This window comes from Eublepharis macularius, chromosome 14 (assembly GCF_028583425.1).
Source record: "Eublepharis macularius isolate TG4126 chromosome 14, MPM_Emac_v1.0, whole genome shotgun sequence".
Lineage (NCBI taxonomy): Eukaryota > Metazoa > Chordata > Lepidosauria > Squamata > Eublepharidae > Eublepharis > Eublepharis macularius.
In genome coordinates, this window is record NC_072803.1 from 30,007,071 (window position 1) to 30,151,249 (window position 144,179).

Here is a 144,179-nt window from a genome sequence, read left to right on the forward strand (position 1 = left end):
AGGGGTTTTCTTTAACAAATGAAGCGTGAATCACACATCGGGTTTCACATGATTGAATTGTAAAGGAAAGTACAACTGCCTCTCCAAAGGGAAATGAAGAAATAAAGTAAATGAGTCTGGGTAATAAAAAGAAACGGAAGGGTGCAATAATGGCCAGTGGTGTAAAGCTTTGGGGGGGGGGGAACCTTACAGCTTACATAAGCAATATGCACACCCATACCATATGTGCAATAGTTCAGTTCATGTACATAGAATTTGGATTGCCTTCTCAACAGTTGTACTATCCATTTTGAATGTGAATGGTGTATGCAGCATTACTAATGTGCAGGACAGGGAAGTGTTTAATTATATTTTGTTTTAAATGAAAATACTGCTAATCGTATGCATTTTTAATTGCTTGTTCCAGGCAGGTAGTCATGTTAGTGTATAGCAGCAAAATAAAACTGAATTTCAGTGGTATCTAACAAACTTTATTCCAGAATGAGTTTCCTTCATATTTTTTCCCATGCCCTTTTGACATCACCCCAATTATTTGTGATGTTCTCTGAGCTTGATTCAGCTATAGCTGAGGCAAAATATCATTGAGATCAGCACAACTGGAATTAATTGCAATTAAAAGCCCAACTACACATTGTCTAGGGAAATGGTGATCAGTTCCCCCAATGCATAGTTGAGAGCCCAACTAAACATGACAATATCTATTTTCAAAGGGTGTGAGGGCCCTCCGCATGGTAGGCATTCTTCTTCCTCACCCCATGTGCCTTTTCAAGTGCTGAAACTGCCCTAGGAGGGGTGGGTGTGGACATCTGGGCATATGAAAAGGCATAGGGGAAATCAGAGGGGGGGGGGAAACAAGATCAGGTTCGGCCACCCACAGCATTTTTAAATTGTCACATGGATATTTGAATCAGGGCTGCAGCACAGGGGGACTCAATTCCCCCCCACCCCATGCCAAGTCCACAGTTGAAATTACCATCTGTCCAGTTCACTATAATCCCCAGTAGAGAAAAAAGACAAGCCCACTCCCTTTGCCTGCCCCTTTACCCTAGCAGACAGGGAAGGATGGATTTCAATTGAGCAAAAAGCTGTCCTCAGTACCACAGCCATGGTCCAAATTGGCTTCTCCCCTGGCTGCTTTCTAAGGGTGAGGGATCTGATGAAAGATCCCCAACACAACATGAACTTTGATTTATTTTATTTTTTTGCAAAGACCTGGAACAAAAGCTAAATCCATCAATCTGCCTTCAATATGTACAACATAGGATTTTAGTGTGGTGAAGAGGTTAGAGTGTCAGACTAGGATCTGGGAGACTCAAGTTCAAATCCCTACTCTGTCACAGAAGCTTGCTAGGTGACCTTGGGCCAGTCACACACTCTCAACCTAACCTATCTGATAGAGTTGTGGTTATGAAAAGGATGAGAGCAGAATGATGTAGGCTGCTTTGGGTCACCACTGGGGAGAAAGGCAGAGTGTAAATGAAGTTCATCATCATCATCATCATCATCATCATCATCATCATCATCATCATCATCATCATCGAACTGGAAAATGTGCAATGCTATCAATAAAACAAGGAAAGATTTTTGATTTGGATTAAATACAACTTGTGGATGGAAACCGAATCAAAAGCTTGGTCTATGAAGAAAACTACAAATATTTGAATAAATTGCAAGCTATATTCAGCTTACAATAGTGAAAAAGAAGACTTGTGCTGAATACATAAAAAAGGTCTGAACATTCAAAATTAAGTGGTGGAAATATAATTTATGCTATAAACACCTGGGCCATCCCATTGATTCAATACGGTGCTGGAATTGGACACAAGATGAACTGGATGCACTAGACTGGAAGACGAGGAAAATGACAGCCAATCATGCCTAACATCCTTGAAACAACATAGATCAACAGTTGAGCATCTCATCAGCAGGTGCAGTAAGATCACATGAACTGACAATAAAACCACCATAATAAAGTAGCTGCAATGCCGCATTAGACTTTATGCCAAAAGTACGAGCTACTGTTCAAGAAATACTGGTGGGAACATAAGCCCAAGAAAGCTGTTGAAAATTAGAAAGATAAAATCTTGTGGGATTTCAAAAACCAAAGAGATAGGAACATAATACTCCAGATATTACCCTAGTTGAAAGTAAGAAGGTCAAACTGATCAATGTGGTAATCCCAAATGACATCCGAATTAAAGAAAAAGAGATAGAAAAGATAACAAAATATCAAGATCTAAGATTTGAACTTCCTAGGAGAAACATACAATGGTTATTCTACTTGCAACAGGAATGCTAGGTGTGATTCCAAAAGGACTAACTAAACATCTGGGCAATAGTGATATAGACAGGATAACAATTGGACAGTCGCATACTAAGGCAATACCTCACTGACTCTTGGATTCTTGCATAAAATCCAAGTCGGTGAAGGACCAAAAAATTCCAGCCCAAACATCTGATAGACTGTGGTAACACTACTACTACTACTACTACTACTACTACTACTACTACTACTACTACTACTACTAATAATAATAATAATAATAATGTGTGTCCTCTGCTGATCAGCAGAATGAATAGGATTTGCAAGGCCACACCAGGCAACATTGAAAGCTAACCATCAGGGCACAGATCTTCTCTCCTGCACTCTGATGTAGATTGCTTTTTTTCTCCATATCGGTGTGCCCGCTGACCTTCCACAGCTGCCATGTGCAGAATTGCTTGCACACAGCAAATTTTTGGCATGAGAGCATCTGTGCAATGGTGGGACAATCTGTTTTTTTTTTTTCTATGCAAGCTGCTATTTCTGAAACTAAAGGTCATCCTACGTGGGATGGAGATTTGGCTTGTTTGCTTCAATAATTGTACTCTGCCTTTCCCAGAGATGAAGGCAACTCAAGATCATAGATCCTTCGGTCTTTTTAGCTGAATGGCAGCATCACAAGGGCCTAACTTGGATCAGAACTGTTCAGGTATAGGAGAGAGGAGGTTTAATCCTTTGACCTTCACATGGTTTTGTAAACCAAAGTTAGCCACCCATATTATTGTTAGTCAGTTAAAACAAAAAAAGACTGGCATCCATCCCTTGTCCAAAATTCACTAAGCTGGAACTTGACATGTATGTGCAATAAGGAGGACAGGAAGCAAGCAATCCTATGCAATGCCATTTTCAGATCTAAGGAACACCCTTATTTTCAATCCCTTTCCTAGTAACTCCTAATAATAACTAATACTGAACTTGCCTTTCTCACAATGGCGCCATTGCAACCCAGTTGATATCTTCAGTCAAGCCACTACCATGACCCCAAGATCTTAGAGCCAGTTCAGCCCCCTTAATCAAGGGCCATGTTAAGTTTGGACTTGATGCCCAATGGACATAATTTTCAGTGCAATCCTAAGAAGTGTCCCACCCTTCTAAACCCATTTACATCAATAGACTTGGAAGGGTGCGAACTCTGCTTAGGACAGCATTTTTAGAATGAGAGTTTGCAGCATCACTTTCTGATTTGCATGGTTTGGCATCTGAGAAGCCCTGAGATCCTTCAGTTAAGCAAGCAAAGAAAACTTCATTCTGGACCCTTAGAGTCCACTTGTTCATTACTGAATGCTTCTCTGAAATCTGTCTGCCTCGTCTGCAGGCAGCTTGGCTTGGCTTCTGTGCTGTGTTCTCTATTGTTCCTGTAGCTGCATGTCAGGTTCTCTCTGCAGCATTATTTTTGGCTCCTGTCCTCGGATGCAGTAGTCTGACTCCTCCCTGCATGCGTAAATGGGAGCTCACACAAGCCACTGGTAGGCTGGGGATTGGCTGGCGGTATAACTGTAAGGTTTTATCCAAGTATACAACGGCTCTTGATCTCTAAGGGGGAAACTGCTTCCCTGACTTGTTATTTTACCTCAAGCCCTCCTGTGTTCCAGTATTCAATAAATCCAGATGAAATGCTCTGCCTGCCTTCTTTTCAACTGCATCACACAGGCAGAAAATGAATGTAGAACTAGAATCCGTTCATGTTTAACAGTTTGCTATTACATCAGAATGTAATAAAAATATTTAAAAGATAGATGGTAAGGAGGTTTAAATTCCATCAGCTGTAGAAAGAGCTTCAAATCTCCAATCCTAAACCCCTATTTGGGAGTAGCTCAGATAGATTTTGAAGGAACAATAATTGTCACCGTCCACTTAAATTGATTCGGGGTTTAGGTATGCCTGACAGTTTGCTTTAGATTTTACCCAATGGGGTGCTCAACTGTCATCAAAGGCAGAGCTGCAATGAACTGGAACATGGGAAGGGGGGACTTTTTAGCTTACCTTTTAAAAAACAGTCTCTGTACTTAATGCTATTGAGTTTAAGAAAGTTACGGTAAAAGAAAGTGTTGGAGTATTAATTTAACAATGGATAATTGTTAACATAATCATCTTAAAACATATTCACCCATATGATTTAGACAATTTAATACTGAACTGTAAAAGCTAGACTGGGGACATGTTTGCATTTCTGCATTGTTAACTAACTTCATATTTGCCTAAAAGCTACGGCCTGCCTACTTATCAGCAGCTGGTTTGTAGGGCGGAGGGGAAGGGGGCGAGTAGCAGAGGCTCTTGGGCGTGGCTCAGCCCAGGTGGCTCTTGCTGGCTCCCATGTGACCATGCGGGAGGCGATCCCAGGACAGGGCTCAGCCAGCCAATCAGGAGTGGCCAGCCAGGCAAAGGCGGTGTGCCCTGTGCACAATTAGCGCACAACCACTGGGCCCCCTCATCATTTGCCTCATACAGCACTAATGCTCTGATAAGCTGTAACCGCTAAAGATGTGGCCTTTTTACCTCCAACCTGGTCTCTGTGTCTCCTTCCTTCACCCTAGCCCTCTCCCCTCAAGCTGGCAATACAATTTCATTTTGAGCCTAGCCTTAAAATGCACCAGTATGTAAACCTGGATGGCACAGTGATTAGAGAACTAGGTCCAAATTCCTACTTGCCCATAAAGCTGTTGCGAGGGTAAAGAAAGGCAGAAAGAATGTTGTAAGCCACGTTGAGTTCTGGGAGCAGATTTTTAAAATAGATAAGCAAATTCTGTATGGGTATTAATTCCTAGCTGGTTGTCTTGGTCCAGCTATGTGGCTCATGTATATCTCCCTAGGTGCATGATGAAAAATTATACAGATGCATGTACACATGGCTGTCAACAGGGATCAGTGCTCAGAAAACTAGAGCAAGTGCCATGCAGCTCTTCTGAGAAGGGGTAAGAGAAAAAGATTTAGCCTCAACCCATCAAAGAGTCTATCAGGGCAATTGCCAATTGTTTGCTCCTTCCTGTACACACAGGCTTCTTCTGTGCCATTCAGCTAAATGCCACTCTTACCAGTTGCTTGCCTATAGCACCAGCTCCTGCAAATGTGAATAACCAGACTGGGTCCATGTTGGATTTAGGGTGGATTTAGGTAGACTGGCCATGCTTAACAGGACAAACTACAGTGACCTTGAGCATGTTTAACTGGAGGTAAGTTCTACTGACCTGAAGACCTGCGTAGGGCTGTAGGCTTATATTGGGCAGCCCCTTAAATGCAAAACACTTTAGTGGAGGTTTAATGATACCCTCTAGAGGCAATGTGGTGAAAAGATGAGACATTTTAAGTGGTTCATATGGGAGAGCTTTTTGCTGTATGTGATCATGGGAATAAGGGCAAATGCGACTGCGTTTTTCAGCTCCAAAAGTAGGAAGGAGCATGCAAACATGGCAAATACAGTGGGCATGGAACTGGGACATCTGTGCAGCTGGGCATTTTATCATTTTATTTCTTTTGTAACCTGCACCATTACAAGTGGAAGGAAAGACCTGCAGCCAACAGCGTGCTTGCTTGTTTCACATTAATGTACAGTCCCTTACTACTGCAGTTCCCGGCCACGTGCAATTCTCTTCTGCCTAGTCTTTTGCCCAGTTTTCCTTCTCCTCTCTCCCCACCCCTCTCCAGCCCTTCTCCTTTTCCTGATCCTCTGAACTACCTCTTTTCTCAAAACACAGTCCAAAGCCCCCTCACACCATTTGCCTTTGGCCAGTTGACGGGTGCGCCTAAATTTCATAACCCCACCATTTCGATTCAAAATACCCTGTTGTGTTTTTGCCCTTTTGTGTGTGTGAACTGCCCCCGGGACTCTTTATTTTTGCGCAGTTTTCTACTTCCTCGTGCTGAATTTTCAGTCATTTTTAGCAATGTTTAATGTGGATTTTTTTTCGTGAACTACATTCAAATGACGTCACAGTACCATAAAGAAAACAAATGAACTGGAAACACCGGCAGAAAAGGTAGGTAAAAGGAATTACATGAGGCCCGCAATGTGCACAGAGAGAGGGCTAAGATTCCCCCCCCTGCACCTGAAATAGCCCAAGGGAACCACTGTTGGGGTTCCACGTGAACTGCTGGGCTACACGTTATCTTTCACAAATGGAGCAAACATTAGCTCCCCAGGGCCTTTGCACATCATGGAAAACAGCATGAGGGGCAGGGTCTAAGCCTCTCTCTGAATGACGTCTGCATGCGCCTGAGAAACTCCAGAACTCCAGAGCATGTCACTTGACCTCACCCAGGGACACCCCGGGAGGAAAGTAATGTCTAGAGGTACATTTCCTTGGGGGAAGAGAGCAAATGGTTTCTTGGGACAATAGCCAAAGATTAAAATATAAAGCTCTATATCATTTGAAAGTCTAATGATGGAAGAAGGTAAATAATTAAAATGTATCATTGTACCTAATTTATCCCATTATTTCCCACTGCTCTGAAATTTTTGTTTTGAAAAAAACAAATCCATTCCAGCAATTAGCTTGATCTAGAGTTGCCAGGACCCCTCAACCTCTGGGCACGGGATAGGGGCCTGGCACTTACCTTGGGGGAGAGGGGGGGTGCGTACACAAAGCACGCACATGCACCCCCCCCCCCACAGGCACGATGATGTCATTACAGAAGTGACGTCATCGCGCAGCCCCTGGGAGCACATCCAGACTCTGCAGGGGTTCAAAATGGGCCCGATCCACAGCAGAACGGGCTCATTTTCGGGCACTGTGGAGCGCAGGAGCACTTCAGTGCTCCACAGCACCTGAAAATGGGCCTGTTCTGCCGTGGATCGGGCCCATTTTGAGCCCCTGCAGAGCACAGGAGCAGCACCTCAAAACTCTGCAGCACCTCAAAACAGGACAGTTTTAGCATGGATCGGGCCTGTTTTTGAGGTGCTGCGGAGCGCAGGAGCTCTCCTGCGCTCCACAGCCCCCGAAAACAAGCCCATTCTGCCGCAGATCGGGCCCATTTAGAGGTGCTGTGGAGCGCAGAAGCATGCTATTGGCAATGCCTCTTGAGTTTTCCAGTTCCATGTTACCTTGATTTGTTCCTGAAGAAGGACTGACTCATTAGGAATCCACCATAGCTCTAGGTTGCATTTACCAATGTTTGCTGCCACTTTCATTTGCTTCCATTCCTTCCTATTGATCCTTGTATATTATAGATGTGTGTGCATGCTGATAAAACACTGCAAAAAAGCAATGTGTACACACTTGTATTCCAATTATTTTGAGATAGTGTTTTTACCCATGTGCAGGAGATCATCAGTAAATCAGTGCACAGTAGAGATCTTTAGGAAATCATATATATGACCATATCTTTTTTTTAATGTTTCCCAGTAGCAAATACTTAACTTTGGCTGGATGGTACCCTAAAAAATAATCATTGAAATCTAGGGCTATCGCTAACATTACTTTCCAGTCCTTCATAATCACTACCACATCCTTTTGATATTAACTCTAGTGTCCCCTTATTTCAAATTCTTTTTTTTAAATTATTTTTGAATTTTTGACAATATGCAATAGTAAAAAAAACAAATATATAACCATATAACTATATAAACAGTATGAATATAAACATGTGCTCGAGACAGCGTATCAATTGCCTTGGCAGTATTTACAATATATGTGGTAAAGACAACGAAAGAACATAAAATTTAATAAATTGCTATAACTTTGAGATTGTCAGGTATTGACTGCAAGTATTTGTTTTGCTTTTCCATATAGTCCAGAAAAGGCCACCATTTCTCATAGAATTTGGGTTGGAAGTTCTGGTTCTCAGAGGCTGAGATGCGGTCTGTGATTTTCTCCATTGTGAGAAATTCCCATAATTTATTAATCCAAAGCTGTTTGGATTTCCGTGATTTTGTCAAATTCTTTTTATTATATCTTAGAATGTAACCAACCATTACAGACCTCATATTTATTGATCTGTACATTCAATTGCATTTTAGCAATATAAAACTTCCTTGCATTATCTCTTTTTTAGCAAGAGAGCAACTTTTCTTCACCTTATTAAACCCAACTTATCCAGGAAACAAAATAATTAGGAAAGGCCAATATATTTTTGAGATCTTGATACCTGTCCTTCTGACAAAAATATTGTGATTACAATACACATCTCCTTATACATCCACATATCAAAGATCTCTTCTAATTTCTCCCATCTCTCTCCCCGCCCCATAAGCCCTCTTGTTTCTGGTATATTATTATGCAAAAAAAAAGTCACTGCAATCTGTGAGCAATTAAACTAATGTTGCAATACTGAATGGGAAAAGATAAGATTTATTTTATGAGTTTTTATTTTTTCCCCTTCTCTCTGCTTATATGGTTCTCCGCTTACTCTGTTTTATTCACACAAGTACCAGCATAGTATAGAGGGGTAATCTAATATCAGGGAGATCCAGTTTTGAATTCCCAGTCTACCATGAAGTTCTTGGTGTGACCTTGGGCCAGTCACTCTTTCTCAGCCTAACCCACCTACCTCACAGGGTTGCTGTGAGGATAAAATAGAGGAAAGGGGAGTGGCATACATTGCCCTGATCTTCTTGGAGAAGGGTAAGGATAAAAACCCACCAAATAAATAAATATCCTCCATACATCCCTGTGAGATACATTCGGTTGAGACAGAATGGTGACTCGAAGCTTAGCTAAGAGAAGATTTGAACCTAGGTCTTCTTGGTCCAACATGCTAACCATTCCGGTTCTTTAAGACACAATCACTTTCAAGCAGCTAATGTCTGAAGAAGGGAGCTCTGACTCTTGAAAGTTTACACTCTGGAAATCTTGTTGTTTTCTAAAGTGCCAATGGACTAAAATCCTACTTTTCAAGCAACAAGCTTCAATGCCCTGTTAGTAGGCTGAAATCATTACTTCTGTTTAGGAGAGAAGCATGTTTAGACTGCTCAGAGCACTTTTGATACAAAGAGGGGGTGTCAAATGACAGGGCACTAGACCTTCCCGCTAAACTGAAGGAGTTCATTCCAGCACGGGAGAGGGCAGTTCTCCTTGCTAGGTTGGAGTGAATCATAGAAGCCATTCCAGATTCTGCAATCCACTCACAAAGCAGAAGGAAATCTGCAGTCTGTCTAAACTGTCTGGAGAGAAACCCAGAGTTTCCTCATTCCTATGCAAATGTCAGGGTTCCAGCGTCATAAGTAGGGGCTGCCCTTTTCAATGCTGTGTAAAAAAAGGCATGCACAGCAGGGATACGCAAACAGCACTTTCTTGCCCGGAGCTGCATCCGAAAGATAAGCTGGAAACAGTCCTCCTGTTCCAGCCAACGGGGTCCTGTGCATGCAAGCAGGCTTCTGATACACATCTAATGTAGTTGCACATCTTGCTGTCCATATGCATATCCAGGGCTTTTTGTCTGGGAAAAGAGGTGGTGGAACTCAGTAGTGGAACTCAGGACCGCACAATGACATCACTTTGGGTCAGCTGGAACAAGGGGGCAGTTTTTTAAAGTTCACCCTCTTCGAAAATGGTCACATGGCCAGTGCCCCTGCCCCCTGATCTCCAGATAGAGGGGAGTTTAGATTGCCCTCCGTGCCACTAGCAATCTAAACTCCCCTGTCTGGAGATCAGGGGGCGGGGCCACCGGCCGTGTGATCATTTTCTAGAGGTGCCAGAATTCTGTTCCGCCGTGTTCCAGCTGAAAAAAAGCCCTGTGCATATCCACATCATAGTGCTCCTCCGGCTGCTGTCATATTGTCTGGATGCCGCTTTTGAAGCTGAACAAGATGTGCAAGCCCAGTTGGAGCTTTCCTGCACCTATACTGTTTTCTTAGCTGATTTTATTTGCTACTCTGCACTTTTTTCCCCCTGCAGCATCAGATCTGTGGTTTATTGCTGCTTTCAGTTGCGTGCATCTATTGTTTTACTAATGCTTGGTGTTGTCATTTTATGACTGAACTCATAAACCACCTTGAATATTTCTTATGGGAAGTGCAGCCAATAAATATCGTAATTTAATAAATAAACAAGTGAGAACTGTGCAAACAACTACAGCTGGATTGGGGCCAGTTTGTTTTTAAAAGTGAAGATGCCACACTGGGTGTGTGTGTGGGGGGGGGGAATCACCACCTTCCTTCCCTTCCCTTCCCTTCCCTTCCCTTCCCTTCCCTTCCCTTCCCTGAGATCACATCCCAAAGTACCATTTCCCTAGCTCATCACCAGAAGGTGGAAGGTACAGTTCTTCCATTCTTTTCTCATTCCTGACCCTGCTTTTCTTCCTAAATATTTCCATTAAAGTAGCTGTTCACAGTTCTAAGAACAGATGAGATTTTCTTGCATGTCTAATATGGAAGGATCATTAGCAGGTGGTGTAGAATGGGAATTGGATGGTCTATCCTTTTTCTATCCTCCTGGGTGGATTCCACAGCCAAAGGGCTGAAATATATCTCAGAAAAATCTATTCCGGTTTCCATCTTCTAAATAAGTAATGAGGAGGTTCTATTCCCTTGCTTGTATTCCTTCTGTATAGGGCAGCAATTACAAGCATCATATCCGAAGTTGTGTTTGAATTGGATGGAATGGAGGAAGAAATAGAACAAAGGGCAATGTGGGGGTTTCAAGATGGCTAAATGGAGCCTCCATGTTCAGAGACAGTTTACCTCGGAACACCAGTTGTTGGGGCTTATGGATCTTTTGGACATCTAGTTGGCCATTATGTTAAAATGGACTGTTGGTCTGATCCAGTAATGCTCTTCTTATGAGAAAGGGCAACAAATTTATAATGGGACTTGCTGGATTGTGCATTGATCATGCATGTACATGCATCATTTTCTGATCCTGTTGTGGGGGGTCATTATTTCCCCAGCTGGCATTGCATTTGCTCCGTTATTATTCCCCGGGTCATTGCTTCCTAGAATAATAAAAGTGATTTGTGTAAAATTAGAGATCACTTGGCAAATGGAATGATGCCATGATGCTGTTTGGCCAATCAGATTAGATTGCATGATGACCTCACTGCGAGCAATTGAAAATGAGGGCAATTAAATAACAAGTAAATATTTTTGCAAGGAAAACTGCTGAAACAGCAACACATTTTTGTCAGTGATGAAAACATTAATTTTGAGTTAACTTTCATTTTGCAGTATTGGTAAATATGGAACTAGATATGGCAAATTGCATTTATTAACACCTGGCCATTTATACCAGTTGCAGACACTCTCGCCGGAAAGATCAGCACTATGTACACAGAAAAAAGGCTGTCCTGCTCTCCTGATTCACAGATTATTCTGCATAGCAATGCAGCAATAAATAGGCCCAGTTCTTTTACAGTGTATGAAAATGGACGACTTTCCCCCTATCCTGCTTGTACCTCTCTCAGCTGTGGACCTGATATGTATTCTGCTCAGGCTGTGCTCTGATTCATTAATCTTTCAGCTCTCCCTTCCCACTCTGCTGAATTCTGCCAGGCACAGTCACTGCTGCCGTGAGAATTCACACTGAGTTTCAGAAGACCCCAAGATCGGGTGATTCAGACTGGCCAGTAGTTCTCTTATAAGGACAGGGTTCTGCTGCTGCAGAGGGTGCTCTAGAAAGAATCATGGGTTTCCAGCGCCCTCAAGCCTTTGCAATTGGAAGAGTGATGATCCAATGTTAGGCAGCCACTGGAGAGTGACGGCAACCATCAGAAGAGCTGAATGCATTTAACAGACTTCGGCATAATGATAGATAAATGAAGGATGCCCCTGAAATCCCTCTCTTCCAAACAGGCTCTCTGGATTTCAAAGATCAAAATAATGCAGTTTCATTTTCAAAGCAGAACCTACACATTAGGACCCCCTCATTTTTACTAGACATTGTTTAATTTCCACCTTCTAACATGGCACTGTGCGAGAACAGTTAACCACAGCAATCAGTTCATTTGCCTCATCCCAAACAGACAATATCAGAAATGAAATTAGCAATGTACAAAGCTGCCTTTTTATTTCTTACTAGCAACAAAGCCTGTTGTGGGGGAAAATACAATGGGCTCTAGAAAGGGGAGGGCAGGAAGGTGAGCATTCCCTCTTCCTCCATCACTGATCCTGGATGGATGAAGGTGTGGGGAGAGGGCATGGCCACCTGCTCTGCTCTTGATCCCAGCTGGGTAAAGTGGGGGGGTGGGCATTACCGCCTGCTCTGCACCTGATTCCAGCAGGTTTAAAGGGGGTTGGGCATTGCCTCCTGCTCCACACTTGATCCAGGCTGGGTGAAGAGGGGAAGGCATTGCCTCATGCTTTGTTTCTGATCCCGGCTGGGTCATTCCCTCCTCCTCCATCACTGATCCCGGACGGATGAAGCTGTGGGGGTACGGGCATTGCCATCTGCTCTGCTCCTGAATGCCAGCTGGGTGAAGGGGGGGCAGGCATTGCCGCCTGCTCCACGCCTGATTCCTGCCTGGGCTTCCTGCCTTGGCATGCTCTCTGGAGGTCTGGCTGCCTCATCTGGGCTTCCCTCCACAGCAGTGCTCTCTGGTGGCGCACCAGAGTAGGAAGTGAGTTGTCTTCTTGAATACGCTTGGCCTTTTATATAGTAGGATTGTTTGGGTACACTGTCACTGTGGGGTGTTTTGTTTTGCTTGGTTTTTACCACTCGTGTTCCTGCTTCATTTATTTATTTTGCAACATTTGTTCACCATTTATAAGCCTTTGATATGCTATTGAGGCAGACAATTCATTAGTACAGTACAAAGAAAAAAGGTGACTGCAGTTGCATCCTGAGCTGGGAGAATTTATCTGCCATGAACTCTGGAGGTGGCCTTGGGCAAGCCACTCCTCTCAGCCTCAGTTCTCCAGCTGTATTGTGGGGATAATGATAACACTGACTTCGTTCACCTCCCTGAGTGCATCCCCCAGGGCTGAATTGGGACATAGGATTTTTCTCACATTATGGATGCAAATTTTCTGCACTTCACACCCAAGCTCTAGCAAGTTAACTACAATGTATATTATAGCTAGCTTCCTGACACTCTAATTTACAATACCCCTCCCACCCTCTACCCCTCCCACTCTCTGCCTGGATTATAAGGACTCCTTTCTTTTTCCACTCCTCATATCTGACGAAGGGAACTCTGACTCTCAAAAGCTCATCCTCTGGAAATCTATTTGGTCTTTAAGGTACTACTGGACCCGAATCTTGCTCAAAACAAAATTCAGTAGCACCACTAATGCAGGTGTGTGCATTGATAAAACACTGCCCGCTCCCCCCCCCCAAAAAACAATATTGTTGTGATTAGGCATACAGTTGTATCAAGATTATTTTTACCAATCCCACAGGGCTACACGTTTAAATCAATAGAGCATTGCAGAAAAAGAACCTTCATGCAACCAAATGTCAAATTGCATCAAGATTCCTTCTAGGCATTTTACCAACATACACAATATGCATGTTATCAGAAACATACTGAGTGTGGGGGAGTGCACATGAACTTTTATCACTCAAAGCTTCAGAAAACTGTACCTGCTCCAATTCCAAAACAAATCCTATACATTCTCCTAGGCCAACTGGAACCAGAACTCTGGCAGAGGAGGAGAACGCAATGCAGAATAAACCAGGGACACCAAATCAGCATCCCTGATTCGCCTGATGTATTCAAATTGTAATTGGGTCACAAATTGCAGAACTGCCTATGAAAAACAATTGCCTTCCAAAGGATAAAAACTGGAACTCAGATGTTTTGCACATCATATTCTTGCTCTGCTTTGTTATGACTGCCCCACTCTCTGACCCAGTTGCCCCCTACGCCTGACACATACTAAAAAATTAACTTACAAAAGAGGCACTTTCCTTAGTTGTCTCGATCCTGCAGGATGGGGAAAACTGCTTAACTTGCTCTCTAGCATGTTCTTGTTCTGCCTTTTCTCCAAGAAACTTAAAGCACCATCCATGGAACTTCTCACAAGAACCCTGCCAATAGATTAGGCTGAGAGAGAATAGCTTGCCCAGCGTCACTCACAGAGCTTCTTGGCAGAGTAGGAATTAGAACCCAGATCTCTCCAATGTTAGTCCAGCATTGTTACTGTTATATTACCCTGGTCCTCATATGTCTCTCTTGTGTTCCAGCCTTGCACATTTTGCTTCCTGGCTTGATTCCCACACCCGAGCATATTCCTACTTATTTATTTGTAGTACTTGAATTTAGATATTTTTGCAATGCTATCTGGGACCTATACTTTGATCCAGTTCTGAATATGCACTAGCACAGTGAATGCTCCTAACTGATGAATGGCACCACCCACAGAGGTGCAAAACCAGCACATGAGCTTTCGGTGTAGGTGATAGAAAATACTTAATGTTTTCTCACATGGATGCTTGTGAACTGAAGTTTGATCCAGTTCTGAACGCATGCCATCATGATTAATGCCTCCAACTGTGCAGGCACAACATTATCACATCCACTCTAAGGCAGTTAACTTTAAATGTTGCAGGACTTGCCCATGATGACCCCAGGACATACATCATCCAAGCAAGCCTGTTATTGTGAATGCGCTCCATCAGTCGCGAAGTGGCCAGCCACAATGCGTAAAGCTGCCACATGTGCTCATCTGAATTTTTCATTGGTCACAGAGACATTCCAAAAGAATACAGAAAGGAAATGGGGTTAATGGGTTTGCTTTAGCTTGTCCTCTGGCCTTGTTTCATCTCTCCTGCCAGCAATTGTTTTTGACCCTTAATTATCTTTAGGGGTTTTCTCCAGAAAACCCCAGATAAATCACAACAAACCTGCTCCAAGCTGGTCTGATGTGGCTTTTCATCTTTACTGTTGGGTGAAGGAAATGATCAAAGTTTTCCACCGGTCTGTTCGAAGAGAGAAAGACAAGTCCCATGGAAACGCTTCTTCTCCCCCGCCTCATAGTTGCTATAGATGTTATCGATCAATATCTCAGTCTTTGTATTCCTCCCTGTAGACCCTTAGAAAGCTGAGATCATGCATTACATAGAATTATTTATGGATCTCATGTCAATTACAATGTGTCGATATCCTGGTCATTCTTCTGAGAATGGCTCTAAAAGCTATTGGTGTGTGTGTGGGAGGGGGGTCCCAGCCTTTTGCTGTCTACCCCAGTACAGCCCCTCATCCTTCTGCCTTTGAATGCATCAGCACCCAGGGGGAGATCAGAGGCAGCAATTATGCAACACATGGGATGCTGTCAATAAGCCAGCAATTAACTATAAATGCCCTTTACCCAGAAATGATAAGCATCTGATCACTGAGGTTGCTAAATATGGCTGAAGGAGAACAATAGAATATTGGAGGGGTTCTGCCCTTCATAGTTTTTACAGAAAGTTTTAGAGTGAGTTAGATTTTAAAAAAAAAATCTGAAAGACCTCAAAGTCTCCCTGCCTTGGTTTCCCACGCAGTGTTGTAAGATGGACAATTCTGGATTGGGTCCTTGTTCTGCCAATATCCTTATTCTGCCAAATCCTTGTTTTGTCCAAAAAAGACACTGGTGGGTCTGGATCAATTGTTCTCTTGGGGACTAAGGCAGCTCACAGGGTTTTGTAAGAATAAAAGGTGTGTATGTAGGGGTAGGCAGACGAAGAAAGAGAGACATGATAGAAAATTTGTAAAAACACTGTTTAGATTTGATAGTTTCTGACATGGGTTCTTCCCAGCCAGAGTGAAAAAGCAGTCACCTTTTCCCTGATGATACTACAATATTTGATAGAAGTACGACTGATAAACAGACACTCGCTCTTGCATCTTTACAAAGAAACGGCAAAATAATTTAGCAAAAAAAAAAAAACCAGAAACAAAACATATTGAGCACATCAGCAAAAAAAGGGAGCACAACAACAAAGCTCACAACTGATGAAAATCAAAGGGAACAAACAGCAGCATATCAGTGCATCCCTAAATCCATGCCCAGACTTCCCCTGAAAGCGTTATTAGCAGTAGAGGAGAAAGCGGGATAGACAAAGAGGCAAACAGAACCATGACATGGCAAGAGGAAACACGGACTGAGGGCAGAACGTATCTTTCCAGATGAATTGGAGGGGAGAACCACACTGCAGGCCACTGAGGAGAAAAGTGGGCTATGGATAAGTATAAAAAATAAAATAAAATTGCAGCAGCTGCATTTTTACATTTTAAGAAGAGGATTGTGGGATGCGGAACTGAGAAACGCTGGGCAAACTGAAATTTCCTCTTCAGCTAAAACAAGATATATAAGATTTCCCTTACTCTCAGCTCCAGGAGAAGCTGCCAAAGATAAGATATTTAACGGACTGCCCATTATTTGGCTGTTAGATTTATCCAGGGTTTTTTTTCTGGGAAAAGAGGTGGCGGAACTCTCAAGAGGGAAATGAGGAAAACATAAACAGGATTCTTTGAAATAATATTATTTTCAAGCACTATTGACAAGTATTTTCAAGAGGTTCCGGAACTCCGTTCCACCACGTTCCCCCTGAAAAAAAGCCCTGGATTTATCCAGCCTGGAGAGCTCCCTCTTGATTAGCTTTCCCACCTTGAATATCAAACTGTCTTGCGCCACCCCAGCCTTTTATTTATCTGGCCATCTTGGCCCTAATGTTACAGCCAATGGGAAGTTTAGAGCCCAATTTAGTTTATGAGTAACCTAAAATTAACCTAAAAACGAATCTCTTTTTTTGCACACCATAGTCCTGAACCTCTAATTTCTGCAGCAATGCTTTACTGGAAGCACTGGCTTGCCCCTATCGATTGGTTTCGGTGCCAGACTGTCTGAGGCTTTCAGGGGCTTCTAGGTTAAAGCTATCATGGTTAATGTATGTGTCTGAATCAGGAAATGGACTGAGATTCATAATTAGTTCTGGATAAGTGAAGTTTGTCAGGGAGAAGTCAACCTGTAACCGTAATGTAATATTAGGTCCTGTTTTTCCTTGTAGACTGAATTGAAGTTTCCCTCTTGCTCCCCCTTCTGGCTATAGCATAGAATGCAGGAAAAGTTGAAATGGGTGTGGGGGCTTTGACCCTTCTTTCAGGGGCTCTGGATGGCATCCTATTTTATCCTCACAATCACTTTGTGAGGTAGGTTAGGTACAGAGAGGTTACTGTGACTGGTTTCAGCTTCATGGCTCTGTACAATGTCATGTTTGTGTAAATAGGATGTATAATGCTGATTTATTAACAAATATATTTTATGGGATTTTTAAAAATATCATCCTTAGTAGTAAGATGTCCTACTGACCTGAGACCAGTGGAAGGAGAAAAGTCATACCCTTATTAATGGCTGTAGTGTGGAGGTAGTATTGTTGTTAATTAATGTCAGCAACAACCTGCAGGAGTACAGGCTGATGACATCATGGTGATGTCATCTGCTTCTGTTGCTGCTTAGCTGGCAGCAGTCTCCTTCAAGAACCTCCTACAATAACCTCCACATCATAAACCACCACTGGCTATAATGAAATAGAATCTTTAGCCTTTGTCAGGAAATTTTTAGGAAAGATGTCATGATCAATTTTGCTCTTAGTCTTTATAATGTGGCATCTTAAGTGTTTTTCTTTTTATTAATTCCTATAACAACAACAAACCATGCAGAACTACCATCACTCTATATAAGAATGGATGTGTGTCATATTGCCAATTGTACCTGTACTGTACTGTGAAAAGGAACCCGACAAACAGGTTTGAACTGTTTGGAAACAGCCAAACCAATCTATGAAATATCAACAATCTGCTCATGACCAGCAAACAGAATGTGAGATGAGCTGGTAGGTGGCTGAGCATCCCTAGAAACTACACATTTTTCAGGATGGTCTGTGGCAGAATAAATGAATACAGCATATAACAGGCATACTAGAGCTTTCAAAATCAAAAAGAGTCCAGTAGCACCTTTAAGACTAACCAATTTTATTTTAGCATAAGCTTTCGAGAATCAAGTTCTCTTCGTCAAATGCCTGATACAGAGACTGGTCAAACACAGAAGAGCAAGAGAGGGAAGAGGCAATTAGGGGGGGAGGGGGAGGGAGCAATCAAAACATTCCTTTGCTAGTATATGTAAACATCTCCTTTTGGTGTGTAGTAACATATACTTGAAAGGCAAATGACCCTGAATGTAAGACAACCCTTCAAATATGCAGTTTTTAAAATTGGACAGAACTCTAACTTGTATGCCATCGTAAGACGACCCCCCTCTTTTTTATGGAAAAAAAATTGTGGGGGAAAGAAACAGTTTTGCATTTGAGCAAATACTGTAATAAGGGAGAGGGGCAGGGCTCATTTGGAGGGGGAACGCACTGGAACGGCGTTCCTGTAGATCTGAAAAGAGGTCACGTGGGTTCTGGCCCCGCCCATGTGATTCCTTTTCCTCCTCGCTGCCTCCCCTCCAAAGGAGGGTAAGCTGTTTTAAATTCATTCTGCTTTATTTTCATTTGTGACTCCTGAGTGAGTGAGTGAGAGTGAGTGAGTGCAAGCCAGGCTACTGCAGCTGGCTCTCCAAAGGAGGGTAAGCCACTTTAAAATCATTCTGCTGCTTTATTTTCATTCGTGACTCGAGAGTGAGAGAGTGCAAGCTGGGCTACTGCGGCTGGCTCTCCAAAGGAGGGTAAGCTGCTTTGAATTCATTCTGCTTTATTTTCATTCATGAGTAGTGCGTGCGTGTGTGCATGCAAGCAGGGCAGCTGGGGCTGGCTCTCCAGAAGAGGGTAAGCTGCTTTGAGTTCATTCTGCTTTGTTTTCAGGAAATACCTGGAGATTTTTGAGGAAAGGGGCCTGAGGGGTGGGTGTTGCCTTCTGACACACTTCCGGTGATGGCAGGGGGTGTGGCATATGCTAATGAGATATGCTAATGAGATCCTTTAGTTCTTTTTCTATGAAATGACCCCTGGAGAGGGGAAATAGGAGTGTTACAAGGTTGTCCCTGTTTTCAGCTGTCAAATGTTGGCAGTTATCTTAGCCAAGTATAGTGGCCTGCCACACCCTTGAAATCCATCTGTGCCTTTCTACAGTCCCTAACAGGCAGGAAAACCAGGATGTTTCATCAAGTCTCTAACATCTCCAATATTTCAAACATGGAAGTAGTGCCATGCCTGGCAGCTCCTTCCCCATTTACTTCATTTTACTGGCAGTCCTGCTCTACCTGATTTATGCTGAAGTTGTTAACTCTGCAATCACCCTTCTTTCATGATTCAAAAGTTGGGGAGGTGGGAGAAGATATATTTAAAAAAACAAATTGTCCTACAATCTATGATCAGCCATTCAAAAGTTTTAGCAACAGCAGAGTATAAATTTTATACTGCACAATGTCTTCCTGCTTATGCACATGTACCTTATTGCAGCTTCCCACTCTGATATTTAATTGCTTAACACTCTGGAGAAGGAGTGGGGCACAAATGACAATTCAAGCAATTCACACTCATTTTAACAAGGCACCCTCATAATAAAAAAATTAGGGACAACATAGAGACAGTGGTTTAGCAGAAAGTGGGTAAATATGGACAGCTGCTGAGCATGCAATGCATTTCACACGAGAGACAGGCTCTGTTTGGTTTGTCTGTTTACATAGACCGAAGATATTGGATCTAAAGACCTGAAAAGGGAAAGTTTACTATGCACTTCAGGCTCAGAAGAAAATGTAATATCGTGAAGAGCGATGAAGCTGAAGCTGTTTAACAGTAGGTGTCAGGTTTGTACCACAGATATGTGGAGTTCAACAAGGAGAAACTTCTCTGGAAATGAAGACTTATTTTACCTGCTGCAAGCAAAAAAAGACAAGCCTATGAAATCCAAAACTCTAAATCAGGTTTGCACAACTTACAAACTGTCCTTCAGGTACACACAGCCCTATAGCCACATGTGTGCCACTTGGTGGGGGGGGGAGTCCTTTTATGTGTTGTTTGGGAGCAATTGCTAATTTGTTAGAGTTTGGTTTTAGCCTGGATTTGTGGGTCAGTTCACCATTCCTGGAGCACGATAGTTTGAATATACTGAGTTGTGGTAAATTGCCCCTGTACTAGCCTGTGGAGTGAAGTGGGCAGGCAGGTACAGCAAACAGGTGGCGCTTTTAAATAGCAATACAGGTACAGAATGCCAGACATACAACTCCATTTAGAAGGAGATACTCTCAGAGTTGTTGGTGGCAGCAGGTATCCAGTTTGGTTTGAACCATGGGGGTTTTCTGACTTCTCAGGGGGCCAAGCAGAAGAAACAGGATAGGTTTGTGTTTTCTTTCACACCTGAACATAAGTAGTCCACCACACTGTTTCCATGACTGATAGAATGCCTCCCAAAGTCCTGGAAGTCCAAAGGCAAAGTATTGTTGTTGTTGTTGTTGTTGTTATTTATGTCATTTATATTCTGCCTTTCTCACTGAGACTCAAGGCTGATTACTATAGTGTGAAATTAGTACAATCAGTGGCAAGGACAAGGGCAGGCATTTCTACACAGTGTCAAGAGCATTTCCATAAACAATGGGTAAAATAATATAAGTTTACAAAGATATAGTATTAGCAAGGATCCGGTATGGGTTGAGGAATTGCTGAAACAGAACATAATCAATTCTAGGACTTACATGGAACAACATGAAGCACAGGTGGTATATAGGAGTACATATTTAAAGCAACAGATAATATGTCAGGCAACATAACGGTGAAATCTATGGTTTCTAACTCTTTAGTGAAACATCTGGGATCCCTTGTGTCATTGGTAATCTCTAACAAATGTTAACATTCTGCCTCTGAACAAGAAGCTACCATTTAGCTATCAAGGCTAATATCTGTGGCATACTTCTATGAATTTCTCCAATCCCGGTTTAACAAGACCTACTCTATTGGCCATCACTCCCATCTTGTAACAGTGAATTCCATATGTTAATTATTTATTGTGCAAAAAATTCACCTGAATCTATTGCCTGAGTGTTTCAGCAGGTGATTCGGAGTTCTAATATTATGGGACAGGGAAATTAAATCTCTCTCTCTCTCTCTCTCTCTCTCTCTCTGCCATAGGAAGAACTGTTGAAGCACAGCACTGGATATCAGCAATTAGGCAAGTGGAGAGTAGGGAAGAAAGAGATGAAGTACAGAGGCAAGGAGGGGCTTCCCCTTGTAGTAATAGTTCACCATACACAACGACAGACCGAGAAACTCCAAAGGCATCATAAAGCCCCCACTCCCTTGGTACCGAGAGAGGAGCTCTGGAACCAAGAAAAGGGAAGTGGCTGGCAAGCTCCCAGTTGGCCAGTGGAGGGCCACCACTCCCATCAACCAAAGTGCTGGCAGGAAGGGAAAGAATCCTGCTTCCTGGATCTACCATTTCCATGGCAACTGCTTGGGATGGGCAAATTGAGAAGGAGACATCCCTGTGCAAAGGGAGAGTTCAGGGACAGGCAGTAACATTAATGGTCCCTCCACCCAGACCGCACATCATACTGTGACTGCTTAATTCCCAGATTGGGCTGGCTTATGTTTGCTCTGGGTCCCCTGAATCCTCCAGGATATATAAAGCGACAAATTAATTCTGTTTTCAGGAAAAGTCTGGACTTTATATAAGAATATTTTAAATACAGGTATCATTGCAAATATACATTTTTCCATAGATAACAAAAAATAACATTTTAAATCTCCATTCACCAAATGCACACTCATATTAAAAATAACATCTTTGCAGGAAGAAAAAAAAGAGTGCAGAAGAAACACTCAACCAGAAGATAATTATTCCAGTGAAAGGTCAAAGTTCAGCCTTCTGGCTGTCCTGTATTGGCCTCAATGAAATGAACAGGAGGCATTGCACACAAGTAACAGTGGATAATGCATCCTCTCTCACACGCAAGCAGGTGCAAGTCAAGAACTTCTGTTATTTCATAACATCACTTCCTCTTTTACAGGTAATGCAGAGATTAACAAAGATGATCATTAAAGGCACATGGAAGCCTTCCACATGCATTTGTGTTTCAAAGAGCAATTACCTAACAGTATTTAAGCTCATCTATATTTCAATGTTGTAACTCTCTTAACATGAGAGTTTCAATCTGCTGTATGGAAGCAATCCCATATTTACCTGTGACCTGCATTTTTAGAGATAAAGAGCAGGACAGGAGGGGAGAGTGTAATTATTTATGGAAAGCCCTTCTGATCTGCCAAACATTTTTGCTATGTAGCCTCAGGCCAGTCTTTCTTCCATCTGATCCAGAAACCCAGGTCTGATGAAATGTGATGCAAGAAGAGGCAAAATGCAGTCTCCTTTGGAACTTTGCACTTGTACCATGTCTTATTTAGGCAGGAATCTGAAGAAGGGAGCTTTGACTCTCAAAAGCTTAGACCCAGAATATCAGCACCTGCTTCCCTGCCAGAGGCTCTTGTGCTTTTAACAACTGTAGTAACACCAGGAACTCTATGCAGTGGTTTCATGGCATAAAAATGGTTGGCAGGGGGAACAGCAACTCTAGCGCATGCACACTAGGGTCTGAACAATAAGCCTAGTTTTCTCATGACAATGTTTCCAAACATATGTTCATCTCATTCACGCACTCAGGTTTATGCCGAAAACATCTTAAGTGTACACCTCGCTTACTTGAGTTGAGACTACATCCCAGCAAACTCAAAGGAATCTACTTTTGAGTAAATATTGATAGGCTCAGGCAACTCCTCTCAATAGTACGATGCAATTGCAATTAAGTTCCATTTCATGGTTTGCAGTGAGACCTTGGAGGACAATCCTAAACAGAGTTATGCCCTTCTAAGTCCATTGATTACAATGAACTTGGAAGAATGTAAATCTGTTCAGGATTGCACTATTAGTATAGGAAGAAAGACTATTTATTTACTTATTTTATACCCCACCTTTCTCCCCAATAGGAACCCAAAACAGTTTACATTGGTCTCCCCCATCCATTTAAGCCTTACAACAACCTTGTGAGGTAGCTGAGGCTGAGAGAGCGCAACTAGCCCAGGGTCTCCCAGCAAGTTTCCATGGCAAGAGAGGGGATTCAAACCTGGGTCTCCCAGATCCTAGTCCAATAACTGCAACCAAATACGTTTTAGATTGCTATGTTTAAAATTCTTTCCATTATTTCACCCCCTTGCATCCTTACTCAAAGACAATCCAATTTCATTCAATGGGGTTTTCAAAGAAACCATGCCTAGTTTTGCAGCTTTTGTACATGTGAGAAAATAAAAATTAAAGAACTAATGTCTTTTCTCTACGTAGCAAGGCTTTTTGGTGACTGTATTTGTGTACCTATTTTTCCCCCAAATCACATTAAAAAGTACATCTGAATCCACATTAATTAATCCACATTAATTAATTCCACATTGATCTGATTCTATATTAATTAACCATCTCACTACTGACCTTTTCATAAAGTAACACACACCAAAGAAAATACAGATTTTTCTATGTAATTATGCCACCCCCGTGTACAAATCAGATGATTCATCATGTACCAGTTGAAAGATGTATTTTGGTAGTAGTGTTTTCGGTGTAAACACTCTAAATACATAGGCCACTAAAACTTAGCCTCAAAGAAATGCTGGACTATTCAAGTGCTAACAATGACGCCCTTTACCAGTTAAAGGCTGCTTGCTTACAAGTGCCTGACCTGCTCCCAGCCATCAACAGCTGAAGTTGCAGGCATCAACAAGAGAATATTTTTCACAGCATGGAGAATAAATGTAATCCCCTGCAAATGGCTGCAGGCTGAACCTGTGTAAAATGCACAGGAACAGGGACAGGAAAGAAAGGATGGCAAGCGTTGCACATTGTGGCAGTTCCTCAGCAACAATCGAGGCACGAGAGCTTCAGAATCTGAGCTTTGCTTCTGTGCTTCCGGAGACAGAGTGGTGACTTGGAGAAGGTTGAATGTGTAGAGGAGGCTCAAGAGTCATGGTGAAGGACTAAGTCATACTCGTACTTCACGGAAATGCAATGGAAGTCAGGAAGGAGTCTGTCCCCAGTAGCATTCAGCTTTAGTACATCCATGGAAAACCTCTGGTCTGGTCCATGGGTGGCAGTGATGGGATATTGACTAGGCACAGACCACTGGTAAAGAACCATCAAAACGTTTAGACCTTAAAAACTACTTGGCTCCGTTCCATAATTCACAAAGTGCTCCCAGTGCATGAGGATCTCTCAAAGTATGATTCTACCACTATGGAAAGAATCAGGCTGAAGAAGTTCCCTTCCATTCATTCCTCCCTCCCACCCTTGAGAGTCAGTATTCAAGATGACGGCTACCAAACATGAACAATGCCATTTCTTTTGCAGGGAAAATCCATAAGAACCTTAGAAAGATATTAGCAATTCTGTTTCCTTTGCAAATGGAGGAACCAAGGACATCTCAGAACAGTATTTGGTCCAGTCCTTTATACTTTCGGGTTAGTTGGGGGTTTTAATGCCTAAAGGAAAAACAAAGAAGTGCCAAGATTAAACCAGAAAGCAAACTCAAGAGTCCAAGCACTGTGGTGAAGTGAGGTTTATTTGAAAGCTAGTGGGGCTCACACCAGGCAGTAAGTCCATTACCCTGATCTGACTTCTCCATGACATTTCAGAAGCATAGTTTTTTTTTCCCCTTTCATAAATCATAAATCATGGTTTTGTGTCCAGTGGTACCTTAGAGACCAACAAGACTTTTAATGTATAAGCTTTAGAGAGTCAAAGCTCCCTTCTTCGGATAGTATCAGTGATATCTGAAGAAGGGAGCTTTGACTCTCAAAAGCTTATACACTAAAAATCTTGCTGGTCTCTAAGGTGCCACTGGACTCAAATCCTGCTGTTCTACTGCAGACCAACAAGGCTACCTACGTGAAACCATGAACGTATGGAATCACTTGGCAGAGTAGAAGTTTGTATGCATCTTGAAGAACTTACATGGGGACACTGATCTTAAATACATGAAGTCCCATTAAACTCAGCAGGACTTATTTTTGAATTACCCTGGTTAGAAAAATGTTGCATAGGATTAAAGTAGCAACTCCGCCTTGGAGACCGTATTTTGGGTGGAAAGGCAGCATATAATTATTTTAAATAAATCACCTCAGATTCAGATTTAAAGGCCATAGGTCTCTATGGCCTAACCCGGGCCCCCTCCCCCATCCCATCCACTGGTCCCATCTAACGAAGTTTGCCACTGAGGACAAAGCAGTAGCCAGTGGAGGGGTTGATTAGCTTTCTTACTTCAAGTCACTTCCTCACTCAAAGTTCACCTCTTCAAACTTCCTTCTCCTCCTCATATCTTTCACCATTGTTTCACCTTCCATGGCCACCTCTGTTACATGAGGGCAATGAATAGATGGGGGAGGCAGTTAGGCCATGAAGTCCTTTAACGGAGGTTGGAGAAAGCAAATTTGAACAGTAAAGCATGGGGGGGTGAGGGGTCTCTTCCCCATTCTGCTGTCTTTCCTCTGACTATGTTTCCCATGACTACTTGCAGGCTTTTTTTCAGCTGGAATGCGGTGGAACGGAGTACTGGAACCTCTTGAAAATGCTCACATGGCTGGTGGCCCCACCCCCTGATCTCCAGACAGAGGGGAGTTGAGATTGCCCTCCGCACCACTCAGCAGCACAGAGGGCGATCTAAACTCCCCTCTGTCTGGAGATCAGGGGGCGGGGCGACCAGCCATGTGACCATTTTCTCCGAAGGCAGACCACTGAGTTCCACCACCTCTTTTCCCAGAAAAAAAGTCCTGACTACTTGTTAATTAAAAGAAAAGTCGGGGTTCATGTTTCTGTTGAATGTAATGCAGACTGCAATCGTCTTGGGGCAGAGACTTGCTTATATAAAGTAACATAACTGTAAAGTGTATATCAACAGTGGAACAATAATCTTCGCTTCTGGACAGGAATGAAAGGGGAACTCGCTGCTCCATAAGCATGCCTTTTTGCACTGTTAAACATTTCCTCTGTAGCAACTATCATTTTGAAATGGCACAAACTGAGCACTCAGAGGGAAGCTGTTTTTCATCACCAGGAAGATTATTTTATGAACTTTTGTTTTGGTCTGAAGAATTTCAACTATGACAATAAATCCTTGCTAGTAAGAAGAGGGCAGCAAAGGTACAAAGGAGAACTGAGGTCCCCCTGTGGCTTTCACAGTTGTGCAGGGGAGGGAACTAGGCCAGACTTGCCTGACAAGTTTCTCCTCTTCTACCCAACTCCTAAAAGTACAGGAGTCCTGACTCCTGTGTCTGTGTTGGTGCAGCCCACATATTCTTGGGATTGGAAGGGGAGGAAGAATTCCCTTTCTGCACGTGGCTTCCTTGATTCCATGGAGATCTCTGGAGCAATGCTTAAAGTCCCTGAACGCTCCCTCCAACTGGCTGTTCCTATAGGCAGGGAAGGCTAGAAGGGGGTTGAGGCGCTGGCTCATTCTTCACCATTGCTTTCTGTTCTGAAAAGGTGAGAGTCCCAGCTCCATCAAACGTCCTCAGCAAGGACAGTTCCTTGTCAGTGGGAGCAATCCCCTTGCCAAAGGGATCAGACAACCTAGCCTCTCGGCCTTTCCATCTCTATGGTGCTAAACAGCCTACATCTCTCTCTCTCTTTGCATTGCTGTTGTTGATCAAGGTGTTTTGTTTTTTATTACTATTGGGCAGGTGCCTTACCGGGGGTGGGGGTGGAGGAGCTTGTTTACGCTTGAAGGCCAAAGAAGGAACTGGCTGACTTGCTGCAACCTGCAAGAGAAGTGACATATTTCCTTTTACGCCAAATGCTTCCAATTGCGTTGACCTAAACAGAAGTAATAGCCTTCACGTGAGGACTGTACAGCCCTCAGTGCTCATGAGGGAAGTTACTTCTTTCAAGCCACCTTGCATAAAGACCACATCCCACATGAAAAGCATCCATAGCAAAGGGAAGCCTTCAAAATGAGCAGTCTCTTAATATGCCAAGTTTTTTTACAGGAGGTGCAAATGTTGCACTTGTTTTGTTTCAAAAAACAAAAACTGGAGGTGATGTGCTCTCCCTGAACATAGCCAGGGCTTTTTTTCAGCAGGAACGTGGGGGAACAGAGTTCCGGAACCTCTTGAAAATGCTCACATGGCTGGTGACCCCGCCCCCTGATCTCCAGACAGAGGGGAGTTGAGATTGCCCTCCGCGCTGCTCAGCGGCGCGGAGGGCAATCTAAACTCCCCTCTGTCTGGAGATCGGGGGGGGGGCACCAGCCATGTGACCATTTTCTCCAAGGGCAACCCACTGAGTTCCACCACGTCTTTTCCCAGAAAAAAAGCCCTGAACATAGCATTATTACAGATAAATTGTAAGTGCAGGGTATGCAACAAGAAGAACAGAGCTCAGGTGAAACTCTTCTTTCAACAAGGCATCCCTTTGAAAATAAGTAGTTCCCGAACCAAAATACAAGACACAGTTAAGGCCTGGGTGCCAATTCCTAATAGGGTTCAGTGGATTTCCTTTGTTCCGCTCTTGTATTGTTCTAAAATCTGTGATAGTCCACTCCTTAATTCCAGGTTGTCTGGGAAAATTTCTAGAATTAATTCCAGAATTGAAATATGTGCCATTTGCTTTCCCATTCCTGCTGTTCATGTCTTATCCCAAATTCTGCATTATAGATGCACATATGCATTAATCAAACACTGAAAGAAAGTTGATGTGATTGTTCATACAGTTGTATCAAGATTCTTTTTGTGAGGTGTTTTACCGATGCAATCATTGCTCTTTTATGTAGATAGTAAAAGAATTTAGACACATCTACATATATATGTTACAAGGTTGCTTTGGCACAGCTGTATCAACATGTGTGCATTGATATTATGGGAGAGAGAGAAGATGCCAAATGAATGGAGGGAACAGAAGAAACTGCAACAAATGACACCTGCTCAGCATTCTGCATTTTTTTTAAAGCAGAACGCTGGAGGATCTCCAATGCATGGGTCCCAATCCAGATATAAGATGAGAAACCAGAACTCTAAAAAAATTGGGGTGAAATGTGCAGAAGAGAATTTTGGAAGTACCCCCTCTCCTGGCCCATCATAATAAAGGACTAAATTATTACCAAGTCTAGCCTAATCCAAAAGGCAGTAATAGCAGCAACCTAAGAATGTTATGGTACCAGGCCAATTGGAAAATCCTGCAAAGCAGAACACAATATTGACTCCCAACTTGAGATCACATCTGAGTTGTGGGATTACTGAATCACCCCATCTGCTCTTTTGCAGGCCTTTCCCCTCAGCCTACACATCTTTCTTGTGGCGGGGGGACCCAAAAAGGAGAACTCATCGGAGCATGTAGCACCTTGATGATGTCAGCTAGAAAGGAGAAAGATCTCTCAGGATTATTCAGAAGCTAACTTACTGAACTGCCTGTAACAGGAAACAAAGCTGGCTTGGCAGTTGGAACAGGAGGAGGTGGAATATTTGGTTTTACGATGGGCTGGAAGAAAAGGGGGGGAAAGAATTAGTCTTATTCAACTACATTTGCACCTGATTTAGATGTCAAGACAGCGGGCATTATTTGGGTTTAGCTACAATCTTAAAAGAGTTATCAAGTTTGAGTGAAAGCTGTCAACTCTTTTAGAAGGATGGGGCCAGTTTCTTCTTCCCTATTCCCTAAATACTATGTCTGCAGCAATTTTCCACTAGCAGTCCTTGCTTTTCAGTCATATCTACATCCCAGACTTCACCTGGTTTAGCTGTCTGGTGTGTACTCATGAGTTTCTCCAGTGGAGCTAATAGCACCACTATCTGGGACCATGTCAGGTCAGGGAAATGGCATGGGGGCAGGGATTGAAGCCCCCTCACCATGAGTACTACAATCACAATCTGAATTGGGCGCTGCACATATGGGAAATGAGTAGAACCCACGCCTCATGTGAGACTGCTAAAGAGGATGCAGGATTTGAACTCTGAGCTCAACTGGGTCCCAAGGAACCCTGGACACTGTCGTTTTGTGAGCAAGGCTCAGGATTTCTAACTGTGAATGCTGTACTAGATGGACCCTTTGTCCAATCCAGTAGGGCTCATTTTGCGTTCTTTAGTCAGACTCACATTCTTCATGTTCTTACCATTTTGGCATTTTGGTAGGCACCTTCACCTGGAATTTTCTAAGGAATGATAAAAAGACAAATTCAATGAGCTTTACTGGAAAGGGAGAAATTTGCATATATATTCATACCACAAATCCAAACATTGATTGATATAGTAAAGCAGAAATATAGACCGTAAGGCCTTCCCAGACTGTACTTCTTCATTCACTCTCACACACACAAAATATACATACACAAAATAGCTTGAGTCCAGTAGCATCTATAAGACTAACAAAATTTGTGGTAGGGTATGAGGTTTCATGAGTCACAGCTCACTTCTTCAGATACCAGGTGTCTGATATTTTGTTATAGTCTTATAGGTGCTACTGGTCCCTTGCTCTTTTCTACTGCTACAGACTACCCATCTTGATCTATCACAAAATAGCTTGCCAGGGAGAGGGATTTCTTTTTGCCTTTTCCGTGACATGCATTCATTTTTTTCATTTGCAGGGACTTATTATGTGGCCATATTCTTCAGCTTTTGAATTTTACAATCTATTTTCAATTGCACGACTATACTTGGTTGTTGTGAGTTTTCCGGGCTGTATTGCCGTGGTCTTGGCATTGTAGTTCCTGACGTGTAGATCTGTCCGGCAACCTATACTTGGTTGCCGGACAGATGAGATATAATTCTATAGACCGCATCACTGTTATTTTTCTTTTTGCTTGTTACGTTTTATTTTTGTTACCAATATTGTTATGGCACATGCTGTAACTGACAAATATTCAATACACTTTCTACTTACGACACTCACCGGTGGCTTGTTAGCTTGTGGTGGAGGTGGGGGGATAAGAACACTTGTAGGGTTGGCCTGAAAACAAGACACAATGAGACATTTTTATTTATTTACTTAATGTTTTGTTCATTGACTCTTTAAATACTCCATGTTGTTTCTCACCTCTGGAGGAATGGCCGCAGGGCTTGTATGCTGTCTTCTCTTCTGTTCTGGTCCTGAGAAGCCAGAGTTTATGGATCCGTTCACTTTCTTGTGGATGCTGTCAGAAAAGCACTAAATATCAGCAGGGGCTTAAGGAAGAGGCTGTAGTTCAGTGGTAGAACATAGGCTTCACCTGCAGAGGGTCCCAGGTTCAATTCCTGGCATCTCACATAGAAGAATCGCAAGGAGCAGGTGCTGGAAAAGACTTTTATCTGCAATTTGGATCAGCGGTCAAAGCAGCTTCATACATTCAATGAGTGATAGCCAGTTTGGTGTAGTGGTTAAGAGTGACGAGACTCTAATCTGGAGAACCAGGTTTGATTCCCCACTCCTCCACTTGAAGCCAGCTGGGTGACCTTGAGTCAGTCACAGCTTCTAGGAGCTCTCTCAGCCCCACCCACCCCACAGGATGTTTTGTTGTGGGGATAATAATGGCATACTTCGTAAACCACTCTGAGTGGGTGTTACATTGTCCTGAAGGGTAGTATATAAACTGAATGTTGTTATTATTATCCAAGTTCTAAAAATTTGAAAGTCTGGGCCTGTCCAAGTATGATGAAAAAGATACTTGGACTATGAATCCACTTCACTGGAGCGGCAAAGATTCCAAATATGGTTGATTTGTACTGAAATGGAAGGGTTCTTTTTTTCTAATGAAAATTGCCCCCCCCAGCTGCTTTTCTCCCTACAGGGGTGGGAGGACAAAGATAAAAGGATGCAGTATTTTGCACCCTGCAGGGTAAAAACAAGCTGGGCCTGATTTTGAGAGGGGGGGAGGTTAAGCCCCCCCTCCCCCCTGTGCTGCTGCTATGCCCACGTTAAGAACTCCTTAGAGCTACAGTAAAGTGAAAAACAAATGTTGTGGGGCAATTCACGTCTATGTTTCCTGTGTTACACCTGCTTCAGCTTACAATGACAGGAATCCAAATGCCCTTTTTCATCAAGTGACTTAGGAAAATAAAGTTATTATCGTTGCACCTTTTTGTTGTTGTTTTGAGGGCACTACAGAGGTGAAAAGGAAGGGGAATAGAATAGTCAGATATTGATGGGGGAGGGGTGAATATACACAGAAAGAAACACTGAGGCAAACAAAATGGTGAAAAGGCCTCTTTTCTCCCACGCAGATTCCTTCTGGTTGCTGTACTTCTCATTGAAAGCTGTTCTTTGAAACATTTGGGACTAGGTACTTACTTTTGTTTTAAAAGAAATGCTGACCATCTCATTTTTTCTGCAGAATTTTTCTGTACCACCTAACTATGGCTTGGCTGCCCCACAGCACTTATATGTATATGTAGGGGGACAACTTTCACAAATGTTCCCCCTCCTGTGACAGACCTCTGACTCCCCCCTCATGCTTTCCCCCTTTGCCTAGGAGCAGCATTTAAGGGGCATTTTGACCTGCAGGAGGATGGGGGAAGTCACACTTCACAAAGAGAAATCTCTTCCACCCATGGAAATCTTCTGATGGATCCAAACCTACATTTCCTGTTTGGTAGTCATTGAATGAATAATCAGACAAGATGCTGGGAGGTCTGTGACTGGATCTTCTCAGCACTTTTATATCCAAGCAGCAGTTGTGTGGGTTCAGATCAAGCAGGGGTTCAAGGGGAGACCCTAACCTTTCTCCGTCCACATGGTTTCCCTAATCAAAACCAGAGGAGTTAGCCGTGTTAGTCTGTAGTAGCAAAAACCATCACCCTTGGGGCAGTAACTAGCCCTGATATGGAAAAAAGACTGGTAAAGAGGGGTCTAAGGACCCCTAGGCCGCCTAAGTGTTGCAACTAAGAGCCAAGCTACAAGTGACGAATGACACTTGAATGGCAAGTGAAGAGACTCACGTGTATTCCTCCCTGTTCACTTGTGCTCTACTTGCGCTCCACTTGATCAGTGGCATGCAAGTGGAGTGCAAGTGAACAGGAAGGAATACACATGAGTCTGTTCACTTGCCATTCAAGTGTCATTCGTCACTTGTAGCTTGGCCCCTAAGTCATAGCTCATTTGAGATGCCTCAGCTCAATGAAGCTCTGTCTTGTAGGTGCAAATGGAAAGTTTTTAGGACTAGTTCTTAACACAGCTGTTGCATCACCGCCCTGAGATCTGGCTTCCCTGGCCATTCTTGCCCAAAGAGTACTTTGGAGATCTGATGATTCGAGAATTATTCACTTAAAAGTCTTCACCTCTGGCTTTGTTTCTTCTTCACAACCTGGTAATGGAACAAGACAATTCCGACGACTCCTGTGAAAACAAGGGCCACCAATACAGCGACAATGATGATGATATCTGCAAAAGAGGGGGAAAGACATATACATTCTTAATTTGTTTGGGAGGAGTTGTATAAAAAGTAAAGAGAATCTCCAGAGATCAGGCTGCCCCAAGCCTCTGTAGCTTTGATATGCGACACAGGAAATTCCTTTGAGTGCCACTGTGGGTATTATTATTGCATACAGTATTGGATTTCATCAGAATGGCCCTGATCCAATAATAAACAAAGGTCTGCTGCTAAAAATAGCAACCCTAAGAGTGGTTCTCTTCTCACAATGTGGAACAATTTGGCCCCTGTCCAGCTATCTGCACGCTGAGTGTTTACCTGTCCTTACTCTTGAGAGTAGCCATCTATATGGATCAAGGAAACACATTGTGTAGTGATGTTAGGACCAGGGTTGTCGGGTCCTCCAAGGACCAAACCAGGCAATGGGGGGAGTGGGGGGGACAAGTGGGGGGAAGGCTCCAGAGCCTTTGTTGTCATACCGGAAATGACCTCATTCCTGGTATGGGAAGGCCCCTGTGTGGGTGTATTTTGTTTAAGATTGGCCCAAATTACGTTATTCCCAGCAAGACAATGAAGGCTCTGGAGCATGTGGAAATGCACTCCAAAACTCCCAGGTCTGTTCCATGCACCTTTTCCCTCTCACTGGCCCAGTAAGAAGCAGCAGGAGGCAGATGCTGGGAGCAGGGGGTCCCCCACCCCCACCAGGGGACTGGGAACCCCAGTCAGGAGGACAGACTGTTACAAATATAGCTAGGACCAGAGGAGAACAGTTGCTAGATTTGGCCAAGAAAATCATAGATGTCTTTGCACTCAGAAACAGGGCTAGTCCAGCCCCATAGCTAGACATGCCACAAAGGGAATCTACAGGCCTAGAATAGAACAACTTGGAGAGGGGCATGAAACAGAGGAGTAACACAGTTGTACGGTCTTGTGTAGATTAGAAGAGCTATCTAACCCATATCAATAGTTACAATGTATTGAGGCCCAAATGCAGAGAGTGCCTGAAAATGCCAGGAATGTCTAACTTCGCAGAAGATAGGAATCAAGGGTAGATTTATTTGTGGAGGGCCAAAAGATATTCATCTATAAGAATCACTTGTAATCATTAATTTTCCATAAACTTTGTTCTGTTTCAGCATTTCTTCAACTACAGACTGTATTCTTGCTAATGTTATGTGTTTGTAAACTTGTGTTCATTGTTTATGAAATTCTCCTTGGTACTGACTATACTCATCTCACACTGTCTAATCCGCCTTGAGTCTCAGTGAGAAAGGTGGACTATAAATGACATAAATAAAATAAAATAATACGTAAATAAAATAAAATGTAGGAAGAATGAACTAACAGTGTTTCTATACTTTAAGAAGATGTTTCAGATATGGTACTTGGAAGTTATAAGATAATTAGTTAGCCAAGAATATGAACCCTACAGATAGTTTTTCTTAGGAGATGGTTGTGAAACCGTATAAATCTGAGAAGTTGAATTGATCGGGAACTTTTTCTTGGAAGGGGCTCCTTGCCTGCAATCTGCTTATCTTTAGGTAAAATACTTTTTCTGGAATCATGTAATTGCTCTTCTTTAATGATCTATGTAATTATAATGGATGGTATGATTTTCTGATGATTGAGCTGATATTAAGAATGCTGAATAATAATGTTTTATTAATAAAGGCTTATAACAGAAGCAGAAATTCTGGATTGTATTACTTCTATGCTATATCCAGTAACAAACTAAAATGTTTTTTGTGGTGTATCTCTTGCCAGGAGTTAAAAGATTTGATATAAGAAAGCCAACTAGATGCTTAAGGCTTCTAAAGTGCATGCTTATATCTGAAGCAGGCCTAAACAGAGTCATCCAGAGCAACATGGTAAGTTGCCCCAGATTCTATGGAGGGGATATTTCCCATTTCCACTCACATCTGTTTGCTGTAGGGTCATCACAGTTTGGTGGTGTCCATCCTTCCTCACACTGGCATTGTAATTCATGGTCACAAACCTAAGAAAGCATAAATTTCGCATTAGTCATCTTGATGGACACATGAAAGAAAAGCCGACGATAGATTCTCCCATCTATTCTGCACACTTTACCCCCTTCTTGAGCAAAGGGAAACTAAATATGGATATATTCTTCCATTGGGGCAGAACCCTGGGCCACTTCTTGTAGAAACACAAGAACGGCTATGGAATGGCCCTGTATACGAGTTCTTTATTTTTCTGAAATATTTATTCATGATCTGCTTTCTTCCCCAAGCAAAGTAGATCGCAAAATTTTAAACAATGCAATAGGGCCAGTATGAGACATACAAGAAACAGTGTAACAAGATTAGACTACAAAGCTAGAAAACAATGATATTGGCATTGTGCCTTTCAGACACTGGGCTTCAAAGTAGCTAGCAACTTTCTTTAAAATGCATTAGCAAATAAACAATAGATTAACAAATGTAGCACCAGCAGCTAAAAACTAAATGCAAGACAAGTTAAAGATGCCACTGAAACTCATATTCCTTGGCCTCAGAATATGAGCTTCAGTACAAAAGTAAATGTTATACCCCTGACTTCTTCACAGGCTCAGAAACAGATATTGAAGACTACATTTCCAAAGGGGTCTCAGGTGTACCTTCAGCACTGCCAAAGCAAGACATGAAGTGCTAGGGGAGAGGGGAAGGAGGGATGGGAGAAAGGGACTTTCTTCCCATTCCATCAGCATGCAGCCCACTGCCACAAAGAAAGCAGGAAGATAGAAAAAGAGGCAGAAGAGAGAAGGGAAGGAAGATGGGGAGAGGAGAAGACTGGGAAAAATGACACTATTCCAAATTATGAGCAATCCATCTCTAACATTAGCACACAGAGATAGTTTCAGGCAGGTAGCCATCTTGGTCTGCAGTAGAACAGCAAGATTTGAGTCCAAGGGCACCTTAGAGACCAACAAGATTTTTAGAGTGTAACTTTTTGAGAGTCAGAGCTCCCTTTTTCAGATACAGGGAGGAGTGGAAATCCCTGAGCCTTTATATCTCAGTCAGATGGTGGGAGGAGTCCGAATGTAAAGGTACAATGCAGCTAATTAGAGCAGGAAATAGCATGAATCCTATGTCTCTATTCAGCCCTGGAGGGACGGAGATTCCATTGTTCTGAACTTTTGTACGAACTCAAGTTCAGCAATTAGCATATTAAAAACCTTTGGGTGTTGCCCTTCTTTTTTTAAAAAAACAAATTGTGTTATTTAATTCCACAGTCAATAAACTGGCATGCCAAGTGCCTCTTTCTCTTATTGCTCTTGACGTCAGTAGTCCTAAATACTGTACTACGATGTTTCTTTATGGCACTAAGCCTGGCAGCATTCAGGACTAGGGCACTGGAATGAGGGAAGATGCAAGTGACAATAGCAGAAGAGAAAGAAGCTGAGTGTTAGGGTACTGATGAGGGTGTTAATAAAGCTAATCAAAGATCAATGGACATTAGCATTCCCTTTATCTTGAGGAATAATAAATATGTAAGTCTTACCGCATGACCTTGGCACTGAGCAGAGCAGTTGGTGGATCTGTAGGCTCTCTCAATCTCAACACATTCTCCCTGGCTGCAGACCTGAAAGTCAAAGGCCAGGTAATCCACAAAAGTAGACTAACTTTTTACAAGACTGCATGCTATTTCCAGGGCCTAAGACCTGAATGCTATACAAAACGCTTACAGCTGCAAAAGCCAGCATGGTCTAGGATTCCTCTTAGGACATTCCTTTATTGTTCCTAACTTTGTTCTGCCCTGCAGTCTTTCTGATATCTAGCTTACCTAGGAGAATTTCTAATTCCCCCAAATAAGTCATACACAGGTTGCCACAATTTCCAGTTATTTTAGTTTATATGTCCACCCCAACCTTTGTAGATTACAATGTGCAATTTGTGTGTTGATCAAGTATCGCAGAAAAACAAGGTAGTTATGATTCTACATGTGATTACACCAAGATTTTTTTTTTTAATAAAATTTTATTGGAATTAGAATAATATAATTTCACATTACAATCAATTCCCGTTTCCCAATTTCTAACCCCCTCCCTTTCCCCCCTTTTCTTTTGACTTCCAACAGTTTTCCAACCCTTTGTCCCTTTTCTCTTACTCATTTTAAATTCATCTATCTAACAAACATACTTTCCCTTTGATCTAAGCAATAATTCTTTAACTATTTTTAATACTCTATACCTTATCTTTGAGTCCCTTCTTCCATATTAGACAAACAATTTGTCCCTTTTTAACATAATTTCATAGTTTCCTGGTTTCAAATATTTCTATAAACCATATACCATATAAACCATATAACCCATGCATTTGTATAAGTCAACCAATTTAACTTATATTCCGTATATTGCTTTGTATAACTATCCTCAAAAGTTATCAATCAATTTGATCCATATATTTCTTCAGGTAGGCTCATTCAGTTTAACATGTTACACGTTTATACCAGAAGCAATGTTAATTAGTCGGTCCTTATAGTTAATTATTTTCTATCCATTTTCTATATATAACACTCTAACAAAATAGCTGCTTAGACATTTTCATTTCTCTCTCTACCCTCCGGTAAAGTCACCCCCCTCTACATTTTGTCATATTTCAGTAGTTCTCAAACTGCCACAGTTCTCTTCCCACCTACATCAAGATTTTTGTGTGTGGTGTTTTATGGATGCACGCATACCCATGGTATAGCTTAAAACAAAACAAATCTTGATAAACTGTACGAATGAATACATCAAGATCACTTGTTTGGCAATGCATATAGACACATTTGTAAAACAGATAGGACAAAACTCTTGAAGGGACTGAAAGCTATGGTTACAGTGCCCTGCCCAAATATGAAAATAAAAAACAGAACAATGGAGTTCTAAAAGTCAGAATTGTTGGGAAGATGGATGTTGGAAACATGATTGCTACATGATACTAACCCTAAAAGAGATGCTCCACATGGCAGTTATTGGTGTGATGTGGCTTGCCTAGTGGTTATTGCAGTTTCAACTACACCATGACAAACATGCTTTTACCAGCAGTAGTGGCTTCACTAGCTGCACATCTGAGCTGTAACTTTCAGTGGGAATCATGGATACTAACCATGCCTTCTCCACATTTTGTCCCAGTGGCAACCATTCCATAATCTTCTTCGTCTTTGCCTGGGAAACTGCTTCTACAGGCATAAAACGTTACTAGGCTTCCAACCGAAGGCATTCGGGATCCACCAGAGCAGTATAACTTGCCACACTTTAGATCTCTGGAGAGGAAAGAACCAGCCGTCACTAATTTTAAATAAAAGCAGACCAGTAAAGGAAGATCAACGTTTTCATGACCTTTGGATCACTTTCCAGATTAACCTTCATCAAGAACCCCAAAGATCTTAGCAGGAAAAAAAATCCACACTCCTATTGCTTACTTTTCCCCACATGGTATATATGTGCCGTTCGCTTTCTTGCAATATCCATAATACACCCCATTCTTGTTCATATCGTAACAGGAATCCCCAGCTACTGTGGCCTCTAGAAAGAAAAATACGTGGTTATCAGGAAATAGACTCATAATGGTATGAACAGTATTTATATATGTATTTATTGAAATATGTTTGTGGTAGGAAGGCCAGCTCTAGGTTGGAAAATTCCTAGAAGATTTTGGGAGGATGGGGGGAGCCTGTGGATGATTTGAGGAGGGGTGCAACCTCAGCAGGGTATAATACCACAGAGTCCACCCTCCAACGCTGCAACTTTCTCCAGGGGAAATGATCTCTGTCATCTGGAGATCAGCTGTTATTCCTGGAGATCTCATGTTCCCAACAAGCATCCAAAGCATTTTGTATAAAATAAAAAAATAGCCAATAAAACCAATTCTGATTACACAGAGAGATTCCTGGCATCTGAAAGACAGTATTGCAGGTGCCAGGCAAGCCTCAAGGGAGAGGGCATTCCAAAGGCAAGAGGCTACCACAAAAAATGCCCTGTTTCTGGTACCAGCTGCCTCACCTTTGAGGGTGGGGGCGCAAAGAGCAATGCATAGGAGGCAGATCTCCACGAGACTTCTAAGCTGTTTTCAAAAACTGCAAAAGGTAGAGACCTGCAACTTTAGAAACCCCTTACCTGGTCCAAAAAGAGCATTGCATTGGTTCTGCAAGATAGGACACTGCCCCATGTAGCAGTAACCTCGATTGGTTTTGCATGGATATCCATTCACACGGAAGCGATCAACTGGACACTGATGTGATTGTCCCGTGCACAGTTCTGGCAAATCACAGTCATGCTTAGCTGCCCGGCAAACTACTCCCGCTCTTCTGATCTGTGGACAAAGAAAAAAAAATCCTCCAATCCCTCATTGCTTGTTACATTTATCTCTGGGTGTAAAACAGAGAGTCACATTCAAGGTTCTGCTGTTAGGCCAGGTAGATTAATAGAAAGATAGGCATCCCAGTCCTCTGGCTTGGGAAATTCCTGGAGATTTAGGGGAGCCAGTTTGGTGTAGTGGTTAAGAGTGCGGGACTCTAATCTGGAGAACCGGGTTTGATTCCCCACTCCTCCACTTGAAGCCAGCCGGGTGACCCTTGGTCAGTCACAGTTCTCTGGAGCTCTCTCAGCCTCACCTACCTCACAGGGTGTTTTGTTGTGGGGATAATAGTAACATACTTTGTAAACTGCTCTGAGTGGGTGTTAAGTCATCCTGAAGGGTGGTATATAAATTAAATGTTATTATTATTATTATTAGTGCTTGGGGAGTAGGGTTTCCAGTCCCCCGGTGGGAGCAGGGAATCCCCCTCTCCCAGCCTGTGCCCCTCACCACCTCCTACCTGATTGGCAGGGGAGAGGAAAGGTTCAGAAATGGGCCAGGGAGTTCTGGAGCATGTTCCCATGCACTCCAGTGTCTTCATTGTCATGCTGGCAATGACATCATTGTCAGGGCTTGCCGTGGCCACGGCTGGGCAGGGCACTGGGCAGTCTGCTCCTGATGTCAAAGGGGGGGGGGCAAGGATTCTGCAGGACCCTGCTCTGTGGACAGAGGGGCAGTATACATCACCCAGACTCCCTCTCACTTCACTCGCTGGCCCACTCAACCTGTGCCACTCACTCCCCTGGGCCTCTGCCATCTCCTCCTCCTTCATCCACTCTCCTCCTTGCCTTTGCTCTTGCGCTGCTCCACTCCAACTCCACTCCTTCTCAAACCCACCACCCCAGAGCTCTTCTCAGCCATCCTTTGTAGGGCTTCCTTTCACTGCCCCCCCTTTCAGCCTGGTCTTAGGTTGCACCAAGTAGATGCAGCTGGGGTAGCTGATCTGGCTCCACTGACCAGCACCAGCTGTGCCTTGTTCTCTGGCTGCCAAGCCTTCCTGCTTCTGCTGATTGTCAAAGGCAGGTCCAGCTGCAGCCCCCTGGCTGGCTGCCAGGCCTCCCTGGCTGCCCTGATTGCTGAAGGCAGGCCCAGCTGTGGCCCCTTGGCTGGCTGCCCAGCTCTTCCAGCAGAGTTCCTCCAGCAGCTCCACCTGGAGGGGCTTGGCTCTTGGCATCTCCTGGGCCAGGCTACTATCCTCTAGTTGAGGTGTGGCTCTGGGCTGTTAGGGCTGCTGCTTATTCTCCTCAGGTAAGGGCTCTGTGTGGGTGACTGCTGGGTCCCCAATCCCTCTGTCCTTGCCTCCTTCTTCTGCTCTGCTCTGCTTAGCCCCCTTTCCTCCCCCAGGGGAGTGGGACTAGCTGGTCTCCCTTTGTCTCCTCCCACCTCCTGAAGCCTTGGGCCCTTGCCCCTTCCCTCTGGCACAGGTGGGTTTTGGCTCTGTTTGCCAGTCAGAGTGGTTGACCTGCTGCCTCCCAGCAAGTCCGGGGGCTGGGCTGCTGACCCCGGACAATCATACCCAGTGCAACAGCAAAGGGAAGGCCCCAGTGCAGTGGTATTTTCCTTAAAATTGCCCAAATACCCCCATGGAGGGCCCTTTGTTGTGCCAGGCATGTTATCATTCTCAGCTTGACAACAAAGGCTCTGGAGCGCACATGCAAGGTAAGTCCCCCCCTAAGCACACACCTTCAAAACACCCCCTGTCCCCTGATGTGGACCCCAAGGGACCTGGCAACCCTACTGGAGAGGATGCACTTTACACAGGAGTGAGCTCAGTGTGGCTGTAATGCTAAATAGGCCATCCTCTGAAGCTGCAATTTCCTCCAAAGGAATTGATTTCTGTAGTGTGGAGATCAGTGGTCATTCTGGGAGAACTCCAGGCCCACCTTGGTAATCCTACCCAGACATCAAACCACTATTGCCACCCCTTCACCTGCTCCAGAAATAGCCTGAACTCCAATTAGGATGCAAGACCTTTGCACAAAATGACATTATCAATGCGCTTGATGGTCTGCAGGCCTCAGTCCCCGTTTGTATCATACATATAGCTCGCCATTTGCCCACCCATGCCAACAAACTTCTGCCCTTAAGAAACTAAAGAGTGGGAGGAGAAATGGCCTCCACAGTGCTCCTCTAAGAATTTTCCCATGTTTCTGTGGTTTATCTAGACCAATACTCAGAAGTGATGTTGTGTCCTGTCTATATTCTATCTTCCCCAGACACCGCCCTCAAGATCTCCCTGCATTTGCAAAGGTTGTGCTGGCACTCTAGAGATCTATATATCAGGTGGTTGGGGGCTGAAATGTCAGATCTGTTCCCGACAGAAGAAGAACCCTTTGTTTTGTCATGAACGCCAGGCCCTGCTGTGCTGCAGTAATGTCAAAGATGTATGCCAGCCAGGGATCCCAGCAGGTGCCCTCTGGTGAAGGGCAATCTCCCAGTGGTTTACCTGCTTGCCCAATGGTTGCTGGCAATCAGTGGGAGGTTTTGGGCTGACTGGCAATTGCCCATCACTGGCAGGCATCCCGGAAACACATGTGGTGCACATGCTCCCAGGGGGCACTACAACGGGCCAGAATTAGCCTTGTGCAAAGTGCAAGAGCACTCCTGTGGTCAGCATGATGATGTCATTTCCCAGAAGTGACATCATTCTGGTCCGGGAGCATGCATGCAAAGTGCACGAATGAGGACATCTCCAAAGGTAAGTCCTGAGTATCCTGCCGGAAGAGGATAACGACCTGGGAACCAAAATTGATTTTGAATCATAAACAGACTAGGTCCTGTTCAAAATAGACAGGTGTAGATTCTGTATTTTACTTGGCTGGTCTTGTGACCGTAATAAACCCTTTTGAAATGAGCAGGTGTAGATTCCCCAAATCCGAGTTTGGTGGAGTTCGCTGTAGTCTCTGGTCTTTTCTGCACTGTTAAATTGTGTCGGTTTAGTCTTCAAACTGGTTCCCATTCTCAAAAGAGTTCTGCAGGGTGAAAGGCTGCATCTGCTGCAGAATCAATCCCCCCCCCCCCGGGTTTTATGCAGCTTTTCTCCCTGAGCACATACCTGATTTTTTTTTTTTTACAGAAAAGTTGATGGCTCTTTTGAAGTGCAGAATGTTAGTTGAATCACAAAGAAAATATTAACAAATGCATTTCACAGTACTTAGAGGGGGTTACAATAGGCCTTAGAGATATGAAGAGATTCTCATTTCTCCTCTGTCTTCATTTCCTAAATAACAGCACAGAGATGGATTCTAGCTAGTATTGGTGGCAAGTTTTAGCATGGGAGGGGAGTTATTCTGGAATTCCTAGATTCATTATGAGTTGAGCCAAACCCTTTCTGAAACACAGGGCATGCTTGTAAGAGGCTCAGTGCCAACCAGCCCTCTTGCCAGACCACCCTCCTTCCCCCAGTGAATTTACCTTTTCAAGGATTGGCAGGAACTAGAGATGAGGAGGGCTAGAAGGCTATAGAAGAACCCTTGGGGGCTTCTCACCATTAAGGTGCTCAGGAAGATGTATGAACTTGATAGCTTCCAATGCCTTTCATGTCAACGAGAAGGTCCAAGCAGACAAGGATATGAAGCAAGCCTTACCTGGCACTTTTCGCAACAGTCCCCATATCCACATTTAGCACCTGGCTTCAGCTTACAAGTAGCAGCATCACAGCAGCTGTTCGAGCATTCCTTAAAAGCCAAAAACAGTAACATCATCAGCCGAGCACAGGGCTTTTTGCCTGGCCGGGACCAGTAAGAGTCGCTCTGAGAGATTAGCGTATATGGAAATCTGAATCGCTATAGAACACTTCATCTTATATGGTTTATACTAACATGAATCACTTGAGAGTTTATTTATTTATACATTTACTGTATTTATACTCTGCCTTTCTCACTGAGACTCAAAGAGTGAATTTGTCAGCCTGTATAAATTATGCAAATAAAATATAATTACTAGCTACATATAATTTATACTTATTTTGCTCCCTCATGTGGTCAAGAAAGGAGCTATGTAGGATACTATATCACCACCTCTACCTATAGAACTGGCATCTTTCAGATTTCAGCAGGTATTGCCCATATACATTCAAGCATATCCATACTGCCATAAGAACGAGATTTTTTTTCTTTTAAAATGAAGTCTGAGATGCTCAAGATGTTGAATTCTCTGCACCCTGTACTATCTATTCTGCCATATACTCTATATTCATATACAAAGTCCTACTGACAAGACTTTCAGTGCTACTGGCTAGAGGTCCTTACTAGTATGCAAAAGTTTGCTAACAAGCCTAGAGAAAAATGTCCTGCCTATCTCATAGAGACTTAATGTGTGGGAACTGAGAAGCTGAAGCTTTTCATGACAGGTAGATAAAAAAAAATTGCCTGGTAAATAACATCCCATTGAGCTTCTATTAGGGCAGGACATTTTTCCCCTCAGGCAATTGGCAACCCAAAGTATTCATCATGTGTGACCATTGCAAAGTAAATACAATATTCATCCACATCACTGTGTTTAATTGGCGAGTTCATCATGACCTGAGCTATGAGAATTTTGCCCATCTATGCTAAAAATCAATAAAAAGCCACACCTCAGAATTCAGATTTCCAAATCAGACTTTTAGACTTCTTTGAGAATTTGAATTATGAATTTGGGTTGCAAATCCATCCCTACTTTAGTTCAAAATCATACATATATGCTATGCAACAGTCAACACTCAAAGGGACTTCTCACTTAAAGAGCTAGAAGATTCTGGAAGAATTTCACCTCTTGGTAAGTTCCCTTCCCAGCAAATGTTTATGACTTACCTCAGGGGTGCCACAGTCGCATTCTTCTCCTTCCTCCACAAAGTCATTTCCACACACTGGTGTTGCAATGATATCTTTTGGCGACGGCACATTGGTAACACAAGCTGGTGTCCGGTCCATCATGAATTTCTGAAAATCCTGGAAGCTGCAGGAGCTGAAATCCCGGGGAGGTCGGTAGCTGTTAAGATGAACAAATGTGTAGTATGTTATACTAACTAATCGAGGCAGCAAAACAGCATTGGCAAAGCTGAAATTTAAAAGACAGTGATAGTTGAATCATCCCAATTCATTCATCACCCTCACTGCATTTCATAAATCTTGCAGACAATTTTTTAGGATGAAGTTCTGCAAAGTTTCTTTCTTAGATATGCACAGTTCAGCTAAATCCTTCCTGTGATGGGATACAACCTTCACATCCATATGCCATACACTGCAAGCTCCAAAAGACCCCATCTTGGGTGCTACCATTTTGAATTTTGTTACAAAAACCATATATTGCATGAGAGGTAAAACTCAGGATTCAGGGTCCAACCCAAATTACTAAGAATAGTGCTGAAGTTTTGATTCACTTTTCCTGAATTTTAGAAAACCCAATCACAGTGCAATCCTAAAAATACTTTCCTGGGAATAAGGCCCATTGAACAGAACTGAGTAACCTGTTTAGGATTGCTGCAAAGGATTGCTTAGGATTGCAGTTAGCCAGTGGCATTCAGCAGATTCTTTTGAATGGCTCCTCAGGTTTCAGAGTGTGACCTGGTGAACAATGTTCATTCCCTAGAAAGCTGCATATAACATGGGAGGCCAAATCCAGAAGCTTCCAACTCTAGCCAGATTCGCAAGAATCCAAGGACAGTTTAAGAGCTGTAAAAAGTTAACAGCTGATTTGCACAATGCACATCTATGTCATGCCACACCACAAATATGGGAATTCGTTTTTTAAAAACTAAAAACAAGAACTTGAGCATTTCTTCTGCACTCTGCACATATTAGAGAATGATTCTCTTCGAACTGTGTTGGAGTAAATAAAATGATGGATCAAGCTCCAGTCCTTAGAACCACATCACCTTGAACAACTTCTAAATTTCCAAATTTGTATAGAACTCTCTGTACACATGATCTTCAGCAGCATCCAGTTTTTTTCATGTTTTCACTCCTCTGCATAAGGTTACCAGGTCCCCTTACCCTCCTTTTTGCATCTTCTTGTGCTTGCATAGTGGACACTTGCTCCCAGCATGGCACGATGACATCGCTTTTGGGAGTGATGTCATCATGCAGGCCCCAGGAATGGTTCTGGACTTCACACTGGACCAATTTGAGCCCCAAAATGAGCCAAATTGGCCCAATGCAAAGCCTGGAAGCACTTCTGGGACCTGCACAATGGCATCACTCCTTAAAGTGGCATTGTCATGCTGTGCTAGGAGTGCATCCCAGAAGGCTCTTTCCCGTGCCTTTTCCCCCGCCAATCAGGTGAGTGATGTGCGGAGGAGGCTGGGAGCGGGGGATCTCCCATCCTCACTGGGGGACCAGCAAACCTCCCTCGGCAGGACTAGTGTGCACGTGCACATTGATAAAACGCTGCACACATGATGTCCATAAACATATGATTGCAGGAGTATTCTTTTGGTGTAGTGTTTTCATAATGGATAGAAGACCATGTGAACACCACACAAAAATAAAGCTTGATGTAATCATAAAAGCAATGTATTACGATAGCTTTTGCAAACTTTGACATGAACAAAATCACCAGATAAAGTTAACTTGCTCAGATTCCTCAATAGTAAGTGAAGTGAGCTCTTGGCTGTTGTGGGTTTTTCGGGCTGTATTGCCGTGGTCTTGGCATTGTAGTTCCTGACGTTTCGCCAGCAGCTGTGGCTGGCATCTTCAGAGGTGTAGCACCAAAAGACAGAGATCTCTTAGTCTCAGTGACAATACATCGAAGTGAGCTCTTGATTGGATCAATAGCTGTTGTCAAAGTAAGTCCCAAGTGACTTTGCACATGCATAATGGTCAGGTTGCTGCAGCTTGTATTTGATTTGCCAGGTGCAAGAATTAAATTGTCTTGTTTGGTGATTGAAACTTGTATCCCCTAGGGTCATGGCCAAGAAATTAACATGGCTCGCTCAGGGCTTTTTTTCTGGGAAAAGAGGTGGTGGAGCTCAGTGGGTTGCCCTCAGAGAAAATGGTCACATGGCCGGTGGCCCCGCCCCCTGATCTTCAGACAGAGGGGAGTTTAGATTGCCCTCAGCACCGCTGAGCAGCACGGAGAGCAATCTAAACTCCCCTCTGTCTGGAGATCAGGGGGCGGGGCCACTGGCCATGTGACCATTTTCAAGAGGTTCTGGAACTCTGTTCCACCATGTTCCAGCTGAAAATAAGCCCTGGGCTCACTTGAATAATAAAGCACTGACTTGCTTCCAGTTCATCCCCTCTTTTTCCCCGATTGGTCCCTTCGCAGAGTAAGTCTTAAACAGATTTTTTTTTCCTTTTACCTATGTGCCCTTTAAAAACCAGAGGTGGCAGATGAATGACAGAGTGGTGTCTGCTGTGAGAAAATGCTATGATCATAAAAGAAAGCAGCGTAATCATGCAAAGGGACATTTGGATGCATCTGAATAGCTCAAACTATCAGCTTTCTGATTGTGACCAGCACGCAAGATGTAAACCAAATTCAAGAATAACTAATTGCTTTATTGCAGTATTTTGCACATATGCCCTCTAAAAACTGACAGAATGGAGGAAATCTGCTACTATGTTCCAGGCAATCACGCTAGTGTGAACTAAAGTGCTTACATTATTATTATATTACATTACAGTGGGAAATATTAGTTACAAAAATTCATCCAAACACAACCCTATTGTTTATAAAATTTGCAACAAAAGGAGTGGAAACAAACCTTGATTGCTCAGTCCCATAGTGAAATTTAAGCAAAAACCAAAAGGAATCTGCAGAATGCCTCAGAATGCTAGCAGAAGTGAGTTTCTCAACAAACTTGCACCAGAAACCATAGTTACCTGTTTGCTCAGAAAGTAAACATTTTGTTGGCAAGATTTTCTGCATGAAATACCAATGAAACCATTTAAAGGTATATACCACACAAGTTCAGTTTAATCATGTCCTGAGTCTTCTTGAGATTGTTATGTAGCCTTTCCTGAGACATTCTCAAGAAACAGGCTGTCTGGTTTTGACATTTCCTAAAATATGAAGCAATGGATATTGCAAACTTTTACAGCAGAGCGTGCAAGACTACGAAGAGATTATATATTCCACCAAGATTGTGCTAGGAGTCACAGAGGTTTCCAATGCCTGAGGGGTCTTTTGTGATTAGGCAATCATGAGCTACTCAATGAACATTTTGCTGTTTATTGGTTTCACTGAGAACAAGCTTAGGTGATATATAGGAATGGGTGAATAGTGTAGTTTTGTGTTCCCAATGTACAGCAATGGAAAAACAAATGCAAAACTAAACCAATTAAGATTTTCCCATTGTTTCTCATTCATTCTGGTTTTCCCAGTTGCTTCTATTGTAGGAACAACAGAATAAATAGAATGAACCAAGTGGGGCTAGTTTTCCCAACATTTTCCAAATGAATGCATTCAGACCTCCAACAGGGAACATGATTGTGCTCTAGCTGTACCTGCACCATCACTCAGACTCTGTAATCTCACCTGTGGACAACTCAGGGCCAAGCTACAAGTTATGTCAGACACGTGTTTTTTAATGTGTCGGGTACACAATTTTACTTGGGAACTGTAGTTGAAAACAGCATTATGTCCCTAGCATGGGGAGGCAGGGGAGGGAAAGAGCTTTTCAAAGACAGTTTTCAAAGAGATAGGTGCGTGAGATCACTTGGGGAGAAAAACTTTGCCATTGTTTTCTTGCAATCTCAATGGAAAGAGAAACTATCAGCTCTTCCCCTCCCATTTCTCCATGCTAGGGACAGGGTCCTGTATTCTCTTCCCCCCACCCCCCGCCTCCCTGCACTAGGGACATAACACTGTTTTCAACTACAGTTCCCAGGTAAAATTGCATCCCCGACACATTAAAAAAGACATGTCTGGCATCACTTGCAGCTTAGCCCTCAGCTGAAGGCCAGCAGGAAGACCACTACCTTATTTTAACCACAAACATTTTCCCTTCTTCTTTCAATTCTCACAGGGATGTTGAGCCAGACATAGAAACAGACAAAACCAGGTTTTTGCCCCTTCTTCCATCCCTTTAACAAGTCTCAGTACAGATTACAGAAAGCAACCTTTTACTATGAATACAGAAACTGAAAAAAATAAGCAACTTGGCCTCTTTTGCTTTTGGAGACAATCGGATTAAAAGAAAATACAGGAATGATCAGGAATAATTCTTCTGAGGAATCTGTAATATAAGGATCCAGCCAAGATGGACTCCCCAATTATCAGGAGCTATGCAGTGAATAAGAGCCCATAGCCCACTCCCTACATGACTCACATGCCTTTATTTTACTACTAAGGGCATATAAGTTAGGACATTGGGAGATCTACAAATGAACCTCCATGGTGCCAAGGAAGAGAAGGAGATTCCAGTGGCAGCAATAGTGCATGAGAGGGGAAGATTTAATCTTTTCCCCCTTAACCTCAAATGCCTCCAAGAGGCTGCCACTTGCCCCACTGGCAGAAACATATAAGTTACTTCTGTGTTGCTGCGGGGGTGGAGGATGTTAGAAGTCAGGATCTGCAGTATGTGGAAGAGGGATTAACCCTGACTCCCAAGATGTGGTTCTGATCCAAATAATCCTGTAGCTACTACCTAGCAACAGAACATGCGTCTCCAAGTATCTCATTTAGTTTGGCCCTGGTGATAAAGTTCCAGGCTCTTTTCCTGTAGGGAGTGGATTAATCACTTTTACCCACTGCACAGATAACTGCCCCATAACAGGGCCCCATCTGGACTGTAGCCTTCCACTACATTTCACTGCAATGCCTCATTAATTCAGCCCCACATTAAAAAAGAAACAGGTTTTGGCAGACTCCTTTTGCATGAACTGTACCAGTCTCCTCACCTGAGCTGTGCTGCCATGATACAAGAGCCTGAACTGCACGTACAGAAATCGCTGTCGTGATTCATGCCAAAGTTATGGCCCATTTCATGGGCCATAGTGGCACCAATTGCAATTGGGTTTGTGTTGTGATCCTGCAGAAAGGAGAACAGTGAATCTATTGTAAGGCTTCTGGGAAACAGAAAAGGACTATTATTTATCAGTGACATACACTTATAGGAGATAATATTCTGGCCCTAGTTTACCTGCTTGTATTCGACAAGGTTCCCTGCCCCTCTCAGGCACAAGTGTTCAGGCAAAGCAAAATGAAAGGGAACAGGTAATAAACAGCAAAATAAATGCATTGGATGGAGATCCAATGGAAGACTTCCAAGGAAGTTTCATTACATGGAAGAACTGCAGCTCCCCATTGCCAGTGCTGCGGCCATCAGAGGGAGATGAGGCAGTAATCAAATACCCCCGCCCCCTCCATAATTTCTGGACCCACAGCTTGTGGAGGACCCCCTTTCTGAAACACATTTGTATGACATTTTAACTCAAACTTTATAGTGGATGTGAAGTATTGCTAAGCTGCTTTGGGAGCCAATTTTGGACTGAAAAGTGAGATTTAAAAATCCTTCTAATGTGAATCTGAGAGCTGCATCAGAGACCCTTCTTTGGGTCCCACCATCATCACAGCTGAGTTGGTGACCAAAGAAAGGGCCTTTTCTATTGTTGTACCATACCTTTGGAATGCTTTTCTGCACGGGGTCCTCCGGGTTCCCTCATCATTGGTCTCAGAGACAAAGAACTTCTCTGAGTGTTTGGGGAGACTTTTGATTCCTAGTCCTCTACCTCTGTGTTTTAGGATTACCTTTCAGTCGATTACCTACTGCTGTGTCTTTGTTTTGTCATGTTTTAAGTGATTGATTGGTTATTTAGTGGCTATGGTAAACTGGAATCTGATCAGGTTAATTTGCTAAAACTTTTAAACGATGTATTGGAAAAGCATGATATAAATCAGTTAAGCATAAAAAATAAAAACCATAACAAGATGTAACCAGCCATGATCTAAGCCATATACTACCCACCAAGCCATGGCTGCAGTTGTCAAGTGTCTGACATATACCACAGGACATGGCTGGTAGGCTGCATTTGTCTTGGCATTTTGCATGTTTTGATGGACTGATCCAGACTCAGAAGGCAATGGCAGCATTCAGAACAAAGGAAAATGCCATACAGCCAATTACAAAATGATGCTCAAAACAATAGTGGCATATATATCATCAAACTGAGTTTACAAAACTCAAAAATGTGCTGCACCTATCTGTACCTCCCGCCCCCCTCTATGTATGCATGTCTCAATGCCTGTCTGTATATGTTGACATTTTCCAGACCATAAGCCATGAGGAGAAGCAAAATAGAAATATTTTAATAAAATAAGCAATCCAAAGGGATCTAGTTCTCAGTGACACTTTGAGCATGCCTACAACACAAATTAATTCCATGTCAACATCATCTCAACAGGGATATCATTCATCCAAGAACTTGAGAATTCAAGTTTTGTGAGAAGGAGATTGAGCTTTGTGTTTCATTCTCACGCCTAGTGATGCACGCACGCTCACCTACACATACACAAACTACACTGCCTATGGATCTGTGAGAAGATGAAGCCATTGCAATTGTATCATTTTAGGCTTGTAAGACAGATGTGCTTTCTTATTCAGCTCCTTTGAGCATTAGGCTGGAAGATTTGGCTTGCCCATCAAAGTACCCAATTCCAAAATCAAAACCAACCTGGACAATCCCTGCGGAATGGGCATCACTGCAAATGGTTCCCACAAAGGCCAATCCTACTGTTGGTCCATCTAAGTCAATCCCCCTGGAAGGAAAAAAAAGGGGAGGGGAATCAGATTTTGAAGACCTTTTACAGCCATCTCAATCATTACATCGCTTGTGAAGCCTATGAGTGCCGCAGGTCCACCAGCTCTACTAATGGAGATGTGGACAAAATATATACCTATTAATTGCAGATTCAATTCCCCTTGGAATTAAGAGACATTAAATCACAGCCACAGAGCAAGAGCTGTGGATCAGTGACAGAGTCAATGCTTTGCCTGTAGGAATCCCCTGGTATCTTAGTGAAACAATGGCAGTTGTTGGGGAAGACCTTAGAGGAGCTGTGGCTCAGTGATAGAGCATCTGCTTTGCATGCTGAAAGTCCCAGGTTCAATCCCCATCACCTCCAGGACCAGGACACAGGGGAGCTGAAAAACCTTTACCTGAGCCTCTAGAGAGCTGCTACCAGTCAATACCAACCAATGGTCTAAGGCATCTTCATGCACCTCAAATCCTGGAGAGCTGCTGCTAGTCTGAATAGAGAATATTGACTTAAATGGACCAAAGATCTGGGCTATAGACAGTTGTTTCTTCTGTTGTCATAAGCCAACCTAACATAGGTTTCTGAACAGTTCAGGCTTCACTGTTGATCTGCAAATGCACTGTAGATTTCCATTATGACACACACAGGTAACTCCTTTTCTAATAACTCCTAACATAAAATTTCCCTTTTTTCACTGCTACAGCGTACTGAGTCGACACATTCAGAGCCAAGCTACAGGTGATGAATTACACTTGCCTGGCAAGTGAACAGACTCACGTGTATTCCTCCCTGTTCACTTGCCATTAACTTGCTCTCCAGTTGATCAAGCAGAGAGCAAGTGAATGGCAAGTGAACAGGGAGGAATACACGTGAGTCTGTTCACTTGCCAGGCAAGTGTAATTCGTCACTTGTAGCTTGGCTCTCAGACATCTGGTGAGCATACCAGTAATGTGAATATCACCATATCACCACCTGGAGGAGCAAGAGAACTTCAGATGAAGAATACCTCGAATGCCTTTTACGACTCTGTCCACAATCAGAATGGTTCAAGAATGGTAAATAGACAGATCTGTCCCGTCTTTCATTTCATGCTGATGGATGAAACAGGGATTCTGTTCTAATAACTAATTAATTAATTAGAATAATGCAAGCTCAACTCAGTCATGCATAGAGGTTCAAAACCTGTTTTAAAAGAGAATACCTCATCTACCCAGGCACTTAAATCTGATAAATCTTCTTAGTGGTAAGAAATTTCAAAAATGTGGTTTGATATTGTAGCCACACTCTCCTTTTTTAACTACATCCCTTTAGCACCACTCCTTCCCATTACACCCTCCTCCAAAGAAGCAAATATGGAGTAATACTGGGTGACAAGGAAAAGTACTTTGGAGCATGTATAGAGTGTCTTCCCCTAACAACTGAGTAGCTTCAAGCATATTCATCCCAGATTTAAAATAAGTAAGTAGGACTTCAGATCAAGAAAGATGGGAATGTTACCATGCACTGCCAGTCTTTTAGAAACTAAGAGAACCCAGACCCAAAACATTCTTTGAAGTGTATGGTTTGCAGTGGCCCTCTTGCTCCATCATGAGACATATCACATCATTCTACAGCTGGCTGCACGCCCTCCTTCTGACTGCTGTGAGACATACGTGAGTAACTGGGCATTATCGTTCCTCTTCCGCTTCAGCAGAACTGTCTGCCTCCAGTTGGAAAATCGGTCTAAAGTGACACCAGCAGAAATGTCCACGACAATCTTGTCCCCATCAGACCAAATTTCTAAGCCAATCAAAGCTACATGAATGTTTATGGCTTTGTAAACCTGTGGGAGTACAGAACGTGAAAATCAGCCAAACGATCCCACCATAACTCAAAGGGGGGGGGCTGACTCTTTGCTTATATGCAGATGAAATTGCACATTTTTGAAATAACAATATAAGATTATATTGTATCAACCAACCATGCCTGAATTGCTGTGTTGCCTGGCTATACTTGTCTGGGAGCTTATCCTGAGAGATCTTTCCCACCTGTGCCCCCTGAAATCCAGTCACAGATTTTTATGGTAACAATTCTAAGATCTGATTGGTGTTCAAAAATCATACCAGAGAGATCTAGCTCCAGCTTTGTTCGTGTAGGCTGAGTTCTCACCAAGGTGATCAACCTATAAGCATTGCCCTTATCCATAGCTGATGTTCACTGAATGGCCATCTATGAAAACAAGAGAACTGCGCATGCAAAGGCTGGTCTGCACATGCACAGTGCTTATGTGGGACTGCACAGAGATCATAACAACGAGCATTTATACTTCTTGAATAATTCTACTTTAAACGTTCAAATGGCCAACTGTGCATTAGTTTGAACGGGCCTACTGAATTTTACCCATGTTATGTTTTTTTTTTTTACAAAACTTTGTGCATAATTAATCCATACTTTATATAACATACTTTAATGTTATATTGCTATTTTTGAATTGTAGCATAAGCTTTCGAGAACCACAGTTCTCTTCGTGCATACATCTGACAAAGAGAACTGTGGTTTTCGAAAGCTTATGCTACAGTAAAGTTGGTTAGTCTTAAAGGTGCTCCTGGACTCTTTACTATTTTGCGACTACAGACTAACATAGCTAACTCCTCTGGATCTATTTTTGAATTGTGTGTGAAGCACTTATATAAAATATAAGTGCATACCTTTTAACTAATGTTATGGCTGAGCAACTGTGCTTCTCTGCTGTGAAGCTCTCAGGCACCTTTCCATTACCTTGAGGCCAAAACCTCACTAACAATCCAACACCCTCCCAAGGCACCTTTTATTTTACGTTATTTTTACATATACATAGACATAGACATAGACATAGTTTTTTAATTGCAGCAAGCTGATTTTTGGGAGCCAGTCTTTGACTACCAAACAAGAATGCAGTAAATAAATAAACAAAATGTCATCATACCGTGTTTATATAATTGACTATTTCAAATACTCTTGTCCTTACACCTGTCATATTGCGGCTGTATTTCCTAAACTGAAAAAAAAAGCATTAAAGAGAGGGTGAGAGAGAGGAGAGAGGAAGTTGGGATCTAGTGAGAAAGGAATCTACTCAGGTCTGTCCAGTGGGACTGGATTATCCACTGTTCTCAGGATTACACCGGAAGCGGTCTAGTCCTGAATGTTGGCTAGAGTGAAAACTGCAAACCAGATTGAAAAGACCTGCGCCTGGCTCTAGCCCTACGGGAAACATCAAAGAACCTGCAAACAGGAAGGAAGGATTTATAATATTTTCCTTAGAGTGTACATCAGACTATTTTAATCAGTGTATGTTCGAAGAAAAAAATCTCTTATAGAAGGTTTACAAGTTTGTGAGTTTGTGGTTATGATGAGTATACAACAAGGTTATGAGTATAAAATACGGTTATTCACTAACCTTTTATTCACGTGTGGGATACATTGTGAGGGGAAGTCTAAATTAATAATAAAAATATTTATTCATTTATTCATTTATTTATATTTTTATGCTGCCTCTCAAGAGTTCTGATTAGCTGGTATGAGAGAGGAAGAGGAAAGGAGGGAATCACATTGATTCACACTTTTTTCAGACTCTTTCTGATCAGAAATCCAGAAATCCAGTGCGGCATTTGTATAACACTAATGAGAGGCAGTTTTGTGTAGTGGTTAAGAGCAGCAGGATTCTAATCTGAAGAATCGGGTTTGATTCCTCACTCCTGCACTTGAAGCCAGCTGGGCAACCTTGGATCAGTCACAGCTCTTCCAGAGCTCTCTCAGCCCCACGGACCCCACAGGGTGATTGTTGTTGTGGGGATAATAATAATAAATAATAATACCTTTGTAAACCGCTCTGAGTGGGCATTAAGTTGTCCTAAAGGGATGTATATAAATCAAATGTTGTTGTTGTTATTCACTGCCTGGAAGCAACCTCTTCTTAATTTCTTATAATTTTTTTTTTAAAACTCTTCTCCAAGGCATGATTAGATTTTCAGTATTTGAGCCATGAAGAAACCCTGATGGTATATCCTTTTGCCCTTTCCTGTTCTGCATGCATCTCAGTCACCTTATGGTTAATCTGAATTTTAACTTCTTCATATACCAGCTAAGCTAAATGGCAAGCCCATTGTGATTAATATGATATTCAACCACCAACTAGGAGGGCTTGCAATAGATTGGATCAAATGGCCCCAGCCCAATAAGCGAGGAGTATTTCTTCCAATGAGCCCTAGAATTCTACAGTCGAAAGGGGCTATATTGGACATCTAGCCTAACCTCCTGTCCATAAATGAAATTCAAAGTTAGGGTATTTCCAATGGATGGTTGTTCAGCCTGTGCTTGAAGACAGCTCCTCTGCCAAGTTATTGCTTCCATTGTCCAACAGCATTTCCAAGCAATAAGTTTTCTCATAATTTTCAGATGAAATGTGTACTCCTGTAACTTGAGCTCATCAGATGTTGACTTCTGGAGCAGCAGATAACACCTCTTGGCCCTCTTCCAGATCATAACCCTTCAGGCATCTGAAGACCACAATCATGTCTCCCCACCTTTACTATGGTCTTCTCTAGGCTAAACATTCACAATTCCTTTAAGATCTGCTTTTGTTTTCCAGACCCCTCCAATCATCTTTGTTATCCTCTTCCAAATCTGTTCCAGTTTCTCTCTATATATCTTAAAACACAGCATCCAGAATCACACACAGGACTCCAGATAATGTCTGATTCCTACCCTGCATGACTTGAGTCTTTCTATCAATGCAGCCAAAAGGCAAGTTAGCCTTTTATTTGCAACCACATTATGTTGTCAACGCATGTTCAATTTATGCTGAATAACAATCCCAAGATCCATTTCACATGTAATACTGCCAAGCCAGGTATGAAAGGAGTCCTTTCTCCAACAGAAGGAGTCATCTTCCAATGAAAGAGAACCATTGGATCCAACCCAATGAATGGTGCTGCTGAATTATTCCAGGAGGTACTGTTGCTGATTCTGCCACATAGAACCCTGGACTGGGTTGTGTATTTATTTAGTTGCATTTTTATTTACTCTTATTGCAGAATATATTGTACAGAAAAATCAAGATACGTTGATCTGGTGTGATCTTTGCCAAAAACCTTTGAATTTCCCGAGGCTTCTGTGAATTTGCATAATGTTCTTATATATAAGAAAAGTGGGTTCATAATGGAGTTTCTGCTTCAAAGATCACAGCAGACACTTTTGGGAAAGACTGCCGCTTTAGGCAATCATTTAAAGCGAAGTTACTTCCTTCTGACAACTGTGACCACAGAACTAGCCCACAGCCATATATAGATACATTGTTGTTTGGGGGGAAAAAACTGCTGAAAAAATGTTAAGTAAAAACTAACCAAAGTTTATTGTGCAATTATTGAAACCAATGCACTTCTGACGAGACAGAACGTAGCGACTAATCTGACTGGATCAAGTATAATGAGATCAATGACTTTCTAGTGAAATGAATAACTCAGTAAGGAATTTGCATTAAATTAAGAATGTGAAAATGTCACCCTTAAAGCACAATCAGAAATGAGGATACACCCTTCTAAATCTATTGAAGCAGCCTTCAATAACAACAACAACAACATTCAATTTATATACCACCCTTCAGGACAACTTAATGCCCACTCAGAGCGGTTTACAAAGTATGCCATTATTATCCCCAAACAAAACACCCTGTGAGGTGGGTGGGGCTGAGAGAGCTCCAGAGAGCCGTGACTCGCCCAAGGTCACCCAGCTGGCTTCAAGTGGAGGAGTGGGAATCAAACCCGGTTCTCCAGATTAGAGTCCTGCGCTTTTAACCACTACACTAAACTGGCTGTTTAGGATTGCACTGTTAGCTCCCTCTCATGGCATTTTGAAACTACCTGTCTTTCCACCCAACCAGCTCTCAACACAGCAACAGCCAAACAGATCATTAATCTATTACAAACACTTTAAACCATTAATTAGAAGACTTACCACTGTGTTGTCCACAGCTATATAAAGTTCAACATACTTTCTGGCCTTCAGGTATGCTTGCTTCTAAAGAAAAAGACAAAGCAAAGGTTGTTCAGAGGTATGCTAAGCCCCCACCCCCACCCCAAGTTCACAAGGAATGCTGGATCATTAGATTATCAAAAGATTATTGTTTTACAGCCTTGTCAAAGGACATTAATCCAGGAACTACTGAGTTGTTCCATTTATAAAATTCAGGATTGCCAGGTCCCTTGGGATCCAAATCTGGGGGACTGAGTGGGGATGGAGAAGGAGGTGGTTACTTACATCACACTCCTATGTATTTTTAAAGAATCAGCCCCCAGCACAACCGGTCACTTCTTCATCATACCAGAAAAGACATCCTTTTCTGACGATGCAAGAGTGCATGAATCAATTGCAGCCACATGCCCCCTGGGCAGAGGTCATGCAGTCAACCAGTTCCCCACACCTTCCAGCCCCACCAGCCAGGTGAGCAGTGCTGGGGACAGCAGCTGGGAGCAGGGGATCTCCCGTTCCCAGGGTAGGGGTGAGGATCTGGCAGTCCTAAAGGATAGACATGGTTAAACGTATAGAATGTAAAATACGTTAAAGTTTTCACTTCTCATGGCTGCATAAATAATGAAATGGAAAGGCATGGTGGCTACCAGACATTATTTCATTTATATATTTTTGCATATAGATTTTGCTGAAATATGTCAGTTTGGGAGATAGTTTTTTTTCTGGTGAGGCACTTCCCGCATGTGAAAAATTATGTCATGTTTACATCTTGCCAACCATTTTCAGTTTGAAGATACCGAAATGTAAATATATAGAGGTCTCACAGCCCCCCCTGCATATGTGGACTACATTCTTATAACAGTGTGTCTAACTGTAAAACAGGAAGTGATGCTTTGGTTAAGGAAGTGCTGTCTGGAAAAAAAAACCCTTATTCTGCCATTTTTGTGACTGCCTGCAGCTTTTATCTTTCTGCCATTTATGCCATTGTCATTGCCATTTATTCTCCCAATTTCTCCTTTCTAGAGTGATCCCAGATAATCAAGGATCACATAGCATCGTGACATCCCTCTGCCAATGAGATCTGGCTACTAGATGCTGCCACCAACAGTAAACAAAGCCAGTTGACAAGATATTGCTATAATATTTCCTATATTGTTTTGACCTTGCTCTGAATGTATAGATACACTTCAACCCTTCAATACAATGTCACAAAATTTCTTTTAGATGCAGCCAACAATGCTTACAAAACCATATTACTTAGAGCTTGACCAATTATACTTTAGAATGTCAATACTTTTTTTTAATATCACAGTGCCATCACTGTCATTAAACCATTTCTCAAGTTTGAAACTGTGGGGTACCACTTACTTCCGCACTGGTACTAATCCGGGAGGTCTTTTTGACGGGATCCTCTGATTCCCATGTAGTGTTGGTAACTCCACAGAGTTTGGGGCTGTCGTCATTTTCAAGATTTTCATATTTGTAGACTGCATGTGCTTCACTGTCTGAGAGCTTCAAGGGTTCAATAAGATACCTCTTGCCACGGCTTTTGAAATATCCTCTGTAAAGCATTTGAAGACTGTTTCAGAACAGGACAATGAAGACGGATCCCCCTTTCTATTTATTGGTATTGTTAACATTACATCAAGCAGAAAAAAAATTATATGGGTAAAGACTGTAAGATGAGCACATCGTAATCAATGGTTTTAACAGAACACATGCTGTACATGCAACTTTGTATTTTTTTCATTCCAGTACATTAGGCCTGTTTGCCAATTTTCTAGCAAACAAGGTCTCTTCTTTGATTCATATTATAGCTGCTAATCTATATTATAATATTATACCTGCTAATCTGATCCTGGAGACACTATCCTATGCACTTGACAGCCATTGGGAGGTTCTACCAATAGTACAGTGTAGAACAGAAGATACAGGATTGTGAAACTTCCTTATATTAAGTTAGCCCATCAGTACGACTAGCTCAGGACTGCATACTCAAAGTGGCAGCACCTCTCCAGGGTTAACAAGCAAAGGCACCCACTGATATACTTTTAAATTGGAGGTGGCAGGAAACCAGAGAACTTCTGTATGCAAAGTTCATGTATATCACCAAGCCATGGCCCCGTGCCTAGTTTCAGACCACATGTTCCTGGTTCCTTGCATGCAAGAGGTCCCCAGTTTGGGGCCCAAATTGGAGCACTCCCAGGGTGTGTACAATGATGTCACTCCCAGGATTGACATTGTCCCTCCACACCACGACTGCCTGGGAGGCCTGTTCCCCTGTCTTTTCCCTTTGCCAGCCAGGTGAGTGGTGGCTTGGAGCAGATGGTGGGAGCGGGAGATCTCCCGCCCCCCACCACCAGGTGACCTGGCAGCCCTATGCTTGGTCTCATTCTCAGTGCACAGCCAGATCTGTGCATCCGCATAGGAAGAATTTTGCATTGAATCAGGTATCCTGAGATGCACGTTTCTAAGCTTTGTGAAGATGTGAAGATAAGCCCCCTAACTTCTCCATATCTTTCCTCTTATGCACAAAGTTTGTGCCAGTTCTATTGCTTTTTCATCACACTATGGGGTCAATCTACAGAACATATATGCGGTTGGCAAATCTAATTTATGAACCCATAACTGAAATCAGATTCAGGACTGCATCAATCAGATTTGTGGATCACATCTTCTACAGCTCCTAAGTTGGCCCTGTGGTTTAGATTCACAACCTGGATGCTAGGCAAAGCTCAAAGTCATCCAAAGATGTTTTTCTGGAGGTACTGGTTCATATTTACTATGTTTTAAGAAGTATATCCCAGCAAACTTGGTCCCTCAGGGAAGCTAACAACCCATTAAAAACAATGAAAACATTTTTGAGAAGACCTTTGACACACCTTACCTCAAGCCATGACATGCACTGATGCTTGCTGTAGAGCTGCTATCATTTTGGATGTGACCTTCATAATAGCAATGGTCCTATATGAAGACAGAGGTGCACAATGTTAGGCTGGAATTGAGTGCTCTTTTTGAGGAGCTTCAGTGCAGTTTGATTCTACTGGAAGGACAACTGGCCCAGGTCATTTTGGCCCTTATGGACAATTCAGATAGAATGCTCCCTGCCACTAATTAATAAGGGCTGTGCCCAAGCAGTATTAAAATGAGTGGAAGCAGCAAAAGAGCTCTACTGAGCATCTGTACATTTCAATTGCCTTTAACAGGAGAATTTCATGTTGGATTGCATTCTGTGGATGAGACCTGGCCATCTTGCACTATGTCACTTTACCTCATCTCTAGACTCTGTAGGGCTATATAAATATGGCCAGGGGTGGGGTGTAGTTTTTTTTGTGAATTGGGCAGTTTGTGAATTTTCATTGCAGGTATAGTTTCCATTCATCTGAATGAGAGCCTTGATTTCAGAGCTCTAGAAAAGAAGCTGTACCACATGGCCAATTCACACAAGATTGTATCTTCACATATTGTACTCAGATGGGCTCCCAGTTTGTATGAAGAGAATGGAACACCTACAGAGGGCTGTTGCTTGTATCTTTAGCCTGGTTACTTCATGACAGCCTCTTAAAATCCTCCCTATCTTTCTTGGCACTCAGCATCAAACTATTTAATGGGGGCTGATATCAGTGCAACTGTGCAGATTCCAGGAGGAACAGAAGCAGATATATGGGAATGCATGACAACTGTACTGGGAATGTGAAGGAAAAAATGGGATGAAAATAAATGCAATTGCTAGCCTGAACACAGGCAAACTCTTGGGAATTTCAGAAACATTAAAATGTTGGTACAAGGCTTGTAAAGGCAAGAAGGTTAACCACCTTGGATCCAAGGAAACTGTAAGCAACACATAGCTGCTTGAAAATGAGCAAATCCAGACAGTACATATCTTTCTTTACATATCTGGATCTTTGTGTTTGCCCAGTAAAGCTCAGCTGCAATAAAATGTTTCAGCTCTTTTCATAACAAGTCGGACAAGTACATCTAAAGAAAATGGTTTCTGCCCATCAAAATGTTAAACCTCTGGTTGTTTCCATTGACTTTTCACCACGCAAAATCAAACAACTGTGAGGCTTTTTTTAAAAAAGCATGTCATGAATTTTCCACTCTTCATGTGAAAGCCACACTTATGTTGTTATGGAAACATATCCACACAGGCAACACATTGAGGAATGCAGCATCTATGAATCCGCACAGCTAACCCAAGCAGTGACTGGGTGCCCAATAAAACCAGTGTACTGTGATGGCTAATTATGAATTACAAAGTTTCAGATTCAAATTTTGCACGAACTCATTGTGCTTAGGCCAGAGCGGGGTCCAAGTTCTGACAGGCCTCAGGCAAGAGGCCCTCCAGAGCCTCCCTCCCCTTGACACATACTTCCTGAAGAAGAAAATGGAGCACAACTCTTTCCCACTTCTTTAAGCCCCAACGTGGGCTCAAAAGATGCCAGTGGAGAGCAAAAGAGTTGTGCTCCACTCACTTGTCCAGGTACCAATGCCAGTGGCAAATCAGAAATCACCCCACAATGTCACAGGAGCCTCTGGAATCATTTTCCATTCCTGGGTTGGGCCAAGCTTTGCTGACCAGCTGTGGGCCCTCTCCCGTACCAGGGTGCAGACCTCAGTAAACATTAGGATTGACAACTTCGGGTGGGGAAATCCTGGAGAGCATAGGAGTATAAGGTCCATCCTTCAGAACAGCCATTTTTTCCATCTCTGTTGACTGGAGATCAGTTTTAATTTCAGGAACTCTTCATGCCCCACCTTGAAGTGGGCAATCCTAGCAGACATTCAACCATAGTTTCCCTTGATGCCAGCCCAACCTTAAGCAAGCCATCAGAAGTCAACTTCAGCCCACATATGTGGTATGAGGATAGGTCAAAATTAGGGCTACCAGGTTCCCTGATGGGGGAGGGGGGAATTCCCAGCCTCTGCCCCCTGCCCCCAATCACATGGCCAGTATGGAAGAAAGGCCCAAGGAATGGGCCCAGGAGGCAAAAAACCTCTTTGGCCAGTCCACAGTGGGTGCACTCCCACTGGCCGCAACAAAGTTACTTCTGGAAGTGACGTTATCGCACCTGCCAATGTGCATGCTTCCACATTTCACAGGGGATTCTGTGAAGTGTGGGAGCATGCCCATTGACAGACACAATGACATCATTTCCAGGAGTGATGTCATTGCACCTGCCAGGAGAGAGCTCAAGAAGATCAATCTGGGTAAGTGCTATACCCCCCTCCTACAGGGAGGGTAAGGAGATCTGCCAACCCTGGTCAAAAATGACAGACTTTGCATTATTGTTGTTAGTATTCTAGCCAAATAATGGACGTGGATTGCTTTAAAGTGATATGTAAAAGTTTCATATTATTATGAAGCATCTAGTACTTGCAACATGTCACAATCCTTTGCCTATAGTTAAGTCTGAGTATTTTATTTCTGCTTGCTAATGTGGTTTTTTTTTAAGTTGTTGCTGTGAGTTAAAAGAAGGAGGAGAGCTGATGGAGCTGTGCTATAATTGGACAGCAGTATTTTGCTACCCAACGGATATTGGGTTTAACACCACTGTTTGGTTTTTGATCATGTGCATGCAGCAAAAAAGAAATTGCTGACCCAAATGAAGTAGTGGTAAAAAATAAAGAACAGACACTGCATAATTCTTGCTTAATTAGTGGAAGGGCAGAAAATATTTTGTGACATGGAATTTCCCACAAGAGTTGTAATCCCTGATTCATAGATACATCAGTTAATATGGTTTGCTTCCCGTATTTATGTGATCTGATTTTTAGTATGGTAATTGTTAATGCTAGTTTCGATTTGTTTGTTTGTTTGTGGAATATGCTGCCTCTCCTGAGACCTGCTCCAGTTAAAAAGCTGGAGGTTTTTTTTTTATGGTTCCTCAGTATCCTGATCAAAATTGTACTCTCTATTTCTCAAACAAAATAATGAACTTCGATTGTAGTGTGTGTCCAGGGAGCAGAGGAGTGAAAGCAAGAGGCAGGAAGCAGGAAAACAAACCACCAGGAGAGCCCTTATACTGCCATTATAGAAATTTTAAAATAAAATAATGGTCAATCCAGCTCAAATTAAGCATCTGACCAAGCCCTATTGATTAGTGGTAAAAGTTTAATCAGCATTTAAATCTCTCCAATGAGAATTCAGTCTGATTTTTCAGTGAGGATTTTGGCAGAAAATGTCCTTAATATTTTTCCCTGTTCTTTTCTTAGCATTAGTAAGGAGTGGTACTTCAGTTCCATCTCAAATACAATGAGGTTGGAATACAGGGGGTTGGACTAGATGGTCTGTATGGCCCCTTCCAACTCTATGATTCTATGAGGTCTTCAGTTCCTTCTCAAATACAATGTCACCTTTACCAGTTTTAACCACTTTTTCAAGGTGAAATTTTATTAAAATACTAGCTTGATACCCATGCTTCGTTATGGTATTGAACTACCTTAAATCTAGTTATCATACTTAGGAGTATGTAACATTTTTGGGGTTGTGTTTTTTTTAGTTGGTTTTATAGTATAATAGCATAGTACCCAAGCTTCAAAAAGGTGTTTGAATAAAGCGGAGCGTGTTGATGCCAAAAACCAATGAAGTGAATTTCGAAATGTAACATTTGTTGAAGAGATTTTAAAAGGAAAAGATTGTAGTGCAATAAATAAAGTGAAAAATATGTTCGACCAGATTTTTTTCTACTGAAGGACCTCTTTGTAGACCACATTGGTGATTTCCCCCTCAGATGCTAGGATCACCAGGCTGCTGAGTGAGCTCACTCTGGAGCAGGCCTCTTAGAATTGCCCATGTGAGAAGCAGAAAACAAATCCAAGACCAGAATTCAACATTAGCTTAAACCCAAAAACGTTCTTAAAGAGGACCACATTTTGATTTTTCAATAGTAGAGCCCCAACTGTGGAATATATTCTCAGCAGAGATCTAGTACCCTCTGGTTTTATGGAACACTGGAAGGAAAGGATCCAGACACTGCTACTGAAAATTCCTTCCTGGCTGTTCCATTTCCTTTCTGGCTGTTCCAATAATGCAGGCACGCAAAGACCACCAGGGATGACAGGAGTAATAGACTCCTGGTGACTCTTTCCTACTTCAAAACTTTTATCTGTATTCTAAACCAATTGTAGCTTTCAAAACTCTTCCAATTCAGCCCCATGTAAAGTATGTTACAATAGTCTAATCTGAATGCGACTAATTTGGCTGGATAACGTCCATATAAATTTCATAAAGAATTTGTGGATTATTTTGCAAATGGTAATGGCTGAATTAACATATATTATGACACAGGATAAGAACAGAGTCTGTCCTTCAGTATGCTAGGAAGAGAGGCACCACTGCAGCCTGCAGCAAATTAAAAAAGGAACTTGACACAGTGGCTACCTTTGTATTATAATTGAGTAACTGATTTTTACGGATCAAGGAAACCATCTGGAATAACCTGCAAAGCATCTGCTGTGGGGGATGACCACAAGGGCTGAACATCATGAAATGAATACTTTAATCTACAATGCCACATGGTTAACGCAGCAATACTGAGGTATAATCAGTTCTGCGGACTTTCTTCTAGGAATTCTAACTGTAAGTAGAGATGATGTATGACAGCCTCTGTGCAGGAAATTTTTATTTGACAAAGAAAGATTTCTCTTAGATACCCAGCTTACGTCATTTAATGGGCCTGCAGCTTGATAAAGGAAAAGGAAATAATGCAGAAGTTACACACTGATGCCCTGACTCAGTAACTATTGCACAAGTCCTAATGAAATCAATAGGACTTAAGTTAGTCCTAAGTCATTTGTCCCATTAACATCAGTGGGACAACTTCTCTGGACTGGAGTCACGGAGATTAACATGCAATTAATATTTTCAAGATTGGCATCAGCAATACTGAAATCTTAAGTATTCTTGCAACTCTGCTTGTCGCATCTCAAATTTGACATAGAGCAGTGGCATTCATGGAACCTTGCCTATTGAGTTATTATGAGCCACTACAGAGCTACCATTTTTTTTCTCTTTTTTCGCTAGGGTTGTTAGGGTGGTGAATTTCTTTTTCCAAAATTCATCTTTTAGATATAGCTGCTGATTCCTCTTATTCTCTTTTAAGAGCAGGATTTCTCTTTCATTTCTCTTCCAAGAGAAATCAAGGCACCCTTTTGTAACTTCAGCCCTTGCAGTTGATTATGTTATACACCCCAGGGTGGTGCTCGAGCAGGAAGATATGAAAGCTTGGGAAGACATTGCCTGTTTCTGAGCATCTACAGAGTGAAATTCTGAAATTTTGCAGAAACAGCCTTTCATAATACAATTATGGAGTCTCTGCTTCCTTTTAAGCCTTTATTATTACAGCATACCTACTTAGTATTCTTAATAACAACTCAATCAACAGAAAATCATACCATCATTATAACAAATACAAAGACCATTAAGGAGACGAATTACCTGATTCCAAAAAGTATCTTATCAAAGATAAGAATGGCACAGGCAAGGAGCTCCTTCTAAGAAGACGCTCTCTATCAGTTTAGCTTGTCATATTTATTCAGAACCTTCGCTTAACAATAGATGCTTCAAAGATTCAAATTCTTGGCTAACTTATTATCTTACAATTTCATACACCATACAAGGTTATCCATATTTGAAACACCTTCTTGAAACATATAACAATAGCTAGTTCATTCCTGCTACTTTTTGTATTAAAGTCTATGTAGAATTAGTAATTACAAGTTTCTCATACATCTGAATATCTTTTGGCCTTTCACCAGTATGTCTATAATATTGCCAGCTTCTATGAAGTTAGACATTCCTGCCATTCTCAGATAATCCCTGAAACAGGGCCTTGGTACATTGTATATAGGGTTGCCAGGTCTCCTCACCCTCTGGGCGCAAGGTTTGAGGTCTGTCACTCACCTTTAGTGAGGCCCTTGCATGTGAGCTCCTGGGCTGCACAATGATGTCACTTTTGGGAAGTGGTATCATCGTGCAGGGCCGCATGCCGCCCCTGGGAGTGCTCCTGCACTCCACAGTGGGCCAATTTTGGCCCATTTAGGGTTGATCTGGGCCCATTTGGGGCTGAACTTGGCATGCTGTGAAGCACAGGAGCACTGCAGGGTCCTTCCGGCAGCCCTCTCGCACTCTGCAGTGAGCCAAATCACACCCATTTGGGGCCAAAATTGGCCTGCTGCAGAGCACGGGAGCACTGCCAGGGCAGCACAACTGGCCCTGGAGTGCACCCATGCTCCCCAAACAGGCCCAATTTAGCCTGTTTGGGGCCAAATCAGCCCACTGTGGAGTATGGGTGCACGCCACACTGCCCAGGAGTGTGCTGGGGGAGGCACATTCCCTCGCCTTTTCCCCTGCCAGCCAAGTAAGCAGGGACAGGGGGTGGAGGGTGAGAGTGAGGAAAACCCCATCCCCAGCAAGGGACAGGCAACCCTAATTGTATACATTAGTATGAGTTAGATGGCCCTTCTAATGTACATATGGCAATACAACTGTGTAGCTGTATTGTTCTATGCCCGTCTCCAAGATTGTTTTATCTGGGCCTCTGGACTCCTTTTGTGGATTATCTCGTTATGGGGCCAGGCTAGCCCTATTTCTGTGTGAACAGGTGTCTTGAATAATTTTCTTGGTCATATCCAGCAATTGTTCCTTTATAGTTCTAGCTGTATCCACGAAAAGTGGAAGGCCCACTCTCATCAAGAAAGCTGATCCTTTGCAGGAAGTGTGTGTATTACAATACAGTTATGGTATGCAAGTATTTGCCTTCAAATAAAGCTGGATCAGAGGTGCTCTAAACCAGCAAGAGAGTAAATGTATGCTAGAAAGAAACATCACATGCAGTGTGTAGAGGCCAAGGGACATTATTTACATTCAGTTTCAAACAGATTTGTTGTTACACCTCATAACCCATTGTTATGTAGAAGAAAAGAAGATCAATGAGGAGGGAATGTGGCTGACAGAAAGTCATCTGAGGGAAACTATTCAGTTATTGGGGAAGGCTAGGAGATCAAAGAGGAGGGAATGTACAATGTTCCCTTCAGATAAAACAAGCTGTTCTTCTCACCAAACTTGTCTCCCTGGAGTTCAGCAATATCTCTACACCACATGACCCATGGAAAAAATTTTCAGAAACACAATTCACCCACACAATGATACTCTGATTAGCAAGACGTGAAACAGAATCTCCATATTCACCCAGTTTCAATTTCATGATTATATTAAAACCCCTTCAGAATGGCTTACACACACATACACAACCCACACAAACTGTAATTAAATCAATAACCATAGAAGAAAAGTAATATTGAAGGCACCACTGTGCCAAGTGGTAAGAAGAATTTCACATCAAGTGCAACTATGAGGCAAATGTGTATGAGAAAGTGGGCTTTCTGTAAGGATTATTTAGAATTTCTGAGGCCTCTTAACCTTCACTCCCCCCCTCCCCATTTTCATTTCACTTTCTCAGTTTGGTGAGCCAGTTTGGTGTAGTGGTTAAGAGCGTAGGACTCTAATCTGGAGAGCCGGGTTTGATTCCCCACGCCTCCACTTGAAGCCAGCTGGGTGACCTGGGGCTAGTCACAGTTCTCTGGAGCTCTCTCAGCCCCACCCACCTCACAGGGTGTTTGTTGTGGGGATAATAATGGCATACTTTGTAAACCGCTCTGAGTGGGCATTAAGTTGTCCTGAAGGGTGGTATATAAATCAAATGTTATTATTATTATTATATAAATCCAATCGGTGGTTATTCCAACCAAATTGATGCCACATTTTTGTGGCAATAAATCTGATTATACATATATTAGATGTCTAAGTGACAGAAATTGTGCATAAAAAAGATGCAACATATGAACATAACACAAATGAACCTACAAACCTAATGGCAACAAGCAGAGAGCTGAAAACAGAACACAACAGGAAACAATCGCTCATCCCTACACATCAGCTACAATTGCGCAACAAAACGTGGTAAAAGAACCATTTGTATCCTACAAGCTTGTAGTGAAAAATGAGGACCGTATATGATCCAGGGTATGGAACGTATAACACAAGAAAGAAGCAGGAATGAGGATTTTTGTACTGAAACAGCCGGAACAAGAAAATCAGAAACATGCATGACTTTCTTGGTAGAAAATTTTCTGACTCTTACTTCGATTTTAGGGGTGGTTGTAATTTCTGTGCCATCATGGGAGTAATGGGTCTCAGTGTAGTCTTTGGAAAAAAGATCGCTGCAAAGAATACAATGGTTTTGTTATTCAAGGCAAAATTAAGCTGAACTACAGATAATTAGATAATGCGTTTGCAGTCATCCTTTGCCAGTGACATTGTATGTCTGTTTTTTGTATCAGAGAAAGAAATCAAAGGAAAGGGGCAAGCATTTGAGCTTCTGCATGATGTACAAAGAAGAAAAAACAGAGAAAACTATCAGCTTTAAACACACATTGATTATCCTGTGGGCTTATTACTTGGTTAATCACTGGTGATAATTTGTAATATTTTAATGGTCAACATGTATGCAACATTTTAAAGAGCACTGAGGCAATTCTGAAATTGCCCTCACCACATTTAAATCGAATTTTTCTTCACAGCAGAGCTCGGGGTGGGGGTGGGGGAGCTTCAGCAAACTTCAAGCAAAAGTGCTGATTGGCTAGCTCCCATAACATCATTAGGAAATCAGCTCCCCACAATCCCCAAGAGCAGTTTGCTTTATACTTTTTAATAAAAATCCCCTTTTTAAAAAATCAATAGTTATAAATGTACAGATACATTTAAGAATGTTCAGGTGATTCTTTTCAATAAAAATGAAAAAGTACAAGGGACAGCCTCACTACAATTCTTGGGGTACAGTAGCATTTGTGAGGTCTGAACCAATTACCTCCTGATTTGTAGCCCCTGAACTAACTGAGTTTCACTGGGCCGGAGCGTTCATCACCATGAGTGCCAAGTGAACTCCCTTTTAGATACAACAGAGCAAGCTGTCCAGATAAGACGAGCTTGTTTGTATCCATGACATCATTTCAAAGCATGCCTGTTCCTTGAATATGAATTACTTAATAAAACGTGATGCCCCAGCCAATCCAAGCAGTGAAGGGACCAAGTAAACCAGTTGAGCTAGTTAGTTATTACACAGACATTGACCAAGTGGCAAATGTATTTCCAAATATCTTGTTTATATCTTAGTTTACAATTCCTGTTAATGGAATATAAATGCTCTGCTGGGGGGTGGTCGATTCAGGCAATTGGGAATGTTGCTTTTTGCAAGGCCCTGAATAAGGAGAGAAAGTTAATGTGCATATATTGTACACATCTTTCCAACTATCACATTGATATATTTCCCCTTCCTCCAAAGACTTCAGGACAGCATACAAAATCGCCATTTTATCCTCATAAGTGTTAGTCACCTAATCTACCATAGTGTTATGGTAGATTTGGTGAGAGTATTTTTAAAGGTCTGGAATAATTTTTGCAGCATTTTCCTATCATGCCTTTCCAGAATAATGTAAAGCAAATACAATATCACAAGCAAATACAATATCACCGCCCAGAGCCCCTGAAGATGGGGGGTATATAAATTGAAATACAAAAAAATATATATCTGTGGATTGGTTCACATGTGCAAGTAGCCATCTGTAACCATCGGGGGGGGCATGCATATGCTCCTGCTGTCCTTAATTTCCATGGGCAATCTGCACTTTCTACTCCTTGTCCCTCATAAGTCTCTGTCCTGTCCCCTATGGGGGCTATGCATCCTTAAAATATTCTGTCAGATATCAGCACTGCCGTACTACAGCTCTTTCTTCAAGTGTCTAGAAATTAAATTTCTGAGCAGGTAACAAATATATCTTATCTCTATTGGACATCCATGTAAACGAACGGATGCATGTGAATACTTAAGCATCATATACTGGGAGCACTAAAGCATCACACAGTGCATAGCCCATTATTTTAAACACTACAGCTGCTGAGGTATGTTTTCAATCATTAGTAACGTATTATAGGACAAGTATTTTACTCTTAAATATGTTTACCATGCTTGCTTTTTTGGCTCTTGAGTCAACTGTGGGCAAGCCGTTGCAGAGGTAATGAAATGAAATGAAATGAAATTCTACTAAATGAACTAAATTCTAACTAAATGAAATGAAATGAAATTCTACTAAAAACAGAATTCTTTTCACAGCAGCAAGATCAGTAGAAAAGAGATAGCATGGGAATAAGCACAACAACCATATTTTTGCAAGTAAAATCAGGGATCCTCTGGGAACTTACTTATTTTTTTTTAGGTGAAGGACCACTTTCTTTCCATTCACTTTGATCTCATACTGTACAGCATCTTCATACTTGGCCTGTATTCAAGAGTGTTAGTGTGAATGAATAACTGTTGCTTACATGTGTTTAAAAAACCCAAGCAAATCAAAATAATTACTACGTATCTGGGACAATTTAACCCCCGTGCAGATGTCACAATTGGACAGACTGAAAGAATCTGTGTGGAGGGAGGAGAATCAGGCCTGTTGTCTCCCTGTCTTCTATTCCCCAGTGTGCATCCAGCATAACTTCTGAACACTGGTGTAGTGTTTAGGGTAGTCAAACACCTGGTGGTTGCCTCTCTGCCCACTGATCACCCACCTCTGGCAGGCACCCAGGCAAATGCATGGCATGCACCTGGGTGCAACAACGTCCCTGAAGTGATGTCATTGCGCTGGCCATGGCAGCCCTCCCTCTCTTCGCACAGGGCTGATTTTGGCCCCCGACAGGCAGATTCTTAAAGAATTGGCCCTGCGCAAAGCATGGGCGCTCTCTCATGGTCAGCACAATGAGTTCCCTTCTGGAAGTGACATCATCATTTGCTGGCCAGCAGCATTCGCTGGATGATTCTGGGTCTGACCCTGCGTCTTACCCAACAGACCTCAAAGAGATCTTTTGAGGTTTGAATTAAGAGACAATCATCTACAGTGTTGTGAGGTCCTTGGGGGACGAGGGGTATAAAAATAGGGTAGTTAGAAAGATGTACAAAATATATGCTCATGGATGGACTCTGTCCACTTAATCAGGGCCCTGAGATTTATTTACTGTCTTGAAAATGAGCCACCAAACTCAAGGCCGAGACTTGAGATTTAGCAACTCTAATGGCAGTCCTAGAAACCAGGGGAGTTGGTGATGAAAAAAATAAACAAGAAACACTGCTAGGTATGCAAAGTAACTAGTAAATCACAGTTTCCTGATCTGAGGCTCAACATTCAGGGAGGAGGCCAGTTCTTGATCTCAGTGATTTTATTTTTAAAATTTAATTTTTAAAAATCAGGCCCTGTCCAAGCCTTTTAAAAAATTAATATATTGAGGAGGTGGAAGGAAAAGACAGACTTTTCTTACCTTTTGATGAGAGTTCTGACTTTCTCCTACATCCCTCTTCTGCAATGAATGAATTTTTTGTGGATATACCACTTCATAGACCTTCACCCCAGGTAGTTCCTTCATTGAGCTTCCTTTATGAGAAAAGAGGGGAGGGGGGAGGATTAATCATTTGTTATGTTATGAAAGTCTGCATTTTTGACATGCAACAGTGCTCGGACTAACTGTAATTCAATCAGCAATACAGCAGAAATCCTGTTTCTAATGGAAGCCAAAGTATAACTGCACAAAATTATCTTCTCTGAAGGTTTCTGTATAGCTTGCTTGAAGGAGGGGGAAGTGGCTTTGATGGCTGCTAGCCACTAACTGCTGCTTGGCCTGGACTAGCTGAAGAAAAGTCTGACAGCTTGAATGTACCAGCAAAAGAGTGCCAAATCCACATTTTGCAGCTCTTTGGTAGGACCCCAAACGTCCTGGGTCTAGCATTCTCAAGGAAGCTGGTCACAATTCACACCAAGCCAGAACTGAAATGGAAAGGCTTCAAAGGTTGTGCTCAGCAAATCTGACTCGTCTCTCCATTCAAGATTAGTTCTTTCAGATGATAAAGGTTGACAACGACCTGGTGGAGCCTGGAGGATCTCCCAGAATTACAAGTGATGTCCAGACTATAGAGAGATCACTTCTGAAAAAATGGCTGCTTTGGAGGGTGGACTCTATGGCATTATACCCCATTGAGGTTCCTCCTCTCCCCAAACTCCACCCTACCTAAGATCTGTCTCCAAATCTCCAGGATCTTTCTCAACACAGAGCTGGCCCTAACCCCCATGGCCTGATGGGAAAGCAGAAGCATTGGAAGATACAGACACAACTTCAACTTTGGGCATCTAATCTCTGCATTTTCTATCATCATCATCATTATATTTTACTTCCCATTCCTAGGGAAAACTAGTCAACCTTGAGTTTTCCTTCTCCATTCCTGCCTTTCCTGTGTAGAGCAAATGGAAGCCCTTTGGCCAGAGCTGGATTTATTATAAGGGGACTCTAAATGCCCCGTGGCGCAAAGTGGTAAGCTGCAGTACTGCAGCCCAAGCTCTACTCACGACCTGAGTTCGATCCTGGAGGAAGTCAGGTTCAGGTAGACAGCTCAAGGTTGACTCAGCCTTCTATCTTTCCAAGGTCAGTAAAATGAGTACCCAGTTTCCTGGGGGTAAAGTGTAGATGACTGGGGAAGGCAATGGCAAACCACCCCATAACAAAAAGTCTGCCAAGAAAACGTCATGATGTGACATCCCCCCATGGGTCAGTAATGACTCGGTGCTTGCACAGGGGACTACCTTTACCTTTTACCTAAATGCAACCCTCCCCCCACTTCTCATCTTGGCATTACAGTATTGCTATCTAATAATTAGTTTATGTGATTTACTGTAACAAGTAGTCAGTGCAAGAAACTCGTAAAATGATGACATTCATATACAATATATATTACATAAACCTCAGTTTCATTAAAGTGCCCTCTCCTGTCTATTACACTTTTCCTGTTCAGAAAGGGGAAGAGTGTTACAGTCTCACACGTCAGCAGATGAGCAAGAGTTGGGTCCAGCAACACCTTAAAGACCAGCTAGATTTCCAAGGTATGAGCTTTGAGAGTCAGAGCCTTTTAAATGGATTTCATTCATGTTGGGTAATGCATTCTCAAGCACAGTTGCAATAATTTGCAACTGGATTTTCCTGTTTCACGTAGGAAAATCCAGTTGCACGATTGCTGTAGTGCACTGAGAGTGTATTATCCAACAGTAGACCTTAATTCAGCCCTGCTTCCTTACACATTGCTGTTAAAGTAGGTACTCTACACTTGTAGTAGTGGTTGTTGTGGACCCTGGGCTGCTGCGGTTACTTTTAACAGTCACTTGGATCTGTTCTGAGATCAACCTTTTCTGTTGTGGGTGGTGGTGGTGGTGGTTACAATTGGAAACTGAGCTCTAGCCAAGGTAAGTGGAGGACTTGTAAAGTTAATGATCTCAGGGCCAAGCTACACATGATGAAAGACACTTGCCTGGCAAGTGGATTGAGTGGAGGGCAAGTGAACAGGGAGAAATACACTTGCCATTCAAGTGTCATTTGTCACTTGTAGCTTGGCCCTCAGTCATCCAAATAATGTGCCAGAATTCCTTCTAGCTATGGTAATTATCTCAAAGTAATTACTGTTAGCCCGAGCAATCTGAGATTGCGCCTTCAAAAGAATTTTCAGTTTATTCTTACACAGAAGAATTATCTGTTCTAATTGCACATTCTCCATCTTTTGTCAATATTTCATTACTTGTGTTCCAGTTTTGAAAAATCTTGTGGCTCTGTTGTGGCTTTTGAAGCCTACTTCCTCAGGGCCAAGCTACAAGTGACAAATGACACTTGAATGGCAAGTGTATTTCTCCCTGTTCACTGGCCCTCCACTCAATCCACTTGCCGTTCAAGTGTCATTCGTCACTTGTAGCTTGGCCCACAGTTACAGATTTACAACCCAGTAAGAGAATATTTAGGAAACACAGTCTCCAGCACATTTCTGATAGCTAAATAGCAGCAACCGAATAATCAAATGGTGTATCAAATGTATCAAAATGGTGAAGTGGGTGAAGGAGTGATAAACCCACTTCTTTTTTTCGGACCTTGTTTATTTCTCCTCTAAGCTACTATTTGCCCTGTTGGGTGAAACAGAAAGGTTACCTTAAGTTGCTTCTGGGTTTCTCCCCAACAGTGAAAATAGCACCTCAGGATTCAAGTTGAAGAAAATGTCATGGGAGAAGAATTAGTCACATGTCATGGCTTCAGCCCTAATCCAACCCCCCTCTCCCCAGCTGAGCATGAATCTCCTGGCCATTGCGGTTTAGTGGCTAAAGAGATGGACTGGGATCTGGTAAACCCAAGTTTGGTTCATCACTTTGCTATGGAAGCTTGCTAGGAGACCTTGGGCAACTCACATACCCTCAGCCTAATCTACATCACAGGGTAGGAGAGGAGAATGATGCAAGCCAATTTGGATTCCCATTGCAAAGAAAGGCAGGATACAAATGAAGTAAAAAAATTTAGAAGTCATCTAGTTTGGTCCTAATCTAGCTATCTCCCTGGACTTTATTCTCTTACTATGTTTTCTTACTGCAACAACTTCTAAGTTATTCTTACAACTCTGAGTAGTTGGAGGTTGGGCTATATATTTAAATAATGGTTAGGTTTGAAAGAGCTGGTTTAGGTACACCTAATGGCTTGGGTGTGCCCAATGGAATTTTTGATGGCAGGCTGCCATTTCAAGTTGGCAATGAGCCATTGCTTCTTTCTTCCAGTATGCTTTGGTGCAGCCCGAGATCTTTCGAATGCGGCACATTAGCCTGTGGAGAGCTTCCCCATACCCATTTTTTGACTGCCACAAAACAGATGGGTCTTCAGGGCATCTTCTTCTCTTCTCTGCCACTTTTTGGTGGAAGGTGGGGTGTGTTAACAAATAAAGCTGCCTTATACTGAGACAACCCAGCACTGTATCACATAAGCACATGAAGCTGCCTTAAACTGAGTCATTGATCTATCAAGGTCAGCATTGTCACCCTGCTGAGAACCTTCCCCCTCCCCAAACCCCGCCCTCCTCAGGTTCCACCCCCAAATCTCCAGGTATTTCCCACCCTAACTATCCAACTTCTCCAGTTCAGAAGTGCCTTATACTATGCCAGTTCATTGGTTCATCTAGCTCAGTATTGCCTGCTATGATTGGCAGTGACTCTCTAGACTGTCAGGCAAAATAGTCTTTCATCAATAACTACTACTTAAGATCTTTTATCTGGAGATGCTGCAGTTGGCACTGTGAACTTCTACATTCACAGTATGAGCTGTTATATCACTGAGGTACAGCCCATGCCCACAAGACCATTCCTGCAGCCCAGTATTGTATCTCTAACTTCTTGGGCAGAGATCGTGCCTAATCTTGCTTTATCACCTTATTTTCTTGAGCATAACCATTCCCCAGCCTGAAGAAAAATTCTGTAAAACTTGAAAGCTAGTTCACAACTTGGTGACTTTTAATGGTTTCTCATCTGGGTATTGCAGTATTGCTATCTAATAATCAGTTTATGAGATTCACTATAACAAGTATTCAGTACAAGAAACTCATAAAATGATGACAGTCGTATACACAATATATATTACAAAATTTCATTAAAGTGCCCACTCCTGTCTATTACACTTTTCTTATGAGGAAAGGGGAAGAGTGTTATAGCCTCACACTTCAGCAAACGAGCAAGATCTGGGTCCAGTAGCACCATAAAGACCAGCTAGATTTCTGAAGTATGAGCATTTGATAGTCAGAGCTTTGACCGTCAAAAGCTCATACTCTGGAAATTGAGTTGGTCTTCGAGGTGCTACTAGACTTGACTCTTGCTCATCAGCTGCAGACTAGCATGGCTACCCGCCTGAAACTAACTTCAGGAAATTAACATTACTATCGTTATTACTAAGTAAAAGTCCTTTTTTCTTTTACATCCTCTTGGGATTTTGAAATCTAGAATATTTTTAGAACAAACCACACCAAAATTCCTTTGTTATCATCCAAATTCTATCAGTTTAGTGGACCATCAATATATTTTTTAAAATAATCTGTTGACAATTAATTGGCATAAAAATAAAAGCATAATCAACAGTCAATTTTCTAAAAGCGCATAATGACTAGATGTGGTAGGTTTCTGCCTTGGGGAAAGGAGCATCTATACTTGCTGGGAGAAGCACTACTCTAAGCAGAGAGAGAAGAGGCTATGGGGGATTCCTCACAGGGAGGTATTTGTGGTTTCCTCACTGCTGATGCAGGTGCAGATAAAGCACAGCTGCAATGGGGTTGCCACACAGCAGGTCTTCCCACTGTGTCTCTGCTCCAATCCCCTAGAAGTGGCCACAGACCCCCTGCCCTGGGCCACCAGGGCTTTTGTAATTTTTTTAAAAAGAAATCAGCGCTAAAATATTGTTATATTGGTATAGAATTGTAACTATAGGTGTAGCAGTTTCTCTGAATTCTCAGCTTTCTTTTTTTTTAAAGTGAGGGCCAAGCTAGAAGTGACAAATTACACTTGAATGGCAAGTGAACAGACTCAGGGCCAAGCTACAAGTGACGAATGACACTTGAACGGCAAGTGTATTTCTCCCTGTTCACTTGCACTCCACTCAATCCACTTGCCGTTCAAGTGTCATTTGTCACTTGTAGCTTGGCCCTCAGGTGTATTCCTCCCTGTTCACTTGTGCTCCACTTGCACTACACTACATGATCGAGTGGAGTACAAGTGAACAGGGAGGAATACATGTGAGTCTGTTCACTTGCCATTCAAGTTTAATTCGTCACTTCTAGCTTGATCCTAAATCTCTAGTCCCTTTCCTTGCAAAGATATGCCTTTTTGTTATAACTCCGCAAAGGAAAGGGCTACAGACTTACTTTTAAAAAAAACAAAAGCTGAGAATTCAGAGAATCTGCTACACCTATTGTTACAATGGCATATTGTTATAATAATATTCAAGTGTGCTTTTTTAAAAAATAACACCCCCTCCCTCCATGGCAGGAGGATGAAATGGCTGCAGCGGGGATAGGGTAAAGGAAAATGGCTGCAGCATGAGCTGGAAAATCTGGATTTTCACACTCCCACAGCAGCCATTCAGGCTTTACTGAGATCATTCCCAAAACGTGTGAGCAAAGCAGGTTTTGGAGCTTCACAGAAAAGCCAGGAAAAACCTTGGGGTTCAGAAATGGAAAACAATTATGTGGGGAAACAGGGGAAAAAACCTGCTTCCCAAAAATATTGAAGTCAGGGCAAATAACCTGTGCAGAAATGGCCGGCATTGCTACTAGAACAACTGATGGCTGACAGTTCAGCACTAGAGATGGGCATGAACCTGAATACGAACCAAAAAACCCCACGAACCAGCCTGGTTTGTGGTTTGCGAACCAGTGGTTTTTGGAAGCTCGTTTCCACAAACTGGTCTACTGGTTCATTTGGTTCGTATTAAAGGGCAGTTTAAATGGCCATTTCCCCAGGGAAATGGCCATTTAAACTTTTACTGTGGCGACCATTTGAGGGGTGGGAAAGCCGTTTTCGGCCTCCTTTGCCACTGTGTGGGCCCACAGGCAGCGAAGGAAGCCAAAAAATAGCCACCATTTTTGGCCTCCTCTGCCACTCTGCAGGCCTACATAGCAGAGGAAGAGGCCAAAAATGGCCTTCCCACCCCTCGTGGGAGGAGGAGGAGGAGGCCGCGGAGAAGACAAGGTAAGTGTGGGGCTGGGGTGTGGGGCTGGGGCTGGGGTTTGTGAGGTTTGGGCCATTTAAAGGGCCCTGCCACTTGCAAGCAGCAGGTCCCTTTAAACTATCAGCTGGCAGGCGGTGGGGAGGATTCCCCCCATCTGCCAGCTGATAGCTTGCAAGCGGCAGGAAAGGACCTTTTAAACAATTAAATGCCCCTTTCCCTGCTGCTAAAGCAGCCAGAAAGGGGCATTTAAACCCCTCAAACCATGAACCACGAACTGGTTCAGGAACTTGCCCCAGTTCATGGGAGTTCGTGGTTCCTGGTTTGTGGAAACCCATGAACCGCATGGTTCGGGTTTTTTGTGGTTCGCGCCCACGTCTATTCAGCACCACTGAAGTAGCTTGGAAGGGGCTAATGAGGACATCACCCAGGCTGTGAAAGAGGGACCAAGCAAGAGAGAGAGGATCAAGTTGCTAAGAACCCCCTCAGGGGTTTGTGGGGGGATGGGAGTGGTACAACTTCTTCATTCAGAGTTGTTGCTCAGCCTAGGACTCTTTTTTTCTGAGTAGGTTGTGTGTACACATGCCTGACAGGCAGATATGTCATGCATGAATGTATTACTCCAGGAGGCACCTGTATATTTACAACAAGCTAGACTAAACACCAGCTCCGGGCTATGCAATGTTATTAATGACTAGGTTACTGCCACACCCTTGCAGGGGAAATAGATATGCAGTGAACTTCATCTCTTGCTTGAGGAAAACTAATTAGGGAGCAGATGAGTTCACATTATTAGTCAGCCAATAGGAATGCCAGATAACTATGCAGTAACTTACTCCCACTGGCCGTTGTGTGACTCCTGTATGGGAACTCTTTAACTGGTAGAAAGGTCAAAGTGTATCTGATCAGTTCTGTCTTCTGCTGTTTAGGGTCTCGCTACACAAGACATCTTTCACAGGAACGCTCAAATGACTTACTTTCTATGTGGTCTTATATTCAAGTGTACTCTGTCTCCCTAGCAGTGCATGTGTAACCACACTGGGAAAATAAGTGTAAGATCTTTCACCTGATCATCCCTATGTAAGATGTCTTGTGCAGAGAGACTCTTAGACTCCTAAACTGATTTCACTTCCATGGAATTGTGGTATTATGAGAATAAGGAGAGTTCTATTACAGAGCTTCCATCTCTCTCACAGAACTACAGCCCTCAGTGCTCCTTGAGGGGTAGCTGTGACAGCTTCTAATGGCCAATGGGTTGTTTCTGTCTGGTATCCTCCATTGTCCTGAGCTGGCTGCATCTGACATGAAAAACAATGCCATAAGAGACATCTTATGCAAGTGATACTGTGTGAATTGGCCTGAACGCATAGTGTGACAAACGTTAATCAATCATGGATACAACTTTAGATTCAGTGGAAATGGGGGCAAGATTCCCAGCAAGACTGAACACTCCATATTCAACATTGTACCAGGGGAAAAGCAAAAGTCTATGGCAGCAATCCAAAAATAGTTTCCTGGGAGTTAGCTCCACTGAATAAAATGGAACTTATTTCTGAGTAAACCTGCTTAGAATTCCTCCCTTTGTTGTTCATAATAACAGCAACATTATCAACTAGGGGGTCAAATACTCATCATTCTATCCAAGCAAGGGGAAGTGTACTTATAAGGTGCATATCTAGTTTCTGGGTGCATCTAATTGTTTATAAATGTAACAGTTGTAAAACTAGTGAATTGCCCAAAAGTATAGCTGCTCTTGCGGAAAGATCATGTGGTCTATATCAATGAATAGGGGAGCAATAACACATATACACCTTCTCTCACACTCTCTGTTCCTCCTGACTGCTGTGCTCTGTACTCTGCCACCCTTGATGCAGCATCGTGGCTGCACCTGTAGTTTTATTGCAGTCTTAGAGCCCAACTACACAAGACAAGTTACACGAGGCTATGCGGGTGTTTAGAATCATGTCTGTTCCTACCTGCCCATGTCCATTTTACCCCAGGTGAACACGTGTCCTGTAGCCCTAGTTTGTGCACATGTCGGGGAACTGGTGTAGTCGCGGTTGCAAGTGTCCATGGTCATAATCAGTGAGTCATCATTGCAGTGTGTTGATATTGGGCAGATTCCGCTTCCCTCTCCCCTCTTTTTGGCCTTAGATTCAGCTTACATCCAAACTGTTTTGCTTTTAATTAGGCATGTTTTAAATTCTCCCTTTTCTAGTTGACACCGTCGCCTCCCTACTTCGCCTTCCTTCACCTCCTCCCCCCATAACTTCCTCTTCTTTCTCTCCATGCAGCATCTTTGGTTAGGATAAGGAGGAGGAGGTGGGAAGAAAGATTGTGGCAACATAATTGAGCTTCTGTGCAAATGTTCAGAAACATGCCTGATACATGAACCTGAAAAGGACGGGGTGGGGAGTACTTGTTCTCCAGTTTGGCTCAGCAGTAAAGAGCAAATGGGGTAAAATTTGGCCATTGTTTCCAATGGGAAATGTGATTTGGGGCTGTCTGGGGGGACATTTTAGGACTGAATTTTACCAAATTTTCTGGGAACCTACTTCTAGCTGTTCTCTAAAGACTCCCCAAGTTTCATGAAGATTGGACTTCGGGGGGGTCACTTTATGGGCCCCAAAAGGAGGTGCCCCCAGCAACCTCCAATCTCCATTATTCCATGTGGAGAAAACTAGGGAAACTCTCTCAGGGGCTGGGGTGGCATTTTGCAAGCAAAATCCTCCAAAATTTCAGAAGACCTACTCTTTGCTGTCCTCTAAAGACCCTCCAAGCTTCAGGGAGATTGAACCCCGGGAAAGGCATGATCGATAGGTTTCCCCAGTTGCTGTCATTTTCTCTCCACAATAGTAAAAAATGGGGTGGCTGATGGCATCTTCTTTGGTGGGGCCTAAAATGGCTCCCCAAGGTCCAATCTCCCTGAAACTTGGGGGGGGGGATCTTTAGAGGACAGTTAGCCGTAGCTACCCTGAAAATTTTGTAGATTTATTTTTCAAACTGCCACTCCCATTCCCCAGGATAGCACCCATAGTTTTCCCCATAGATAATAATGGAGATCGGAGGTGGCTGGGGACAAACAGGCAGGAAAGAGGTGGTTTTGGCTGAAAGCAAGAAACACTGTCATAGCTTCCAAAGTGGAGATCGCCCACCCACTCCCTTTGCATAGATGCTCCCTACTTCCCGGCAGGTCGAGCTCCAAGATCTCAGCAGAAGTACTGAATCCCTGTTTTCAGCCCCCCTCCCAGGAAACCTGGCAGATTTTTTCCCCAATATGTCCAATTAAGTAAACAAGTATCCCTCTCCGAAAAGCTGCAGAGGAAGGTTTGAGCATGCACAAAGAGATGGTGCATCATGGGATACCTTCTCTCATCTGGGAGAAATGGGGAAGAAACATGTGCCAATCTGAGCATGGGATCAAGTGCAGTGTGGCTGCGGTGTGCGAGTGAACAGGAAAGCAATGGGGAAACATGTGTAAGTGCATTCACGTGTCATACGTGTGTAATTCATCTCATGTAGTTTGGCTCTTAGTACCTGATGGACCCCTTTGTACTATAGATTTGGCTCTTAGTACCTGATGGACCCCTTTGTACTATAGATTTTTGTAATTTTTTATTGTTTTTATTGATGTGAGCCACCCTGAGCCTATTCACAGGGATGGCAGGATATAAATTTGATAAAATAAAATATAGTGCCAAGTTTTTTTATCTATTTTAAAAATTATTACACTAATAAGCAAATTCATCCTAGTTTATATTTTTAGTCATTAGGAAACACCAAAAGCACATTCAACTGCATAAATATTAATAACTTCTGAGAGATCAGCTGACCTAAAGAACCATTTCAAGGAAATGCTCCTTTAGTTCTTCCCACTCTGTGGATCCATATAAGTGAAAGGAGAAACATACATTGGGAGGAGCCATCTGGGAATGGCCACTCCAATGCTGTTGCAACAGGTTCTTATTGGCTTTCTTCCAGCTCAGGATGCATGAGTAAGCTGGCACATTAAGGATCCTTTGGATTGTGGGTGTACACAACCTATTTTGGTCATGCTAACATGAAGGTAAATGATTCAACAGCAACTTAAGCATGCCATCAGCTAACACAAGACGTGATCTGCAGAATGCATGGATTAGTTGCTTCACTAAGACTATTGTTGTGGGTATGATGTCTGAATGCCACAAATGGTCTATCACTAAAGGTTGGCATGGCAGAGTGACACTTCCGATGGGAGACATGACCTATGATGTAAGAATGTAAATGTTCCTTAATGGTTGAATATATGTCCTCCTCAATGGGTGCTAATGATAAGCAATGGTTTCCAGAAAACTTTCTCGTTAAAGGGGCCTTGAGAGCTTGGAGAAAGTTGGTACCCCTTTTCCCAGCTGATGGGGATAGGGCAGGGGTATGAGTAGTTTGAAATTTGGGGAAGACAGAGTGAGAAAAATTTGAGTTAGTTGTGAGGAATGTATCTTGGGGTGCGGGGACATAGGGATGAACAAACATTCCTCACGTCTTCCTCAATTTTTATTTGCATATTGACTTATTTGGTAACTTACATGTTGACTTACATTATGTAATCCACCTTGAGTCTCAGTGAGAAAGGAAGATTATAAATAATGTAACTAAAAAAATAAATAAATTTTATATCCGTTTCTATTCTCATCAATAACGGCTTCCGCTCTCCTGCTTTTTGCTGTTGTTTATGTGATTCATTTGCCTTGTGTACATACATTGCATGTTTCAGCATATATTCAATTTATACATACAATGTATGTGATTTGTACATACATGCATTGACTGATGCAGAAATAACATTGAAAAATGCATACATTTTAGAAGAATTAAGGATAAGTCAACAGAAAACAGCACAAGAAATAAGGAACCTGACTGTTTCCTTGCACTGAATTCCTCTTGTAAATCATATATATTTTTCCAAGTCAAAATCAGCTGGGATGCAAAATTCAAAATAATCTCTACAGGAGATCTGGTGTAGGATAGTGGCACGGCTGCCTTATAGGACCTTGTCGACCTCTGCTTGTCTACCTCCAGATAAGCGCTTGTAGTTTACTTGTAAATAAAGCTAATATTACAAAAACACCATCAGTCTCCAGTGCTCTCTCATCCAAAGAGAACTAAACATAGGTAGTTCTGCCCCAGGAACTGGGGGAAACAGGGAGTGCATGATACTGTTTAACTTAACTGACACTGAGTGATTCCGCACACGTTGGATAATGCACTTCCAATTCTCTTTATAGATCATTTGGAACGGATTTTTTTGTGTGCGGAACAAAAAATCCACCTCAAATGATTGATAAAGTGCATTATCCAACATGTGTGAAATCTCTCACTGTTAACATCCCCTTCCTTACAATGCGCAGCTTTATCATGTGGCATTACTTTAGCTGCTGCTGGCTTAAGAAGATGATGTTTAAAATAAATTGACAGAGCTGACAGTGCTCTGTGTTACTTTCTTCCCTCTTCCTGGTAATGTTATCCTCGTGTTCTCCCTTCCACACTCAGGGGTCAAAGATTTGGATCAGGACTGTAGTGTACAAGGAAATAAGGCTTCAGCTTTCCTTCCCATGCCACTTTCCCAACTTGAAACAAACCACCTCACCCAATCCCCTTGGGGTAAACTATGTGTAAGCTATCAGTTCATGCAAGCTTCCCAAAGGGATCAAATTTTATTTATTTGATATTTATATTCCATTCTTGTCCTCAGTGGGGACCTAAAACAACCTGGTTCTCTCCTCCTGCGTGTTATCCTCACAACAACAACCCTGTGAAGTAGGTTAGGCTGAGAGAGAGTGACTGGGCCAAGGTCACATAAATAACTTAATGGCAGAGCAGGGATATGAACTTGCATCTCGCTGATATTAGAGCAACCTTCTGACTTCTACACCATGCTGGTACTTGTGTGAATAAAATGGAGGGAGAGGAGAACCATATAAGGAAAGATTAAACACTCTTAAATAGAATGAAATAAATCTTCCCTTTTCCCAGTCATTATTGCAATGTTAGTTTAACTGCCTACAGATTGCAGGGCAATTTATTTTTGCATACTAATGTAACAGAAACAGAGCGCTTCTGAGGCTGTGCAGGGATTCAAAACGGGTGTCCCAGAGCCTAGCCTGACGCTCTCTAACCACTACAGTATGCTGGCAAACAGCAGCTCCCTTGGGCCATTTCAGATGGGGAAAGTAGCATGGGCAGAAGCTGAGTCACCTAGCCTCACACACTGCAGTTCCCACATGCCTAGGAATTGAGTTCTATGCTCAGTGCTTGCCAGGCACATCTGGCTAAAAATCCTCATGGTGGAGCCTGCGAAAATGCAAGTGTAATGTGTAGATAGGACTTAGTATATCACAATATGTGACCTTATGTGTTTGCACTGTGCTTCTTCATAGCCCAGCGTCACAAAATTAGCCATCAGTACGGATGTGGGCAAAGATAGTGCAATGATATTGCACCACTCGTATGATATTATGCATTGCCAGGAAGAGGAGAGTAAGAAGTACAAAGAGGTAGCTGTGTGTTTCTTGTAAAGTCCAGTTCCACCTAAAGGTTTGTGATGCAATGCTGCAAACAATCTTTCATGGATGTAGAGCACAGCATTGCCAAAGCCACTCCAGAGGATGCAAGGCAAGCAAGAGCTCAGGTTTCGCATTGCTTTTTCTGGCTGAGAAGGTGCTAAGAAGCGACAACCAAAGGATTTTTGGCCTCTGCGCCTCTGCTGTGGGCCTCTCAGTTCTGTTTTCTAAATGGCTTTTTAAAAGATCCTAATTAGGCACCTAGTATTTAGCCACATGGAGAAAAAAGTGGAATTCACATAGCAAGGCACTGCCTGTGGATGGTTTGTTGTATGGAGACAGTCAGCACTTGGCAACGTCTATGTGACAACTATAAAAGTGAGTTACAGCATGCTGTTGCCTTTGAGCGTTTGTGAGGCCTCTGCTGATGTGCACTCGCACCAAGAAATCAATCTCGGAAAGATTCTTCTTCTTTTTTTTTTATTGTACTGATGTATGCATTAATATTACCTCCACATACAATCTATACTTCATGCACATATACATATAGAATTAATTTAACTATCCATACATCCGATACAAGCTTGTTTCCCCCCTTTTCTCCCCCCTCCCCAAAAAGGAACGACCATAAGAATCATCTGCTTTATATCTTTAACCATGAGCACTCTCTTTGGAGTTTCATTAATATAATTTGGTTGGTCTCTCTTCCTCTTACCCATCTTATGTATCTAGACCATTTCTTCCTTATCGTTAATGTCTTATTTTCCCATGTCTTATCCTGTTTTAATATCGATAAAATGTCTGATTGGATCCATTAATATAGATACCAATTCCACCTTACCAAAGTCCATTTAGAGGCATCTTTCCATCCATACGCTATTACAGCATGGGCAGCTATAATCATGGCTTTTAGCAAGTGCTGTCTATTTTCCTGTACTTTATTATTCCCCCAGATGCCCATAAATAGGATCTCCCCATTTAAATTTATCTCAACATCGCAAAGCTCCTTCACCTTTCCCAATATCATTTGCCAGAAGACTGTTACTTTAGAGCATTCCCACCATAAATGAGCATAATAGCCTTTTGTTCTATTACAATGCCAACAATCTGATTTCATTCCCTTGATCATATAGGATAATTAGGAAGGAGTCCTATACCATTTCAATATTACTTTCATCTCTAATTCTTTAATTTTTTCCATTTTATTACCCTTATACCTTTCATTAATTTATCTATCTTCTGATCTGTTAATTTTAGCTCTTTCTCCCATTTAGATTTTATCAACCTGGTCATATATTCTCTATCCTTATTCATTAAATTATATAATTTCCTTGCTATACCCTTCTTATTGACATCCTTTATACTATATAATTTTTCAAATGGCTTGTCCTCCATATTTACTATTTTACTGTATCTCCTATGTTTCATAAAATTGTATAGACCCATAATCTTTAACCAAGGTTGATTTCCCACTCGCTCTAATACTTTCCTGCATTGGAATCAAATTTCCTTGTGAATCATAAAAATCTTTATCTCGGAAAGATTCAACCCAGGGTTACCAGTCCCCTGATGAGAGTGGAGGATTCCCTGCTCCGAGCCTCTGCCCCCTTCTCCCTGCCACCACTCACCTGGCTGGAGGGAAGGAAAGCATGGGGAATGGGTCCACAAGCTCTGGAGCGCATGGGAACACACTCCAGAGCTCTTCCTTGTCAGGATTGGAATGAAAATAAAACCAGCAAATCAGCTCCTCTTGGGGGCCTTCCCTTCCTTGTCACACAGGGAATGATGTCATTTCCAGCATGGCAAGGAAGAGCTCAGAAGAGTTCCCCATCACGGTCCCCTGGTCCCCCAGACTTGGCTCTAGGGGACCTGGCAACACTAACTCAACCACAGGCTACCATTACAAAACTTTAGGAAGCTAATGAAGGCTTTTCTGTTTGCCTAGGTCTTGTAATATGTCATTGTACAGATTCTTGTTGAATGCTTGCAGCATTCATCAAGAAATTCTGGACTGCATAGTGATGTTGTATACAAAGGTGCTCTTCTACTTTGCAGAAGTTCTTTTGTTCTCAAGAAGGGATTTCCCACTCAAAGATAAATCCTTCCATGATTTGATTTGATTTGATTTTTAACTCACCCTCCCCCACAAGTAAGCTCAGAGCTGGTCACTCGCAACATGACCCATGAGCAGAAGGACTCCTCCCATGAGTGGAAGGGCATCTTTGGATCCAACACAATGAAATGAAGAGGAATTCCTCCCTGGTGTTATGTTTAAATGGTCTGACTGTTTCTTCAGAGCATGAATCTTTTCATTGCTGAACTAAACCTGGTTAAACATTTATTATATTAAACAATAACATACATCTTTCAGGCTTTCCCCCCTTTCTTTTATTATTTCAGAAAACGAAAGTTAGAACAATGGCTTTGGGCTGTCTGCCTTTAAAGAAATCACCTTGCTGATACAATGATTATTAACTCCTTTGAACCCTTTAACATTCTTCATAAATGCTATGTTGTTGTCATTAAACCCCTGGAGATGCCAGAAACAGCACTTCTTCGCCTAGTGGTCTCTGTCAAATGCCAACCAGCCCAGTTGCTATAAATAGCTTCCTGATGCATGGTGTTGTATAACCAAGCAGTTATATCAGGCTTTGCTTTTTCACATTGTTTTTTTCTAGCAGCACATTCTTCAAATGAAAATGTATGGCTTATCTTTATATTGCTGCCCAATGCTACATCCTTCAGAGGAAGGAAGGAGATACAGAAGCAAAACAAGTGGCAAGGAATAATTGCAAAGTATAGGAAGTATTTTCATAATTTATCTACTTTCAAGGCCAATCAGAGGAACTATATGACCCAGGCTTCCAGTTCAAAGGTGGCCTCAAATTTAGACCCATTACTTTTTTGGCATTTGATAAACTTTTGAAGCCTCTCTCTCTCTCTCTCTCTCTCTCTCTCTCTCTCTCTCTCTCTCTCTCTCTCTCTCTCTCTCTCTGGTGGCTGATCTTGTTTTCATGCCTGGCTATTTTTTCTTTTACCTATGGCTCAAAAGCTCGAAGAGGCCTGGCTCTCCATGGACCTCTGCACAGCTCTGAGAGGACCTGTCCCCTTCCATTACTTACAAGCCACTAACAGCACATTGCAGTGCCAAATGAGGCCAAGCATGCACATGTATACAAAAACACTCAGTGTAAAGACTGGTGGGTGTGGGGGCATGCACAGGAAATTTCTCTTGCATCAACCAAGTGAAAGTGGATGGCAATTGAGCAAGGGCATGGCAATGTAAGAACATGAAGTTGCACAGGAGAACCTTTCAATTCAATCTTACACAATCAACACCCAGCTCGAGATACATACGGGAGAAAAATTCCATCCACACACATCCTATCCTAGGTAGGAATTGTGTGCAGAAACACCCACCATACACATCTCTCAGCCTGCTCCAGCAGCCCGTTTGGATCAAGAGTGGGGCGGGGGGGGGGGGAGCTTAACCTTCTACATTGTGACATTTTCTATGTGCAGATATCAGTCACCCACCTAGAGCTGCTATTTGCCCCATACACATGGCTACGTGTATGTTTTCTCCTGTGGGACAAAGAGTTGCTCTATATATTGTTGAAGGCTTTCACGGCCGGAGAACAATGGTTGTTGTGGATTTTCCGGGCTGTTTAGCCGTGGTCTTGGCATTGTAGTTCCTGACGTTTCGCCAGCAGCTGTGACTGGCATCTTCAGAGGTGTAGCACCAAAAGACTGTGGCACTGTGACACTGAGAGATCTCTGTCTTTTGGTGCTACACCTCTGAAGATGCCAGTCACAGCTGCTGGCGAAACGTCAGGAACTACAATGCCAAGACCACGGCTAAACAGCCCAGAAAATCCACAACAACCAAAGAGTTGCTCTGGTTGGCCCTGTCACTGGGAAAGGGGGCACAAGGTAAAGAGTTAAGACTACTCTCCCCACGCCTCTGCCTTGATCCAAATCAGCTGCTGGATCAGGTTGGAAAATGGTATTTAAGTAGCCATTTGTATACACAGTTCCTCATCTGGGCCAGAATGTGTTGGTGGAAAGTCTAAGGAGTGTGGGTTTTAATCTTCCCCTCCATGCACCATTTTCCATACAGTCACCTGAAAGCTGGTGTGGAGAGAAAAGGGTTAAATCCCCTTCACCTCACCCTGATCCAAATCAGAGTCTCTGTAGTTACTGTTGATATTTTTACAAAGTTTACAAGACTCATGTAGAAATCATTGCAAGAACCATGTAGAACTATTATGTTTAGTTTGTCCTTTTATAAAGCCAATCTGTTGTTTAGGGGGTGAGATTTGGTGTATCTCCCCCTATATACTCCTTCTTTACCAAAGACCTGATCATTTGGGCTTAAACTTTTTTGCTTAGGTATGAGTCCACCCTGTTTTAGGAGTTACTTTTACATAACTTTAGAACTTTTACATAACTTTAGAATTACTAAGTTGAGTTTAAAACACACACACACACGTTAAGGTTCAAACCACACATGATGAATCAAATGAACTCCCCCCACCCCTGGCCCTTCCTGCTTCTCCAACCAGCTGCCCAGACTATGATCTTCAACTGGATACTGGACAGGGAGGAAGGGAGGGACATCCTAAAACTATTTCGTCCCTGCTAGTTAAATTTACCACCCCTAGTGCTGCTCCCCACCAGCAACTTTGCGCCTCTTGAAGGGAATGAAACAGGTATATGTATGTTTCCTCCCAGGGGGACCATCTAAGTAACAACAGTTAAAATCATAAGCATATTGTGCCATAGGAAAAAAGACCCATCCCAATAGTCATTTTTCTCCTAGTAAAAGTCTGAAAAGTTTACATTAAAAAAAGGTAAGTGGTTGCATAACATCTTAAATGCGGTGTGATTCATTCAATAAGGATAATTACATTACAAGTCACTTGCTGCATAAATACTCTGTAGCCTATGTAGACTATTTCTAACCAATAGACTATTTCTAACCAATTTTCCAACTTCAGATTTGACTTGTTTCCCTTTCTGTTGTCATTCAGCTACGTGGTTAACTATCAACACCGCTTTCTTTTTCAATCATTCATCACTAAATTATTTAAATATTTCCTTTTCATTTAACCTGACAAGCCTAGGACAATTTTCAAACCAAACTTATGAAAATATTTTTAAAGGCATCCATTCAGCGATACGATGTGCCATTGGCATGCACTCGTTAATCATTACACGACTTACAAAAGCCATAGAAACTGATCTGAAGCAGCTCTTTGCAGGTGCTGGTAGAGGTTAAAAGAAGAAAAAAACCCATAACCCTTACCTTGACGCTGAAAGATTAGCAAGCAAGTAGTAACAAAGAGGGCTTTAATCATTTTGGAGAGGGGGAGACGGCAGAGTAGTCCTCAGGTCTGAGAATGTTAGTGCCAACTTCAGCTCGTCTTTACTTCAACTGTGAAAACTGAAGAATGAGTCCTTCGGCTTTATTCTTGTTCCTGTATGAGGAAGTGTTTACCAAAGGTGTTGCACAACTTTTTAAGTTGCAACAGTGCCACTGCAGGCAGAACTTCAAGATGGTTTAGTGAGGATCACTCAAAGTATGGTGCAGGGATAGCGTCTTTCGAGGCATTGCCCAAAGTGAAAACAAAAATGACTGGTTGTTTTGGCTATCTCGGGGTGGAGGGTTGGCCTGAGTGTTGGTAAATGTGGGGATTTTTTTTGTTAGGTTGGTTCTTTTTTTCCAGTGTAGGGAGCTGTGGAATATATATTTAGAAGAAGAAACACCGTAGAGGTTGGATTCCTGCAACATTCTGAAATCACCACATCTTTCTTGAAAATACAAGCCACTGGGTGCTTTCTACAGTATTAGGAACAATTGCTGATTGAGGCCACTTCCACACGTTCTTAATGGGACGGCCTGCCAATGGAACTCTGGCAGGTTATCTCACTCATTACACATCACCGTTTCCCATGCGAGAGTGGGTCATCATGATGATCCCAGTTTTTAAGCGTTTTTTGTGAGACCTGTTTTGGTCCATGTTTATTCTGGATGCAGGTTTTCTGCATGATTATCCTATCATTTCAATGCATGCGGAGGCTTTTTTGCACTTCAGAAGAACCCTCCCACAAATCTCCAACTCCTCCTCTTGCTATTACCCTTCCTTTAAACATCACACATGCGTCTGGCTCACATGCGCAATCGTATAATCCCCCCTTCTTTAACTTTTTAAACAGTCCTTACACCAGGGCTTTTTTTCAGCTGGAAGGTGGTGGAACGGAGTTCCGGAACCTCTTGAAAATGGTCACATGGCTGGTGGCCCCGCCCCCTGATCTCCAGACAGAGGGGAGTTTAGATTGCCCTCCGTGCAGCGCAGAGAGCAATCTCAACTCCCCTCTGTCTGGAGATCAGGGGGCAGGGCCACCAGCCATGTGACTATTTTCTCTGCGGGCAACCCACTGAGTTCCACCACCTCTTTTCCCAGAAAAAAAGCCTTGCCTTACACTATTACGAATTTACGATATCTACGTATACAAAGGGAATCATATTGCAGTGCTTGCTACATTGGCTCACTCAGCAATTAGACTATCCATCTAGGAACAACACTGAGAACAGAATGCCATTTCTGATTTTATTTTAAATATGGAATCATGCAATTGCGCTACTCTACTGTTTGCATATTTATGAAACACTTTTGCATTTAAAACTGTAATCCTGGAGGCGTGCAAAAAAAAAAGTTGGGCGGGAATGCGCCAACATAATTTGTGACGAGGCACAGAAAAAGAACGCGTTTTCTATTTTGGGACCTTTTTTGTGACAAACACCCAGAAAACATGCATGAGGATGATGCATATGAAAGGTGAGTTCTCGAAGCGGATCAGGAAGACGCAGCTTTGGGACAGGGAAAACCCCCCAAAATTGGAACATGTAGAAGCGGCCTGATTCTCCACTTAAGGGGGGGGGGAAGCAAATAAGAACATCTAAACAGAAGGCAAACCACAATGTGACTGGAATACCTAAGGTGTCGTTTGGACCTCCTAAAAAGCATCATGGCAGGAAGGGGCAATGTGGATTGGAGCTAAGGAGCTGCAAAGAGGGGTGCTAATTCTTCCATTCTGTGGCATTTTCTAATCCTAAATGATCCTTGACTCTAGCTGTTTTAAGTCCCAGTAAGGGGGAAAGACAGGCACTAACTATACAAATGACTGTCTTCTTCATACCCAGACTTAAAGCAGCACTAGAGGAAGGTCATTTTCAGTCAGGAAACGGCACAGGAGAAAAAGTTATGCCTCACCCTTCTCCTGTGTCATGGCCTCAAACCATACTGTGCCCTCTGTTTTGTTTTTTAGGGATGAGTCATATCAGTTCCAATCAAGAAAGCACATCACTGCATGCAGTTTTGTCCTTAAAGACCAGCTGGTTTACAATGCAAACTTAATCACATTCATGGAAGAGAGGTTTATCAGTAGCTACTAGCCATGGTGACTAAAGGGAACCTCCCCATCCAGAGGCAATGAGCTTCTGAAACCCAGTGCCAGGAGGCAACATCAGGGGAAGGCTTCAGTCTTTATGTCCTGTTGTTTGCCTCCAAAGTAACTGGTTGACAACCATGTGAGACAGGGTGCTTGACTAGATGGACCACTGGTCTAATCCAGCAGTGCTCTTTTTATCTTCTTAGGGAGAGTTAACCCCTTCTAAGTCCATTTGCTTCAATAGAATAGGGTTGCCAAGCCAAGCCAGGCATCTGGAGTTGAGGGTTGAGGGAGGGGACATGTGGGTGTGACATGAGCAGTGTCACTACATCACAACCAGGGACAATCTGGATTTCTAGAACTAACTTGTGTCACTTTCAACTTTAGAACTACCCTGAGTCACTTCTAGCTTTTGGGGGGAAAGTGATATAGTGATACTGTCAATGTTGCTGTTTTTAAAATTATTTTTCTCCCACCGTATCAGGAGACCTGGCAACTCGGTCTTAGAGGGGCACAACTTTGCTTAGGATTGCATAGATATGGCAGCATACACTTTCAAAGGCTAGAGGCGACTCCTAACAGTATAGATCCCAATAAATCTTTAAGCTGTCACAAGACACTTGGTTGTTTTTGTTATCATTCATGCCTGTCTCTCTTAAAAATGCCAGGGGGTAACTGGTGTTAGTCCATTATAGTAAATAAAATAGAAGTCCAGGGGCGCCTTAAATAATAACATTTATTCCAGCATGAGCTTTCATGAGCAAGTACTCACTTGAGTCTTTAAGGTGCCACTGGACTTCCCTATTTTCCCTCTTGAAACAGGATGTTTGTTATGCATGAGTGTGAGTTTCAGTTTCTGTTGGTTTTGGGAAGGGGAAGGTTCTGAGCAAGAGACATGGGCCGAGTCATGAAGTCATGGGTGAATCATCTCTCCTACATCAAACTGGCCCTTTCCAGCCTCATCCCTTTTCCAACCATAATGGCAGGGGTTTGAGTCAGGTTCATAACTGGTGGGTGGGGGGAGAACAAAGACAATGGGGGGAATTAAGAAAAATAAGAAATATAGCGTTTAAAAATGTAAAAAAAGTAAACATTTTAAAAGGATGAAAAAATATCTAGCAACTGCAGTTTTATAGCTTGCTAAAAGATCTCAGGCACCAGGAGGTAAAAAGAACTTTGCTGTACCTGGATGGGTGCTGTCAGTCCGAGGAGACAGTGCCAGCCTAGATGGACCAGCGCTAAGAAGTAGCTTTATATATTCCCCAATTAGCTCAGAATGCTTTATTCAGTTTAAGAGAGAGACTGCTTTGGTTCTAGGGTTGTTAAAATTTCTGACAAAGAAATGTTGCAACTGAAATATGTGTATTGTCACATGCTCTATTGGTCTCATAAGAAAAATCCATAGACTATGGGTTTTAAGGTCAGGTGAAAACCTGACCTTAAAATGAACATCAGTCTTTAAATCTTGCATTTAATTGTCTTTAATGTACATGCCAAAGCTTACTGTTTCATATTTGCTTCTGAACCAATGTATTGTTATCATCAAAAAAACCAAATGCCTCTTCTCCATAGCTTTATTGGAACACACACTATTGTGACAGACAACCACTAGGCAAGCTGATCCAAATGGAAATAGGAAAAAATCCAGCAAGCACCACTTTGCATCATTCTTTCTGATAAGGACCTTGATGGCTTTGTGCTATTACCAGTGCAAGGGGCAAAAATCAAACAAGGCAGGGATTGGGGTTGCCAGCTAAGCAGTAATAACTGGTGGAGGAGTCAGGGGTGAAGAAATGCAAATTGCCATTGCTCCAATAGTGCAGCATAAGTTCTGATGCTAACCTGGAAGTGACATCATTTGATGTTCTAGGATTCTTTCAGTGGACTCCTCCAGCGTTGCTGCAATGCAATGACATCGCTTGCAGGTTTGCCCAAGAAGTGACATTGCACCATTGGAACAATGACAATCTTCCCTGCATTTATCCCCTACCACGCTACTGAATGGCAGCAGGTTTCAGGACTGCCAGGGGGAGACTTGGCAGCCCTACATGTGATATGCAGCAAAATGAGTTTGTAAATTAAAAAGAACACCCCAGACAAATGGCTTAACAGTTAGCATGTTCACTGCTTTCTGAGTGTAGGAAAACAACACTAGAGCATTATTTGAAGAGGAAAGAAGGGGAACCTAAAAAGAGGAGAAACTAACCTGCACGAAGCCCTACAGAGTTCTGGAGGGGAAGATGCATGTTATGAGATACACATCCCTTGACTCATTCCCCCAGTCCACACACCACTGAGGTTCAGGGCTCGGGGGCTAGGAAGTTACTCATCTAGCCCCAGAGCTCAGTAGTATTGGGTAACTGCACAAAAGTGTCGAACTGCCACTATATTTAGTGAAGTGAGATTCACTGAAGCCATACTTGGTGTTGTATCCCATTGCAAATGTAGCTTTGAATTGCTCCTGGGATTAAAAACTCCATGAAGTTTGCATCTATCTCTGTCAAGGGCACAGATGTCATTTTTTCCTCATTAAACTCCTCAGGGAAATGATTGCATGAATGCATGGATGCCTCCAAACAATCCATCTGCAGCCCACAATTGTACTGAGCTGCACAAAGAAAAAATGATGGAGAAGCTACCTTATTGGGAGTAAGGTAATCAGTTGCTCAGTGCAAAGTGTTCCCTAACTGGAAAGAAGGAGGTGATGTTTTCTCATAAACTGATTCCTAGTAACTGAACAAGCACTGTGAATGATGTTGTCATGAGCACTGTCTCATCTGACTACAGAAGCATTTCCACATATGCTATCCAGTGTATACTGTACCAGCTTCCTCATGCTACCTTCCTTCCTTCTTTTATATATTACAAACATGCATAAAACTAATAATGAACATTATTAACAAATTAACATTGTAATTACAAAGTAAAAAAATCACATTATCTTATGAAGTGAATTCAACACAAGTAAACACTGCTGTATTTGAGGGGAGGTCTCATAAAGGGTTAAAAAGATTTCCCCAATTCTGTTATTTCATTGTTTCAGGTTCTGTTCCAAATTCCACTCTTCCTGAATTCTAGTATAACCAGGAGAATTTCAAAAATTATTCCGGGAACTGTGGTATGTGCTGTTTGCGGCAACTTTCAGTTCTTTTTGTTCGTGTGCATCTTTTTTCAGGAGGGAGGTGTTAGAGCCCAGCCCTCATCCAAGTTCCACCCTCTTGGGGAGAGGGGGGGTGGTTGAGCACCGTTTTCCTCCTCCTCTTGCCAGCTTGTCCCTTGGAATGGGCAGCCAGTACTGCAAGATGCACATGTTCTCTTCTGCTTCCAGCCTCTCCCAGCCTCCTCCCCCCATCACCACTCACCTGGCTGGCAAGGGAAAAGACGTGAGAACGAGCCTCCTGGGGCACACTCCCAATGCAGCATGACAACATCACTCCCAGGACTGATGTAATTGTACAGGCCATGGGAGTGCTCCCAGGCTTCTTCAATTTGGCCTGTTTGGGGGCTCAGATCCTGGAAGCATTCCTGAGGCCTGTGCAATGATATCAGTCCCTGAACCAGTGCTTTTTTTCAGCAGGAACACAGTGGAATGGAGTTCCGGAACCTCTTGAAAACGGTCACATGGCTGGTGGCCCCACCCCCTGATCTCCAGAGAGAGAGGAGTTTAGATTGCTCTCCGTGCCCCTCAGCGGCATGGAGGGCAATCTAAACTCCCCTCTCTCTGGAGATCAGGGGGCAGGGCCACCAGCCATGTGACCATTTTCGCTGAGGGCACCCCACTGAGTTCCACCACCTCTTTTTCCAGAAAAAAAGCCCTGCCCGGAAGTGACATCATTGCACCACACCAGAATCCTGTGCGAGCTTTGCAAGGATATCCAAAAGGTAAGTGCCAGATCCTCCCGCTCCTGCTGAGAAATTTGGATAATGCCAGAAACATTTCTAATCTGATACAAGTATCATGTATATCTACAGATTCTATAAATGGGGCCAATATTGTACATATATCAGCAAGATCTGCTGCATTTGTCACACCATTAGGCTTTTGTTAATAATAAGAAACATTTACGTTTCAAAATTGAAGTCACTATTGCAACCATGGCTAATAAATTTTTCTAAAATACAAGTAAGGGAGATTGTCAGAGGTACACATTGGGACAATAATGCTAATAAGATTTTCTTCGGGTATCAGAATATGGTTGAAGGGCACATGAGTTACAAACTTGATGATGCAAAGGAGGTAGAGATCTTATCAGTGTCTGGATGGGAGACCTCTTGGGATTCCTGCAGAAGTTACCTTGAGTTCTATCATGGGAGAGAGGCAGGATATGAGCAATGTTGTGAAACAGCCCCTTCCCAGGATGCTAGGGGAAGGAGGAGTGGCATGGCAGTGTTCTTTACTTTACTTTTACTTTACTTTAATTGAATTTTTATACCTTCCATCTCCCGAAGGACTCAGGGCGGTGTACAGCAAAAGTAAAACATACAAATATAAAACAATAAGAATATAAAATATAAACATATTAAATAATTTAACTAAAAACAGGACAATTCACTTAAAACACATTTAGGCCAGCCCCGCTTGTTAGAACAATAACGTCTTAAGGGCACGGCGAAAGGTGTTCTGACCACCACCACCCAGGACATGGACAGAAGCATGAAGTTTTCCCTCCCTCTCAACGGAGAGTTGGCATTTTGACCTGAAACTTCCCATTGTGTCTCACTGTTTCCTTGTTCTGGGATGTGGAAAAAAGTTACCCCCACAAGGAATTTCTCCATTGCACCCCAAGGGTTTATGATTGAAATGCAAGATCATTACATGCATTGGATAAGTGTTCCAACCCAGAGGTGAAACTCCAACTCCCACCAGTTCTCCTGCCTGAGAGGCAGAGCTCTGCCCCCTTCACCCACCAACATAGGCCCGGAATGTCTGAGGACCTTTTGTTGCCATGGAAACCCCAATCTTAGCCCACATAACCTTGATAGGCTGCTTTCCCTGCCAACCTGAGAGCTGAGCAATGCGGATCTGTGCAAGTTTACCTGGGAACAGTAGTTGGAGACTCCTTCCCCTCTCTGTTTCTCTTCCGCATTTTAAAGAATGGGATGGTGGAGTAGCGGCAGTGGTAGAAGCCTCAGCAGCTTCTTCTGCCACTGCTTGCTGCTTGCCAGCTTCAGGAACCCTTCCCTGACTCTCTACCTCCCGGCCTCCTGCTGCTCTGACATGCCTTCTCACCCCCGCCCCCAGCCTTGTCTCCAAGCTCCCTGGAGCAGATCCTGAGTGGATCTGCTCTGCTCGGCTTTTCCTTTGAGAACTTAGAGGCGGGGGGAGGGCATGTCAGAGCAGCAGGAGGATGGGAGGACATGAAGGGAAAGTCAGGAAAGAGAACCTGAAGAGAGGAAAACCCAAGCAGATCCACTCCACTTGACTTTTCTTCCAGCAGCGGCAGAAAGCAAGAGGCCAAGAGGACAGAAGGGAAAAGTCAGCAAAGAGAGCCTGAAGAGAGCTACTTGGAGGGTGCCTAGAGGAGAGCCTACTGGTCTCCCGGTGAGTTTGGCATCTCTGGGTATGAAGGGAGCCGTTGAAGTGCCCTGGGTTCTGACAAATCATGAAACTAACAAATCATATTGAGAAACAGGTCAATTTCATGGAAGTTCGTGTTTTGTGATTCGTGGAACACAAAGAAAAATGAAACTCTTGTTTCATTTTTCTCCTGTTTCATGCCCATCCCTACCAGAAAGCAATGCCTTAAATATATTCATCAATGTCGAAAATTGATCGTTTCCTTGTATATTCCTTCCAGGTGAAAGAAGGTGAAAGGATGTTAAATTAGTGTTTTATTGCAGCCAGTTTGCCCAACAGGGAAAAAAGCCTAACTTGGACCACACATACCGAGATATGAAAAAGAAAACTGCTGCCTGGATTTGATTTACTACAATTGTTCAGATTCCCGAGGCTTGCCCATACGTTCAGGTTATGTTGGTGGCTAGGGAAATGACAGTGTTCATTCAACAAAGTTGAAGTGGTTGGGTTGTGAATCAGCACTTTGCTGATTCAAATCCCACTGCTGCCATGAGCTCAGTAGGTGGCTTTGAGTAAGCTGCTCCTCTCAGCCCCAGCTCCCCAGATGTACTGTGGGAATAATAATATTTGAGGTATGATTCTTGGTTAGTAGAAGGACTAAAAGGACTAAAAGCTAAGGGTTTCAATTTGCTCTTGCTGGTGGCAGTGGCAACAGATTCTTCCTTCTGATGTGGGTGGTAGTGGAATAAGACTGGTCTAGACCTAAAAAGTGGGTGAATCCCACTTCCATATTGTAGTATGGCAGCCCTTACCCCTGAAAGCACTGTTTTGGACGGCAACATTAAAGTAGGGGGGAAATTGGCACAACCCCAGATCTATAAATGAGTCAGATCCGCATGCTACATTTACACAGATACACAACAATGACTCTGGAATCTGCAGAAGAGTCATGACCAAATCTGGTTTTAAGAGTGTTAACAATACTTCTCTGAGATGGAGAGAATGACTTCTTTTGAAATCTTATACTTGTTTTGATGTTACCACTGATAACTGGCACCAGTGTATGCTTTGGGGGGGGGGGATCCAGTATTTGATAGAGAAGTAATACCATAAAAGGAAGACTCTCCCAGGTGTCTAAGGGAAAGGAGTCCTTAAGTGGATAGATAACAGATAACAGAATAATCTCCTCTCACCCCTGCCATGTAATATGACTCTCCTGGGACAAGAACAGTTTATGTTGGTAAATATTTTGGGTCTTTCTATCACATTTGCTACAAAGTAAAGGACTCCGTTGATCAAAGAAGGAGCTAGATAAGTGTATGAAGGACAGAATGCATGGGAGGAACGTGTGTGCATGTGGAAGGTCCCAGGCTGAAGTCCTACAATCTCCAGTGAAAGGCATGTATTGAGGGCCAAGCTGCACAATATGCCCAACATATGCTAGAGCAGAGAAGCTAGTGTCAGTCAGAGCAGATCTAATACAGTGCAAGAGGGAGCAATGGTCTGACTCTGTATAAGACAAACTCACAATCTGAGAAGAGATCAATAAGATGTTTCTGCATAAATATGCTTACGGTCAAGTAACTCTTGACAGATGAATATGTTTATTTTTACTGGCTCTTTCAGCTTGTTGCTTCCTTTAGTTACATACAGCTGGGCTGCTTGCTTATTCAAATCATCTGGAACTACCTCTGAAGGAATGAACACATCTCAGGAGCATTAATGTTTGGAGAATTGTGATAGGCATTTGCATTCACCATCACAATCTATGAAAGCTGAAAATGTAGCCCAGAGGGGTTATCCCTATGAGCTGTAGCTGGCAATGTAATCATTCATTGCACATTAGTTATCTACAACACACTCCAGTGTCTAACAAACTCAATACACACTATGTTTGTGTGCTTTGGGGCATACAACCTTTCCTTCATCCTAATGTTTGGTAGCAAAAGCACTGTGTCTTATGAGGGGTTCTTGGATGTTTGTGCGGAGGCCAGCATTTCTTTTCTTTCCTCCTTGGTGCACATGACTTGGCACGCTTACTTGGATCTCTGAAAGCTGATTGCTCTGTGGTCAATTGTCTGCAGTGATCTCTGCCTGTGGCATGCTGTATTTTATGCTTCACAGTTTGATCTTTGAGGGCGGGGTGAAGGGTAGATAGTCCTTCCACTCAACCAGATGACAGTGGGTGGGTGGTGCCCCCTGAAATGGGCGTACTAAACATTCCACTAACGATGGTAACTCATTCAAGCTTTTCTCATCTTCTCTACCTACGCAAGGTATTCCCACTTGCCTACCACCAGTTCCACCTGCCAATGTCTTTGCATGTTTTTGAAAGCATATTCCAAAATCTTTCCCACAAGTTCAACACAGGGATGGTCCACCTTTTGCAGACCATTAGTCACTGCCTAGGGCATTATCTCAGATCCAAAAAGCAAGTTCTTGAGATCCTTCCCATTCTATTTTTAGGTCAACTTCTTGGGATAACATCTTGTCCCTGAAAATAATGCCTTAATGTGAACTTTCTTCTTAAAGATGCATAGATAATTTCAAGATCATTTTAAAAAATCAATATATGCAAAGCCCATGCAGGCACGGCCGCTGTCATGTCCATGCTGGCCTCATAATTCTTCTTCTTCTTTTTTTATAATATAAAACAACAGCAAACTGTACTTTGTGAAGTTAAATGAATAACAAAAAGCAAACTTGAAAGGGAACTTGAGTCGCTGATAAAAAGAAGCAGATCTGGAAACTGCAAAAGGAACATGTTGCAACAAAGATCTTTGATGCCATGGAATGCTGTTCAGATAGCACTGCCTTACCTTGAACAAGAAATTAGCATTTGAAAGCTCACAAAAATATTTGGCTTTGCAATCTATCAAAGCAATCTTAGAATTTGTATTTTGCTCCCCAAGAGTATCGTTCATTGGTTCCTATCTTACTTCTCAATCCATTATCCTGGTCAAGTATGCAGGGGTCTCTTCCAACTGAATCAATGATATGCCAGTTTTGGTCAATAATGGCAAGGTCAGCAAAGGAGACGAGCTGAGATTTAGTGAGCCCAGAGATGGCCATTGCATCACTAGGCACTAGAGGGGAGTCAAGAGGGAGGGCCAGTTACAGCACTGCCTTTCTGAGGAATGCTATCTGGAGCAGATGTGATGCCATTGCTGAAGAGATGGTGGCACTGAGCCCCTAAGACTACTTGGCTCATGGTCAGGCATTTAAGGTGGGGGGACAGAGGAAGACTCTCTGTACTTTCTGGCCAACCAGAGAGAGTGGCAGCTCAAGAGCATGAGGGAACTAAAAGTCAACTGGGCCAGAAATGGGCAAGACCATGTTGGGCATATCAAGAAGTACTTCAAAAATGAGAATTTCTCCTGGTCTGCTGACCCACATCAAGTCATATAACCTGAGCACATCAGAACACCAACCAGTCAACGTTTGTTCTGAAAATATGTATATTCCTTTCACTGTTGCATCTCACTGTGGGTACAGATGAGGAAACGTTCCCAGCAGTTTCTTTTTATATTAATTTGTATTTTGGTCAATCATTTCAGTGCTCTGCTTTTAGTCATTAGGTTTGTAAATACATTTATATTATTTTCATGCATGGCCTAGTTCTTTATATTCAACTTAAAATGCAGTGTATGTGATTTTATATTTCTAGTGTACAATGTTAATTTATTGATGCACAAATAATACTGAAAATGTACACTTTACTGTGGAAAAATCATTTGAGGACACAGTTTTCAGGTCAAAGCAGGTCTAAAACTACAATGAAATCAAAATTTCTCCTCAGACAAAATATCTATGGAATTTTCAGCATACACAATGCCTGCTGCATTCCCATGATAAGGGGCTGCACTGTTTGGAGCTCAGCAGCACTCCTCGAACAAAGGTGCCCAAGATTTCTGGGACCAAAATGGAAATCAGTGGATGAAATAGAATCATAGATCCACAGTACAAATTAATCTGTGGCCACAGATGTAGCACCTACTGCAGAGCAGTATGCCATGGGCCCCAGGAAATAGTTTCAGAGGGTTGCTATTTTCATGTGGAGAAATTAGACATCCATCTCAAAGGCACAATGATCACCAAAGCAGCCACCAAATGAAGGCTGTTTTAAATCATTCCGCATGGCAGTGGTTTATAGCATGCTATAATTATGTGGCACATAATCTCTAACACACACCACATAAATACATACTCCGAGTCCTGAACTGCAAGGCACCATGTAATCCATGTAAGTCTGTTATGTCACATACAGCTGTCAGAGAAGTTCATCTTGAACTGTATGATAATTTATTAATAAGACTATCTATTTTGAACCAAAAGAAGAAATACCATCTTGCTTTTATACCTGAGCAGAACAGGCTGTGCAGACTGCTTTTGGAAATGTCCTCTTTGGGGAGGTCCATTTGGCCTCCATTCAGCCTTTTTGGAACAGCCTGCCAGAGGGCATGTGCAGAGCACCTCCTCTGGCAAAATGTCATAAACTCTGCAAAGCTCTTTTATTTCAATGCACTTTTTTGGCTGACTCCAACTGCCTTGGTCTTAACTTTTGAAAACCAGGCAAAAATTGTTTCCTGGCAGGCTGTAGGACATTTTTGATACAAACTTTTTCTTTTATGGGTCATGTGTTGGAAGTTATTTTGAGTCTAGGCAGAAGTGGGGCACAAATTCTCCGAACGAACGAACGAACGAACGAACGAATGAATGAATGAATGAATGGAAGTACTTTGGCAAGCAGAAAAGAGCTTTCCAGGAAGTCTAACAAAAGTGATAATAAGGAGCTTGGCAATGATTATTGGCAAGAGAACAGGAGTGTAAGTTCCTATTTTCAGCTTTTAAATACTGGAGGGCATGGCATTATCTACCATCAGCATTTTTTCCCATGCCAGGTTCCTCCAGTTTTACTTTCTGTCCCATTCTTGCTAATCCATGTGCTCCACTGAACAATGTACTGGGAAAGTTACCTGAGCCAGTAACACTGACGTAGCTAATGCTGTTTGACCCTTCAGAAAGCAGAGGAAACATTTCCATTTTCTCACACCCACTTTGAAAGCTTGCTTTCCCTCTTGCCTGCCCTAAGTCACAGGGGCCACCTGCCAACCTCATCTCCTTTTCTGCTCCCCAATCCCTGGGAGCAATTTTTACTTCAGCTTAATTTCAGCAGCTCCAAAGGGAGAAGCAGATATTTTTACACTGTTGATTTGTCAAAGTGTTTCCCACTTGATAGGTTTAGATTGCTTCCGGTCCATTTGCGGTACATACGGACCGTTCTATCTGGCCATCATACTTCTGCTCACATGATATAAATGCACAAAAAGGGGGGCATCATAACAGCAAACACAGCAGGAATGACAGATATATGATGAATAGAGGATGAGTTTATTTTAAATCTAATTAATCTCATAGACTATGCCTACCATTATAAATAGTGAGGGATGTACCCCCACACACACAGTAGTCTGTTTTAGTGTCAACTAGGGCAGCACTGAATTTTCACAGATGAACATTTTCAGTACAAAAAGAGAAACCTCAAATCTTTTCTGAAAGACGCCCAAATCTTGCCTTTGCATTAATTCACTTTATCACCCTTCCAGGCAGCTGCTTCAATGCCTTTTTCTTAAAAGATGCATATTCTGTGCGCTCAGGGCCGGATCTAGGGTTGCCGGTGCCCAGGGAAACCCAAGTCTGGGCCCTCGCAGGCACACACAGCATGCACGTGCTCCCGGTGCTCGGTGATGACATCACTTCTATGCAGGGTGGAGCATGCCGCCCGCACAGCAAGCCAGGTGCCCCAGCGTACTACAGAGTTGGCGGAGGCAGTGCAGAGGGCTGGGAAGCCACCCGTGCCATTCGTCTGCCCCGCTGGACAGAAGGCTGCTGGCTGCCCCATCCTGCAGGGCAGGCAAATGGCACGGGCGGCCTCCCAGCCCCCCACACTGCCTTTCGCCTGCCCTGCAGGACCTGGGGTGTGTGGCAAGCTGGCCACCCCCTGTCCTGCAGGGCACGCAAAAGGCAGCACGGGGGGCTGGGAGGCCACTCACGCGCTCCCGGAGGCTGGCAACTGCGCCCTGAACCCCCTCCTTGGCAGCACCGGGGGCAGACTACCCCCCCTGCCCCCCTTGATCCAGCCTTCTGTGCACTGGATATTTGCTGCAGCCAATCAAAAGCTGTGACTGTGATGACATCACAGTCAGAGGCAGCCAGCCAATGAAATCAATGTAACAACATCAGAAAGCCAAGTTAGAGTGAGGCCAATACATCCTGCTCTCACTCTGAATGGGGCAACTTTGCCCTGGTCCCCTCTGAGCTGCTGCTTAAATGAAAGGGCGGGGGGGGGTCAATTCACAGGCAACAATTTGTTTAGCAAAACACATACCTATTTTGACTCAGGCCTATTATTAATTCAGAGAAACTAGGTGGATTTCCTTGATGTCTAGTGGCTCATCACCATGAGACAGGCTTCAGAACTTGTTGTAATATTCTCCAGATTTCTTCCCACTATACTGCCCATTTCAGGTGACAAAATTTTCCAGGGATCTCTGCATCCCTGGACTCCACCGTGAGTATTGATTAAAATGCTGAGCTTTTCAGAACTCTAATTATCCCTCCCCTTCAGTAGTAAATTGCCCATGATGAAGGCAACAGAGGAGAGTTGAGCGGAGATAGACGCTGTCGTTCTGTCCATTCCATCTGCATAAGAATAAAAATCTGTTTCAGGGGCCAGGCTAGAGCTCTGCCTTTGATCTTTAAAGCCCTACACAATAGGGGCTCTTTCTTCTATATGATTCTGTCAGAGTTCCAAAGTCTATTATATTTTTAGCCCATCCTTCCTCCAAGGAACTCAGGGCAGGATACATGAATATATCCTCCTCTATTTCACCCTTTCAAGAAGCCTGTGAACATAAGAGCAGGCATGCTGGAACAGACTAATGGTTTCTCTAGCCCACCACCCTCTTTCATACAGTGGCCAACCAGATTCCCCAGAAGGTCTGCAAGAAACACTTGGTTGCCTCCTAGCAAGGAGTTACTGCCTCTGAACATTGGAGGCTCCATTTAGTCATTAATGGCTAATAGCTGTTGATGGGCATCTCTTTCACAAATCTGTCTAACCCCCTTTTAAAATCATCTGAATTATTAGCTATCACTAACTCCTGTAGCAGCGAACTCCACAAGTTAATTACTGCCTTGAGCAGATCTCTGAAGAGGTGGCATAAAAATGTTCTAAATAAATAGGTGAAGACACTTCCTTTCTTTCTGTCTGTCCTAAAAAGGACAAGAAGGTTAGGTTGAGAAAGAGAATGACTGGCCTAAAACCACACTATGAGCTTCACAGCTGACTAAGGATTTTAAAGCCGGTCCGGTCTCCCCAGTCTCAGCCCAATACTTGAGCCACTATAGTACACTAGCTGTCAGTTTAGGCTGAAGTCCAGAGAGTATAACTGTATCAAAACTGGCATCTGACTCTTGTAATCTCCTGAGAAAGTGAGCAGGAAAAATCTAGAAATACTTTTCTTGTCATAGTCCACCCCACACCTGCATGTCCTTCTGAAACTGTACATCGGGTCCTGAAGAGCTTTTATGTGGGTACAAGAGCTACGTGCTGCTATCCCTAATGGTGCCTACGTCATCAGGGGAAAGAACAAAGGACAAGTCTTCTTTGTAAGATGCTCTCAGTTATACCTGAAGACTTCCGGAAGGTCCTCACTGTATAAGTGGATGATGTTGTAAAGGTGTTAAGAAAGAATTTCTCTTTCTCTAAACCGCAGCATTCCAGAACTGACAGGGGCTCTTTACATTACTATTTTCTTACATGAAACATGAAGTGTGAAAGTGCTTCTAAAAATAACTACGTAAAGAAAGAAAGCCCTGTCTGCATTGGAAATGCATACTTGATTGGTGGCGATTTGCACCAGCAGCACTTTCAGATATTAAGGAAACGTACAAAGCAGGGACTCCTGTATTTCCGCTGGGTACTGTCACACACCTCCCCAAATGAGAGAAATGTGCAGTCTGGACTTCCTGCAGTTACATGTCGTTGTATGAGGCTGGATACAGCAGTTATTTCCACAGAGGGAAGGGGTTTCTCATCAGCATTATGGGCCTTTCTCCCATGCCCCATCCTGTTGCAGATTGAGATGCCCCATGAAATGTGTTTCTGTGGAGACAAAGAAGGGACTACCCATGAACAGCATGAGGGGGAGTTGGAAGGCTGCAGTAGGAGGAGGGATCAATTAAACCCTCCCCTTCCACCGGAAACCTATTGCTGAGTCCAACCCACAGTGAGTTATTCATATTTATATTAATGCAGCCAAAACTTCTGTAGAAGGAAAGATTTATGTGATCTGAAGAGAAACCAGAGTATATCTGTAGAAGGAGATAAGATACCAACCTCGAGGCAGAATCTCAAGAGCTCCCAGAATTACAACTGATCTCTAGACAACATAAATTATTTCCCCGGAGAAAATGGCGGTTTTGGAGGGTGGAGCCTAAGATATTATACCCTGCTGAGGTTTCTCCCGTCCCTCACTAGGGATCCCATTCCCCCGGGGGGGGGGCTCCTCCACTCCCAGGCTCCACACTCACCATCTTTCACCTGGTTGGTGGGAGGAAAGGTGCAGGAATGGGGCAAAAATCCTCTGAAATGCACTTCTGTGCTCTGTGGAACACTTCTGGGTTGCACTGGGATTGTACCAAGGGCCAACTGGGTAAAAATTGACCAAAAACGCTAGATTATGGGTTGATTTTTACCCAATCGGCTCCTGGTATTTTTTACAGAGGTGATGTCAGCATACTCAAAATGCTCCCAGGGCCTAGCAACCGTAATCACAGGTACCAACCTATGTAGAACCTTTGTATCTTCTATATATTCTGTCTACCTAGTAGACCTTTTCCTCCTCTTTTTTTTTTTTTGCCTTCCTCCCTTAGTCATCTGGGCCTCCCCAAGCCAACCCTGAAAGTGCTCAGGGACCAAAAATAAGAGGCCAGGGCAGAATCTGTTGCATCTAAGAAGAGAATTAACCCCAGCACACTACTCAAAGCACATTGGCACCCTCAGTGGTAATCCACTCCCTCCTTGCTAAATGTTAGAACAGTCCAATTCCCAAGTAGCCCACTGGTTTTCATTGCCAGGCTATGACAATCCACCGTTTTATCTATTTTTCTATCTATGTTATTTATAGTCTGCCTTTCTCATTACGACTCAAAGCGGATTACACAGAGTAAGTCAATACATTCAACAGGATTGGAGCATCCAATAGACAATGCAATAGTATTTGTGAGGTGGACATTTGGAGCCAAGAAGAAATCTGAGAACAGAAACTGAAGCGAAGCATAAGTAATAAAATGATGCACTGAATGATGCAAAAATGACATAGTAGGATCCTACTTTCAGCAAGAGGCAGTACAAGCTATACATAGTAGTGTAGTAAACCATAAACTTTTATCCAAGTAGTTCTCTAAAGCATTCCGTGCAGTACAATCCTATTATCTGTACAGAAAAGCCATCTTGAATAATTCTGTTGTGCTTAGTTTGCAGAAAGCCAGGAGTGTGGGAGCTTTCCTGATGATGTCACACAGGCCATTCTATAAGGTGGGGGGTCATAATGGAGACAGCATGTATATGGGTTGTTGCTTGTTTTGCCCATTTGCAAGCTGGCACCTGCAGAAGGCAGTGCTCAGAAGAGCAAAGCTGTTATGTCAGAACTTAGGGGGAGAGGTGGTCCTGCATATATGAGGATCAGTGAAATCCTAAGCAGAGTTACTCCAGTCTAAGACCATTGATTTCAATGGGCTTAGACTGGAATAACTCTGTTTAGGATTAATATTTTAAATTGAGACTGGTAACCAGTGTTCAGCCAATGTGGTGACTATAGAAGTGATGTGCATGCTCCATCTAGCTCCCAACAATAGCCAAGCCATGGCATTCTTCATCAACTACAGCCTCTGAGTGCATTTTGAGGGACACCTATGAAAAGTACATTACAATAGTATAGTCTCAATGTGGTATGGATCCAGGTAGCCAGATCACCAAGTTAAGGCAGGGGGCATTTTTTGCAGTTCTGTTAACTTGTTTCTCCAGCAGTCATGCTGGATCCAATATAACCTCAAGGCTCTTAACTAGAGATGAGCATGAACAGTAAAAAAAACTGAACAGGATGTTCGTTGTTCGTTGCCATCCACGAACAGTGACTCACAAACAAGCACGAACATGGCCCTGTTCATGAACATGTTTGTGGTTGGCTGTTCGTGGGGGCCAGCAGGCTCTCCTCCAGCCATCATCCAAGTCAAGATCCCTACTGCACCCCTCCCAGAAACCTGATCTGAGCAGGCACCAGGAAAGGTACCAATAATAAATAATAGCTTGGGTTTAGAGCCTGGTGGCAGCCCTGGAACTTGAAGGGGTAGATCCCTATCCCACCACACAGAAAGAAAATTCAAGCTCCAATGCACTCTCTCTATCAAAATGCCAAACAGCAACTCTCTCCCTCTCCACTGTCTGCAAACTAAGCCAGAGCTGGGAGCCCCCTTCCCTCCTGGTCTTTGCTCCCTTGTAACAAATTTGGAGCTCCACACTTGAAAGGAAGACCTTTCAAATTGGGCTTAGATGGGGGTTTCCAGGGCAACAGCAGGAGTTCAGACACAGTTCAGACACTCCCTGCCTAAGTTGCCAAGGGAATTGATTGCAGGTACCAGACTGTCTGCCTTGACAAACAGCAACGAACGAGGCTTGCAACGACTACCTGTACGTTTAGAATGGGGCCTCGCTAACAGCTTGTTCATGAACAGCAGATTGGGCTGTTCGTGGCTTTTTTTTTTGTTCGTATTGCTGTTCGTGCCCATCTCTACTCTTAACTGAGTCAGCAAGGGATACTGAATCCCATCGAAAGTGGGGAGGAAGAAGACAGCGTCCTTCAGGATCTCCACCTTCCTGACCAGCATTACTGCTGTCTTTTCAGGGTTTAGTTTCAATGTGTCCACTCTTAGTCAATTAACCACAGCAGACAGGCAGTGATTCAAGACCTCAACTGTATCACCAAGAGATTTAGATAAGGATATATAGAGCTGGATATCATCAGCGTATTGATGACAATACACTTGCCATCAATCTTGAACCTGCTTCTGTTTCTTTTACAATTACTTGATCTCATTAACATATGCTCCTTCTATCCTTTTTCACAAATACAGTCCCCTTTTATTTATTGATTTATTCATTCATTCATTCATTCATTCATTCATTCATTTATGTCATTTATAGTCCGCCTTTCTCTCTGAGACTCAAGGCGGATTACATAGTGTGAGATTAGTACAATCAGTATTGGGAACATTTCCATACAGTGTTAAGAACGTTTCTGCAACAATGTCATGGGATTTTACAAAGATGTAGCATTAGCAAGGATCCAATACAGAGTTGAAGAATTGCTGAAACATAATCAATTCTATGACTGACATTAGATAAACATATACAGGTAGTATAAGAGTACATATTCAAGCAACAGATAATATGCAAGGCAATATAGTGGTGAAGTCTATGGTCCCTATCTCATTAGTGAAGCATTTGAGACCCCTCCCTATAATACTTCCCTCTGATCTTATCCCCAATTAACCACCGTTCCAGTTTCATCCCTGTCTTGAAGGATTTTCTATTAAAATTGTCCTAGTATGAATGACAGTTAGCTCTCTTCGCAATATCGCTAGAAGATGGTGGAAGCCTCACATCTAGTGCATAGTTATGTAAATGCATGCTGATGAAACTAAGGCACTGCCATTTTAAGCACTGTAGCTATTAAGGTATATTTTGAACTTTTGTAACTATGGAGTCAATAGGCATAATACAATAAATGGAATAGAGTCTTCTTCAGCAATGTGTGATAATGACAGGTCTTGGGCAGTGATCCCTGGTCTGAGGATAGGGATGTTACAATTACAAACATTGGAGGTTATGGCTTTGCTCAACCAGATCCTATGTAGTTTATTCACTGGGCTGAATCCAAGACCAACATTGCATAAGTCTCAGGTTGATCCTGAATCATAATGTTCCACTCCATGCAGAGGGCATCTGAAACAAGATAAGACATGAGAGTGAAACAAATAAACTAATTCCTGGAACACAAAGGATTCCTCGTATGACACACAAAAATCCACTTGGCGTGCCACTCCTTTTGTCTGCTTCTTTGAATACAGAACCAGATTTTGGCAACAGACCAAACACAACAATTATGAAACAATTATCAAGCTCTCAGCATTACTTATTGTCACCTCCTTTGCCAAGGACCCAAACCTCCTAGACAGAGTTATTATACGACAGCCTAGAAATCACCACATTTAGCCGTTAATACTTCCCAGTACATGGATACATACTGATAGTTGGCTGGAGATGTCTATGTATCTTTGGGTACAGGTTGTCCATGGGCCATTCTGTTATTGCTCTGCCCCTGTCAATTTTGGTGACACTTGAGGGAGTGAAGACAGACTGTTTTGCACTCCATTTAGACCTCCCAGTACCAAAGGAGGAACAAAAAATTGGGGAAATGTGAGTGTTCCTCCTACCAAGAGGTGGGAGACTGCCCCCAAAGGCTTTTATTATGCCCAGGGACCTCTGGAATGACCTCCCATTTCCTGGTGGGAGGGATGCCTGGAGGAGTTCCTTCATTGCCTCTAGGCACTAGAGGCCATCCCCTTAAGCCAGCCCCCCTCTTTCTCTTAGGTGGGCTTTTACCTAACTTGGTTTTATTTATTCTGTCAGGAGATGTTTTGGTTATTGCTTTAATATGTCTGGTTCTGGTTAGTTATAAATTGCCTGATTTTACTCCAGAGCTCTACAGATTCGTGGAGGATAGGTCTATTCATGGCTAATAGCCATGGTGACTAATGGAAACCTGCACATTCAGAAGTAGTAAACTTCTGACTACCAGCACCAGGAAGTAACATTGAGGGAAGGCCTCGGCCTCTATACCATGTTGTTGGCCCTCCAGTGTAATGGGCTGGCCAATGTGTGAAACACGATGTAGGTTTGGAATGAGTCAAATATCTCATCCCTGCTGAAAATCCCTATTTCAGTTCAATTTCTTCATTGAGTGAAAGCACGATTCCTTATTTTCACAGTATTTTTTGTCCCCTCATATCAAATTTCTCCCATTTTTCAGTGTTTTTTGTGTATCAGTAAATCAGCACTATCCATACTGAATAGCTCAGGGATAGTCCCCATGCAGATCAAAAAATCTGCACAATAGAGTCAATCAGGGCCAGGATATAGGTTTCTGCGCCAAAAGGACCTCCCAAGTTTGCAGAAAAACTTGCCCTATCACAATAAAGAGCTAGTATTTAAAACAACAAATAACGCAATGCTCTTTGCTACGTGCAGAAAGGGGCAAGCTGAAACCATTAAAGAAAGCATAAATAAATACAAAAAGGAATGGGATTTTAATTTCTTGAGGGGGAGGGGCTCTCCATGGGTCTCCTGCCAAGGAACCACAAACATCTAAAGCCAGATCTTCACTTTCATTGTTATTGCATGAAGTATTTGCACTGCAAAAGTGATCTGGATCTCACATTCTAGGAACAACTGTCCTGACATCAACTGTGAAAAAAAGTTAATCTTTCAGAGATCAAAGGCAGCGTGTTCTTTTCTGCCATTGCCTTAATATTTCCCTGTTACCAAATGACTGCTTGAGATTATGGTGTTTGCATATCAATATTAGCTTTCCTATTCCTGCATTCATAGTCATAATATCATGTAACACATTACAACAGCATGTTATATATAGAAACACATACATACTGGAAGGTGTTCTAGGTTTGCCAGTGGAAGAAAATACAAGATGACTGGACAAATTTAGATTCCACGCAGACTTGCTATGTAACAGTGGGCATAAAACTGAAAACCCTGTTTCCCAGAGCCAAGTCTACCAAAATTAGTACCCTTGGTGACTAAGATTAGAAACAAAAATTTAAAAGCAGTTACTCAGCATATTAAGGGTGAACCCAGATAAAGCATAGTAGAGTCCATTATTGGATTTCTACCAAGAAAACAATCTGGGGACAAGGATTAAAAACACTCCTAATACCATGATCCTGATCTGGATTAGAGATAGGCACGAATTGAATTATGACCCCAAAAACTCACGAACCAGGCCAGGGAAATGGCCATATAAACATTTCCTGCCACTTGCAAGTGGCAGGGCCCTTTAAACAGCCCAAACCCCAGCTGCCCAAACCCCAGCAATGACAACAGGCAAAACAAGAAAGTCCTTTTCATATGTCACAGTCCACATCACCAAGAGGTCAACATCTGCCATATTTATTTCCTGTTTCATGTTCATGTTCCATGTTGTCTCATATGGGCAATGCACAGATTTTCAGCTTCAGTACACACAAATGAGAAATCTGAAACCCGGGGGTGGGGGGAGTAAAGTGAACACAGGCTGTACGCACATGAAAATTTGTGTATTGCCTGTTTCAGACAACATGGCAACCACATATATCAGGAGAATCATCAGTCACAAGTGCTCCCAATACATGCTGTTGGTGGGTTCCCAGAAACTTCTGAAAAGGGCTGAAGATTCACAACATATCTATATTTATATATAATAAATAACATGTATTTTAATACATCTTTAATTTACAACTGTCACCCAAAGATATACATCTATTCTGTTAACACCCATTATCTTCTTTGGTAAGATCATTTTGCTTCCTTGAGATCAAGACTATTTTATTGCCCCACCTGAGGCTTAACAAGTTTTTTTTTATTTACACATGCTATCTAATGCAGCATCTTGACAGGACAAAATAATTTAACTCAGCTGCTATCAAGAAAGAAGACATTAACATGGTCATCCATTCCTGATTTGTAGCAAGTAATACAAGGACATCAAATAAAAGAAATATTTGTGCTTCACCTTCATTAACTATGAAATGGAACTCAGCCAACCTTGATGGAACATTAAGAGTCCATGTACACACTGGCCAGAATGAGTGACAGAGTAAGACATGTTCCTTATAACTAGAGATGGGCATGAACCCTGAGTTTCATGGTTCGTCGCATTCCACGAAACACGAACTTTCACAAAATTGTCTCATTTCGTGAAACAATTCATTAGGTTCATAACTCGTCAGATCCCGGGGCCCTACAATGGCCCCCTACATACCCAGAGATGCCAAAATCGCAGGGATACTTCAGCAGTTTCTCCTCCAGCCACCCTCCAAGTAGCTCTCTTCAGGTTCTATTTCCTGACTTTTCCCTCCCGTCCTCCTGGCCTCCTGTTTTCTGCCACTGCTGGAAGAAAAGTCAAGCGGAGCGGATCTGCTTGGGTTTTCCTCTCTTCGGGTTCTCTTTGCTGACTTTTCCTTCCTGTCAGGATGGGAGGTAGAGAGTTAGAGAAGGGTTCCTGAAGCTGGCAAGCACCAAGCAGCTGCAGAAGGAGCTGCTGCTGCTGCTGCCGCCACTGCCACTCCACCCTGTTCTTAAAAACAGAGAAGGGGAACAGAGAGGGGAAGGAGTCTTTGATTACTGTTCCCAAGTAAACTTGCACAGACTCACATTGCTCAGCTCTCAAGTTGGCAGGGAGAACTACCTATCAAGGTTATGTGGGCTAAGATTGAGGTTTCCACAGCAACAAAAGATCTGCAGACATTCCAGGCCTATGTTGCCTAGGGAATCAATGGATCAGCGCCAGCCTGTCTGGCATCATGAAGCATTCACAAATCAAATGAATCAGCCCCAAAAGTCATGGATGTCATGAAAAATGCAGCCCCATGAAACACGTTTTCACGATACACAAATCAACCCAATTTGTCACAAAATTTTATTCATATTTCAATTCGTGCCCATGTCTACTTGTAACCATATTAGCTAGTCTGAAAGTGCAACCCTAAACAGGAATGTTTTCAGTAGAAATGCTAGGGTTGAATTTGGGATCTTCTATTTGCATTACATATACACTAACACCAAGCCACAGGGCCTCCCTATAGCCTATAAGACTGTTATACAATTAGAATGGGAGTTTACTAGGAAAGAGAGAGGTAGCTTCTATAGGGACAGATTACTTTAGGAGCTATAGAGATGCAAGAAAGTTTGCTTAAATAACAGAATTTCACAGGAACAGATTTTCTTTAAAGTTTGAAGATTTTAAAATAGAGGAGGTAGAGTGCTGGTGTAAAACATAGTCAAAAGATTGGTATTTGCACTTCATAGTTATTCAAGTTGGCAGAATTCACCTAGACTTTCTGAATTTGTGAATCATTCAGTGTTAATATTGCTAATTATCATGATATGTTCTATAATAACAAATAACAAAATGCTCTTGGCTACATGCTTTGCTTTTTTGGAGGTGAGAAGCAAAAGGATGCCTAGAAGAAGCAGAAGCCAGGTGAACTGAAGTACATCAAACAGTACTGAAACAAGAGAAATATTGGCTAAATACTGGCATGTGAAGAATGTGACTGCATCAAACATGCAACTTTCAAACCAAAAATAAAAATCATATTCAGTATACTCATATTCTTTACTATAAGAATGACAGAAAGTGTCTTTAAAGTATCTTTGAAACTAACAGACATTCAGGGCCAAATTCTGGGACTGGCATCTCTGAGCAGCTTCTAATGGCTGACAAGCTATGTGAGTTTGAGAACTGTCATCGCTGGCTGTTCCTTGGCAGAAGCAAAGATCATGTGTGCCCCCTTTCTGAGCGACACATGCAAAATTTGGCAGCATCCTTGTTCTGAATCCTGTGTTTTTTTTTAGTTTCTGGAAACCCTCAGTCTTATCTAGATGATGCTTTCACCATAGGAAGTGTGCATGGAAGCAAGATTTATCCTCACTGGCCCTCATCAATCACCTGAAAGTACCTTGAAACCATATCCTTTAAATTAGCTAGCTGCTTGCTCTTTTGCTCATTGTAGAGAACACTCTCCCAGGAACATCTGTACCTGAACACTGTGTTTGTTTACTTCCCACACTGTCCCTTAATTTACTACATCCTCTTAAAATTTCTAGATTGCATTACTAGAGACTGACAGCCCACACCCAGTGCAGCGAACCAGAACTGGATAAAGAGGACATTTTTATTAGCTAACTGTCCTCTCAGCTCGGCCTCGTTAATGGCTCACATCTTCTTTTGTTATTTGTGTAAACTCTTGTGCCTAGCACTGCCCTCCTTTCACCTTGCTGAAAGCACACATGCCCTAGTGATCAAGTGCCTGCCCTCAACTTCTCCTTTTTCAAGTATAGTAAGAGGCACAAAAATGATGCACATAGTCTGGTGGGGGTGTGTGTGTCTGTTTTCCTCTGTCAGGCTCTTTATTTTTAGCTGCTCTCTGTCCAGGCACTGATGGTCTCTTCCTGGGGTCCTTCCTTCTTTCCTAGGTCATTTTATCTGTGGTGAACATATGGAATATGGAATAGTTTTACACCAAATCCCCATTTGAATTGAACTGTGTTCCTTTTTTTTTCCCCTGCAGTGTCTGTGCACTGTTATTCGCCTTTGGTTTTGATGATTTATTGGCATTTCTTATGCACATTGTATGGTTTTACCATGTGTTTTACTCAGCATTTGTACATAAAATTTCATCAATTATATATTCATGACACATAAATAATGCTAAAATTGTTCAATTGAAATGAGTCTGGTGGGTGAAACAATAGGGATGAAAAATATGGATTGCTTTAAAATGTATTCCACACAAATTCATAAGTATTCCAATTCTTTATTATTTCATATTTCATTAATGTTCCTATTCTTTATTATTTCAATCATTATTATTTCATATTTCATCATATTCATATTATTTCAAATTTCTCTGATATATGGTTAAAAATACTCCCAGTTTGGTGACAGTGATGCCTTGTGTGGGAAAGAGGGACATTCTCTGATTTCAACATCTAGTTTGGCTACACACTGAGCTTTGGACAAGAATTGAATTGACTCACCAAGAATAACTCTTATTAAGCCATAGACAGCTCCAACTGAGAGGAAACTGTATGATGGAAATGATCCTGGGTTACCACTCCACAGTTAAGCACAAAGCCAGTATTATTATTAACCCCCCAATACAGCTGGAGAGCGGGGCTGAGAGGAGTGGCTTACCCAAGACCACTTGCTGAGCTCATGGCAGTAGTGGGATTCAAACCAGCAACCCAACCACTTAACCACTATGTCACAGCAGTTCTAATTAACCTCTCTGAATTTTCCTTCTCATGATTACAAGAACATACATGGCCTTTGAACATTAACAAACACTGTACAAAAATAATTTACATAGCACTGTTAATGTTTGTGGCACTTTATGCACATTATCTTGCTGTATTATTATACCCATATTGCAAATGTGGGGACAGAAACAGACTTGTCTAAGACCTCCTCGAGAGCTCATGGCAAAAGCAAGATTTTAACCAAGAACTTCCCAAATCACAGCTCCAGATCTTAGCCACTAAGCTATAACAGCTGTATAAATGCTAAGTATGTTTATAAATAAAGTGGATATACAGCCTATAATATGGATAAAGGGTGAGGCTGGCCACATATTGACTGACACCTTTGTGTCACCTTTGTGACACTTTTGTGTCACCTTTGCGCCACCAGTTCTCACAACTTCTATAACCCAATCATTATCAGTGGTCATTTTATCATACTTACTTTTTCTCCTTCCAGAGCTCCAGGTATGGGTTGCCTTATTTGAGCCTCACAACAACCCTGCAAGATAGATTAGGCTGAGTTTATGTGACTGGTCCAAGGTCACACAGTGGCTGTTTCCACACGTCTTTAAAGGGATGGCCCACTCACTGAACACAGGCGGCTTTCTTCCTTGATTCCAGATGTCTTCATTTTTAAAACAGTTGCAGACTCTTTGGCATCTGTTTTTCGGCGCCTTTTCTGGGACTGGACTTTCCGTGGTCCCCAAAAAGGGGCTGAAAAAACAGAAACCAAACAACCCGCAGCTCATTTGCAAACGGAGACGTCACCAGCATTCTATGAGTGGGCTATCCCTATAAGGACGTGTAGAAATGGCCAATGTTTCAAGGGTGAATAAGGATATGAACCCATCTCTTTCCAGTCCAAATTCAACACGCTTTCCTTGTTGCCATATTAGCTATTGTAGTTAGGGCTGAATTTGCCCCACATTTCATTTTTAGTGAGGGTTTTGAGAGATTTTAATTCCAGCTTCAAATTATTAATACTACATTTCAGAATCTGATATTTAGAATTCAAAAATCTGAGGAGCAGTCTCTTAACCAGACTGCTGTCATTCAAAATTGTTAAGAGATTATGCCTTGACTATGATCAACTCTGAGAGAATAATGGGAGAAATGTTTGGTCTCAAGGGTATTGTCTGCTTTTCAGTGGTGGGACTCAATCAAGGGTCAAGAATAAGGTAATGCTAGACTACCTTTACGCACAGGAACAGACGCAGCTCTTCGTTTTTGTTTATTCAAGATAGAGCTACTTGAGTTAGGGCAGTACCAGGGTATGTAATGCAAAGAAAAAGACGGCATTCATAGGACATTGGAAGGTTGTGTCACTCTAGAGAATTGAGATGAGAGAAGCTTCCCTGTTTCATTTCCTTTTATATCAGCATTTGTTCAGATTTTTGTCATCTGAATTATTTTCCTGTGTTGCTATTTTTGTTGGATTTTTTAAAAGATTCATTATGAGTATTGTACCCTGCTTTCCCCGCAAGGAGCTCAGACTGGCATATGTAGTTCTCTCCACAATTTCATCTACACAATAAGAGAGCAGTGTACAACACACTGAGCTACTTGGCTAAAACGTGATAGATATATCCTGCTCCATTCAGGAAGACCATGTCAAGAACTTTGCTTGAAACCAAAGCAAGAAATGTGGGGTATATATTGCATTTTTATCCCATCCTTCTTCCAAGGTGGTGCATATAGTTTTCCCCTTCCTCAATTTTGCCCTCACAACAGTCCTCTGAGGAAGAGTGACTAGCCCACTGAGGGAGCTTCATGGCAGAGTGCAGGCATTTGAACTCCCAGCTAGGCCACGTTAGCTCCCTAAATGAAGGGAAAGCAGTCATAAATCCAATTTTTCTGTAAATGTATATTGGTTTATTACAACTGACAATGAAACATGTCAGATTTCCATTGAAATGTTGTGCTTCATCAATTCACGCCCTCACTTTCAGAAACACAGTGGTTAAGTGATTTGGCTGAGAATCAGCACTCTACTGGTTCAAATCCCACTACTGCCATGAGCTCAGTAGGTGGCCTTGAGTAAGCCACTCCTCTCAGCCCCAGCTCCCCACCTGTCTTGTGGAGATAATAACACTAACTTGTTCACCACACTGGGTGGGGCACTAATCTTTCTAGAAGAGCAGTATATAAACGCAGTTATTATTAAATGTCTCCTGATGGCCTTGGGAAAGGTTAAGACTGTAGAAGTACAGAAGAATTGTCTCCAAGTTTGGCATATTATTTTAAATCAAAACAACAACTGTATTTATTTACTTATTTTTATCTACATTATTTATAGTCTGCCTTTCGCACTGAGACTCAAGGCAGATTGCACAGTGCAAGTCAATACAACCAACATTCAATAAACAGCGCAATAGGATACGCAAATGCAAAAATTGCAGAAATTTGAAAACAAGCAGAAATCCAATACAGAGCTGTAACAACATTGAAACAAAGCTTAAGTAATTGAACATGACATATTAAACAGCACAGAAATTACCCCGTAGAAATGTACATACTATAACAGACAGTCTAACGTAGTACAATCTATAGTTCCTGTCTCTTTACTAATGCATCTCTTGGAACTTTTGGAATGCTCCTGATGAAAAGAGCTGTGGCTCTCGAAAGCTTATGCTACAATAAAGTTGGTTAGTCTTATAGGTGCTACTGGACTCTGCTATTTTGCGACTGCAGAGTCCAGACTAACACAGCTAACTCCTCTGGATCTCTTGGAACAAATTCATTACAGCACAACTGCCCTACCCATGTCAAAAGCCTTCCTCAATAATTCAGTTTTGCACAGTTTACAGAAAGCCAGGTGAGTGGGGGGTCTCCTAACCTCATCAGACAGGCTGCTCCATAAAGAGGGGGTATTCATCTCTGCTGCTGTCTGGGCTTTTCCTACCCACTCATGCTTGACTGAGTATTTTGACGGAACTGAGAAGGGAGGGGAAGGGAGCAGGCAATGCCAAACCAGCAGCAGAAATAAAGGCTTTGGGAACTGATCTCCTGGAATGTTTCCATCATGACTGGAATGACTTGGATGACTTCAGGTGAGAGTGGAAGGGGCTTTCCAAGTGCAATTCTTCTGAAGTCATCCAACTTGTAAGTAACAAAAACCCTAGACTCTTTCCTATTTCTTCCATTATAAGAAAGATCTACACTAATCTGGTAACTGGTCAGAAGGGAGGAAGCCAAATCTTGCCAGTGGAAAACTGGCCAGTTGGCAGCTTTTCTCCAAACTCTTCACGCCTACTGTGAAAAATGATCCAGGCCCGTTGTTCTCTGCAGCACCACCGCCTTATATAACATTAAACTTTGTTTTTTTAATCTGATAGTCCACTCTAGAACTGCCAAGATTTCCAATAAAGGGCCAACCCTAATCCTAAAAGAATGGATGGGATAATCCACCATAGCAAATCCTATCTGTGATAAATAGCTGTAATGAATAAGCATCCAGTGTGTCCTATAGAGTTTCCCATGGAGCACACTGGAAAATAATATCAAGATTGTGAGTACATTTTTAAAAGAACTTGATAACAGCAACTTCCATAAACAAAGTAAGTTATTAAAAAATGGAGAGCTGCAATAGACAAGAAAAAATCCATGTTTCTGGGCCATATCGTATTTGACTGCTGAAACACATATAAAATATTCCCCAGAGATACAACTCTGGCTTGAAAAATTTTTTGAGATATGCAGGCAGGAAAGCAGAGGAAAGCGGAGTTTGGGAGGGATATGATGTCCCCTAGGGAAACTGCAAGAGTCCAGTAGCACATATAAGGCTAACAAAATTTGTGGTAGGGTACGAGCTTTCGAAAGCCACAGCTCACCAAGTATCTGAAGAAGTGATCTGTGGCTCATGAAAGCTCATACCCTACCAAAAATGTTCTTAGTCTAATAGGTACTACTGGACTCTTGCTCTTTTCTATTGCTTCAGACAAACTAACACAGCCACCCATCTTGACCTATGTCCAGGGAAACTGTTTATTGTAGTCTGGTGATCACTTTCATTTAAAGATGGGCATGAACCAAAGTTCATGACGAACCAGGCTGGCTCATGGTTTGTGAACTGGCAGTTCATCAGAGCTCATTTCCAACGAACTGCCATGAACTTTAGGCTGGTTCGTTTGGTTCATTTTTTGGTTCATCACTGCAGACAGCCTGGCGTCAATCAATCAGTTTCCTAGGCAATAGGGGATGGACTTTCTGAAGACCTTCTGCTGATCCGGAAATGGCCTTCTGCTGGCCCAGAAGTAACAATTTGCTGACCTGGATGTGACATTTTCACGAACCAAATGAACCAGTTCGCAAACTGGGGCAGGTTCGTGAAATGGAAGAACTCCACCTCTAGGTTGGTAACCATATCCACAAGCAAAGTATGCGAGCAATGGCCTTCCGCTATCCCCATCTGGGATTCAGAGACATACAGCAACTGTTCACAGAGGTTAGCTATCCTAGGCATAACTGTTGCCATACATTCCAACATTTCGAATACAAAAGAAGGGACATTTTTATAACCTCTCAATTCTCATACAAAGAAGTGCTGCCTACCTGCTCCCTCCTGTTTTTACACTGACAAAGGATCTATGCTGCATGTTTTGTGCTGTATATACTGACTTTGTAACCATGAAAAGCCTAGATGATGTTTGTATGATAAAAGATATTTACAAAAAACACTTATCTGAGGATATAATGGCTCCATTCAGCATACCCCTCAATTTTTGCTATATATGACGTGAAATGGCAGACTGTGTATTGCATGATGCTCTAGTGTTCATGTGCATACATCTGTAATGTAGAAAATATGCACCCACAGATTTAACTTTTGAACAACCATGATTAATAACTGCAGCATCTCACACTAAAATTGTTAATAAGGCATCTCTTAAAATATAGGAACAGAGATTTTCCAGTGACAGAAAAGAGAAACTCTCTTTTTCCTCCATATATGTGTGTTTTTGACCTAAGCACAGCTAATTTTTTCCTGTGGTTTAACAAGTCTGCTATCTGCAGCTGATTTTTATTGGCAACAAGTTTCATCTACTGGTGATGTCATTTTACAGATCTTTTATCTTTGTGTTTTACTTTAACAGTCTCATAAAATCAACAAATGAGTATGTGAAGAACATAAAAACTAAGGAGAAGTTAAGTTTCATAAGTAGAGACTGTTTCAGCCCACTTATTCACTCTGAAATTATCATAACCCTAATGCAAGAACATTGAATCATTTGACTTCTGATTTGAGACCACAAGAATAGCTCTAAAATAAGTATTGATACACAAGAAGTTATGAACAATTCCTTTTTATTAAAAAGGCAGAGGACATACCTGTGAAAACAGTCCTGTTCATGTGTTCATATAGGAGAATGGGATCACATCTTCCGAGCCACCCTTTACATCTGCAGGGACTGCACTGAATGACAGAGAGCCTCTACGCAAGCACTTATGTATGTACATGGGTTCTTCCATGTGCTGGGTTGGATCCTGCCTGATTTTGCATTTGATCTCACTCAATTTCCTTCCATGTCATAGCTCCTGAGCCTCGTGGCTTTTGTACATACTGATCCATGATTCTCAGAGTAGCATTTTTGAGTGGTCAAAGAGCATGCCTCCTTCCCTTTTCACCATCAGGCGAGCTGGTTGGATCCAGGGCTTTTTATCAGCTGGAACGCACTGGAATGGAGTTCAGGAACATCTTGAAAATGGTCACATGGCTGGTGTCCCTGCCCCCTGATCTCCAGACAGAGGGGAGTTTAGATTGCCCTATGCGCCACTGAGCAGTGCGGAGGGCAATCTAAACTCCCCTCTGTCTGGAGATCAGGGGGCGGGGCCACCAGCCATGTGACCATTTTCTCCGAGGGCAACCCACTGAGTTCCACCACCTCTTCTTCCAGAAAAAAGCCCTGGTTGGATCCAACCCAAGAGCTACAAATGGCAGCATATTCAGGAAGGATTCCTATCAGGAAGCAATTCAGAAACACTTCTGTTCTCAAATGATGGCACACAAAATGTTGTCTTTAAACCTTAGCATCTAAACAAAGTCACATATTGTTCAAATGAAGTTATTTCATCACTTCAGATGAGACCAGATTGATTCACTTTTTATTACCAGTCAATTCAGAATTTGCTGTTTGATATCCTTTCTGTTATCATTTTGTCAATGGCTTGTTTGCATTTCATCTGTTTTGCATCCTTCAGGCTTTTTGATGAACGTTCATTAACATTTTATGTTCCCTAATCAGTGTTTTCTATCCTTTGTCTCAGCTTTTTGGTTCCTCAATCTGTTGTTTTGGGTTAAGTTTTCTTTCCATGTTTTTGGTCTGTTACTAAATCTTACGAGATATTTTCATACAGGTTAAGTACTTTGCATAGTTTTGTCTAAAATCAAAACCAATCCACTACTGTAGGTATCGTACATACAAACATTAAAAAGGAAATAAAAAACATTCACGCATCTCTACATTTTGCAGTACAACAGGTTCTTCAACTGCAGTGCAAACCTGACTATACCTCTGAATTTTCACCTTGCTCTGCATATTTATCAGTGACTGTTAATCTTTAGCCTCGGTCCTCTTGCATGCTTCACTTAGGTTCATCAACTGTTTTTATTTTTTAAAGAGATACATGTACATTTATCCCTCTCTCACACAAACATTTTTAAAACTCTTCCACATTTTTATTCAACTCTTCAACTAAAGAATGTTATACATCTTTGCTCTTCTCTATTTTATCTTTATGACACCCCGGAGAAGTAAGTAAGGCTGAAGAAAAGCGGCTGAGCCAAGATCACCCAGCGTGGATCATGGCAATGTGGAGATTTGTGCCCAGATGCCCCAGATCCTAACCCAGCACAGCAACCATGACGTTGCACTGGCAAGCAACTTTACTATACAGTTTCTGTAAACATTATTAGACCTTTTAAAGAAGGTTTTAACCTGTGAAGGGAGTGATATAATGTTTATAGCTGATGTGTGTGGGCTGCTAGGGATGCTTTGGGAAGAATTCAGTTTTAGTATTGTTTTTGGAAGTTCTTTTTTTTTTGCTTGTCTCTAAACTGTTTTTATTAGTTATAATTTTTATTATACGCTGCCGGGAGAACAAGGAAAGAGGGCAAGGTATAAATCCACATTTAAAGAAAGTGACGCAAGTATTTAAAAGAACCAAATAAGTTTTTCTTCCCACCTTTCTGCACACTCCCTAATGCCATACACAGAGTCTCTCTACACAAGACTTCTTACGTGCGTTCTTCATGTGTCGGGAGATGCAATGTTAGCCAGGAAGCGTAGTTTTAAATGACCTAGCCAGTGGAGGTTAGAGATGGGCACAAACTGAAAAAAATCTGAACCATGTGGTTCGTGGTTCATCAAATTTCATGAACCACGAACTTTCATAAACCTGCCTTTGGTTCACGAACCGGTTCATTTGGTTTGTGAAACCAGCACATCCAGGTCAGAAAATCATCACTTCCAAGTCATCAGAAGGTCACTTCTGGGGCAGCAGGAGGTCACTTCCAGGCCAGCAGAAGTTCACTTCCGGGCCAGCAGAAGGTCTGCAGGAAGTCCATCCCCTGTTGCCTAGGAAACTGATTGATTGGCACCAAGCTGTCTGCAGTGACAAACCAAAAAATGAACCAAACAAACCAGCCTAAAAGTTCATGGCGGTTTGTCAGAAATGGGATCTGATGAACTGTGGTTCGCGAACCACGAACCGGCCTGGTTCACGCTTAATTTTGCTTCGTATTTTGGTTTGTGCCCATCTCTAGGATTGCTCTGGAGGGGATGGATTCTCTCACAGCCCTTCACCACCTCTGGGGGGCCAGACTGTCTCCCTTTCTGGAGCCTTTGCCCTGCTGAGGCTCAGTTAATTCAAAGTTTTAAGCAGTGAGGGCATCAGGGCAAAGGCTCCAGAAGGGGAGACAGTCCAGCCTGCCAGAGGCAGCGAAGGGCTATGAGAGAATCCATCCCCTCCAGAGCGATCTCCACTGGCTCTGTCATTTAAAACTATGCTTCCCGGCTAACATTGCATCTCTCGGCACTTGACAAACACACGCCCAGGCGTTTAGTGTACAGAGACTCACAGAGGTTACAATATTCTTCAATATATTTGATACAAGGCCACATCAGATATATCTTTGTTGGTTAGAGGGGGTTTTGTGCATAGTTAATAGATGCAGAAGCACATTGCACACAAGAAATTGAATGTGAATATGGTGCACATGAAACCACTGTCTTGCTGAACTGTAGCTTTTATTTCAGCCTTTCATTCATTTTGCTGACAAGTCCCATGACTGATGAGGTCGCCTGGTCGGTCAGAGGATGTATTACTCATACTTGGGAACTGAATCTATGAGGGGGAAATTAGCAACTATGAAAGATAAAAGGGAGGAAGGGCAGGAGGAGGAGGAGGGGGAAAGAGGCAGGAAGAATCTTCTGACTTGCTCTAGGATGTGGATTTTAAAATGAAAAAACAGATAAACTGCGCTGATGTCAATCCAAAAGGCAGAATCCTTCTTGTACTTATCACCTTCCACCACCCCAATCTAGCATGATTAATAAGCAAGCGTCCATATAGCTGGAATACTGTAAAGATATCACAAGTTGCCTCAATAGTCCTTACAACAGCCTTGTTAGGTAGGCCAGCATTATCTTAGAGGGAGAATGGGACAGAGAGTGGAGGAGCAGCAGCTTGCCTGAAGCCACTGACTGAGTTTTACTGCTCAGGTAAGATATGCAACAGAGACTTCCTCGCTCACCAGTCCCATTTGAATCCATTATAGTAGCGATGCCAGGGATACATCCACACATTGTTTAATATTGCATTATCATTGCACAACTGGACTGTCTTGACCACACAGGAAAATCAAATTGTGAATGACTTCTACAGCTCAGCAATAGTGCACTATCCAATGATGTGTGGGTACAGCCTAGCTTTCTGGTTAGGTCAGTACATAGATGTCCCTTGTTTGAAAGGTGAGTCATTCATTCCAATGCAGGCCAGTCCATCACTTGACCTATCAAGGACATGATCGGTAGCCCTACAAGGGTTCCACAGCCTTCCTCCATTTGTGTCTTCCTGGGACTTCAGGAATGGGGTGGGGAGCATTATCACAGGGCCAGGGCCAGAGGCAGGCATCGTTGGGCAGCTCAGAGGGCTTCATGGCATAGCAGCAGAGATAGCAAGCTGCCCCCCTCTCTCCATGGGTGTTGGCAATGATGGCATGGGGTTCAGCCTGGTAGGAGCGTGCCTGCTGAGTCGCTGACCCTTCTTCCCTCTCTGAACATGCATGTCACCACCAAAGGTAAAGGTGATGAGTCCTCTTTCTTCCAAAGAGACAGGGTGGGCATGAGCTGTGGTTGCTGCCAATTCACCCTGGCAGCTGATCGAGAAATAACTAGAAGCAGCTAAAGATGCCACTGGCAGTGGCTCATGGCTTTCTGTGCAACTGCCACACATCTTTGGTCATGATGTCTGGTTGGATTTGGTATAGCAGACAGTATAAATCACCCACTCAGGCCAAAGTAAGAGGAAATACCCTTAATGTATTACTTTTGATTTTTCTTTGCAATCTTGCAAAGCCCATCCTACCCTCGAATGCACCTTGTTCTATCAGAGTTCCACGAGTCCCTGAATAAATTCAGACGGATCAGGTCCCATGGTGATTGACACAGCAAGGGAAAGGAGGAGATTGCATTCGCTTTTCTGCACCAAAGACACCAAAGGGATTACCCATCTCTGTGTTGGTTGGAGCATTTGCCCTGTCAATCTGCCATTGCCACTTGGACCAAATGAGCAAATATAAATAAATTAAATCAATAATCAAATAAATGTAATTTTTAAAAAGTCATGTTTACAAATCTTTTTTCATCTTTAAAAATCATTTTTCTATCCCAGCATACTTTTTTAATATTTATTCCTCCATGGGAAAATTATATAAAAATCAGCATGACCCCTCCACTTGTTCTCTGCCTCTACAAGGCTTGCAAACACAATATGCATTACCTCCTGTCCCAACTTAGACATATGAAAGAAATGCCATCAAAAGTTACCAACTGTAACAGCTGACCCAACCATATAGGTGAACTAGGTGAGAAAGCCAGTTTGGTGCAGTGGTTAAGAGCGACAGGATTTAATCTGGAGAGCTGGGTTTGATTCTCCACTCCTCTGCTTGAAGCCAACTGGATGGCCTTGGATCAGTCACAGCTCTCTCAGAGCTCTCTCAGCCCCACCCACCTCACAGGGTGATTGTTGTGAGGATAATAATAGCACAGTTTGTAAACTGCTCTGAGTGGGCACTAAGTTGTCCTGAAGGGCGGTATATAAATCAAATGTTGTTGTTGCTGCTGCTGCCCAAGGCACCAAGCTACCAGGGGTGCCAAGTTAGGCAAACATGACTTCCCATGTCTATTTTTACATTGTTCATTTGAAGGTCAAGTAAATAAAGGTAAAAGTTCATTCTCATGTGTAGTGTAGTAGTGAATGTAGTGGGAGGGGGGGTATCAAACTCATAGTATACCTACAGCACAAAAAATCTTTTGACCAGCTCTGGGGAACTTACATTTTCTAGATGCCAGGAAATGTGGTGAGGGAATGCTGTTGACTTCATATCTTCTTTATAGGATTCCCAGAAGCACCTGTTTGGCCACAGCTGGAAAAAGGATGTTGGACCAGATGAGCTGCATCCACACATAGTTGGCTATTGCATTATCTTTTTTTTTTATAATATTTTTTATTTTTCAATATCTAACATACAAAACTACTACATACATACATAACCTACAAAACAGTAACTACAAAAGACTACAATAGCACAAGGGATGGGAAGGAAGGGAGAAAAAAGAGAAAGGGAAGGGGGGGTGGAAAAAAAGGGGAAGGTAACCTACAAACACTAAACACTACGTTTCAATGCTTTCCCTTCATACTGCCACAGTAAAAAAAAATAGCTTAATAAAATAGTGACGGAGTGGTTGATCATACAAATTACAAATTACAGTTCAAATTAAATCTTTTTCCCTCCCCTGGGCCTCGGGCGCAATTCCCTCTGCGCAGCTACCGCCGGAGCGCTCATTGCCTCCCCCCTCCCTTCAGGCTTCGGATCCTCTTCTTTTTGCTTGGTGTCTGGTCCAAATTCTGGATTTTTATCCACAAAATCCCTTAGCTGATCATCAGAATTAATCTTGTAAGCTTTATCTTTATAACTAAACCCGATTCCTTCCGGGAGTAGCCATTTGTACTTTATGTCCCGTTCCCTCAAAAGAGCTGCCAACATCTTGTACTTAAATCTTTTCTTCCGCACTAAAAATGGAACATCCTTCAATATCTTGACTTTATTTCCCAGAAAGTCCAATTCCGCATTGTATGAATTATATAGGATACTGTCCCGGACCCTCCTAGATGAAAACTCGATAACAATCTCGCGAGGCAGCTGCCGCTTCGTTGCATATTTTGAAGATGCCCGACGGACTCCCAAAATGGCGCTTTTCACTTCTTCTTTAGTTGCCCTCGCGGGTGTCGCTAAAAGTTCCGAGGCGAGATCCCATAAATCCTCTTTTTCCTCCTCTTTAACATTCTGGAGACGCAAAATGGTTTGTGTTCGCTCCACTTGCAGTCCGATCAGCTGGTTTTCCACCAACTTTAATTCCCTGTTCGTTGCTCTCGTAAGTGACGCACTTTCCCGGGCAGACTTCTCTGCCCCCCCCCCCGCTGCTTCTTTAAAGGCTTTCACATCGCTTTTAATTAAGCCCACCCTTTGATCTGTTTCATTCAGCTTGTCAACAAAGGGTTTTATGGCTTCCATAACCGCTCTTTTAACCAGTTGTTCAAGCGTCTCGCCCCTCTGCAAGGCCGCCGTAACTGACTTGGTTGGCTATTGCATTATCATTGGGCTACAGCAGTTGTTCACAGCTGGGTTTACCTGTGTGAACAAACCAATCCAATTGCAAATGATTGCGGTAGCACAACAACAGGACACAGTCCAACAAGATGCGGATGCAAGTCTGACCCAAAGGTTCTTACGTTTTTAGCTGCTCAGCAGTCTCCTGTCAATGTTCAGGGACACCCATAGGACATTTGGGATTGGACTTCACCTGTGTGCTATTGAATCCTGCACAAGGTAAGGTCGTCTGGTTTATAGGCTCAGGGAACCACTCCTCCCCCACCCGTTGTATGCACCAGTGGTTTGACAAAGAACTACATTCCCTGCTTCAAGGAAATGCAAAAGAACTGAAGTAAATCTCTTTCCACTTAACATGCCTTTTTATTTGCAGTTCTCAAACGTGACGATGGGGACAAAAAAAGAATGAGTGGACACAGGCGCGTATAGCTTGGAGCATTCCCCCCCCCCCCACCACCACCCAGCATTAAGCAAGATCTGGAAGTAACTAAGGAGTTGTAAAACCAGTTTGATAAGCAGAATTAAGAGTTACATGCTGAAAACCCGCTATTTACTAGGCATACACAGCCCAGCACCTCCGAGAAAAGGAAGTTTATGAACAGGAGGATGTTCTTCAAGTTCATCTAGGTACATAATTAGGCATAACCAATGGCCAAATAACATTGCCAGCTGTGTCACTGCTGTGCCATCACATATAGAACATTCAAAGCATTTCTCCAGTGTTGGAAGGGGACAGCCTTCCAATAACAAAAACATAACATCAAGAACAAAATGTCCTGAAATGGCAAGGACGTGGCTGCTGCAGGAAGAGATAGCTGTACTCAAACTTTAGAACCTTGCTTGTTGTGAGATTAAGGATTGCCAGTTTCTTTATTCTCAGGGAGCGTTCTCCAGACACTAATCTGGGAACCAAACGGTGTTCTTTCACATACAGCCATGTTCTGACATAAAGCTAATGCCACCTAGTGGTAAGCAGAATTGGTAGTGACTCCTATGAAATAATTCAGTGGGGAACAAGGTTGTAGGATATGAAATGTCCTCTAACCCCCCACCCCCCCAAATATTCCTTTTTGTGCTCCTTCCCTAGCTGTTCACAGCCATAAGGATCCATATCTCTACTGTCCATATGCTATTTTGTCTCCCGCCCCCGCCTGCAGCATGAACCAAGTGAATTAAGGATCATGTCATGAGGTGGTGGTTTAGCATGGTATAACCCCTGATTCAGATCTCAGAAGCTAAGATGGACTGGTGCTTGGATGGGAGATCACCCAAAAAACCTGGAATTGCTCTGCAGAGGAAGGCAATAGCAAATCACCTCTGCTCCTCACATGCCTTGAAGACCGTTCATTGGGTTGCCATAAGTCGGTTGCGAAGTGACAGCATGCACTTACATGTCACGCTGCAGTAGGCTTGCCAATTCTGGGTTGGGAAATTCCTGGAGATTTAGAATGGAGGTGCCTGGAGAAGGCGGGATTTAGGGAGGGGTGGGACCTTAGCAAGGTATAATGCCATAGACTCCACTCTCCACAGCAGCCATTTTCTCCAGGGGAACTGATCACGGTCATCTGTAGATAAGCTGTAGTTCCAGGAGATCTCCAGACCCTACTTGGGGATTGGCAAACCTATGAGGTTGTGCAGTCAGCGAGAACTGACTGCATATCATCTTCATTGAGGTGAGCAATAGCCCTGTATATATGGCATCGTGTTAGTGTGCAAGGACAATGTGCAATGTCAGTTCAGCTGCCCCCATCCCCTCTACATGTATGCAACTCAATGTGAACAGACCGCTTACACATACATATACAGACTGTATACACATAGGGTCTATCCTTATGATCAGGAACACTAATTTTCAATAATAATAATAACAACAACAACAACAACATTCGATTTATATACCGCCCTTCAGGACAACTTAATGCCCACTCAGAGCGGTTTACAAAGTATGTCATTATTATCCCCACAACAAAACACCCTCTGAGGTGGGTGGGGCTGAGAGAGCTCCAGAGAACTGTGACTAGCCCAAGGTCACCCAGCTGGCTTCAAGTGGAGGAGTGGGAATCAAACCTGGCTCTCCAGATTAGAGTCCCGCACTCTTAACCACTACACCAAACTGAACATACCTGATCATGTGGATGGAACCTACAGTTCGTTCCAAGATAGGCACTGTGCCTTCATTGAAGCAAATGTGCAAGTAGGATCAAAGTACTCGATCCTCTCCCATAAGGTGTTGCCCCAAACATACACATCAGGGCACTGCCCTCAAGGTGAGGGAAGGTTAGCATCCTCACATGCCTAGGCAACCAGGAAATTTCCCCTGTCTTCCGGTGGTATGTTCCAGAAGACTGCACTGCTAATTAGTCTGTTCTATTACAACACAGAATTGAACTATTGACAACATGACATTTGTTTGACATGACCTGTAGTTGACTCAAGGCCCATGAAAATGAGTTGCTTGACTAGAATCTGAACTCTGAATTTCTAAATTCTGAAATGGGTTTAGAAATTTGGAGTTGGAGTCACTGGATCTGCATTTATTGACAAGGTTGTTCCAGGTCACCAGCTGTTGTTACAAGTTTTGTGCAATCTATGGAACAAAAGACAGTTGCAGAACATTCCTCAACCCATGAAACACTTCACTGTAAAGTTGACATGATTTTGTCATAACGTGAAATATATATATATATATATATATATATATATATATATATATATATATATATATATATATGTATGTATGTATGTATGTATTGTATATATCTGTACAAAATGATTGGTCTTTATTTTGCTTTCCTGTTCTCCAGATGAAATCCTCTGAATAAAGCCAACCTAGCTTTCACTGTTTCAGAATGCTGCTATCTAGAGGGAGAGGAAAGATTTTGAGGATAACATTAGCCAACTGGGAAATAATAGCCATACATGACTGGCTCCCTCCAAAAGAAAGAGAGTGAAGGGACTTGGGGAGACAGTGCTGAGGGACTGTCTATTCTGTGAGGAGCAGCCATTTTGTGTGAGCCACTGAGATTGTTCTTGTGGAGGAGTTGCCCACATTCTGATGTGGATCATCCTTTCCCACCATTTTGCTACAATTACTGCTGACAAGAACAACAGTTGAACAATAGAACCCCTAAGAGGATAACCACCTCTGACCACACAGCAGATCAACAATCAGTCCACTGGGACAATGTTTTCCTCTTAGAATAGCCCAAAGAGACAGCCTCCGTTATCCTTATGGAGCTAGGATCACTGTTTCATTTTTCTCCATATACACTTGTTAAGTATCCAAGTTACCATCCCCTGCTCACATATAAATAAAGCTGTTTTTCTTTTGAAACTATAGTGTTTGTTTGCGTAGGGAAATAAATGGCCTTGTGTCAAGCTAGACCCCAGAGCCAGGCAAAGGTCTGAGACTAAAGTGGGGTGGAGTGGAGGAAAAAAAGCACCCTCACTCAAAGACTTTCCTAGCAAGGCCAAGAGCTGAAAATAAGAGGTCTTTCGGTGTCTTTTAAAGCTGCAGCAGCCGAAAGCTCAATTCCACTCTCTCTCACTCCAGTCCCAGCAACAGGTCCTCCTTCTCCCTCTGTCTACTGGGACTGAAAAGCACAAGGCAGAGAGTTCTGCCTTATATAACAAACACTCACATAGATCAGAACTGGAGGTCTGTGGTGTTGGAAATTGATCCTGCTTCTTCTCTCTCCTGCCTTATTCATTCTTCTACAAGATGTAGTCAGATAGCAAGGACCCTATCTCTCCACTTCACTCTCAATTATGTATTTCTTAAATAAACTTTTTAGCCTCTTTAATCAGCACAGCATAACTTCTCTGCTCTGTTTGCACTCCGCCAACATGTGGTTGGCAGACAGACCTGCCTAACAGGGTTTGGAGGGATGAGATTGGTGTTCCCATGGCTACAGAAGGCCCATCTCCTCAGTTGCCTAGGGGATTAATCCCCGTGCTCCTCACTGTATAGGGCAGAATGGAAGCTCTCCAGTTGGCAAGGAGAGCTGCCTATCAAGGTTATGTGGGCTAAGATTGGGGTTTCCAATGGCAACAAAAGGTCTGCAGACATTCCGGGCCTATGTTGGCTAGGGAATCAATGGATCAGCGCCAGCCTGTCTAGCATTACGGATCATTCACGAATTGAACGAATTGGGCCAAAAAGTCATTAATTTCGTGAAACACAAATTAGCCCGATTCATCATGAAATTTGATTCGTATTTCGATTTGTGCCCATGTCTAACTCTGAGTTCACTTTTCCCTTGTGTTAATTAATCCTGTGATTATTTTTGTGCATTTTCCTGTTTTGTTTCAACATAATTGGTGCATCAGCATTATAGATTGTATATTCTAGGTATGTCTGATGTATACTGGACATATAAATGCTATAAAAATGACATATAAAAACTGTACAAGATACATAAACAGTACCAACAAATCTCTGAAACGAAAATCACAGAAGCACAAACATTGAAAAATATATATTAAAATAAATGAAACTACTCTACAAGTGAAGAGAAATGACAGCTGGAAAATACCAATGTACCAATACTAGTGCTGAATTTGCAGCAAAGATAACAGAATCTAGCAGGAAGTATATGCTTGTCTCTCCAGCACCTTCAGAGTTATGTAAGTGTAGTTGCCATCTCACAAAATCTCTTTATAAGGTTTACTGACTCTGTGATTAAGGCTATAACCTGGCAATTGTTTTTGAGCAAGTTGAAACCTCACTTCTCATTGTGTACACAGGAATTTCTTTTGTCTTATTGTCACCTGTGGTCAAACAATATAAACCCTTGTAAGATCTGTTTACACACAGCTAAAGAGAGATAAATGTACACAGCGCAAATACTCATTCTTGTTACCATCTACTCCACAAGAGCCATCATCTCTCTCCAAACTAACTCATTGATTGTATATATGAAAGATTTTGGTCTCTTCTTGTGTTTGTTGTTAGTAATACAACAGATTGGCCCAGCACCTCCAAAGCACCAGAGGACGGAAATGAGAAAAGGAGTGGCTGTTTCTGTGTTTGTGTGTGTGTGTGAGAGAGAGAGAGTGAGTAAGAGAGAGAGTGTGTGAGAAAGAACACATTTCATGCCAGGAAGCAGACTCGATTCTTACACCCATTTGCTCTGTTCCTGCATAATGGTGAAGGGCAGGTGGCAAATGCCAGGTAACTGTAGTTTCTAGTTAGGTTAGAAATCTTTCCCTGTTTCTCAGTTTCTTAGAAAATGTACTGTAATCCTATAGCCTGTGTGTACTCAAGAGATGTTTTGATATTGAAATAAAGCTTTGGTTTATTTAAGGAATTAAAAGACCGCATTGATTCCTACCCACGTGTCTGACTGCTCTCACATTACCAAACAGCCCTGTTTGGTGCTCCAGCTGGCACCAAACTGGTGAGAGGAGGGTGACCCAGAAGGTGGTAGCAGCTAAAGGAGGAAAAAGCATCCCAAAGTTCTCAGAATAGCTGGGAAGCAGCAGAGGATTCTCACAAAGAAGGCTGGACACAATCATTCCCATTCTCCACCCTCTAGATGGAGAGAGTCTCCCTCACTCGCTTGCTGGCTAGTTGCAGGTAAGGAAAAAGAAAGAAAAACCTGGGGGTGGGGGGTTCTGATACAAAATTACTACAATAATGTCATAAAGTCAAATGCTTATTGCAATCCCTCTAAATGTGAAAACATTTCTATCCTGGAAAAAACAGTGATTTTTTCTTTTGCAGAAATCTGTCCTCGCACCATTTTGGCTTGGCCTTATTTTTGGTTGCTTAGTTTCCCTTCTTCCTCCATTTTTCTCTACTGTAGGTTTGGGCCGCTTTACACAGTTTGTTCTTTGGCCATTTCCCCACATCCATATAGAGTAGAGATAGGCAAAAAACAAACCACGGAACAAAATTCCGTACGGAATGGCTGGTTCATTTGCACCGAAACACGCATTCCATGGGAATGCATGTTTCCAGAACAAACGAATTTTTCCAGCCATTCCGTGGCTGGGTTCGGAGTTTCACAGACCCTGTGCCAGTTTCAGCCCATCAGCTGAACCCAGCATGGGGTCTGTGAAACTGATAGCCCCTGCACAGGAGAAAGGGGCTGTCAGTTTCACAGTCCCTGTGCGGGGTTCAGCCGATGGGCTGAAACTGGCACGGGGTCTGTGAAACTGACAGCCTCTTTCTCCTGCCACCCGGGCTGTCAGTTTCACAGACCCCACTCTGGAACAGTGCAGGGTCTGTAAAACTGACAGCCAGAGCAGCAGGAGAAAGAAGCTGTCATTTCACAGACCCCGTGCCAGTTCCAGCGTGGGGTCTGTGAAACTGACAGCCCGTTTCTCCTGTGCCTGGGCTGTCCATTTTACAGACCCACAGTGTGGGGTCTGTGAAACGGACAGCCCGGGAAGCAGGAGAAATGGGCTGTCATTTCACAGACCCCTGCACTGGAACCGGTGTGGGGCTGTGAAATGACAGCCTCTTTCTTCTGCTGCCAGAGCAGCGGGAGAAAGAAGCTGTCACTTCACAGACCCCGTGCCAGTTCCCATGCGGAGTCTGTGAAACTGGCAGCCCATTTCTCCTGCTGCCCGGGCTGTCCATTTCACAGATCCCGCACTGTGAGTCTGTAAAACATACAGCCCGGGCAGCAGGAGAAAGAGGCTGTCAGTTTCACAGACTCCGCGTGGGAACCTGCGCAGGGTCTGTGAAACTGACAGCCTCTTTCTCCTGCTGCCCGGGCTGTCAGTTTGTCAGTTTCACAGACCCTACGCTGGAACAGTGCAGGGTCTGTAAAACTGACAGCCCCAGCAGCAGGAGAAAGAAGCTGTCATTTCACAGACCCAGCGCCAGTTCCAGCATGGGGTCTGTGAAATGACAGCTTCAGGGCTGTCTATTTCAAACTCCCCGCACCGGCTTCAGCAGCCTGTGCAGGGCGATTGAAATGCCACGGAACAGTGAACCACGAACTGGGAAAAGGTTGGAGGTTCGTGGTTTGATGTTCAGTTGAATGCTACGAACCACGAATCACGTGGTTCATTTTTTTTTGTTCTGTGCCCATATCTAGTATGGAGACAGCCCACTGACGGGTCCCAGAAAAGGGGCCAAAAATGGAAACCAAACAGCCTGCAACCGTTTTGCAATTGGAGACATCTAGATTCCTCAGGAAAAACTGCCAGCATTCCATGAGTGGGACATCCCTATAAGGATGTGCGGAAAGAGCCTTTATCTATTACTTAGTACATTTCTATCCTGTCCTTCCTTCTTCCAAGGAGTTCAGGGAGGTATACATCATTCTGCCCTTCCATATTATCCTCACAAAACCCCTGTGTGGTAGGCAAGGAAGAGAGAAAGAAATCAGCTCAGGGTCACCCAGCAAACTTCTTGGCAGAGTAAGGGCTTCTACCTGGATCTTCCAGCACCTCACTTGCCATTCTTGCTACTGCACTGCACTATGCCACTTTAGGGCACCAAACACATATAAAATACAGTAACATGAAACAGGGCACAGTAAAATATCCTACCAAGTAAGAAAATCCAAGTAAAAAGATCAACAACTCTACCAACTTGACCCAAATTTTTGCCTGAAAAGGAAAAAAAATTACAGTCTTCCTAAACACCAGAAGAGAATATGCCAGACATAGTCCAATTGGAGCACATTACATAATCACGGGGCCACCACTGAGAAGGACCTGCCATACATCATCACCTGACAAACTTCTGGCCAAAGCTTCCAGTCACACATATACTCAGTGGAATATTCAGCTTTACTATCTCCACAGCCAGTGACATGTTTAAACCTGCAAAAAGTTGTTAAACAGTTTCCTTCCTGAGAGAAACAACCATAAATAAAATCAACCTGGCGACAGATTTGTGAGCTGGCTTATTTATTACTCATCTTGTTTTTCAGGTTTAGGGATAGGGCAGAATGATCAATCGAAACATTCACTGCCTCCAAAATTTGGCTGCAGAAACCTATACAGTGGAGGCATGCAAGTAGAGGTATGGCTTCCTTTGTTACAGAATGACAGGAACTGGCGGAGACATAAATCTCAGGTGTAAAGTAGGTGAGAATGCTACAGAAGGAAGGAAAGGGTTTGTTACCTCTTTGCTTTCTAGCAAAGTCAACATGGGCTTATGTATACCAAAATAATGGAAACACCAGAATATTTTGAAGCAGGTATAATTATAGCCATTACGTTCCATAGGGATCACTTTGATGTGGTATTATGCAGCCCAGAAGCGGCATATCTGCACAGTTCACAAATGCTTATTGGTCCGTTATGCATTTTCAAATTTCTACTCTTTTTCAACAATATACTCAATGCAGCTAGGAATATAAGATTGTTACAATATTTAAGCAATGCATCTTAAAAACAAGAGCTGAAGAAATGATAACTCAGGTTTAATCATCAAATGGTAAAGTTTTGGTTGTTTAAAAAGGTTCTCCCAATTCATTGTTCCTTTTGCAAAACACCCTAAATGAAGGTGCCCTACTTGGTCAGGCCATTCTCATGGACTGGAACCACAACTGAAAATGACCCTGATCTAGCTGAGGAGGTCCATGCCTGGAGAGCAGAAGAGACTGCCAGGAGCAAATATTAGGAGGACCTCATGGGTGAGTGGGATGACACAAGAAGAGACAGTTCTTCAAGGATGTGGTCCTATCATGAATGGCTTTGAAAGTAAGAACCAGCAACTTGATTGGCACCCAGAAATATACACAGAGTCCATGTGGTTTACACAGGGGGTAGAGGAGGTATTTTCATCACATGCTCAGAGTCCAGAGTTTACTAATTAAACACTTCTTGTCCATATCGCAAGTAAAATGGTTTTTCCACCAATGCACATGAAGCTCTCTTAAACAGCGTCAGGCCACTGTCTCATCTCATTCTCTATTGTCCTCACTGACCAGCAGTGGTTCTTCAGGATCTCTGGCCAATAAAGGTATTTCCTAACATGTGCTACCCTACAGTTGACAACACCAGGATCTAAACACGGGACCTGAGCCACAGCCCCTCCCCACATCCATTTCTGAAGCCTTCTTCCCCACTGATAAGGAGAATCACTACGCATTTAGAATTCCTTAAGCAATCAGCAAAGTGTTTCTGGCGTGGAGTTATCTGGATGATCAGTCCTTTGATATTCTGATGACTCAGAATGTCAGCTGATGTTCCTTTAATGGTTGTAAACTGTTAGAAGATAAGACCCCCCCAGTAACATATCTTCCCTCCTGATGAGAGTTCCACATCAGAAAATGTAACAATCAGTTGAGAAAGTGCTAAGTAATAAAACTAATGGGGATGCAACAGTCAACAAAAATTGGGCAGAACAGGTGCATTTGGATTTGACCCGAAAGGATTTAAAGAGGAAAGAATTTGGTCTTTCAAACATTAAAAATAACATAAAAGAACCCCTAAAATTAACAGGCCTGTGCATTCCTACTTAAAAGTCAATGCAGATTGGATGTTATTGTGCTTTTTCTGCCCCTAAGATGGGCCGTTCCCACATGGCTTACCTGAACCCGGAACACTGCGCATCATGCCAAAAAAACGCAGAAGATTGCATTTTCTCTCGCAAGTTTTGCGCGATGTTGCAAAACTCGCGAGAGAAAACGCGATCTTCCACATTTTTTTCGGCATGCTGCGCAGCATTCCGAGTTCAGGTAAGCCATGTGGGAATGGCCAGCGTCATCAGCATGTAGGGCTGTGGGACTCCAGTGCCACTGATACACTTGTGCATTGATAATGGTGCAAAAACGGTTCACACACACACACACACACAGTGTTTGTGTGCTGCCTGTCCTGAGGAAGAAAGTGGAGAGCATTTGTGTGCACTCTTTGGGAGACCAGAAAAGAAAAAGAGTCCAACTGGGGTGGGGGGAAGCAGGGGGAATCTAGGTGGGAAATTAATTTGCGGGATGAAGAACCTGAGATAGAACTGGAATATCTGGCGGGAAACGGCAAGAGGAATTGGGACGGTCAGGTAATGTTTCCAGGATATTAACGAAGGAAATTTGTTTTGGAGTTTGGACCCCGCCTCTCTGCTTTGTATACAGTTTGTGACTTCGATTAAGTCACGTCTCCAGGCAGTATTTTGTTCTGTTTCCAGCAGTGCACATCCAAGTACCTCTGGAAAGTTTTCAACAGCAGCAAGAAGAAGCTGCTCTCTCCTACTATTTGTCACCTATATTTGGAATTCCAAGGTATACTGCCTCTGGACATGAAGGTCCCATTTCCATAACAATGCTGATAGGCTTGAGTAGAAGGCGCATAGGATAGGTGGAACTGAGGGAAGGTGTTATAGGAAAGGTCGTAGCACCATTCCTCCAAACTTTTTGAAAGAACCTTCAATAATGTTATCTATTTTGTCAACAACTGAGTACAATGGTAGTTCCAAACTAGTGCTGGATCCAGACATCTTTGGATATTATACTATCATTACTCAATAGAAATAATAGGGTTTTCCTTTGTTGACAAGACAATCCAGGAGGTTAACGACGGCTGTAGTGCAATATTTGGTGATATGTGAAGACACCTGGTTTATTATATAATTGAAACAGGAACAACAATTGCTACATCACTCAGTAAGATAGACTAGGTCCAGGCCAAATCTTCTCCCTTCTTTTTCCTGTCCTATCAGACCACATCTCCTAGCAAGTAGTGCTTCTGAATCTGTAGTAAGAGCAGCTATATCTAAGGATCCTACAGTAACTCCTGCTCCTCAAAGCTTCACAACTTAAGATGCGGCAAGATTTAGGGGAGCCTAATATCTCTCTGACAGCATATTGAAAGCACCTGTTTTCCACACTGCTGTCCTGCCAACCCTCTTGCCGGGCAGGATATACTTTTGCATGAGAGATCACGTTGCCAATCCCTTATGTCTTCCACCACCTTGCCTTATTTTGAAACACAATCTCTGAGCCTGTTCTTCCAGGTTATTCTTCATTATATGTTTTCTACTTCCTTCTGGCTTTCATACCTCCCTTTTGTGGGCATCTTTCTTGCTGAAAATGGATCTGAGGCCTGTACCAAAGACATATTTGAAAAGATCGCTTGGGCTTTGATTTGGGACCAGACATTAAATCATGTTCCCATGGAATGTCTGTGTCTCACTTGGCATACATGGATGTGGGGAGGAGCTGTGGCTCAGGTCCCGTGTTTAGATCCTGGTGTTGTCAACTGTAGGGGTAGCACATGTTAGGAAATACCTTTATTGGCCAGAGATCCTGAAGAACCACTGCTGGTCAGTGAGGACAATAGAGAGTGAGATGAGACAGTGGCCTGACGCTGTTTAAGACAGCTTCATGTGCATTGGTGGAAAAACCATTTTCTTGTGTCATCCCACTCACTGTGTCACTGTCCTAACTAAGTGATCCTTGCTGCCCCCTGCATAGAAGGCTCATCTTCCCTTCTTGCTGCTGCAGTACACCAGACATTGCAATTTCCAACAAAACCTGCACCTCCTGAGTGGTTCACCACCAGTCACTAACCGCTTCCTTCCCATGAAGCTGAAGTTGGTTCTCAGTTCCCATTTCCTTATTCTCAGTTCCTAGTTCTTTATTCGCAAAGCCAAACACAAATATTAGGGGAAAGCGAAAAGCTCTGCATCCCAAAATAAAGTTTGTATGGGCACATATCATACACCTCCGTATCCAGCAGACTCTGCCCTCTAAGTGGACCTATACTGGGTCATCCTACACAGCCCAGTTCTAAAGTTAACAGCTTAAAAGTAGGGTGCCCCCAGAACAAATCAATGAGCAGAAAAAGGGGACAGTTGCAGTGGGGGGGGGGAATTTGGATCACACCAAATCACACAGCCCTGAACTCCAGAGACTGTCCCCTACAAGAGGACATGCGCTGGTCCTGATCCAGTCACTAGTTCTGGAGTATTTGGGCCACGTATTTGGCCTGTCTCCAAAAACCTTGTATTAAGAATTGCTGTGAATAAGGAACTGGGGAAATAAGAGTCCTCTGTCTGCACCCCAAAACAATCTTTGGATCAGCCCAAATCACACAGCCCTGAACTCCAGAGACCATCCAGGCTGTTAGCACTTTATTGGGGAAAGGAAGGGCAAGGAGAGGCTATGCACATTTTTTCCCATTCCAGGGTGATTCACTGCCCGAGGAAGGGGAGGGTTCAACTGGGGCAGCCACACACAGGAGGAAGTATTGAAGCCCCTTTTCCAGGTATGAATTGGAATCCCGCATGGGTTACTCACCGCATCTTACCCAGGTTGCTCAGACTTGTGCTGTCTCAGTGGCTGCCACTGAGAGGTGCAACATGTTTCCTGAGATGTGAGGAAGGCCCCAGCTATGCAAAGATTCCAGAAGTTCTGTATATTGGCTTTTGCCAATGGTTCTTTGATGGCATTGTGAGCGCAGGTTGTGGACTTTCTTCTTCTTTTGGATTTGGAAATTTTAATAGTTTTCGCTTGGCATAAGCCACTTGGAGTTCTGTTGACAGGGCCAAATCAGAGTATTAATATATTTTCAATCAATATATAAACAAACCGTCTAATGGTAGGATGGACTAATCTCCTGTTCAGGCTTGTACCTCGTAAAACTTTCTTCTTCCATGTCCCCAAGAGAAGATGGGGGGGGGGGAGGTTTGATGATCAGCCAGGCACATTTTAGTATTATTACTTCTACAAAATGGCTTTGTGGTACTGAATAGTGGAAGAAATGTCCATAGCTACTAATCGCTAAACAGAGGGAAAGTACACAGAAACCACAATGGATTAGGCATGGATTGCATTTGACAAAAGTGTGTGCTGAGCTGACATTCCTATGATACAGGGTAAGCATAGGCATACAAAAGGGCACTATGAAATGAAGAGAGCCTAACAAAGAAGGTGCTCTGCTAAAATGGCGCATGTGCCATCTCTCGACAGAAGATGCAGTATTCTGTGTTTTACTTGTTCCATGTTTCTATGATCATTGTCAAGGAATAGCTGGCATATTCCCATGGCCTGAACGCTGCTTCAAATGAATAGACTCAAATTCTCATGAGTGAGAGCACACCTCAAGAGTTGCCTCTGGTTTAAGGCTTCCAATACAAGAGATCTCAGTTGCACCTGCTGAGAAACTAGATCCCTCCCAGTTTCCACAGTGTTACTCTGCCACTCAGTGGCCAATGGTTGAAATGCACACAGAGCAACTTTTGGTAGAGACAATTTACTCTTGCCAGTCAAGCTCAAACCACACAAAACGCAGTGAGTTGAGTGATTTTCCTGGCTGAGATGGTTTCTAATTTTTTTGTTTTTCTTAAACAATGGAGCATTGGAGGCTGTAATCAAGAACTGGGTCGGGGGAGGGAGGTCCCTGCTTAACCCTTTCCCTTTGTTGTCATTTGCCAGTTCAAAACTAGCATCTTCCCAGGCTGCTTTTCCACCTAAGGGGAGAAGGAGACACTAGGAAGCAACCTCCAAACAAATTGCTGCGGGAAAGAATCACTCAGATGCCACACATTGTCTAAGCCTCATTATATTTGTTGGGTCGGCAATGGAGTTAACAAAATATCATAGGTGAAGTAACAGAACAGCAAAATCTGGAGGAAAAGAATGGTATGAAGACCTGTTTTGTGGCACCGTTCAACAGCCTCTAAAGGTGCACCTGTCAAATTAACATCATCCATTAACCACAATCTGTTTCAATATCCTATTTCCCACAGAGGCCAAGTCAGATTCCTCTTAGAGGGCCTACAAATAGGCCCCAAATCCCAAGCTACCCCTGTTGTTGCCCTTCAGCAACAGATATTTAGAGGCAGATTGCCTCTGAACATGAAATTTCTATTCAGCCATTATGGATCCATCTTCCTGAATTTGTCTAATTCCCTTTTAAAGCTAGCACATCACTGCTGACTGACTCTCTGTACTCGCAATTTGTAATCCTGTTGTGAATTTCATAGGAACTTGCTTTCTATGGTTGTTGTGGGTTTTCCGGGCTGTATTGCCATGGTCTTGGCATTGTAGTTCCTGACGTTTCGCCAGCAGCTGTGGCTGGCATCTTCAGAGGTGTAGCACCAAAAGACAGAGATCTCTCAGTGTCACACTGTGACACAGTGTGACACTGAGAGATCTCTGTCCTTTGGTGCTACACCTCTGAAGATGCCAGCCACAGCTGCTGGCGAAACGTCAGGAACTACAATGCCAAGACCATGGCAATACAGCCCGGAAAACCCACAACAACCATCGTTCTCCGGCCGTGAAAGCCTTCGACAATACAACTTGCTTTCTACTTTTTAATTTTGTTACTTCACTCATACTGACTACTCCTTTGAGGGCCTGCCATTAGCCAATTACATTGGTACCAAGCAGGGCTTTTTTTCAGCAAGAATGCGGTGGAACGGAGTTCCGGAACCTCTTGAAAATGGTCACATGGCTGGTGGCCCCGCCCCCTGATCTCCAGACAGAGGGGAGTCTAGATTGCCCTCCGCACCGCTGAGCGGCACGGAGGGCAATCTAAACTCCCCTCTGTCTGGAGATCAGAGGGCGCGGCCACCAGCCATGTGACCATTTTCTCCAAGGGCAACCCACTGAGTTCCACCACCTCTTTTCCCAGAAAAAAAGCCCTGGTACCAAGAAACATTGAGACTGGGCCTCCTGAACATGCACAACCTTTTTAGGGCAGCTGGTAAGGCATCATTTTGACAGTAGCAGTAAGACCAAAGCAGCAGTGGAGAAGAGCAGGAAAATGCCATTTCTCTGCCTGAAACTTACCCGAAGAGCCACTGCTAACCAGAACAGATAGTATTGCAGTTGACAGACCAAAGGTCTGGCTTTATACATTCAGCCAGCCTTTAGAGGCTTCTCTGTTTTCCACTCTACCCCTTGTCCATCTCTATGGTTTCTGTCCCCTTCTTGGATACACACCTTCATGTGGTGAGGGGGTTTGAGTGTGTCAGTGAAACAGAGAGCAACTCCTTCAGGAGCACAGGCTTGGTCAAGAGTTTACTCTTGGAAGAGTCACTCAAAGTGAAATGGTCAAAGGTGGTTCTGTGTTTTATACATTACAGCAAAGTTTTTGACTGTGCAGATCGTGAAAAGCTATGGGAAGTGTTAAAAGAAATGGGAGTGCCACAACATCTGATTGTTTTGATGTGCAACCTGTACTCTGGATAAGAGGCTACTGTTAGGAAAGAATACGGGGAAACAATGGTTTCCAATTGGCAAAGGTGTCAGACAAGGATGCATATTAGCTCCCTACCTGTTTAACCTCTATGCAGAGTATGTCATAAGGAAAACTGGATTAGATCTAGAAGGAAGTGGAGTGAAAATTGGAAGAAGGAACATTAACAATTTGAGATATGCAGATGACACCATGTTATTGGCAGTGAAGTCTTATAACAACAACTACTGATGAAGGTTAAAAGAGAAAGCACTAAAGCAGGATTACAGTGAACATTAAGAAGACAAAAGTAACGACCACTGAGGAATCACGCAATTTTAAAGTTCACAATGAGGAAACTGAAATTGTTCAAGATTTTCTATTCCTTGGTTCAATCGTCAGAAGAAGATTGAGACTCGGAAGAGCAGCTGTGAGGGAGCTAGAAAAGATTCTTAAAAATAAAGATGTTTCTCTGGGAACCCAGATCAAGATAATCCAAACTATGCTATTCTCCATTACCCTGTATGGATGGGAAAGTTGGATGGTGAAGAAAGCTGACAGGAAGAAAATGGATTCATTTGAAATGTGCTGGAGGAGTTTTGCGGATCCCATGAATGGCCAAAAAGACAAATGAGTGGATTCTAGATTAAATCAAGCCTGAATTCTCCCTAGAAGTTAAAATGACAAAACTGTGGATATTGTACTTTGGTCACATCATGAGAAGATTCCACTTTTCTCAATACTGGTGTAAAAGTGGAAGGCAATAGGAAAAGAAGAAGACCTAAAACAAGATGGCTTGACTCAATAAAAGAAGAAATGTCCTCCAGTTTGCAGGATCTGTTCTGGAGGTCTTTCATTTGTGAGATCGCTGTAAGTCAGAGGCGACTTAACAGCACATAACACACACGTTCAAGGTTTCTGTAAGTCATATCAATTCCAGCCAAAGGTACATTCCCTTCCCTCACAAAAACTGAACTACCAACATCTCATTTCCTGAGAAGCTGCAACTGGCTGCAAAAGTTTTTGGAAATCAGATAGATCATGATTTTTCAATGGTGTCAGAGTTCTCATGTACCCAGTCCATATCTTCTGTAGAGGCTCTCTTTTGTTTACCTTCATTTTTAGAGATGGTAGTGACCAGAGACAGGGCCTTCTCTGTTGTGGCACTGCACAGGTGGGAATACCCTCTCCACCTCCATCCATCCGGCGCAAAGCCTTTTAAACTTTTGGAAGTCATTGTGTTATCCATTTTCACTGTTAATGGTGGTAGTAAGTATTAATTTTAAGATACGATACTGCTGTCTATGGCTGTTAATACTGCTTTATGGATTTTATTCTGGTTTTAAAGTTTTGAGAAACTTTACTATAGTGATCCAGGCAATGGTCACCTCTAGGCTGGATTAATGTAATTCCTCTAGGCTGGATTACTCGCTCTACGTGGGGTTTCCCCTGAGTCTGATCTGGAGATTACAACTGGTTCAAAATGCAGTGGCACATGTTATTCTGGGAGCACCAAGAGGAGCGCATAAAACACCGATATTGCGCCAGCTGCATTGGCTGCCAGTGGAGTACCAGATCAGGTTCAAGGTTCTGTTATTGACCTATAAAGCCCTATGCAGACTGGGACCAGTGTATCTGCAGGACTGCCTCTCCTCATATGTGCCCCGGAGGATGCTCCGATTGGGAGAGAAACAACTATTGGTGGTCCCTGGCCCCAAGGAGGCCCGTCTGACCTCAACCAGAGCCAGGGCTTTTTCAATCCTAGCTCCAGCCTGGTGGAACTCTCTGTCTGTTGAGACCAGGGCCTGGCAGGACTTGTTATTGTTTCACCAGACCTGCAAGACAAAGATGTTCCACCAGGCATATGGTTGAGGCTGGACTGGGCCTCCTCCAGTCGATAAGAGGGAAAATGGAAGAACAGAACCCTCCCTGTTAGGGTTGTCCACCATCCTGCTTCTAAATAGTGTATATGGACTGCAGCCATCTAGTTATTACATATTGCTTGTTTGTTATGCTATAGAAATGTTTTTAAATGTTTTTGTTTTTTATTATATATATATTATATGATGTATTTTAACTTGTTGTAATACACCCTGAGCCCACTTGCAGGGAGGGCAGAACAACAACAACAACTGCGCTTATATACAGCTCTTCAGGACAGGTTAGTGCCTCACCCAGAGCAGTGAACAAGTTAGTGTCATTATTATCCCCACAAGGCAGCTGGAGAGCTGGGGCTGGGAGGAGGGGCTTACCCAAGGCCACCTACCGAGCTCATAGCAGTAGTGGGATTCGAACCAGTAGAGTCCTGATTTGCAGTTGAACCAAATAAACAAATAAATAAATAAATACTTTAAATAAATAAACACTTTCCTGTAAGTGATGTCATCACGCAGGCATGGGGACACAC

General features: G+C 42.8%; 1 protein-coding gene across 1 annotated transcript; it reads right to left on the reverse strand.

Annotated features, from left to right (window-relative positions):
* Nucleotides 1-21,763: 21,763 nt before the first annotated feature.
* Nucleotides 21,764-89,043, reverse strand: LOC129341998 (zinc metalloproteinase-disintegrin-like NaMP). Its single transcript, XM_054997395.1, has 25 exons — nt 88,926-89,043; nt 70,845-70,957; nt 69,741-69,817; nt 67,624-67,702; nt 59,367-59,443; nt 57,848-58,040; nt 56,465-56,527; nt 53,439-53,510; nt 52,147-52,316; nt 50,410-50,494; nt 48,637-48,767; nt 43,606-43,783; nt 42,400-42,489; nt 38,572-38,767; nt 37,878-37,980; nt 37,562-37,718; nt 35,973-36,053; nt 34,389-34,467; nt 32,380-32,482; nt 30,164-30,260; nt 30,020-30,076; nt 29,244-29,282; nt 28,535-28,612; nt 26,830-26,898; nt 21,764-24,624 (listed from the first exon to the last, which is right to left on the reverse strand). Exons 1-25 carry the CDS (start codon nt 88,975-88,977, stop codon nt 24,592-24,594), a joined length of 2,472 nt encoding a protein of 823 aa, XP_054853370.1. The 5' UTR covers nt 88,978-89,043; the 3' UTR covers nt 21,764-24,591.
* Nucleotides 89,044-144,179: the final 55,136 nt, after the last annotated feature.

Coding starts and splice junctions, on each gene's coding strand:
- LOC129341998 (XM_054997395.1), bottom strand. CDS start 88,977: ATGATTAAAGCCCTCTTTGTTACTACTTGCTTGCTAATCTTTCAGCGT. Junction 34,468..35,972: donor CTCAGTGCCAAGGTCATGCG/GTAAGACTTACA, acceptor ATGCTTTCTTAG/GTTTGTGACCATGAATTACA. Junction 24,625..26,829: donor CTCCTCCACCCCCACCCCCG/GTAAGGCACCTG, acceptor TTTTTCCTTTAG/GCATTAAAACCCCCAACTAA.